Here is a 111117-nt window from a genome sequence, read left to right as displayed (position 1 = left end):
TTTTGTTTTTTTGTTTTTTTTGTTTTTTTTAAAGAGAATTTCTTAATATTTATTTCTTAGTTTTCGGCGGACACAACATCTTTGTATGTGGTGCTGAGGATCGAACCCGGGCCGCACGCATGCCAGGCGAGCGCGCTACCGCTTAAGCCACATCCCCAGCCCTGTTCTTTAAAATTTAAACATCAAGAGATAGCCAGCAGGCTGGGGTTGTGGCTCAGCAGTAGAGCGCTCGACTGGCACTCGCACGTGTGAGGCCCTGGGTTCGATCCTCAGCACCACATGAAAATAAATAAATAAAATAAAGATATCGTGTCCAACTACAACTAAAAAATAAATGTTAAAAGAAACAATACATGGAAAACATTATTTAAAAAAAATACATACCTATATTAGGAAGAGAAGAAAGGGAAGTATGTTTGTCTGATAAGGAGAAGGGAAGATGGGCAAGAGACTGGAACACTCTTCATCCACCTAAGGAGATCAGCAGATGCTTAAATTGAAAAATCTAGGGTAGCAGTATATGTGTTAATTAAACCTACAAATATAAGACTGGTGCAGTGTGGCAGCCTCTAACCCCAGCAACTCGGGAGGCTGAGGCACGAAGATTTCCAAGTCTGAAGCCACTTAGCGAGACCCTGTCTCAAAATAAAAAGTAAAAAAGGGCTGGTAAAGTGCCTCAAAAGAAAAGAAAAGGAAAAAAGAAGAAATACAAAAACTAGTTGGTTAAAAGAGTTAAGAAGTGTTGCCTCTGGGAAGCAGGAAATGTCATGGCGATAATGGGCCTTTAAGAACTATTTGATTCTCTTAACTATGTGCCCCTGTTACTTTGATAAAAATAAAAGTTGGGCTGGGGGTGTGGCTCAGTGGCAAAGTGCTTGTCTCACACATGTGAGGCACTGGGTTCGATCCTCAGCACCACATGAAAATAAATAAACAAAATAAAGATATTGTGTCCATGTATAACTAAAAAAAAACTTAAAAAAATAAAAGTTAAGTTTAAAACAAATTTTTAGAAAAGGATCTCAGGAGTCGGTGTTAAACAAGGCAGGCAAAGTCCCCTTCAGGGACATGGAAAGCAAGTACCGAAATCAGTAAGGAGAGCAGAGTGTGTGCTGAGTTGTTGAGGGAAGGAGAGTACTCATCATGGTGTATGAATTAACAGCAAAAGGATTTAATTACATCTGTGGGTCAGAATTTAAGCTGAGATCAGAAATATGAGCACCAGCTAGCTAGACAAGAGGACAGTAAGGGTTGGTGGAAGAGTATTCCGGGCAGAGGGAACAACATGTGCAAAGGCCCAGAGATGAGCACATTCAGCAACACTGAAGAACTCAAGTGCAGAGTTAGTTCAAGGAGAAGAGACAGACAGAACTGAAATGGAGCCATGGACCAGTGTTAGGAGGACCTTGGGGGCCATGTTAGGGGGTGGGCTCCAACTGGAAGAGTATTCAGCATGAGAGCCGTCCCAGGAGGCCTGCCTCATGAGATGCTCTCTCTGGCTTTGGTGCCAGAGGACACGGATGGAGCAGAGGCAAGATTGGAGCTCTTCTCCAGGACTCATTAACTGCTCTCTGTTCCTGGACACTCGCCCAAGTTTATTTTTAGTTCGAGAAACAGACTCAAATTTTTCTCTTCTGATTTTTAACAGAAGTTTACAGACTTCCAAAGGGTGTTGTTGGGAATCCCACATGGATCCTTAAATAGTAGATAAAAATTAGCATTATGGTTCCTTCCTCTGTGTTAAATTGTAATACATCACAAGTCCCTGGCAAACCTGTGCTTCTGGTGTCTACAAGTGCTAAAGACAAAATGAAGACAATAACTGACAAAGAAACAGATGGCCCTTGGACAGGTCCCCATTCCAGGATCTGGCCCACGTGGCCAGGGCTGACTAAGGCACCCAGACTGAGAGGAGACTGATGAAGAAGCCAGATGCTACTTTATGCATTGTTGCCAGAGTACAGACCGGGCCAGGTCACAGACTCTTATCGCAGACCCTGAACATATCCTGATGTATCCTCTGAGCAGCCAGATTATGTGGAGGGATAGCTCATGCCTGCAGACGTGCTTGGGCTTTAGGAGACTCTTACAACAGGGTCTTTTTCAGCCTGGGCAGTTTTTGGATGCTGACAAGTTTTTTATCATTGACCCTTTCTCTGTGTTTGCAGTTGTCTGTTCTTTGTACAATGCTCAACTTGTAGCATCTTTACTTCTGGATACTTCCATTCACCTGGATCAGATTTAGCATCTCCTCCCATTGAGCCCTGGCTTAACTCCCTCCAAGAGCAACAACCTCCAAATCTGGGAATCCCCCACTGTACCCACTCTGCACACACATACATGCACCCTGATTCTTTTGAGCATCAGGACTCATGGAGACCTCTGATCTCAAAGCATTGGTCTTATAAGTTTAGATTCTAATTCCACAAAGGCCTGTGAGCAAAACACCTTCTCAGACTCTAATTCCTTCATGTTTTGTTCCTAGAGGCAGTGTCTGAAAATTATGAGAGGGGTTCCCACTTCATTTCTTAACTAGGCCTCTCCTCATTGTATCCTTGCCAGTGTTGGGGGTAGGGTAGGTTTTTCTGTAACTTCAATTAAGCAATTGATCTAATCTTCTTTTAATAAACTCAGTAATTAGCAGAAGCCCTTAGAGACTTCTACCTCAAATGGAAAATACAGGCAGTGGTCATAAGTAGATTTCAAGCATAAAGTATATAATGGAAAGCCTGATAAAGTTTATATTAACAATTATCAACATTAAGCAAAAAACCAAATGCACAGTAAATTGTATATTTAATGTTTCAAGACTAACAACTTGGTTTGAAATGGTTCTACTTCAAAAGGCCTTTTTAGGTACCAGTATAACATCCATATGTCTGAAAGATTAGACTGAAAGATATAAAGATAAAATCCATTTTTGTGTTTGAAAGGACCAATGTCCCATCCCTCTCTTCTGTGGCAGTGCCAGACTCCTCCAGCAATGTTCCCACATGCCTAGGGCAAAGGTCCAAGGCCTGGGCAAATTCCAGGCAGGAATAGTTGAGGGGTTAGAGTTAACTGCGGCTTCTGCAAGAACTTGTGTCTTCAGCCGGAAAAATGCTTTCCAAGTCTCCTCTAAAAATAGTGCTTGCTGGGATTTTCCAGTTTGACATTCCTTTGGCTCCTATGATCAAGGACAACCCAAACAAATCCATTTTGCACCCCTCACTGTAGCCTTTAATGGCATCTTACCTTATAGGACCCCAATTTATGGTTCCTGATACCTCCAAGCCCTGCTCGTGCTTGGTGATACAAAGGAGAATTCATCTGCGCAGGAGCTGCTGAGCCTCACTCCCTCTTCCTTCCACCAGAGAGAAAGGGAGTGTTTTTCTGGGGAAGAAGAAGTTGAAAAAGTGCCCACAAGAAACGTGGGAACTGCCTTCATTTAACTCCAGTACTGGTGTTATTAGCCCTGAGGTTCACTCAGGGAGCCACTGAGGTCACCAGGAGGCAAACATCTCCTGATGTCCCACTCCCATCAGCCAGGTATTGAGCGATGTGTTGAGACAGCCAGGCTCTTGACTAGAGTGCTGGGGTTGGGAGAGTAACTGTGGAACTATGGTGGTCCATTCAGCATCTATTCCCTTCATCGTTAGGCAATAGTACCCTGCCCTGTTCCTGGACAGGTGGTGCCAACCCAGGAAGAGTGAACAGCTGACCCATGATTCCCTTCCAGCCTAAAGATCAGCTCAGGATGGGTATGGGACCTGGGTTGAGCCAGTAAGAATCCTACTCTGGGATTTTTCTCTCTAAAATGGAGGGATTCTCAAATTTAAGGTGCACAGGAATTACTCAAGGGGTAGATTCTCAGTATCTCCTCCAGATACTCTGATGTGTAGATCCAAGAGGGGGACAGGTATCTGCTGCTACGGGTATTGATGGAACTACAAGGTCAGTACAACCACCCGGGGTGGGGAGAGCAGGGAAGCCTTCACTCAACCGTGTGTGATCCTGCCAACTGCCCCTGCCTTCCCACTGACTTTTTGGTGCTAGGGATTGAACCCAGGGCCTCCAACATGTCTCCTGTCCTATTGAGACAACCTCTTGCTTGGCAAATAGACCCCAGGTAGGATTTTCCTCTCTATGGACATGATATTTACACAGTGCCACCTTTGTACCAGACACTACTTGGTTTTTATATATTAACTCACTTAACTCTCACAACAGTTGAGTGAGGAGGGCTAACTCCTGCACATCCTGTAGGGCTCAGCTAGATGGGAACACTTTCCTGAGTCCCCAGGTTCAGTCAGGTACTCCTATCCTGGCTTTCACAGTCCCTTGCATCAAAGAATTTATTACAGTATATTATGATTCACAGTTTTCTTATTTATATGCTGTCCTTCCAGAACATGAGTTCCTAGAGGGCAATGCTTCACTGATCTCTGGCCTGGTTCAGGGCCCAAAGCATGGCATAGCAGTGTAACCTCAGACAAAATATTAAACCTCTGTGGGTCTCAGTTTCCTAGTCTGCAGATTGTAAACAGTTTACACTTGTGCTGAAACAAAGTCAACACTCTGCAAATGCCCACTCACTGTTGGTGTCATTGTTCTGACCAAGGAAGATAGGGCAAGGCATTCTGGAAAGAGGAGCCTGTTTTAAGCTCAGGACCTGGTGGAAAGGCCAAGGGGTTCAAATGGAAGTAAGTAGTCTGGGTTCTTGTTGACACATGGGGAGGGTTCAAGGGTATGTGAAAGGAAAGGAACAAATGGTCAGAAACAGTAAGTTGGGACAGATTCTGAAAGACTGCTATGGTCCCTCAAAGGCCCATGTGTGCTGGACATGGTGGTACACATCTATAATCACGGTTACTAGGGAGACTGAGGCAGGAGAATCTCAAGTTCAAGGTCAGTCTTGGGAACTTAGTAAGAACTTGTTTCAAAATTAAAAAGAAACAAAAGGGCTGGGGAATGTAGCTCAGTGGTAGAGCACCCTGGGTTCAAATCCCTAGTACTGCCAAAATAAAAAGTCCATGTGTTAACGGTTTGGTGCCCAGAGTGGGAAGTGGTTCAAACTTTGGAAGGTGGGACCTTGCAGGAGGTCTTTAGATCATTGAAGGTGTGCCCACAAAAAGGAATCTGGGACCTGAATCCATCAGTTTTCCTCTCTTGCTTCCTGGCATGAGCTGAGCGGTCGGCTCCACCATGTTCTCCCTGCATGTCCTTGCTATCCTAAGTCCAAAGCAGTGGGATCACCCAATCTTGGACTGGAACCTTCAGAGAACTATGAGCTTAAGAAACCTTTACTAAGTTAATTGTCTAGGCATTTTGTTATAGTAATTTAAAAAACTGATTAATACAAATCCCTTGCAGTCAGGGAGCCACGGGAGCTGCACTTTGTTCTATAGGCAAGAGACCAAAGTGATCAGATTTGGGTGAAAACAATAAGTACAGATGAATAATTCAAAGTCTTATCTCTTTAGTATCAAACAGATAGTAGAGACACTATTACCTTGAATATACATAGAGTCCTTTTAGAGGGAAAAAAGTCTCAGGGACCCCGAGAGTACATCTGTGGATGGTTAGGGATCCCCAGACCTATTGGGGGAAACCCTGGAGCAGCTAGAAATACACCAAGACTTCAGGGAGTCAGCTCCATGAACAGCTGAACTAAACTTTTTTTTTCTGTTTTAATTTTTTTTTCAAGATACACATGACAGTAGAGTGTATTATTTATTTATTTATTTTTAATGTGGTGCTGGGGATTGAACCCAGGGCCTTGTGCATACAAGGCAAGCACTCTACCTACTGAGCAATATCCCTAGCCCTAGTAGAGTGTGTTTTGATATATCATACATACATGGAGTATAACTTCCCATTCTTGTGGTTGTACATGATGTGGAATTACACTGGTCGGGTATTCATATATAAACATGGGAAACTTAAATCCAATTCATTCCACTGTCTTTCCTGTTCCTATCCCTCCTCCCTTCCCCTTATTCTCCTCTGCCCAATCCAAAATTTCCCCATTCTTCCCTAGCTGCCCCCCCAAAAAACATTATGGATCAGCATCCAGATATCAGAGAAAACATTTGGCCTTTGTTTTCAGGAGATTGGCTTATTTCACTTAGCATGATATTCTCTAGTTCCATCCATTTACCAGCAAATGCCATAATTTCATTCTTTATAATTGAGTAATATTCCATTGTATGTATGTGTGTGTGTGTGTGTGTGTGTGTGTATATATATATATATATATATATATATATATATATATAAACATTTTCTTCATTCATTCATCTGTTGAAAGGCAACTAAGTTGGTTCCATAGTTTGCTATTGTGAATTGAGCTCTATAAACATTGATGTGGCTGGTCACTATAGTATGCTGATTTTAAGTCCTTTGGGTATATGTAGAGGAGTGGGATTATGTAGAGGAGTGGGATAACTGGGTCAAATGGTGGTTCCATTCCAAGTTTTCTGAGGCTGAACTAAACCTTGAGAGAAGGATGGGCCTTGGGCAAGTAGTCAAAATAGGCAAAGAACACATGGTGGTAGGACATAGCAAGTCTCTACTAAGAGATTGGGGAGGAGTTGAAGAATATATGTATTAAAGAAGCAGTGGGGCTGGGGGAGGTTTCAGGGGCCATTGTGAAAGGCCTGTCATGCCAGTTTTGTTCTTAGCCCACATACATGGACAGACCTGAGTGTTGGTTATTTTAACTTATTTATTTGGAAACAATCACAAAATTACAAAAAAAAAAAGTAAGTAAAATACAAAGACCACCATTTTTGCCCTGAATTATGTTAAGAGTAAGTTAAAAACTAATACTCCATCACCCTCAAATACTTTAGTGTAGTGTTTATTTTTACAACCAAGAATACACAAAAAATGAGGAAATTATTATTGATACATTATTATCATTATTATCTAAACCCTCAGATCTAATTTGAGTTTTGCCAAGTGTCTTTTATGTTTTTTGTAGTAAAATGATACCATCAGGAATCACAGGTTGCCCTTCACTGTATCTCTAGTCTCTTTTAGACTAGAACAGTTCCTCAGACCTTCCTTGACTTTCATGATCTTAACATTTTAGAAAATGACAATTATTTTGTTTTTTTTAAAATAATTTATTTTATTTATTTGTATGTAGTGCTGAACCCAGGGCCTCTCACGTGCTAGGCAAGCGCTTTACTGCTGAGCCACAACCCCAGCCCAACAATTATTTTCTATAAACATTTTTTGGCAGAAATAACCTCAAAGTGATATATTCTCTTATTCAAGAGGCTTATGATTGTCATTTGTCCCATAACTAATGATGTTTGCTTTGATCAGTTGATTAGACTTGTGTCTACCAGACTTTTCCACCATAATATACTTTGTAATAAATACACTCGGGATAATTTGAACATCAAAATAAATACGTATTGGAATGAGTTTCAATAAATCTTATAACTTTGATGTTTTCTTTATTTTTATTTTTGAAGACAGGGTCTCATTAAGGTGCCCAGGCTGGCCTTGAACTCTTTTTTTGAGAGAGAGAGAGAGAGAGAGAGAGAGAGAGAGAGAGAGAGAGCGCATTCTTTAATATTTATTTATTTTTCTAGTTTTCGGCGGACACAACATCTTTGTATGTGGTGCTGAGGATCGAACCTGGGCCGCACGCATGCCAGGCGAGCGCGCTGCCGCTTGAGCCACATCCCCAGCCCCTGGCCTTGAACTCTTGATCCTCCTGCATCAGCCTCCCAAGTAGCTCAGATTATGGATTACCACCAATGTGCCCAGCTCAACTTTGAAGTTTTGCTAAGGGCTGGAATGCTGTTTCACATGGAACTTGTTCTTTTACAGTGCTGGGGATCTAACCCAGAGCCTCACACATACTAGGCAAACACTAACATTGAGCTGCATCCCCAGCCCTTGGAACTTTCAATTTACTTATTTATATCAATATAGACACATTACTTTCTACTTCATTTGCTGGTTGATAATCCATTACCTATTTTCTTTTTCTTTTTGGTACTGAGGATCAAATCCAGGAGTGCTTTACCACTGAGCTCCATGCCCAGGCCTTTTTATTTTGAGACAAGGTCTTGCTAAATTGCCAAGCTGGGCCTTGAACTTGTGATCCTCCTGCCTCAGCCTCCCAAGTTGCTGGGATTACTGGTGTGCACCACTGTGCATAGCTTGCTTGCTTGCTTGCTTATTTGTTTGTTTATTTATTTATTTAAATGCTCAGATTGTCCCTGGTTTGGCCAGTAGTTTTGTTTTTGATATGTCTTGGTCTCCATACTTCTTTATGCCCTTATTTTCTGGCACAAATGTTCCAGACTCATCTTGTGCTTTTCCTATTCTAGCTCTGGCATCTGTCAGTTCTCCAATGAGCCCCAAATTCTTTTTGAGGTACTGAAGATTGAATCCAGAGCCCTCATGCATACTAAGCACATGCTCAATCACTGAGCTACACCCCAGCCCCTCAGTTTATTCTACTGGAGAATGATATTTAGAAACCAAGATCTTGGCACAAGATGTGCTCATTGCTATTAGGCTGCTGCGGTTCCCAGGTCCTCTCAGTGAAAAAAGCTAAGGGATACATGTATGCACATGAACACATGCATATGTATGCACATATTTACATCTAATTGTTTTTATGTCCTGTGTGTATAAAACCATGATGTCACACTGACACCTCCAATTCCAATCCAACATCATAGGGTTCATTCTAGTTTTCCCTCCCTTGTCTGCCAGTGAGAAACCCCCTATTATCCTTTATTCATTAACTTACTGGACCAATGTCCATGTATTTAACTGATCTCACCCCACTGCCATACCCATCCCTGCACAGATGTCCTGCCCACACATGATGGGGCCACCCAAGTAGGGTTCTTACACCCATGCTTGGCTACTCTACTCCATATGGATATTCTCACCCAACCTGGGCTTTAACAGTCTGCACCTGTCCCACTCTGCAGGAAGTATCTTCACCCTGCTTTGACTAACACTACATGGCAGGCCATTCTCCCAAACCCACTCATAGGGACACGCTTCATCCTGCTTAGGTTCCAGAAATCTGCTCTGGGTCTTCACAGATCCCCACTCCCCTCTGAAGCACATACACCATGCCATGCCCACCTAAAGGCTTTAGGGCCAATCTGTTCAGGGAGAAGAACCCTACAAAGATTTTGGCTTTTTAGTAGGGAAAAGCTGACTGTGGTGTCAGAGATCACTTGGGTAGTCACTTGTTCCCAGGAGACTACCAGCTCTTATAAGGGAAGGGCCTCCCCATTTCCTGCACATCGTGTGTCACCAACCCATCCCCACAACTCCTTTTAAGTAGAGGTAAGGAAGAAGCCCCAGGAGGCCACATACTTCAACCATATACCCAGATGCTCATGCATTCAGATGGCAGAGAGCTGCCTTGCCCAAGAAAGCAGGCAGTTGCCCAGGTGATGGAATTTATGGCTTTGAGAGCTTGTCTGCCTTAAAATAGCTCTCTTGCTCAATCTAAAGTAGCAATTTATTCCTTCAGCTTTAAGACTGGGGTTTGCACTGCCTGGCCTGGGGAAGTGGGCAGAGTGGGAGAGGAAGGCAACATGCTGGTAACACCAGCATTCTCTAATCCTGCTTTCTGTGGATCTTGGCAATAATCATCCCCCCCCCCGCCGCCTTGGACCTATTTTCCCATCTCTGAGATCACAATTTTTAAGACCTTTCTAAGAACTTTTAAGGTCTCTCCATCACACAATTAGTTCAGGGCTGGTTCTGCTTCAGGACCCTTTCTGCAGAGGTACTGCACTAAACACTCATCTCAACCAGTTTATCCTGTCTCCCTGGGAAGTAGGTGAGAGTCTCCTTGCCACTCAGAGGACGATGAGATCTGAAGAGGCAAAGGGATTTCTCCCCAGTCACACAACTGTTAAAAATCCTAGGGCCAGAATTCAAACCAGTCTGACTTTGGGTTCCCAGCTGAAACTGCCCAGGTGTCAGAGCTGTGACTGTGGGCTAATTTTCCTTTTGTCAGAACAGTTCTGGTCCACTTGAGTGCCAAAAATACTGATGTTCCCAAGTATGGGGAGAACCATCTGGCAGGCAGAGTGGCTAGACTGAGGCTGTGTTTGGTGATGCTTCCCACAAGGACCCAGCACCAGCTGCAGGGAGATGTTGGCTTAACCTCCCTTTGTGCCTAGGACAGTAGTGCCCATGGGTACGACATGAGAAACCAGCTCTTGGGGGCAAGAACTGCCAGGGATGTCCTAGTCATAGCAAACCCACCAATTCTACAAATGCTGGTTTCCTTTAAGGTATCAGAAGGAGGGGCAGGAGAGAGGGTACTGAGAAGCTGCATGATACCATCCATTTGGCTGTAGAGTTCAAATTTCAAAGATCATAGAAACACGGACCTTTGCAGAGTCTCAGAACCTTGCATGTGAATGTTCTCAAGAACATTCTGTGGGGCTGGGGAGATAGTTCAGTTGGTACAGTGCTTGCCTTGCAGGCACAAGGCCCTGGGTTCAATCCTCAGCACCACAAAAGAAAGAAAAAAAAAAAGAACATTCTGTGGAACCTGAAGGTAATCCACAGTCAAAGCTAGGTGGAAAACCCCAAACACATGCCTTTCTGAAGAGTCACACCAGTCACCAATAAAATAAATTAAAAAATTTGTTTAGTTTTGAGTATTCCAAAGCTGCTCAACCACGTTAGAAGATGACCTCAGAATACCTTTTGGAACACCTAGACTTCAGCTTTTACAAATGGGAATAGGACTGTCAAGAAGGAGGCAGCCAGCGAGGGGCAGAGCCTGTGCCAGAACTGTGTGCACTCCAGTACTGTCCTCCTCTGGGCCTGTCGTGAGAGAGAATTCATCCTCTCAAGGTGCAAAACCATCTGACGTGAACTAGAACCTCTGAAATGCCATCTCAACATGCATACATTTTCTGTATGCAAAAGTTAAATGATTTGTTTAGTTTCCTATATACACCCAAGCTTAATTCCAGGCCAGCGTTTGTTAGATGAGTCTGTATAGGTCAGAAATGGATTCATAGTCAAATGATGCCAAATATTTTAAATATCAAGGACAGATGTAACATGACACAGGCTGCTGACAGATGTACCAAGGCACCCTTACTCTTTCAAATAAACGACTGCCTTAAAAAGGAACATAGTTTTAAAATTGTTGAGTTCTTCCCAAAACAAAAATGCTTCACATTGTGTTTCTAGTAAGACTTTAGTTCTTTGCAGATGCTGATGGGATGAGCAAGTTGTAGGGAGGGGAAAGGTCAGTGGGGAAGATGGAGGAGGCTGATGATCACTTTGGAATGCTGATTCAGTTTTCTATGCAAAAAAAAAAAAAAAATAGGTTCCATTAAATAAATGTCAACAGAAAAATATTGCACATGAAAATACCTCACTGTTTTCATTTATCTTTACTTACTTGATAAAAACAAGATGAGACACAAAGCATTATTAACAGTACTGGAAAAATCTGTAATTCTACCCCACAAAGGGATTTCTTAACAGGGTTAGAAATACTTGGAAGGGCTGGGTATGGTGGTGCATGCCTGTAATCCCAGTGACTCAGGAGGCTGAGGCAGGAGGATAGCAAGTTCAAGGCCAGACTTAGCATTTGGCTGCAACTTAGCAAGACACTGTCTCAAAATAAAAATTAAAAATGGACAGGGCTGTATCTCAATGGTAGATGTAGCTCAATACCCAATACCAAAAAACACTGCCCAAGAGTGGAGAAGAGACTTCCTGACCCACACACAGACCTGATCCCTACTGTTCCAGAACCCTATCCCCACCAGTTCCCGGTCTTGCAACGCTTGGCTGTAAACACAAGCTTCTGTCCCTTCAGGCCATGAGATGCTATGGCCTGACTTATTGTTTGGCAGCAGGGCACACTGCCTTATCTTTTTTTTTTTTTTTTTTTAANTTTTTTTTTTTTTTTTTTTTTAAAGAGAGAGAGAGAGAGAGAGAATTTTTTAATTTTCGGCAGACACAACATCTTTGTTTGTATGTGGTGCTGAGGATCGAACCCGGGCCGCACGCATGGCGGGCGAGCGCGCTACCACTTGAGCCACATCCCCAGCCCCACACTGCCTTATCTTTAGTGGGAGTTTTCACTTTTTCCTTCCTCTTGCTCTCTGGACCACTGCTGCTGGCCTGTCATCTCGGTCTCCCATTAGAAAACAGCATCTGTGCCTCACCCAGCAGTCAGAGAGCATCAAGAGAGCAGTTGGCATCCTGTTGGCTAACAATACCAAATACCAATGTCCTTACTTTCAGAATTCAGTGCTCAGGTGTGGCATCTTGTAGGAACTGCACCAGGAATTTTGAACAGGGGATCAATTCCTCTACCTCCATTTTCCAAAGAGATGAGATTAAACTACAGACTGATTCCACAAACAAAATGGGTGGGTCAAAGGATGGAGTTGCTAGAACAATGTTAATTAGGGATTACTTTCAATCAGCAACCACACTGAAGACCTACCATAAGCCAAGCATATGTGCACCTTCTGTGTTCATGACTGGAAAGAAATTTCATGCCCATTTTACAAAGTCAGGGAAAGAAGGCTCAGTGGGGAGAAATTTCCAATTTTGTTTGTGTTACTTTGTTTCTTTATCAATTTTTCTACTCTGTCTAAACTGTACTTGTTTGGTTCAAAGAGAATGCACAGGATTGGAATCCACTTGAGCTCAACCCTTCCAACTTCAGTTGCCTCCCTTCATGTGCTGCTCCTATCTAGAGAAGGCAGGCCAGGGAATCCAGAGTGGGTTACCAGTGTGTTTGAGGCCCCCTAAGACACATGAGTAGGGAGACCAGCTCCCTGGCCTAGCATGCACCCCCAGGGACATTCACACAGGTAAAACTCAGGGCCTATTGAGGGCACTTACCAATGGTAAGCCCTGAAGTTCTTGCCTTAAGAGGGAAGTCCTTTCTAGATAAGAGTGTGGCAGGCAATTCACTTTGACTTTCCCAGTAAGATAATGTGACTGCAGCCCATTTTCCCTTTGCACAAATGCACTGGATACTTGCTCTTTGGATACATTCTGTCATTTTTGTCCACCTAATAAGAGTAACTCTTGCATCCATGACAGCAAGGGAAACAGGTGGAATAGCAGCACACAGCTGCAGAGGACCTCAGATGAGAACACTTTCTTTTTCTTTGGCAGTATTGGGGATCAAACTTAGAGCCTCACACATGCTAAGTAAGCAAGCATGCTCCCACTGAGCTACATCTACCATCCTTTCATTTCATTTTAAGTCAGGTCTCACTATGTTGTGAAGGCTGGCCTCACATATGATCTTCCAGTGTCAATCTCCCAAGTAGCTAGGATTACAGGTGTGCACCACCATACCCAGAGAACACTTTCAATTGCTGTATTTCACCATCTGCTTTGAGGGAGCAACACAAGTGGCAGCAGAGCATACTGTCAGGGTTGAATTCTGGCCCTAACTTCAGCAGCTGCTTAGCCCGTCCCTGGCCTAAGGGTCCTCATCTGGAAACTAAGATGGTAAGAGTTATATTTGCCTCACAGAGATGTGAAGATTAAATCAACTTGTACAAAACATCTAAAGTGTGACTGGTACATAGCAACCTCCAATATAAGTATTTGCTATTACAGTGTTACTGGTAGTATCATAAAATGAAATAATCCCTCATACCACCCTACAGATTGCTTGAGAGACCTGAGGTACATCACCTTAACCAAGAATCAAACCAGCATCACCAATACAGGGACAACTCAATGTGAAAGTAGAACATGTACAACCTCATCTATGCAGTAGCATTCTTACAAAAATGTCAAGCCAGAATCAAATCATGAGGGAAACACTAAGATGGAACTTTCTATAAGACCACTGGCCTGACCTCATCTGAAATATTTAGGGGTAAAATATCCCGATGTTAAAAACTGATGAATCTATAAAAAATAATACGGGTATTCAATACATTCTTTTTCAACTTTACTGTAGGTTTGCAATTTTTCAAAGTAAGTTGAGGAGATAATTTGTATGAGTGCAACAGTCAGATACGCAATTCATGTATTTGAAAACAGAAGCTACAAATTTTCTTGAGCAAATTTTACAGTGCAAGTGGAAAGCATTACAATGTAGTTACTCTGAAATTCCTCTATGAATCCTTAATGCTTTTAAATTGGCTAAGTGCAAATCACTCAAAATGAAAAATTTATATAAGAGGCCAGAAAAACAAGACAGTCTCTCACAAACCCTCCTGCATTCTACACACAGCTTTGAACTCCACAACTTTCAAACTATGGCTTTACATGTTTTTATCAGAATTCCTGAATTTTTAAGTGAGTGGTATTTTTAGCTACATGATCAGATACGCAAACAATGGTTTTCCAGTGGGATGATTTATTTATCAAAAAAAAAAAAAAGTCACCAAAATCGTAAGCAGTCTGGATTCGTGTTTATTGAAGCCAGTAATTAGAGACATCTTTTTATTTTCCAGCACTAGAGAGTAAGGTTCCACAAGACTGCATACTGCACCCGGATAGAGCCAACCCCTGGACTATGGCTGGTGGGGGATAATCTGCAGTCCTATTTTAAGTTAAAAACACCAATGAACTTAGCATATAGACGACAGTGAACTTTCACTTACAGCATCAACATTGTTAAGGTCATGATGTACAGAGCAGTCACTTTCAAATTCATTAAATTAATAAAACATGACAATGTTTTCAGTTTAAATACTGATTTTAAAATGCCAATTAAAAAAAAGTGCAAACAAAATAAAGTAATCTAGCAGCATACCTGTTGCATTTTTAGGAAAGACCAATTCATGGCCTTTATTTGGGCCACATCTTCTAGGTTGGGCTTATTTTTGATTTTTCCATTTTAAAAACAAACAGCAGATGTAACCACTATAATGTGTATAAATAAGTCATAAAATTGTCTTTAACTGTCTATCTACATGCGTATTCTGCAAATAAAATGAATTTTATTTTAAAAAGTAAAGGCTGCTTATTATTTGGCCTTTGGTTCCAATGCTTGAAAACCCCCAAATAACAGAAATCTTCTCCCTTCCCACCCTCTAAAAAGAACCCTGAAGCTCCCCCAAAGTTGGTAGACTTTGGCAACCACTGAGCACATGACACTACGCATCAGTTTCTTCTGACACTAGGAACATCCATTTGTCATGAGAATAAAAGTGGTCTCCAAGAAACCTTCCTTCACAAGACCGGCACCTTAGTATTTTCATAGGCTTTACTACATCTTACACTGACACAAAAAGTGCTTATCAGTTCAAATGATAAAAAAAAAAATTAAATTTTGCATTACTATTTATACTCACACTGTATCCCTCTTAGGCATGTGCCTTTCCAAGAATTTTTTTCTTGTTTCTGAGGTTATTCATTTTGCTCCCAGCTACTACAGAGGGAATAAGTGACCCCCACCTTTAGTGTGGCCATGAACTGTTTGGCATCTACCGGTTGCTACACCACAAATACCACTCCACAGTTTACTGCCATCACCTAGACAACCTGGTAATTGGAAGCCACGATACATGTTTAAAAAAAAAAAAAAAAAACTGAATTAAAAAAAGGAAAAAATAATATATTTCAACAACAAAACTGGCACAAGAAACATTTTTTCATTTGTCAGAAAGGCAAGTGAATACGCAGCTTTCTCCTTAACAGTGTTCAGACCTTTTACAAAAGCAATTCAAGACAATTTTAAGAGTTTTGTTATATAACATAGGATATTAAGTTATGCCCAGTATTATGTTAGTGGTCAATCAAATCTGGTATGTAAAAGTAATGACATTAGGGAAGTTATGCTGAGACACAGTACAACAAACATTTATATAAAAAAGTAAACGCCACGTAAGTGAACTGTGGTATTTCCCTTGGTTTGACAACAAATGTTTTATACATTAAATTCATGGTAGTGTTTGCATTTAAATGCTGTGTCATTTATAAAATTAAAAGTGCCATCTCAAATCCACAGAATTCATTCCCAGAATGGTGATGTGACATGACAATGTGCATGAATCTGCCCTAATTGGGGAGACACCTAAAACACTCACTTCCGTAAGAAAAAAAAAATGCTACATTTTATGAAAAACACAAAAGAAATTATATAATTTTTGTTTTCACTATAAAACATTCACACTTATTTGTCCATCTGATAGCAATGATCAGACCAGGGAGCTAGGACAAGACCTTTTGCATTAGTGGAACTCCATGAAAGTTTCCACAGACTGTAAGGCAGGGATTGGTGCAAGCCAATTAACCAGAGTACAATTACATTAAAAACCTCCCCCAAACTTTCTGTAGCACATTGCATTATGGTAGAATGAGAGGTTGATTACCCATTTTCTACTAGTAGGCCAGCCTGTGGTAGTTTAAAAAAATAAAATAAAATAAACAATAACAAAGCAGGAGCTATTTAGAAAACACAACTCAAAGTAAACTAATTTTGCTGACTTTGATCACAGCCCACAGTGACTGCCTGCCCCACGATGCACATGCATGGAGCCCAACATCTCCCCAAGGACAAGGCTTGAGCCAGGCATGTGGGTCCTGGGCAACTGACATCTTCCCAATCCTGTGTCAGCTCCACCTGACTCAGGACCCCTATACTTAATGTATCCTCCATAAGCTAAATGCATTCAGAACGAGTCTAAATCCCATTTTTCTTAGTGTTTAGTTTGGAAATGCTTCTAATTTTAATTCTTAAACAATGATTATTTGACTTCTACTGAACACACAGTATTTACTAACACTGCTCATCTCTCTTCCTCCACCTCCCTCAACGTCCGGCTTCCCCTCCATCACGTCTCTCGTTTCTCATTTCTCCTTTCAATCTTTCTCTTTTCTGGACTTTCTGCTACTTAATCTGCTTCCCAAGAACAAGTGAATTTGCTAACACGCAACTGGTCAGACTAACCACCATCTGATAATGATTTCCTGGTCTCATTTGCTCCACCCCAACAGAAAAGTGGGCCCCCTTTCTCCGCACTACAAGAAGCCCAGTTACGCTCGCTTCCCACGAGAGCCACATGCCCGAGAGTCCAAGGGTTATCCTTAACAAGGGGTCTGCCACGTAATCTTCCTAAATGTGCATTTCACACTCGGACAAGCCAATAAAGTTTTTTTTTTTTTTTAAAGAGTTCATCTCCCCTTCCCCAAAAAACTGATAGCATGTGCCATATCAGAAAAATCCTGGTCTTAGCAGATCAATATACATAGTTATTTGGTCATTTGACATGTGCACTTTTTCAGGAGGATCAGGCTTCATTTTCTGTTGAAGAGTTTGTTACCATGGAGTCTGGTTTTCGAGTCATTCTATCCAGTTCTTCCTGAACATTTGACAACACAGTCTTTTGTCCTTAAAAAAGGCAAAAGAAAAAAAAAAGCAGCAAAGTGAGAACAGGAAAAGATTTTTAAAAAGAAACATTTAAAATTATACAGACTTCTATAATCACTTGTGGTGAACAAAAATGGGAAAGCCATTTATTCAAGAATCATGAAACAGACCCTAACTCAGTCTTTTTAATTCTAAATGTCACAAGTCTGTGCTCCCCCAACTATGTGGCTGCCTCTAGCAGGGGTATCTCTGTGCCAAATGCAAGGGCCTTTCTGAAAACCGTCTCACCTTCCAAACCCAACCCCTGAGCACTCATCACTAACATCTTCCTAGAAATGGTCATCTGAGTTTCAGGTATATGGCAAACTGCTTTCTTTGCCCCGGGCAGATAAGTATTCAGGTTTTTTCTAATCACAGCACTATGGACTGACTCAGATGCACAGCCTGAAAACACCATGTGTCAATATGAGATGAGACCAAGACCAGGCAGTTCAATCCTGCACAAAGTTGGTGTTCACATTTTTCTGTTTCAAACACTAACAGGGCCTAGAAAATGACCCCAAATTCTGATAAGTGAAAAATGGTCATGGCCATGGCCAAGGCCACCAGACTCTAAGAAATTTGAGCTGCCAAAGGTCCAGGCTGTCCAGGAAATGGAGTGATCTCCTAAGGGTTTCATGGGCTCTGGAAACATTAATTAGGGAAAACACTGTATTAATATAAGTCAGCGGAAAATTAAATGCAAAGACCCCCCCCCCTTTTTTCTTTTACTTTTGGGTACTAGGGATTGAACCTAGGGATACTATCACTGAGCTACATCTCCAGTCCATTTTATTTTTTGAAACAGGGTCTTACTAAGTTGCCCGGGCTGGCACTGAACTTGTGATCCTCTAGCCTCAGCCTCCTGAGTCTCTGGGATTACAGGCATGTGCTACAGCACCTGTTGTAAAGCAAAGACCCTTTTAAAATATTCTTTTAGCATGTGCAAGACCCTAAGTTTAATCTCTAGTACCACAAATAAAATGAAATGTCCTCCAGCTTTCTGAGAAAATGTGTGATTCTCAAGGAACTTGGTTCTTTTGTTTCAGAGATCTCCAAGAAAAACTTGGCCCACTAGCCCATATGGAAGGATAGGTGGGTGGGCCACCATAGAGTTCAGAGAGGAAGAGATGACTCTCTAGTGAGACTGAGGGTTCACAGGCTCTAGCCCATGGCAAGACTAAGAGCAGTAGAGTGAATAAAATCCTTCAAAGTATCACAGAAAAATAAACAGAATAAATAAAACGTCAATAGTTTACACGAGGTCAAAATTTCCAGTGATGAGAGCTTCTATAATAGAGTCACATGTACAATTCAGGCTGCACCTCGACTCACCTAAGAGCCTAAGTACGTATACATCCCACTTTATTTATTTATTTAATTTAGTTTTTGGTACCAGGAATTGAACCCAGGGGTGCTTAATCACTGAGCCACATTCCCAGCCTTTTTTGTGTTTTAGAGATAGGGCTCACTAAGTTGCTCAAGGCCTTGCTAAATTGCTGAGGCTGGCTTTGAACTCGTGATCCTCCTGCCTCAGCTTCCCAAGCTGCTGGGATTACAGGTGTGTGCCACGGCGCCTGGCTACATCCCACTTTAAATGTGCCCGGGAAACCTATTGGTAATAAGGCAACCCCACAGAAAGCACCCTGCTCACTATGAAACGTAGATCTACTTCCACGTGTGGTTGTTCAGAATACCATGAGTCTGCAGGCCAGGTGAAGGTACACAATCCTGTATGTATTCCCATCCTTCTAGTACAGCTTGGCCATAAGGGCCATGAGTCAGTCTCCAAGGACCCCTTTATACCTGACTTCTTGGTTGTGCTCTGCACTCCACCAGCACCAGGACTTCCAGGAGAGCCTGTTTTTTTACTCAGAAGACTATTGAAGAAGCTGGCCAACACCCCTTCACTGGCTGCATTATCTAAGGAAACAGTAAGCAAAGAAAGCATCACACGAACTGGATGACTTAAAACAAAAAAAGTAGTTCTCAACTTGCAATTAGCCATTCGTGGCCATCACCATCCTATGATCAAATTCATTTACGCCGAGTCCTTACAACACTAATGCTGAGGCTAATTATGTGTTGGCATGATTACTAGGTGGAAACACATTATAATTCCTACCTAAGCATAGGATAACACATGCTCCACACCATCTCCCTGTCCTCAAAGCAGTGTTTTTCAAAATTTTATAAGCCCTTAACACTCCCAGCCTGCCACAAAAAGCTCATATCCTAAGTAGAAAATACCCATCAAACATTCAAGAATTAAAAAGGATTTTGTTTTGATGGTTTTACCCAATAACTTTGGGTATCAATAAGCTGCTGGAAATAACAGCTACTTAAACTAATAAGTAATTTAGCTTGACAAGAGCAGTGAAGGAGAAAAAAAATCTCACAATTTATAAATAGTAATAATATAAACATGAGACATAAAAAACTCAAAATACACATTTTAAAGTAACTTTCTATTTTGCATTCCTTTCTGAAAGCATCTGCAGGACCTGAAGTCTTACAAAACAAAGAAAGAAAAAAAGGTTCATGGGTCACTAATTCCAACAAAGGAACAGATCTTGGTTGCTGCCATCCAAAAATCCCTCCCTCTAGGAAGTGGAAAGAAGCTCTTCTTTAGGGAGAGCAGAGCCCCAAGCTTTCCTAGATCTTCACTCCTACAGACCTAGAACTAAACAATTCTCCATAAACAGAATACTTACTTTTGATGTTTGGGTCCGGCTTCTTTACTGACGTTCCTGGGGAGGCACTTGGTACACTGGCTGGCCCTCCCCGGCCCTGGGTCCTTGGAGAGCCAGAAGGTCCTCTCGCAGGGGATTCCTAAGTCCAAAATCAGTCCAGGTGACACATAAAAATAACAGAAAAATACAAATCTCAAAAATGAAGATTTGATTCTGCCAGAAATTTTCCAGAGTCTAGGTGAAGAACTGGGAGTCTGCTCCTAGTTCAGCCCCTTCCTAGGCCTCAGTTTCTCCTAAGAGGTCCTTTAGAAAGACCAAATTCCCACTGAACATGAAATGAAAGCCCACCTAAATATAAGCTCTCATAAATAATGGTATAAATTCTGAAGATACCCGTGACACTGGCCATGACCCTCTGTGTGGTATAAAGTACTCACGGAGGCTCTCGTGGGCGTAGCCGGCTGCTTGGCAAGGAGTGACTGCAAAGAGAGGGACAAACTGGCCATTAACCAAGGCCTGCAGAGTGCACTTGGGTTGGGAGAAAAACTTACTCTTAGTATTCCACTAGAGGGCGCCATTAACAACCACCAAATTGTATTTTATTCTACTGGCAAAAAAACCTATTTGGTATATAGTGAAAAAGATCCAAGTAACCAGGCTTTAAATTTTTATTTATTTATTTTTGGTGGTCCTGAAGATTGAACTTTAAGACAGGGGCGCTCTATCATTGAGCCACACCTTAGCCCTTTTTTAATTTTTGAGACAGGGTCTCACCAAGTTGCCAAGGTTGGCAATGACATTGTGATCCTCCAGCCTCAGCCTCCTGAGTGGCTGGGATTACAGGCATACACCACCACACATGCTTCCAACCAACCAGTTTTGAAGCTAAGGAAGCAAGCAGGGCATAGAAAAGAGGAAGAGTTGGAAAAATAATTATCAAAACCTTGGACCTGCCCATACCCTCAGAAAAGGGGGTGAAAAGGAGACCTGGTCCACATCCCTATAATGCTGCAAGTTCTCTGTGATTCTCACTCATACGCAGCCCCAGCCTTACCCTAAGGAATTGGCATTCCAAGCATGAGAGGGGCCTCTGTTTTAATCTCCCAGTCTTCTTACCTGTTGCTTCATCAGGAACACCTGCTCATCCTCTGCTGCCAACTCTTTGTCATGGACCAGCTGTGAAGAGACATAACACATTTGTGGCCATGGATCAAGAACACTCTCAAACAACTGAAAATTCATGCTGTAAGGGGAGTCTTAGGCTCAGGCCTCCACATGGATCTGGAAGATCATTCCTGAGATGGTATATTTTTCTTGCCTGGTATAGACAGTCTCCCAAAATTAGCCATAGCATTGGGCCAACTGGCATTTTTAAAGTCTGGCAGATCAGGGTCTTCAGATCCCAACAGAGAGGAGATCTAGCAACAATAATCCAGAGGTGGCAGCAGCACTATCAGGACTCACTGGGACATGCCAGCTAGCTCTATGTAGGTGCACCATTACTCATGCTCCACCATAATGAGCCACCCACATAACCACTAGACCTCACCTGAAGACTAACAAAAAGGTCCCTGGATTACTTATTTCTTCAGAGCAGTACAATTAAGATCCATTTCTTCTTCTTCCCTTGTAGTGCTAGGGATGGAACCAAGGATCTTACGCATGCCAGGCAAGCATTCTACCACTGAACTACACCCCAACCCAAAACCTGAATCTTTTTAGGTTTCTTTCCCCATTAAAAGTGTTTGCTGTGGGTACCTTTCTCACAGGAGGTTTCACAATGAAGTCCTCATATGCATCTTCTGGCTTCACGGTTGTAAAATTTTCATGTAAAATAGCTATTTTCTTTTCATTGTCCCAACCTGCAGGTCTAAAGGCAAAGAGGGATTGGATTGCTTTTCCTGGGACTGCCTTACAAAATACAGAGCACATAGGTTAGAAAGCATTCCTGGATGAGATCCTATCCCATAAGATCTGGTCTGCAGCTGCTGGGATGGTTTGCAGCTTCCTCAGCACGTATACCTCATCAGATCAGCGTGGCAGATCCTGCTCCACACAGAGCTCACGGGCCCCAGGCCTAAGAGGTCAGTCTGAGATCTGACTGACCACATATGGCCCCCATTGGAAGCATTCAGAACTCTCCCCCAATTGCCCTTATAGGAGCAAGGACACAATGGGACCCTGTCTTGACAAAGAAGAATGTAGAGAGTAAAAGAGAGGACAAAGCATGGAGTCTTCCCTCCTATGGGTTCTCTGAGGACTGCCTTTTCTTTCTTTCTTATTTTTTGGTGCTGAGGATATCGAACCCAGGCACTTTACCACTGGGTTACATCCCCACCCCTTTTATTTTGAGACATGTCGTTCCTTGCTAAGTTTATAAGACTGGCTTTGAACTTGAGATCTTCTTGCCTCAGCCTCCTAAGCTGCTGGGATTTTTTAAGACCTTGTCTCAAAATAAAAAATAAAAAGTAGTTCAGTGATAAACCTTCCCTGGGTTAATTCCCCAGTACCAAAAAAAAAAAAAGCCAAAAGATGTTTTTCTGTTGGGACCAGTCCCAAGTCCAACCAGGCTCCCGCTTCCTCTTAGAATTGTATGGGATTTGGGTACTGAAGGATTCCAAAACTCCACTTATTGAGCTTCTGTCTTTGGTACCTGCCTGACTGCTCTGGATGATTCTCCAAAAGCATATTTGTTGTCTAGGTTAAATCAGGCTCTCCTCAAATGTGCAGGAGGTTACCCATTCAGTTTCCTGGGGGTACCTGGCTCTCTAGCCTCTCATGGCTGCCCCTGACCCTCATATCTACTGAGGAAACACTGTTCATCTTCCAGCATCACTCCCTCTGCCCTTCTCTGTTGCTCTTCACCTCTTTGGCTGTTCCTATATCTTTTTCGGTCCCACAGAGGGGAGCACATTTCATACATTTCTGTTTCCCCAGCAGAGAACCTGGGCACCAAGGAGATGCTGAGTAAGAACTGCTGAATGAAAACAACTGCTAAGTCAAAAGGCCACCTGAGCCTGAACATCTACCTGCTAGCCCAAGTCCTCTCAGAGAGAACACAGCTTCATCTTTATTTATGTGTTCAGAAACACAGTTCTCCAGTGAAAGACACAAACTCAGGAAAACAAGTATACAAGTTGCTGGCATGACAATCAATCCCAGTAGCTCCCAAAATGTGAAATGCTGGAAATTAAATAAGTACTGAGTGTGGCCAAAATCTACACTGGCAGGGATGTGGGAGGATCACCCTTATCAGCGAGCAGAGGAACCAGATGCCATAACAGAAGACATTCAGGATCCTTAAATGAAATCACCTATACTTCAACTACCTCCCCCAGTCAGTACTTCACCAGTTGATAAGTGCCATATATGGCTCGATTATGTTTGGGCAACTTGGTCTCACTGAAGAAAGGCAGCACCCCTGGCCTCACCACTCACTTCCCTCAGGCAGACTGTCTCATAGTCCAGAAAGAGAAGAGGGAAAGATGGGTGTATCTACCACCTCTGAGGTCCAGCCCCAGCCCCAGCCCTAGCCCCAGCATTTTCCCCATGGCAGCCAGAAAGCTGCCTGCACAAGACACGGACAAAAGGCACTTTATATGAAAGGGTAAAATACATAGCAAATGTACTATGAAAAAAGAAGGGGTTAAAAGCATCACCTTTAAAGAACTCACATAAATACTGCATCCTTTTCCACTACTAAGGCAGGCGTGGTAAAGTGGAAACCGTATGTTTTATGAACAATGTACTTATACAACAAATCAAGATTTTTCTCCTCCTTCACTGATGTGTAAATCAAGGCAGCTCCATCTAATCAATTTGCTTAAGGAAAACCAATTCACTGCAAGCAGAGACAAAATCACATACAAGCACAATCCTTACCGTACTACTCACAAGTCTTATCAGTTTTGATTAATATACGAACATCAAAAATATATTACAATTTTAAAAACTAAAAAGAGAATTGTAACAGATGAACCAAGTCAAAAGCATGAAGTATGCTGACGCTAGCAGGCTACACAGTTGCTTTTTTAACACCTCATTGTTGTCCTGCTCTCTCAGGTTGTTTCCCAGAAAGCAAAGTATTAATGGCTCTGGGGCTGGCCTAAGAGAACACCCTCGACCAGTTAAGGTGTGTGGATTCTGTCCTAGGCAGAAGCTCACAAGTGAGCAAGTTTGTCATTAAGCATACCTTTCCAGGACAGTTAGAACCCATCTGTGTCCTCATATTCCAGGATGTGACAGTAGGGCACCAACAACTATCGGCTCTTCACAAAAACAAGACTTCAGAGACTGGTGACACAGCATCTCTCTCATAGGTAGCACAAAACACAAACACATGAGAAATACTTGTAGCACCTAAAACACCAGATTATTAACTGTCCCTTCCTGAACAAAAGTAAAGTCTAAGAAAATTTCTAAAAATTTCTAAAATTTCTAAGCATGGTACAATTATTTTAATAATAAAACCATCACTCCTTAATATGAAAGCCTATGAAATGTACAGCCTTAAAAACAAACAGTAACCAAAGATAGGCACAAGTTAATAAGCCTCAAATCCCAATACAGTAAAATATAAAACTAGTAAAAAGATATACATAAGTTCTCCCAGGAGAAGACTACTCTGAGTTCAGGAGGGATTTCTAAGATGCCCCATTTAGTGGGAATCCATGTCCCTGGGTCCCAAGGATACACTGGAGGCAGAACCTCCGCAGGTGCGACTGGATGAAGTCCAAGTGCTCGTCCCTGTAATCATGTTCCTTCTCCAGGATGCTCACTGCATCACACTGCAGGGGAGAAAAAAGAAAAAGAGTCATCTCTCTGCTTCTCTGTCCCCATGGAGAATAGGAAAAGCACCTTTTGCAGAAATAAAGTATCATAGCTCCAAAGAAGAAAGCCATTACAAAGGGTCCAAGTATTAATCAGAGTACAGTAAAAAGGAACAGGAGATTTCTCTCTTTCATCCTCTCAGCTTCTTCATCTATAAAGTGCATATACAATATGCCTGACCACCTCACAGTTGTTCTAAACATTAAACAAGGTCACATGAGGTCCACTGTACATCACTGGGTACCACCTCCACAGGGCTCCACTCTCAACAGGATAAGACTGGCACACCCTGCTGTTCGCAACCAGGGTGGCTCTGATGGGAATATCGTACTTTTGATACCTCAAACGTTTTTAAAACTATTTTTTTATTCTTGTGTAAAAGACACTTTAATTGAACTCAATTTCCATCCCAACCTCATCGTTCTATTTTTTCACCATCAATTTGGACCAGATGAACTGGTTAACATGGCCTTAAGAAAACTGCTTTTAGTTGAGTTTCCCATACAGTCTACAGTGTTTCGTGGAAATTAACTGAATAAAAGTGAACCAAGTGATGTCACATTTCCAGCAACAACGTTAAGTGACAATTTGTTCTATCCTGAAACATTCAATGAACCTTAATGGTTCCCGAATAAACTCAACTCTCCCTAGGGAAGAAACTTCATCAAAGCCTCTCAATCTTTCTTTGAGACAGTGATTGTTCACTGGCCAAACCCAGACAAGCTTACAATTCCTGGACGCACCTTTGTGCACACCACCAACACTGGGATCCCCAGGTTATGAGTCAGCACGTTGTCACCTAGAGGCAGGGCAACATTTTCTTCATCTGAGCCTGAGATCAGAGGCCCTCTTCTCTGTGGGGAACCCTGACAACCTTCTTCAGGCTCAATATAGTCTTGAAAATCTTTCACAACTACAGAGGAAAAAGGAAAAAAAAAAAAAAAATATATATATATATATATATATATTATACACACACAAATAAAAACACACATTAACTGTAGAAAACTGAAAAATGTAGTAATAGGCAGAAAACAAGCAGCTGTGTGCACCAACCTTCCCAGTTTCATCTGACTGCAGAATCAGAGATTTGGGAATGGTGATGCAAAATGACAATTCTGACTTTCAGTCTGAGCTTCATAACTTCTGAGCAGCAAGGACATTTCTCTGGTGTCTTCAATTGCACCAACTCCTAAACAGTTCTTTTCTTTTTCTGTTTTTTTTTCTTTTTTATTTTAGGCTTTTCTAGTTCCAACTATGAAAAGAATCACTTTTCTTAAAATATCCTACTTTTCAAAATACCAAATTAGTTGAACTGCTACTTCAACATAGGTGACCACTGGGAATCATTACAACTAATAAAACCCAGAATCCTTATTAGAAATGCTTACTAAATTACTGAATTCCATAAGAGCATGCTGTTTCCACATGGCTGAAGGGTGTCAGCACTAAGTAACAAGACTGAGCCTGCTTACCACCAGCCAAATCTCCTCCTTGCTCTCACTCATGTGAACTCGGTCTCATTTTAGAGATCTTGAGTCACACATGCCATGTGTATGGCCTCTCCCTGACTACCACAACAAAGGGTCAAAGGCACATCTGCTTCTTGGTGCACACATTGACTACCCTAGCTAAGGAGGGCCTTTAAGCCAAGTGCTTGATGGATAGTCAAACCAAGGGACCACAGACCCACAGACCTGCACGTGGATGTGGGGCACTTCAAAGCTCACATGTCAAGCAGATAACAAAGACATGATGGTTAGAACTATTTTGAGCCAGAGGAGACAACAGGCAGCTCTACCCTTTTAACAAGCCCAACAGGACTTAAGAACCACAAGGTATTTTACTATTATCAACAACATATTCGCCAAGTAAATGCAAATAACAACACTACACAGGGCCCTAGAGAAAGGTGCAGGGTCTTCTCTTTTCCCACAGAAATGTTTAAAACAGTAAGTTTTTATTTACAGAGCTTTTTGGTTATCCTTGCATGAGCTTCTAAAATTATCTGCAAGCTCATCATATTTCAAATAATACTAGGCAAACTGAAAGCTAATTGCTTAAGCTCAAGTGTAGATGTGATAATATTTCATATCCACAATTTTCACTTTAATTAAGTTCATGCATATAATTCATTTTCAACATAAGTAACCTAGTTGAGTGATCTTCACTCCATTTTATACAACAAAGAAAAATCTGAGGTGATTATTGAAGGACATCAGAAGAAATCAAAGATTCTCATATTTTCTCTTTAAAAAAATTTAAACAAACCTTTAAATAAACGAAAAATACAGGGACTTAACAGTCTAAGTATCACTGAAGGCCCTTGGCCAGGGCTTCCCTGTCAGTGAGCAGAGCAGAGCCTGGAGTCAGGGAACAGGTGAACTAGGCTACAGCGGGAAGTGAGGCGAGGCAGAGCTCAGGTGCCTCCATTACCCAGGGTGCTGCCCAAATTCTGCTGTATTATACGATACGCCACGAGGTGAGAACAGCCTGGAATCTCTCGGTAAGACCTAGTCATACTATAAAGGAAAGACTTAAATTGTGGTTTTTCAACAAGAGTAGGAAATTGACATCTTTTAAAATAACTCAGCATTTTAGAAAGCATACTGGAAGGCAGAACAAATGTGTACAACATATAGGTAAACGAAAAGGGAAGATTAAAATAGTGAGGACTGTGTAACTCAAAACATAATATGTGCATTTTCCTTCGGGAATATTCATAGTGCAGTGTTAACAATTCTCTCTGCCTGGTGGGATGGCCAATAATTTTATAGCAGGGGCCATCCAACTGGAATGCATTAGCATGAAGACAGAGTAGGTTCAAGAAGGCGTCACAAAGTACTCTACCTTCCCTACTCCTATCTTTCCCCTAATACCCCACTGATCACCCCATTAGATCCACAGACCTGAGAGTCCACAGGCCTACGTAAGCAACAGAGTAAACTACGAACGTGCACCACCTTCTGGCAGCTCTGAGAGTTGCTTCCCACCTAGTTCTGGTTCTTGCAGCCAGTTATCACAGACACTGAATCACTGGAGACCCTAACCCTGAAATAGAGTGGCTGGCCACAGAGGAACTCTCCAAAATCAGAAGACTGAAGGTCGGTTGGATTAGAAACTGAGTTCGACACAACCTTTCACTAGTTCAATACAATTCAGAGTCCAAATAATCTGGAAATCAAGAGTCCTCTGCACAAGAATATGTCTAGCTACTTTATTAAAATGATTATCTAAACTCAGCACAACAAAGGCACCCCTTCAGCATGTAGCACAAAGGCATGGCTACCATTCCCAACATCTCAGGCATGGGTGGTAAAAGCAGAAGCCTTCAGAGGGTGAACCAGAGTCAAGAGACATGGACTTGGTTCCAGCAATTGCTAGTTGCTCTCAAGTGTCTTTCTCCTCTTCCTCTTTATAACCACACAAAACCCTGATTTTCAGAACACAGAGCCATACAGAATAAAGACATTTCCCTTTCCTTAAAAGACAGCAGACCTGGGCACCACGGTGCATGCCTGTAATCCCAGCAACTCAGAAGGCTGAGACAGGAAGGTAGCCAGTTGAAGGCCAGCAAGGCCCTAAGCACTTATTGAGGCCCTGTCTCAAAAACAAACACACAAACAAACAAATAGCTGGGGATGTAGCTCAGTGATAAACACCCCTGGGTTCAATCCCCAGTTCCAAAAGAAAAAAAAAAAAAAAGAGAAAGAGAAAGAGAATAGGCATATGCCCATCAGCCCTTCCTCTTTCTCTATCCTGATGTCTGGAATACAGATGTGGAGGCTAGAGCTCTAGTTGTCAGAAGGAAATGAACCACACCCTACAAATGACAAAGCAAAAAGCATAATGGAGCCAGGGTCCTTGAGCCATCTTCGGAATTCAGTGCTGTTCCCTAGTCCTAAACTGCCTACTTCTAGATTTCATTTCCAGGAGAGAAAAATAAACCTCAGTCTTGCTTACGCCATCACCATTCCAGGTTCTGTGTCACAAGCAGCTGAATCTAACACTGACAAAAACATCAATGACTAAGCCTACAAAACAAACTCAGTCTCATGCAATAAGCTTCCCAAGAATAGGTATCTTGACTGCTATGTCCCCAGCACCTAGAATTGTACCGAATATTGAACAGGTACTTTCCCTATCCGGGAAAGAGCAGTGTCCTTGGCCAGTCTGTCTTTTCCTCTGTTTTAAAAAATCTTTACAAGGTTATCACTAATAACACAGGTTCAGAGAACTGGTACAAAGCTACTGGACAGCGGACTGAAAACAGTTCTTCAGCCTCAGAACTATTCTAAGAAGCTGTCTTCAGGGTTTCTTTTTTTTTTAATTTTTTTTTTTTTTTTTAAGAGAGAGGAGAGAGAGAGAGAGAGAGAGAGAGAGAGAATTTTTGATATTTATTTTTCAGTTTTTGGCGGACACAACATCTTTGTTTGTATGTGGTGCTGAGGATCGAACCCGGGCCGCACGCATGCCAGGCGAGCGCGCTACCACTTCAGCCACATCCCCAGCCCTGTCTTCAGGGTTTCTATTTCAGAGGAAAAAGAGACATTATCTACAAAGGTCAGTGGCTGATGACAGACAAGCTGAGCTGCATAACAATCACTACAGCACACATGTGGATGACCCAGGAAATACAGGCAACAAATCAAAGAAAAAAAGCTAAACTCTTTGTTTTAGCTAATGTGGAACAGGGCAAGATGAAGTGTGGGACAGGAAGACACACACCAGGAATTTAATTTGAAAAGCACATCAAAATTTCTGAACCCTTCTGCCAGTAAGTGTGATGATCCCACGTGCCATGCTCCAGAGCTCTCATCTATTCACTAAAGGAGTGATGTCATCCTGTGGAATCAAGCCAGACTAGGCCAAGCCTGTCCTGACCAAGACAGTTGCTACTGCCACAATTCTAGTCCCTGCCCCTCCCATTTCCCTGGCAAGAGGACAGAAGCTGATGTAACTGCACAGAGGCAAAGGAAAGGAAAAACAAGCTTCTGAACCACATTAAGGAAAAAACTAAAAAACTTCCTTTAATTTGAAAGTTCTTTTTTCTCAAAAGAACTCTGACATCCTAAGCCTTAAAATAGACTTTCATTTAGTTGCCCCCCCCCAGATAACCTTTTTATTCCTAACTAAAGCCACATTTGCTGGGCTCCAAAATGAAGTAAGGTAGGAGCTGAAAGATCTGTCTTTTTCAGGGCTCCCACTAAAGTTGCCAACAAGAGGGTACACAGGGCCTTCATGGAATTCCAGGGCTGTTGACTCAAGCTGCAGAGACCACAGCGAACCCCACATCCTGATGCTAATGCAGCAGACACAGTGACATAAAAGCCTGGAGGCCTACAACGCTGATGAAGTTTTAGGAGATGAGAGAAGATGTCTTACACTAAAACAGAATCAACGAAGATAATAAGAAAGAGTCATTCCTCTTATTCAACAACTGACACTTAAGATAAAGACTGCTTTGAATGCTTTTTTCAAAGTATTCTTGATATTGATACTTACAAAAACAACTCTGGAATCAATGGTGCAAAATAAAACATAAATACTGCAAGGGAAACCTCTCAACTGTAAAGGTGGTTCCATCCATCCCAAAAGACTAGTGAATTTTCCAAGAAAATTTTAATTTACTTACACTTCCGCTCCAGCTCCCTCATTTCTTCTGGTGGAATTTTCATTTTATCAATGTGTTCACGCAAAACACTAGCCCACTTCTGTAAAGATTCCATCACAGTCCAAGGTCTAGACATGTCTGCAACAAAAATGACCAGGGTCTCTGGCAAAGATTCAGCAGAAACTGCAAACTTCAACAGGCCTTTGTGGTACAGATCTCCATCCAGAATCCATACATTGCAACGCGTGTGATCTAAGAAAAGAAATGAAGCCAACAACAGTCAGGAGGAGCAAGCTATCTGAAGAGCAGATATAGGAAGATCACGATTTCCACACAGAATGCAAACCTAACTGAAAAGGTGCAAATGTTCAGTGGACAGCAATCCTAGGTCCTTGTGGTTAATGAACTATTTAGACTTTTAAAAAAATTTAAGACTATCATATATCAAAGTATCCACAACTAAAAAGCCTTCAGCAATATCTAAGGTGCAGAGTAAAGGTAAATAGCTTTCAGTAAGAACCAAAAAAATCTAATGTTCAGTGGTCAACTGTGACATGGTCTAAATAATCTTTTGTCCTAAGATATCAGCAATCTTGTGAGGTGGCGAGTAATGCTGAGAGCTTGTGGTTAAACAAGGCCTTGTTGTGTCAGTCACATTAGTGGTGCATTCACATACCAAGAAGGGTACCAAGAGACAGGTCCTTTGTATTTAAATGTCAAGATAAAATCACTACTGATATAAATTGAGACATGAATTGCTGGATGCTTGATGAGATTACGGAATTACAGATATTCCTGTGGTAATAACATGGTTACATTTTCTAAAAATCCTTATCTTTTAGATACACTCTTAGAAGTATTCATAGAAGAAATGATACAATGTCTAAAATCTGCCTCAAAATAATCCATTATGGAGTGAAGGGAGAAAAGGGTTATACTTGAAATAAAACTGACTAAGAATGGTAATTATTGAAGACAAGTGATATTTACATTGTGGTTCATGATATTAGTCTCTCTACTTCATATATATTTTTTGTTTTCTATAGTAAATTTTAAAACCTATATGCATAATTGCATGAGTACAGACATTTAAAAGAATATAGTTCCAAAAATCATATTTAGATGATCAAACTGTATACAACAATTCTCCAAACTGATAATATATTTTTAAAAAATTGTACACATTTTTCTTGGTAACTTTTTTTTTTTTTTTTTACTGAGGACTGAACCCAGGGGTGCTTAACCACTGAGCTACCCCCCCAGCGCCCCCCCCCCCCCCTTTTGAGACAGGGCCCTAGTAAGTTGCTTCGGACTTCACTAAACTGTGGAGGCTGGCCTTGAATTCATGATCTTCCTAACTCAGCCTCCTGAGCTGCTGGAATTATAGGCATGTGCCACCACGTTCATGGTAACTTTTTTTTTTTATAAAAGTAACTTGAAAGACACTTCTACTATCAAAAATAACTTAATTTTGCATCAATTCCAACATAAACTTACAATCTATCTTCCACTAACTATCTTTTTGGTATAATCAATAAATTCATATGCTATAAAAATATACATTTATGACTTTATTTCAACAGTATAAGGTATCTAAATCTAGCTCTACTTTTAAACTCTAATATATATATATATTATATAGATTATATATTAGATATATTATTATACAAGTAATATATAATATACATAATATGTAATATATTATATAAGTAATATAACACACACACACACACACATATAGTGGGAGGAGGGTACCAGGTATTGGACTCGGGGGTACTCAACCACTGACCCACATCCCTAGACCTATTTTGTATTTTATTTAGAGAGAGGATCTCACTGAGTTGCCTAGCACCTCGATTTTTGCTGAGGCTGGCCTTTGAACTCACAATCCTCCTGCCTCAGCTTCATGAGCCATGGGCATTACAGGCGTGCACCACCATACCCAGCTTCTAATATATATTTATTTATGCTAGGGATTGAACCCATGACCTTGAGCTTGCTATGCAAGTGTTCTACCACTTTAGCTAGTGGTTTTAGTTTACATTCTGTGAATGCCTTAAAAAAATACTGCTCTGTACCCAAAATCCACAGGTTTGAATGCCTACCTACCAGCTAGTACAATTCTTTTTTTCAGCCTCTCTTGGTACTGTTCACTATACATAACTCACCCATGTGCATGAAGATCACACACACCCCACATAGCATTAGATGGATCTCCCAATCCGGATGCAGAGATCCTTTGACATGTCATGTCTCACCACAAACCAGGTACAAGTCAGAGACTATTTTCGTTATCTGGGTGACTGCCTGCAAAATGTATATTTATAACCCAGTCACACCACATAATAAAAAAGACCAGGGCTGAAAGATATATAATTAACCACGGGTAAGGGCAACTGTTTCATCAAATAGGAACTCACAGATAGATAGTCAACAAAAAGGTTTTAAAGTAATCAAAATCCATTAGTCTCCAGTTTTTAATTCTACAAATATTTCAGTGAAATTAATACAGGTACATTAAAACAGGTTTTATTTTCAAAAGCTCTAATCATTTACCTATTACTTTTCTCAGAAAATAAAACAAAAACAGACCTCTCAAAACATATTACTTCAAACTTAACCTAAGTAGTATATTTATTGCTCTATTTACATTTTAATAAGTGTTCTTTATCTGGGATAATGGGACAAAATGGGTAAAAGGGATCTGAAACAGAAGTTACCATGTACTTAAAGTCAAGTAAATATGGTTACGTGATGCTTTGACCTGAAATGTGCTTGTGCCATCTTGAAAAAGAGGCTATGAAGATGCACAGAATATCTACACCACATTTTGTCCTTTCATTCTGTCAACCTGTAAAATAGGCACTATAACCCTATTCTATACATGAGGAAATTGAAGTGTACTGTGGTTAAGTCAGTTGCCCAAGGTTACTCTACTGCTGGTTATAGGAGAGACCTTAGGAACCAGTTCTGACTCCAAAACACAAGATCTCTATACAATAACCATGGTGACCTACAAAAACAGGAAGCAAAACAGGTAACACAGACATGAGAGGTCCTCTAAGCCTGGCTCAGTGGGCCCCAAAGTCCCAGCACTACAGCTACCAACTCCAATGGGCCTAGATGGATACCTGATGCCTGTTCATCTGACAACAAAGACCTTGGCACCAGATCAATCTCCTGCTTTCAAGACGTTCAGGGAATATTCAGCAAGAGAAAGGAAGTCAGGAAAGGGGAGCAGGAATAAAAATCCCTGGGGTTCTAAAATTACCACTAAAATTAGTTTATACAACGTAAGGTTTTGTTACCATTTGGATCTGAAATGCCCCCCAAAAGGCCAGATACTAAAGGCTTGGTTGCCAGCCTGTGGCACTATTAGTAGTTGGTGTAACCTTTAAGAGGTGGGGCTTTAGTTCAAGGAAGTAGGTCACTGAGGGAATGTCCTTGAAAGGTATATTTTGTCATCCACCACCGCTTATTCTGTGTGCTTCCTAGCCTCCTTGAGCTGGGCAGCTTGGCTCTGCTACACACTTCCTGCCATGATGTGCTGTCTCACCACAGGCTTCAGGAGCAACCTAAAAGCAATTGCTCAAGCGACCATGGACTGAAAACTCTAGATACTATGAGCCCAAATAAATCTTTCTTCCTTTATGTTGATTTTCTTATGTATTTTGTCACAGTAACAGAAAGCTGACTAACACAATTTCCAAGTTGAGATGGCAGAATTATAGTGCAGGCAAGAACCTTGGTTCAGACTTCAATTTAGCAATAAGGAAGTGGGGGACCAGAGGTGGTAGGATTAGTTCTCCCTTATAAAATTAATCACCTTTACATCATGATCCTTCCTGCCTAAATGGTAAAGTCTGTAAAGAACTTATTTGGTACTGGGGACTGAACCTAAGGGCACTCTACCACTAGCTACTTTCCCAGCCTTCATTTTATTGAGACAAGATCTCACTAAGTGGCCAATACTGGCCTCAAACTTTCAATCCTCCTCCCTCAGACTCCTGAATATATGGGATTACAGATGAGTGCCATAGAACCTAGGAAAGAATGTATCATCTTTAGGCTACAAAGGTAACTTTCCTACATACACAAAAAAAGACCTAGGGATCCATATTACTTATTTTACAGTTATTAAAAAAAAAAAAAACTAAACTAAAAAACCTAACACTGTCAAGTACAATGGTGCAGCACACCAGTTATCTCAGCAGCTCAGGAGGCTGAGGCAGGTGGATCAAAAGTTTGAGGCCAGTATCAGCAATTTAGTGAGATACTGTCTTAAAATAAAAAATAAAAAGGGCTAGGGATATAGCTCAGTGATAAAGCATCTCTGGGTTTAATCCCTGGAACAATCCCCACCCCCCAAACCCTAAAATAAAATCTAAATGATTACAAAGGAAGCATTACTATCTAGTTGTAACCAAAATCATTAGTCCACCCATCTCACAATTAAAAGAATTTTAAAATGATATCTAATCCTTGTAATAGTGTTTACCACATGCTTTTAAATACCCTACTGTGTAGGTAAAAACCATTACGCTCTGCATTTTAGAGATTGTGAATTAAAGAACATTATCACCCCTGCGCCTTTATTCCCTCCCACCAAAGAAATACAAATTAGCATTTCTTAATAGTCACATAGAGATTCAGGAAATCCTCCTGAGTGAATGTACATTAAATTATACACTCTGAACAACACCAATTACAGACTCTCTGTTAGAACTAGGCAGAGAAACAATAATACTGCCAGATTAGTACGCCAAGCATACTCCAAAGCTTTAAAAAAATCTTTCTTACTAGTTTTATATGCATGTGAAACTTTATCTTCAGTATCTCCTGTTAAATAGAGGCTAAATAGAAGAGCAATGAATGGCCCCATTCTTCATTTTGCTTACATGCTCTATACAAAATCCTGTGAATGACACATATTTCATTTATTCCCTTATTACTAATTCTCTTAAGAACCAAAAAGAAAAGTTGATAACCCCTGACATGTCATAGGAGTCAGAGTCCTGCATGTATCCCTTACTATGGATCAACGCTTCACTCACCATCTCGGTCCTCATCATGGACACTGAGGTAGAGATACTCTAGGCCTCTTCCTTTTTTGCCATGCTCTGCTCCTTGTAGTTTAGTCATAAGAGTTGTTTTACCAGAACCATCTTCACCTACAAATGATGTTTGCAAGAAAGACAAAAATGTACTGTTTATTTTGGACAAGGATGGCATGTTATATCAAAGTCATGACATTCACACAACAGGGAACAACTAAGAATGGCACCGACCACTGCTGAGGTCTCATTTGCTTTCATAAAGAAAGGAGATTTTGCTCTAAGAATGACTGGTGGTGGGGGCAGGTAAAAGCAGAAAATTCCAAGATCACATTGACATTCTACTGCAGTTTTCCTTACTTCACAAGGGAAGGCATAAGGCAAGTCCATCAGCCTTAGCTAGATTTTCTAAGACATGCATTTGGAGAAATTAAAGGAAAAGGTGGGACTAGTTTCTCACAAAATAAATTTCTACCACAAGAATGCAAGAAATCTTCAAAACACAACTAACCTCAAAGTCTAGGAACTCTGAATGTTTTTTTTTTTTTTTTTTTTAGTCTGATCCTGCCTCACCATCATGAAGAATGGATGTTATTTTTCTCACTTGATTTTAGTACATATCCTTCAAAAGCATTCTGGAAGGCTGAGAAACTAAAGAAAATAATTACAGACCTAAGCAATGGGTACAGTCTGAGTAATTACCATTTTTTCATCTCCAACAATCTGATATCTCCTCCCCACACCAAAAAGAAAAAGATAAAGAAAAAACAAAATAAAACAAAACAAAAAAACAAACACCTCTCTAAACAGCAGGTAGAACCACTAGCAATAATCATCATTAGGCATTCCTGGGACTTAATAATATAGAATTATAGAGGGAGTGAAAGGCATTCCACAGATGAGACTCCCTGTCCATCCACAATGCTATTATTACCTTTTTGTCCTCCACATCCCAGCTGGACCATTGTAAAAGTTAGTCAGCCTAACTTCAGTACCCGCTCATCCTTAGTTACTTTCCACTCTACAGCCAAAGTTCTCTTTCTAAAACACAGATCTAGTGCTCTTAACCCTTGGTTTTTGAAAATCTCTAAGAGTCTGCTAACCTACCACAATGAACATCATCTGAAACCCATTTAGTCCCCTCAGAAACTATGGGGAAACCATGAAGAAAATGATGCCCGAAAGTATAGATGGAAGTAAGATAAAAGGGTTATAAAAATCAGAAGCCTTCAAGAAGCATTAACTCTTCCAGCTTTTCACAATCTGCCCCCAACTTCCTGTAGTGGCATTTACCACAAGAAATTTTAAACAGTTTCCAAACCCCAAACCCTTCTGTCATTTTTGTGTCCTGCATACTGACACTTATCCTTCAGAACAGGCCCAAATTTCTTTCAACAGCACAAGCAGCCTGATGCTCCCACAAGAATCTGCCCATGATAGGCATGGTGTAGTGCAATCACCAACATATCTGTTTCTGCTAGACTGAGGTTCTTGTGTGGAGCATCAGAGTTGTCTGTGCTGTCCCAGCCCGCAGGTCCCACTACACAAATGTGTGTGTTGTGCGAAGGACCCCAATCACCTTTACTTGTATGCTGAAACTGAGTTCACATAAGTTAAGGGGCCTAACTCAAGTAACCCAGCATTGAGGGCAGGACTAATGGCTGGAAAGCCCAGGGTACTGACTGCAAAGCCTGCTGTCCTTGCAGACTCCCTAAATCATCCGACTGTGCACTGCTCATAATAACCGAGGAAGGCTCCTGCGGCAGCTCCGAGCCCAGGTCATCTCGTTCTCCAGCCTACTCCATCTAGTCTTCTCAACTACTCTCTCCCTTCTCTCCACCCTCAACTTGAACAGAGAAGACTAGGGGCGCAGGAAGTCAAGTCGACTTAGCAGCCAAGTGACTAAAGGAAATGTGCGGACCATCCCACACAGCCCCTCTGGACTCCCAAAGGGCCAGCATCCCACCGTCAGGCGTGGTGGGCTTGGCGATTCTCCAGCTGCCATGCCAGCGCCTAGAGAGCCCTCCCGGGCGGCAGACAGGCAGCAGGGAAGGAGGGGAACGCTGGGACCTGTGGGAGAGGCGCCGCCTCGCCCACCCGGGCGGCCGCGGGCAGCGCCCCGCNGGTCGCCGGCAGCAGCCACCGCGGGCCCGTTGGGGCCCAGCAGCAGCTTTTTCTCCACCCCCACCGGCGCCATCTTGCCAACTGCAGCCACAAAGAGGGCCCTCCCCCGGGCCCGCCGAGGACCCTCAAGGACCCGTGAGGACCCTGGCGGGGCCGCCCGTCGTCCCCGCGCCGCGCCGCCCACCACCGGGGCCGTTCAGCTCAACGCGCCCCGCCGGGCAGGCGATGTCTGCGGGCTCCTACGGGTCGCGCGGCCGCTGCGGTAGCGGTAGTCAGGCAATTGCTAGGGCAGCCTTGCAGGAGGAGGTAGGAGGGAGGCGGGCGCCGCCCGGACTCAGAACGCGGTGGCGGCCTCTGCTGGCTGAGGGGCGCGGCGTAGCGCCCTCCCCAGGACCCAGCCCGGCTCGCAGTTACCTGGGTCTGTCTAGTGCTAGGGAGCCCCGTGGACTGACGCGGCAACCCACGTAAGACTGATGCTCGACAGCACCACGTAGCTAGCCCTCACAGTGTGCCAGGGCCACACACTATCCCAATCTTACTACAGGCACGGCGGCCCACCCCTGTAGTCCTCGGGACTCGGGGGTCTGAGGCAGGATTGCAAATTTCAGGCCCCAAAGACAGCGAGAACCTGTCTCAAAAAATAAAAGGGGCTGGGGATTTTGCTCAGCGGCAAAGCACTCTCTGGATTCAGTCCTCACTAACTACCCGCGCAAAAACAAACAAACAAAAAAAACAAACCCAAAAACAAAAACTTACCTTTGACCGATGAGGAACCTGAAGTTCAGAATTTGGATGCTAGAAGGTGGCGTCTTGGTACTTATTGTACTCACTAATCTGAAACTGCTATATCGTGAATTTAACCTAATCTTCATCAATCCCTGCAGTGAAAGATCGGCCTTAAACAAGATTCTCAAATCCTCATAAGTATCCTGCTTTTCACCTCCACCTTCGTAAATCTTATTAAGACTGTTCACCCCAGTGAACCATATGTTTGGGTTTGTTTTACTAAGAGTTAAAAAAACATATTTTCAGCGGGCTGGACATGGGCTCAGTATTAGAGCGCTTGGTACTTGGCTAACATGCCTGAGGTCTTCCTGGGTTCAGTCATCAGCACCTGAGGGGAAAAAATTTTTTTTTCAGGCATCCAGCCTTTGACACCAAAATTAAACTTTCATTTCCTTTGGGGCGGGGGGGCGCATAAGAAAAGGGGTAGGGGATGTGAAAGAGGAAGGTGCAGGGAGAAGGAAGAGGAGGAAAGAAAACTGCACAAGGGTAAAGTTAGGTGTGGCCTGAGTGTTCTCAATGTTTTGATGGAAGCAGACTACCGTTTACAAGGCACTGCTAAATATCACAAGTGAATGGGATGACAGAAGAGCAACCACTTAAGTGGGTTTCACATGATAGTGATCCTGGCTCTGCCAAAAAAATGGGCATAGTAAATTATAGCATCCAACAAATGAGCATATCATCTGCAAACCTGGATATATTTTAAGCAAAAGATCAGGAATAAAAAAACATTAAATATATTACATCCCTGGAAGCCTGGGAAGATCAAGCAAAGTGTTAGAAATTATAGAAGGGTAAGCAGTGTCTGTATTTTCACAGGCAGAGGATGGGAGTTGAAAACTGTTAAGCCAAACAGCACTAGGTGATACTCTAATATGAGTAGTTGGAAAACAGCATTAAATTTACACAATATCTTTTCTTTTCTTGGAGGAATACCACCAGGTAGGAGGATTCTACAAACATAACAAATGCAGATTTCAAAGGAGCATTTGACCATTCTCAACATAAACAAAGTAGATGATATCATTAAGGACTGTCAAAGAACAGGCCAGAAAGGACTGATGATGAAGCCTGCCCCAGCCAATTCATGGTGCTATCATCACTATAAGCTTATGCCTTAGCAAATAAAGATAATCATTATTTGAAAATAAAATTATAATATTAAGAATTGAAACTGCATTAACTATAATCTGAGTTGATCATGTAGAATGCCAAGAAGTGTCCAGTTCATAAACCTCACAGGGTCATAGTCAAGCCACATTTCTTAGGGTTACACTTCTCTTTGGACACATTTTACAAACAGATGGCCTATGGTCAGTAACTAAGGTACATAGCACTGTTATGCTGCAGCATGTTATCCCATTAGCACAAAGCCTAAAAGATGTATAGGGACAGAAGGGGAAAGTAATAGATACTTTTAAAAAGCTAAAGCAAAAATACATACACCAAAAGTAAATCCAACTACTCAAAGCAATATATCATTAGTTTTTAGAAGAAACATTTTGGCTACTTGCATGCCTATAATCCCCTCCTGAGGCAGGAGGATTGAAAGTTCAAGGCCTGCTTTGGCAACTTAACAAAGCCCTGTCTCAAAAAAATAAAAAGGGCTAGGGATATGGTTCAGTGATAGAAACCCCTGGGTTCAATCCCTAGTGTCCCCCCTCCCAATTTTTTTAATTAACAAAATGTAAAACATTGATTTAGTGGGTGGGAACCTCAGTTGAACAGCTTGAGAAAACATTCTGAGTTCTAGGGAGGGACTTTGGCACTGAGCAAAAATACCAAAATCCGTATGTCCACATAATGTTCATTGCAGTATAATGTGAAATAATGTTTAAAAGCCAATAACTTCTTTCCTCTGAGCCACGTTCTCTGAGCTTAAGAATTAAGTCATATTCTTAAACATATGTTTGACCTTATGGAAGAATTTTATATGACTATGCACAGTGAAAATGTATTTGCTTTAGAAATTATTGTAATAATTTGAAGAGTTCCAGCATCACAAAAACTGTTTAATTAAACTTATACTTGTTTCTACATTCCCTGCCTCATGGGGATTTAGAATAATATTTAACATTTTATCTTTCAAGGCACCATACCTATAGTCTAAACTAAAAATTGACAAAGTCTCTTCCAATCAAGGAGTTGTACACATGGGGCGTTTGATCAGGTTGTGGTATTTTTGAGCAAGGTCTACAGCTGTCCGTCCTTGCTGAAAGGGGAAAGACCACAAAATTGAATTCCAATGATTTCCCATTTTCTTAACTCCACATAAAAGGTAATTTACTTCTTCTTTAGTAAAGTTTTTACGAATTCTTCTTTTTTCTGTAATTAATGAGAATTGTAGAACATATTAGTACTTGGTGAAAAAAAGGAGTCTTCTCGAAACCCAAATGAATGTGTAATTTACTTATGGATATAAACTAGAGTGAGAGTATTTCATGCCTGGGATATTCATCATATGAAAATCCACTTCAACTTTTAAAAATCTGAGGGCCTACTATTTTAAGTGCTATTATTGGTACTTCTTCAATTACTATAACAATTTTTTATAATGATACATGTAACATCTTTCCATCAAGAAACAAAAGGTTATAAAACATTTGGTTAATTCAACATTCCTGTAAGGATAGTTAACAGTTTACCTATCTTAGATACAGTTTTCCCAAAGGACTCCATAAGTTTATAGAATAGAAAACAATATCAATACTTGTTAAATACTAGGTTTGATTGATATTTTTTGAAGAAAAAAATTAAATCCGTTTATTCACAGATGACTTGATTTTTTATAAAATTTATTTCTTTGTTCTAATCAGTTATACACGACAGCAGAACACTCTTAAATTCATTATATACAAATGGAGCAAAATTTTTTGACTTCTCTGGTTGTACCCAAAGTAGGATCACACCATTCGTGCAATCATACATGTACCTAGGGTAATGATGTCCGTCTCATTCCACCATCTTTCCTACTATCTCCATGACCCCTCCTCGCCTCCCCTTTGCCCCATTCAAAATTCCTCCACTCATCCCATGCCCTCCTATTATGGATTAGCATCCACTTATCAGAGGTTTGATTAACATTTTTAAGAATAAGGGTCTTCTGAAATTTATTTTACAAAACATGTTCACTACCAATATGGGTGCTCAGCTTGATCAAAACTCAAAAAGATAGAAACTTCCTTCACCATTATGTGGCCTGACTATCTGGATTAGGGATACTTTCTAAAACAAAGAATCCATAGTTGGTAAACAAATATCTTCTGGTGATGATTACTAGGAAGCAGTATTCTTCAAACCTAATTCATTAGTAACTCATATAATCATAAGTCATGTAATTATTGTAGGTAGATGCTGGAAAGTAGTTTTTTGTTTTGTTTTGCAGTACTGGGGATCAAATCCATAGCCGTGCACAAGCTAGGCAATGCTCTATTACTGAGCTACACCCCCAATCCAAGGAGGAGGTTTTGTATTTCACCTTGAGGCTGCTATCTAGGAGGCACTGGTATCAAAGTGTTGGGTCATCCTTAGAAATTCTTACCCTTGCAGGACAAGACTGTTGGCCATCTATCCACCTTTCTAAGAGCCACAGTTTATACTTTTTAAGACAGAAAAGAACTGGGTGTGGTGGCACATGCCTGTAATCCCAGCTACTCAGGAAACAGGTAGGATATCACAAGTTCAAGGCCCATCTGGACAATTTAGTGAGACCCTTCTTAAAATAAAAATGGCTAGAGAGGGCTTGGGTTGTAGCTCAGTGGTACAGCACTTGTCTAGCATGTGTGAGGCACTGGATTTAATCCTCAGCACCACATAAAAATAAATAAATAAAATAAAGGGAATCTAGCTCAGTAGTAGAGCACCCCTGGGTTCAACCCCCAGTACTACAAAAAGAAAAAAAAAAAAAAGAAAATTTTACCACAGGCTGAGAAATCAATATAAGTAACAATACTTAATATTATAAATTAAAATCCAAGCTCTATGAAGGCAGAGATTTTTGTTTAGTTTATTTACCACTGCATCCCCAGTGTCTAGAACAGTATCTCAAACATAGTCAGTGATCACTAAATATTTGTTGAGAGTAGAGCTATTTATTTATTTATTTAGAGGCACTAGGGACTGAACTCGGGGGCATTCAACCACTGAGCCACATTCCCAGCACTCTTTTGTATTTCTTTTAGAGACAGGGTCTCACTGAGTTGCTTAGCATCTTGCTTTTGCTGAGGCTTGCTTTGAATTTGCAATCCGCCTGCCTCAGGCTCCTGAGCTGCTGGGATTACAGGGGTACACCACAGCACCCAGCTCCCTGTCATTTTTGAAACAGGGTCTCACTAAGTTGCTCAGGCTACTCCTGAACTTGTAATCCTCATGCCTCAGCCCCCCAAGTCCCTGAGATTACAGGCATGTGCCACTACCCACAGCTTAGTGCTCTTATTAGAAATCTAAAACAGCAGACCAACTTATCAACTGGTTTTAGCTAAAGTAAGTCTGACCTACAACACAGATACACAGTATTTATAGTGGAATGTTACAGTATTTAGGATAACTCTGTATAATCAATGTATAATTATATCTCTGCCCATTTCATGAGGGTTTACAGATGATTCTTATTTTGTAAAATTTTTAGTTGTTACATGATTGTTGAAAACTTACTATTAATTTGCTGATAAGGGATGGGGTTGTGGCTCAGTTGTAGAATGCTTGCCTAGCACGTGTGAGGCACTGTGGTTGATCCTCAGTACCATGTAAATAAAGTTATTATGTCCATCTACAATTGAAAATGTTTATAAATAATAATAATAATAATAATAATAATTTGCTGTTGAGTCCTTATCAAGAATAAGATTTTCAAGTGTAAAAAATGTCTTAGGGCTGGGGTTGCTCAGTGGTAGATACTCATCTAGCACATATGAGGCACTAAGTTCAATCCTTAGCACCACATAAAAATGAACTAAAGATATTATGTGTCCACCTACAACTAAAAAAATAATTATTAAAAAAATGTCTTATGAATAAAAATACACATATTCTAAGTGTCTACAGAAAATATGATTTAAAAAAATGGGCTCCTCTATAGTGCTACTATACTTTGGGGGAGGGGCTCTTAACAACTGAGCCACATCTCTAGCCCTTTTTTTTATTTGAGACAGGATCTCACTAAGTTGCTAAGGCTGGCCTTGAGTTGTAATTCTCCTACCTTAGCCTCCTAAATTGCTGGGATTACAGTTACGTGCTACCAGGCCCACCTTACTACACTAAATTTTATTTAAATGTATAACTTTTAACTTAATAAAAGGCCCATATCTATAAAGTAAATTTGAAATTTCTTTTAAGGTTTTGGCATTGAAAATAGCCAAATAAGTATTATGTGAGGCAAAATGTTACCTAGATGTAAAGTCCAAATGTCTCTGTAATAAGTAAGAGTGGTTCTATTGATGTTATTAATCTTCACATTACTTTGACTAGTAATGTACTCAACTACTTATTCTTACTCTGCAGGTACTAGCTTCATATGAAAAGAAGAAAATGGTAATGTTTTTAAATCTCTTTGATATATGTTGAATGGTGATAAACCTGAAACATTAACACTTTAGTTAAAATTTCCATCAATTAACTGTTTAAAGAAGCATTTTGATTTTTAAGTAGGGTAGTAAAGGCTTATGCTATTTGTCTCTTCAATTTTTTTGGTGGGGAGAGTACCAGGGATTGAACTCAGGGTCACTCAATCACTGAGCCACATTCCTAGCCCTATTTTGCATTTTGTTTGTAGACAGGGTCTCGCTGAGTTGCTGAGCACCTCACCATTGCTGAGGGTGGCTTTGAACTTGCGATCTTCCTGCCTCAGCCTTCTGAGCTGCTGGATTACAAGCGTGCACCACAGCGCTGGGCTGTCTCTTCAATTCTGATCATTTGAAGTGCTATAATTATGAACAAAAACCTTCTGCAAAGTCTCTAAAGCACCTGTACATAGAGCAATTTTGTTCTTAAAAAAGAAATGTGACCTAAAGGATAGAACAAGGGCTTCTGGAGAAAGGCTTGCATTTGAGTCTAAGTTCTGTTATTTACTAACTTATACTATAAGAATTAAAGGAAATAATCTCTATAAAATACCAAATACAAAACAGGTGCTTAATACATATACATTTCCCCCTGCTCATTTCCCAGCTGGCAGGCAGTAGGTTAGCAAACACCATTAAAAAGGGAAAAAGGATGTTTTTTTCTTCAGAGGTATAACCCTCATTAGAGCCCAGGGCTATCATTTAAGAGCCCAACAATGATGAGACTGAGAATAATGACTCAGCTGCTCTCATCTTAGAAATATGCAAAATTTAAGTTTATTTAAAAATTAAATATATTCACTTATTTGTCCAGGAGTAGTAGATTCATTATTGAGTTGCTGTCTTCTGTGTGGGGTCAGAAGAATTTCTGAAAAATATAAAAAACATTTAGCATATGTAGAGTTTCAATCTGAGTAATAGCATATTAATCCATTAGTATATTTCCATTTTCTCTCTTCTAGTAGAAATACTTAGGTGAGCCAAGGAAGAATTTTTAAACCACAAGAGACTATGTCTACTCCCTGGGTACATCTTAAATTACTAGTTGCTTAGACAGATTTTCAACATTATTTTACCATCTAGCTTTTAATATACATACTGCTTTAGATGACACTTTGAAGGTATAGTCATAATTACAGTTTTAAAGCTGCTGGATTAATTACTTTTGTTACAGATAAGTGATTTCCTTAGTTCACTTTTATATCTGTCTTCAGCTTCCACAATGACTTTGTGACGATCACATTGGTATGGGCAAGAGTGCAAAAGCTTGCTAAAATTTCGGCTATTCAGGGGTTTTCCTACTGCTATGCAACCTAAAAGAAAACAAATCAAAGTGATGTACAGATGTTACAAAATATGCACTAACACATCTATGAAAATAAATATGTATATGATTATAACTAAAGTTAAATCAGGAACTATACATATTTCAAGAAACTCCAATTCATGCAAAATAGTAAAGACCACAAATACACTACAATGAAATAAATATTGAGACAGAGGTGTTAACAGACAGTTATACTGATATAGAAAAAGAGCATCTAGTTTGCCAGCTCTGAAGGAAGACATCCAGGAGATGTGATCATTAAAAACAGTTGTCTGTTTTAAACATTTTCTTTCTTACAGAAAATTTTAAACAGAGTATAATGAGTATAATTTTAAAAGAGTATAATGAACCCTCATGTATTTATCACCCAACTGCAGTAACTATTAAGCCGTGGCTAATCACATTTTATCTACACCTCCACCTATTCTACTGTCCCCATGTGCACACTGGAATTTGGATTAAAGTATCATTCCATCTGCAAATACTTCGTTTGCATCCCTCATGAATAAGGGCTCTTTTAAACACACACACAATATCATACTCTAATCAGTATTTAAATTTCATCATTTTTTCTTCCTTGCTTCCCAATCATTTCAAAACTTTTTTTAAAAACAACTGGTTGTTGTGGGCTGGGGATGTGGCTCAAGCAGTAACGCGCTCACCTGGCATACTCGGGGCTCTGGGTTCGATCCTCAGCACCACATAAAAATAAAAAAATAAAGATGTTGTGTTCACTGAAAACTGAAAAATAAATATTAAAAAATTCTCTCTTCTCTCTAAAAAAAAAACACAACAACTGGTTGTCTGAATCATAAATGTATTTATTTGTGGTGCTGGGGGTAAAATCTAGGACCTTACTCCTGCTGAACATGTGCTCTACCAATGAGTTGCTTTTAATTTACCAGTTCTCTCTTCCTTCCGTGTCATTAGTATCAGTTTCCCAAATGCTAGGATATGCCAGTGCATCCTAGTTGTATCCTTTAAAATGTTCTCATGTACTCTATAAACCAGTAATTAGAAGATATAGATGATTGATCAGATTCAAACATTTGGGTATTTTTGCTAGAATTCCTAACAGGTAGTATTGTGTCCCTCTCTGTAATATACTAAAAGGAACATCTTTTTTTTTATGTTAAGATGGAAATTAGAGTCAAGTCATGTCAGCCACATCCGTCTACTATGAAGTTATCCATTAGCCTGTCACCTAATTATATTTGTGGCCTATTCCTAAAGGATGAGAAGTTGGAAATGCAGATTTTTGACTGGGGTAGGGGCATTTTGGATATAATAAACATGAACAAAAGCACAAAAGTGTGAAAAAGCATTGTGTGTTCAGAGATTCATAGGTACTCTGATATAGTATAAGAAAAATATTGAAGAGAAGATAAAGCTGGGGAAGTTTGCAAAGAAAGACCAAGAAGGGTTTTGAAAACCCTGCTAAAAAGTTTTTAACTGTCTTCAAGGTAATGGGGAGGAACTGAAAGATATTTATGAGTAAGGAAGAAGACATGATTTCTTTGTCTTTGGAGAAAGGTCATCTGACCCTCAAAGGATCACTTGAGAGGTTACTTTAATAGTCTAGAAAATAAATTAGGGGATTTTGAAACAAGACAGTTTCGGGAAGAATCAAGACATTTCTAATCTAAATTGGCAGAATTTGATGAATAATGAACTGCTGGGCCTGGCACAGTGGCACATGCCTGTAATCCCTGCAATTCTGGAGGCTGAGGCAAGAGGATCTCAAGTTTAGGGTCAGGGAAGCAACTTGGTGAGACCCTCAGTAACTTAGCAAGATCCCATTTCAAAAAATGAAAACAACTCAGGATGTAGCTCAGTGGTAAGGCATCCCTGGGTTCAATCCCCAGAACTAACTAACTAACTAAATAGTTTATGGGAGTAAAGGAAAACTTTAGAGTAATTCTAAGTAATTCCGTAATTGAATGGTAAAGTTTGGAATGAGCATAGCATATTTCTGGCACTGAAAGCAAGCAAATATTCAGTACAATTTAGCAAGTGGAAGCAGGACAAAAATCTACACAATTTTGAAAGCCAGGTGGGGGAGCTGATTGTCAGTGAGTTGCAGAGAACTGCTGAGGGTTCTTTAGCATGGTGATAAGATAAAAAACACATATTAAGAAATTAACGGCAATATGGATACTATAGTTGGTGTTTAGAGACATTTGAGAACAAAAGACTGCTAGAAAGTTGCTGAAATAATTTAAGCATGAAGCCAAAAGTCCCATGTAGGAAAGAATAAAGAACCAAATTTGATAGACTTAGAAATTGGCTGGACTGGTGATGAGATCAGTGGTAGAATGCTTACCTAGCATGTGTGAGGCCCTGGGTTCAAGCCCCAGTACTAGGGGGAAAAAAAAATCCAGAAATTGGGAAATGAGAAAGAATAGTCATAGATGATTCAAGGGTTATAGTCTGGGAGACCTGAAGAATAGTAACAATATTGACAGAAACTGAGTTGCTGGGGGTAACTTTAAGAGGAAGAAAGATGTTTAGGATACATTAAGCTTGAAGTGGTATGTCCCAGATACAACTCAAAGTGGAAGAATATGCTATAAACCAAGGTAGAAGTTAAAACTTTATTTATTTATTCTTTGTACTGGGGATTGAACTCAGGGGGTGTGTTTAATCACTGAGCCACATCCCCTGCCTTTTTTTTTGACAGTGTCTCACTAAGTTGCTTAGGGCCTCACTAATTCGCTGAGGCTGGCCTCAAACTTGTGATCCTGTCTCAGCTACTCAAGTCACAGGAATTACAGGCGTGCACTACCGTATCTGGCTAGAAGTCAAATATCTTTCTTTTCTTTTTTTTGCAGTGCTGGGGATCGAACTCAGAGCCTTGTGCATACAAGGCAAGCATCTTATCAACTGAGCTATATCCCCAGCCCTTAGAAGCCAAATATCTTGACTCAAATTTGAAAATAATCATTAAAGGGCTGGGGACACTGACCACTGGTCATGCTTGCCTAATGTGTGCAAGGCCCTGGGGTTACAACATAATATCACACACAAAAATAAAATTAATAAAATATAATTTCTTAAAAAGAAAAATCAGTAAAATGAGACATGATAGAACAAAAGTCATAGAGTTAAGCAAGTATTACAGATCATGACTTAGGAGAACACCTACAGAAATTTGGCAGTAAGAAAAAAAGCAATAAGAACCAACTTCTGTACATCTTTTATCCTAGTATCTGCCACATAATGTTTGTTGAAATGAATAATGGTCACTAGGGAGGAAACAACCAGGAAAAAAATCTCTCAAACTAAGGGATGAAAGAAATGGGGTTAATAGTTACAGAGCATTCGCTCCACCAAATAGATACTTCTGATCAGAGGTTCTTGGTTCATGGTACTCCCAGGCCAAAAGAAATGTTTAACCATTCTGTTAGGTCCCAAACAGCTTCCTAATTACTTGTGTTCTAATGACTTAGCAGCCATTTGAAAAAAATAATACAACTAAATTGAAAGAAAACTATAATTTGTATTTTATTCTTATGAATTACACTTATTATGGACAGCATAACTTCTCAAACACTGGAGTAAATTAATGATTCAATAACTTTCATTCCTGTTCCTCATTGATTTTCTTTTTTCTTAGAGAGGGGGAGGATTTTTTTAACATTTATTTTTCAGTTTTCGGTGGACCCAACATCTTTATTTTATTTTATGTGGTTCTGAGGATCAAACCCAGTGCCCCGCGCATGCCAGGTGAACATGTTACCACTTGAGCCACATCCCCAGCCCTCCACATTGATTTTCATGTGGTGTTTGCTTTTCATGACAACAACCTCTAAAAACCTAGCTTCATATGGTATTATGATACCAGGCATATAAGCATGTGCCTATAGTCCAAAACTACTGAGAAAGCTGAAGCAGAAGGATCACTGGAGCCTAGGAGTTCAAGCCCAGCCTGGGCAATATAAAAGATCCTATGGCACACATCTACAGTCCTAGCAACTTGATACGCTAAGGCAAGAGGATCCCAAGTTGGAGGCCATCATGAGCAACTTGGTGACACCCTGTCTCAAAATAAGAAATAAAAATTAAAAGGGCTGGGGGTATAACTCAGTGACAGAGTGCTCTTGAATTCAATCCCCAGTTGTGGGGTAGGGCCAGGGAGAGACTTGGCATCCTCAAGAGGAATGTGACACAATCTAATGTTGAAACTATGAACTACCTTGAGTTAGGAGTTCATGAGTTGTCCATCAAATGTTGATTATTGTTGTTATATTTCCCTTATTAAGTCAAAAATATTGTGTAGTACTCTTGTGAGTTCATTACAGAGCTCCAGGGAGCCTGGGTGGAAAATTTTGGAAAAACTTTGGAAAAAAAATTTTAGACTCCTGAGAAGAAATTTAAAGGAATAGTAGTTAACAATGTGGAGATACTAAAGTAGATAAGAATTTATTTTTTAAAATCACAGGTTTTAGGGGGGAAAAAGGTTTCAGATAAGCTTTAACATTTAAAATTCAGGAGAAAGAAGGAAAAAAGATCCAGGTTTCAGAGAGTTAAGAAGGGAATAAATACTTGAAAGCAGCAAGAGAAGAATCTTGCAATAAACAGTGGAAAGAAAAGTGAGTGGATGAATGCTTTTTAGGGTATAGGGAATCACACGAAGTATTTGGACTTTTTAAGATAAGGGAAAATAAGCATAGTTTAAATGGCCCAAATAAAGTTATTGGATAGAAAGGAACTGACGAGAAAGATTTTATAATTATTAGAATGGGAAGAAAAGATGATCAGGATTTAGAGTATGGCTAGCCATCAGCATTAGCATAACAGAGGTAAATATCTTCATCCGAAATAGAAGAATAGTGATGTTCTGAGCTGAACCTCAATTTTCTTCATAGAGCAGATGGGCGCAGTAAATGTGAACAAAGAGAAAATACTGGAGTGTGAAGGAAAGAAGGAATGGATAAGTACTGTGGAACATTTTCAGAAAAATAATAATGGGGCATGGGACAGTAGAAACATTAATGTATTTATTATAAATATAAAAATAGGCATTGTTTAATTCTTAATATCTATAATGTTTACAGCATAATCCAGAATACATACATATTTGCTCTCTGAAGACAAAACTGTTTTGCTCAATCAAGTTAAATTTAAAGATGATATTGTGACAAGACAGTAAAAAAGTTATAAAGAGGTATTAACTGCATTGTTTTGTGTAAACAAATGTTGGGAGCTCAGCATGATATAGGTAATAGAGTATTAATTTGAATGTTTGATGCTCCAGATTGTCATTTATCCAAAGGAAATGAAGTTTAAGTCACAAAGGTAGAACTATTATAAATTCTAGTTATTATTTAATATCATATAATGCTTCAGTTATAAAATAATTACAATTAAAAAATACTTACCTGAACACCTATACTTCAATATTTTGGAACAATTTTCAGTTGCTTGAAAACTGACAACTTCCTTATTTATTATGTCTGAACATAATACAAATGGATCTGTAAAAAATTATAAAATGCATGATTTTTTGATACATGAAAATTTATAAGATTTACTAAATCTCAGGATTTTCATAACTTTATCTCAGTACTATAGAACCAGTCATCTTGGTTGGATTAACAGAAAGATTATGGATGTCAATAAAAGATTTCTCAGGCATTTACATCAGAACGGTAAAGGTGTGGCCTATAGTTCATAGGGCAGACATGCCAATGTAAATTTTTAGCTATATCCATCACCTAAATATCTGTTTTCTTGAAAAACAAGAAATATTTTAAAACATACCTGTTACTGGTAACTGCTGCTTTCTATTTTTTACAGTATGAGTAGGATGTTTAAAAAAACTGTCACTAAAAGAAAATAGATAAGAGATCATTAAAAATAAAGGTAACTGTTTGGTGGTCAAATATTTCTGTAAGCAGTGACGTGATTCTGGGTGTTGGGCAAGCAGGAGTATGGAGCCAGGATCTACCAAAATATACTATGCTATGCTCTGGATATTGAATGTCCCCAAAAGTGTATGTGTTAAAAGCTTAGTCTCCAGATTGGCATTATTAGGAGGTGCTATGGATCTTTGAGTAAGGGACTTGTAGAACGTCCTTAGGTCAATTGGTGTGTACCTTTGAAGGGGACTACGGGACCCAAGCCCATCCTCTTTATTTTGTGGCTCATGCGGTGTGGTCTATTCTACCAGGTGATCCCACCATAATATGCTGCCCTTGTCAAAGGACCAAAGCAATAAGTACTTCATTCCCCTACCATTTTAGATTTTGTAACCTGTAAAACCATGAGCCAAAATAAATCTTTTCTAAGTTAATTGCCTTAGTTGTTTTGTAGTAGCAACAAAAAGCTAATACTTCTGCCAAAGTAGGATCTGCAACAGTCATAGCCTTGTTTTTAGAAATGAAGTTAAACAAGACTTCCTTCAGAGGGCCAATAGTATTGATGTTAGCAGAAACAAAGAATAAGATTATGAAAAGAAGGAAGAAAGGAAGGAGGGCACAAAAGGAGAGAACAAAATTAGCGAGAGTGAAAAAAAGGAATAGCAAAGTATATTAAAAATAATCATTTAAGGACCTGAATTTAAAAATTCTGGGGCGGGGATGTTGGGGTTGTGGCTCAGCGGTAGAGCGCTCACTGAGCATGTGGGAGGCCCTGGGTTCGATCCTCAGCACCACATAAAAATAAATAAAAGTATTGATAACTACAACTAAAAAATAAACATTTAAACAAAATTATTCCTGACTGCCAAAACATTTGTGTCAGTGACGAATAAATCCTTAATGAATAAATATAAGTTTTGACTATACTGTCACAATAACAATACCAAAAAGGTCAAGAGTAGATAGAAGACAGATGAAGCAAGAGTACCACTATAATATCTATTACATGTATTTGTAGAAAGTACTACACAGGAGGGGAAGTGTAAACATTAGTAACTCAGCTGACATTAATACTATAGCATTAATAACACAGCTGAGGTAGAAACACAGTCAACCCTAAAGGAAGAAGAAGGGTATGGGTAGAAGGTTTGGGCCAGAGGGCAAGAATTGGCCTCAAAATATATCTCACTGCTTTGAAATTCCACATCCTAAAAAATCAAATTAAAACTAACATTGGCTGTGGCTCAGTGATGAAACACCTTTTGGTTCAATCCCTGATACCAAAAACAAAAAAACAATAATAAAACTAACATCAAGAGTAGTTTTTTTGTTAGTTTGCTTTTGTTTTTTGGTACTGAGGCTTGAACCCAGGGGCACTTTACCAGGGAGCTACTTCCCTAACCCCTATTTACTTATTTATTTATTTTTGTTTTGGTACCAGGTACTGAACCCAGGGGACTTAACCAATGAGCCACATTCCCAGCCCCTTTTTATTTTTTATTCAGAGACAGGGTCTCATTAAGTTGCTTAGGGCCTCGCTAAATTGCTGAGGCTGGCTTTGAACTTGGAATTATCCTGCCTTAGCCTCCCAAGTTGCTGGGATTAAGGTATGTGCCACTGCACCTGGCTCTTTTTAATTTTTATTGAGACAGGAGCTCAGTAAATTGCTGAGGCTGGCCTCAAACTTGTGACTCTCCTACCTCAGCCTCCAGAGTCACTGAGATTATAGGCATGTGCCACCATGCCCAAAGGGAGTGGTTATGGTGTAATTCATCTTCCTGATACTTGTTTTATCCTGCAACCTGCCCAAACCACAACTTCTTCATCTTCTTAAGCACAGAAACCATCAGAAGAGGACTATACAAAAGGGTTTAAGAAGAAAAGCTACAATTCTAGGCTAAACTTTGAGGGAGAAAGGGTATGTATTGGAAATGAAGTATGGGAAACAAAAGGGCAATGCCAAACTAGATTTTCACCACAGCCTATTCCCTTTATCATACTGTTACAAACTGTTTTTCTGCCACATTGCCAGCAGATATGCTTGCACTAATACTTTGAGTAGATTGCCTCATTTAGGTTTTCTTTTATTAGTATACTTTCTAAAATTTCAATCTGATTATGTCACTCAATGGCTTCTAATACCTTATCAGTTAAAATCAAAAATCTTGACTATGACATGCAAGGTGCTACATGAATTGGCCCACCTCCTCATCCAATCTCTTTTGCCAAAATTTCCTGTTTTATGATCCTCCCAAGACCACGTTTTCTCATTTGTATATCCCCAATATTTAACAGTGTGGCACAGAGTAGCGCATAATAAATGTCGGCTGAATAAATGTTACAATTATTAAACTATACCTTGATTGAGAAATAGAATTCTTTTTATCAAAAGTCATTTCTTCACATATGTTTTGATTGCAGCTTGAATTAGCTTTACATAAAGTCTTATTTTGCCAACTTTCCCTATAGCAAGCATTAACTGGATTAGTATTCTTTAAGAGTGTCTTCATTTGGTCATCATTTACACAAGGTTTAGACATCACTCCACAGGATTTATAACTCTGGAGCTGTCTAGACTGGCTTTTATTCATATCTTCTGCTTTGGTGCCTCCAATCTTATCTGCATGGAGATGTTTCAATGTATTCTGAATATTTATGTTCATAGATGAAATATTACTCTTATACTTTCCTCTTGGTATTTTTTCCTATAATGTAAAAATGACAAGAGTTTTTAAATAATCAATTTTTATAATCCACTTTACATTTCCTTTAAATAATGTAGAGAAAGTTCATAATTGTCAACAGAACATATATGATAAAAGGAAAAATTTATATTAGGAGAAAAAAGGAATTTTTTTCAATAAATGACAACTGGGGAGACATCTGGAAAAAATATAGATATCTCACGGTCTACATAAAAATAGGTAAAAATGAACTTTTAAATTTAAAAAATAAAATCATGTATGTTCTAAAAGAAACTATGATATTTCAATATTATTAAGGGGTGAAGATCTTTCCCAGCACCACACAAAATCAATAAATCATAACACAAGAAAACTAATATGCTTATCACATAATTTACTTTATCAATACTGAAGATTGAACACTCAGGGCCTCACACCTGGTAGGTAAGTGTTCTGCCTCTTAGCTACATCCACAAACCTTTTTTAAATTTGAGACAGAGTCTTATTAAGTTGCTGAGGCTGGTCTGGAACTTGAGATCCTCTTGTCTCAGTCTCCCAAGTAACTGAGATCACAGGCATGTGCCACCACACCTGGCATCATTAAAGAAAATTTTTTTGAAAGCTCTCTCAGAACCATGAACAATGAGGAGTGAGGGAGTCACAAAGGAAAAAAGGCCAGAAGCAAAACCATGGCAATCAAATTTTTTCTTGATACTGGAGCCTCAGCCTCGGAGCCATTAGGATAAATAGGTGTGTGCTACTATGTCCCACCCAATGGCAATAAAAAAACACCAGGAAATAATATTGGTCAAGCTATTATAATGAAATATTAAAAAGATCAATGGTAGTATAGAAAAGTAGGTAAATGGTATATAGGGAAGCAGCAAAGATGAGACTTGAATATAAACTACGACAAGATCATGGAGAATCATAAGAGGAGAATCTGCAAAGATGGTTTAGCATCACTGAAATTAAATGAAACTGGACCGGGGTTGTAGCTCAGCGGTAGAGGGCTTACCTAGCATGTGCAAGGCCTTGGGTTCGATTCTCAGCACCACATAAAAATAAATAAAATAAAGCTGTTATGTCCAACTATAACTAAAAAATAAATATTTTATAAAAAGAAACTGGATTTGAATCCTCCCCCCAAATAAAACACAATAAAATGAAATAGCAAAGTAGGGAAAAGAAATGAACAGATAGTTCATAGGATAGGAAACATGTATCTCCTTAAACACATGAAAAAATTCTCCATCCCACTTGTAATGATAAATTAATACTAAACCTGCATTCAGGTATCTTCCTCATCTAGTAAAGATTAAAAGATTATGGAGAGGGCTGGGGATGTGGCTCAAGCGGTAGCGCGCTTGCCTGGCATGCGTGCGGCCAGGGTTCGATCCTCAGCACCACATACACACAAAGATGTTGTGTCCGCTGATAACTAAAAAATAAATATTAAAATTCTCTCTCTCTCTCTCTCTCTCTCTCTTAAAAAAAAAGAGTATGGAGAAACATACTCATGAACACTACTGGTAAGAGTATTAACTGTTATAACTTCTATGAAGAAATAATTTGACAAAAATTTTCATAATAAAAATTGCCTATTTGTACAAAAAATTCTATAGATTTCTTTTACACATGTATGTTATGTTATTAACTACAACAATATTTGTAACAGCTAAAAGTTGGAAAGAACCTTAATATGTCACAAGAACTGCCAGTAAATCTAGTCAACAGAATATAAAATAACAGATTTCTAAAGAAAGATGAATTGAACATCTATATTTGATTGTGGACCTCTTAAAAAATCATTAAAACAACCATTTTTATAAAGGCATAAACCCACAAGAGCAAGGAGCAATGGAAGAAGAAATAAAGGCAACAAAAATATCAAGACTAGCTGGGCATTATATGCCTGTAATACCAGTGGCTTGGGAGGCTAAGGCAGGAGGATCTGGAATCCAAAGCCAGCCTCAGCAAAAGTGATGTGCTAAGCAACTCAATGAGACCTTGTCTCTAAATAAAATACAAAATAGGACTGGGGATGTGGCCCAGTGGTCGAGTGCCTCTGAGTTCAATCCCTGGTCATCCCATCCAAAAAAAATTCAAAACTAGAAAGCAGATACATAAGTGACAATCTACTCAGCAAATCTGGTAAAGCTGAATCCAAAGTTGATAAAGGGAAAATCCAAGAAACTAAGATAAACCACCAAACCCTCAAAAGACTTATGAATTATAACTACCAAGAAACTCTACAAGGTGGGATGTGAAGGCAGAGTTAAAACAAGAGTGGAGCTGGGTGTGGTTCTGCCTGTGATTTCAGTGAGTTGGGGGTGAGGACTAAGGCAAATGGATAATCTGAGGTCAGCCTCAGCAATTTAGGGAGATCCTCAGAAACTTACCAAAACCCTGAGTCAAAGTAAAAAGTAAAAAGGACTAGGGATGCAGAACAATGGTAACGAGCATCGCTGGGTTCAATGCCCAGTATCCACCCATACACACATACATACACATGCACATACATAATTATAAAAATAAAACAAGATTGGATGAAAGTCTTTAAAAAGCAGGTGGGCCAGGCATGGTGGTACATGCCTATAATCCTAGTGATAGTGACTTGAGAGGATGAGACAGAAGGACCACAAGTTGGAGGCCAGCCTCAGCAACTTAAGCCCTAAGCAACTTAGCAAAACCCTACCTCAAAAAAAAAAAAAAAAATCAATAAAAAGAGCTGTAGGTATAGTTCAGTGGTAAAGCACCCCTGGGTTCAATCAAGCAGGTAAAGAGCAGTTTTTTGGGGAACTACTGATCCTAACTCCTAACAGGGGGTCATCCTTCTTCTGCTTCTTTCCCAAGGCTGGCAGTTTAGTCAGGGGGCTAAAACTTAATCTCTGCACTGAAGTGCACTAAGCAAAGCTGAAGGCAAAATGCTAGTCAAGAATTAAGACTCAGTAAATATTACATACTGTATAATAGGACACCCACACTCTCTTCTTCCATTTTGACTCCAAAATACTCACTGCCAATCTCTAGGCAGGAGATTGGGCACTGGAGGTTCTCCAAAAACAAATAACAATGAAATAGACTCACTGAATGAATCCTCAATCAACATACTTTTAAGGAGACTTTTAGTATCTTACTCTTAAATATAAGCCACAACCTAAAACCACCAGAAATACAAATAAAAATGCCAAATGAAGGAGAAAAAAAAACCTTTAAAAATGAAAACTAACCTTAATATAGCTAAGAAAAATCTGGCAATTTAAATGAAGACTTAAATCCATGATTCTTTTAATGGAGGTAAAAAAGAAAGTTGGTAATTAAAAATATAACAGAAGTAAAAACTCTAATAGGTTAATTTAGAAAATAAGTGTGAGAACTTTTCCCAGATACACAACAAAAAGATAAAGTGAGGGAAAATAAGAGAAATGACAAGGAAAACCAATTTTGCAAGTCCAACTGCTTCAAAAAAGAAGTTTAAAGAAAATGGAAGGAAGTACGTAGCATCACAGACCAATGTAAAATTTTCCCTCATATTAAAGAACATAATTCTCCAGATTAAAAGATCCCACTAAGTATATAGCATAACAGATGAGATTGATATCCATTTTTTAAAATATTTTTAGTTGTAGTTGGACATAACAATTTTATTTATTTACTTATTTATTTTACTGAGCATCGAACCCAGTGCCTCACACAAGCAATCTACCACTGAGCCACTTTTGCACAACACATCACTCATGCTTATGGTGATGCCAGTGTAAATAAACCTACTGTACTACTAGTTATATAAAAACAAAAGTACATAATATTTGATAACAATGTTGCTGGTTTACATATTTATTTATCATACTTTTTAATCATTATTTTAGAATGTTATTCCTTCTACTTAAAAAAAAAAAAAAAAGGTCAGACATGGTGGCTCACACCTATAATCCCAGGTACTTGGGAGGCTGAGGCATTAAAAATGGTAAAAGAGAGGCCAGCCTGGATAATATAGTGTGACCCAGTCTCAAAAATTACAAAAAAAACCCCACAAATCTTGTATTTTTTTTTTTAAATAATACTGGAGATTGAACCCAGGGGCTCTCTACCACTGAGAGACATTCCCATCCCTTTTTACTTTTTATTCTGATACAGAATAAAAAATTCTATGTTACCCAGGCTATTCTCCATCTTGTAATCCTCCTGCCTCAGCCTCCTGAGTTGCCAGGATTACAGACATGGTATCACCACACCTAGTAAAAACAAGTTTACTATAAAACAGTATGCTCTTTTAGGCTGGCAGCAGCCCCACACAAACTCAAGTTTATTGTATCTCTTGACTGCATCAAGAGATCATGTTGAGTGAATGACCTACACCATCTCAGTTTCTGTAATTATACTCTATGATGTTCACACAATGCTGACACTGCCTAACTACACATTTTTCAAAACATATCCCTGTGAAGGTACATTGTATGTGTATGTGAATGGGGGTAAATTATTTGACTGATTTTTTTCTTTCTCAAACTCCTATAATTCAGATGTTAGATTTGTTGCCTCTTTCTTCAATATCTCTTGACTTTTAGTCATAATTTCTGCTTTTTTTTTTTTTTCTATCGAGGACTGAATCCAGGGGACTTGACTTTACTAAGCCACATTCCTAGTCCTTATTTTATCTTGAGACAGGTTCTAAGTTGCCAACGGTGGCCTCAAACTTGTGATCCTTCTTTCTCAGCCTCACAAGTTGTTGGGATTACAGGCATATGCTAAGGCACCTTGTATCATTTCTACTTTTTAAAAATATCTTTTGTTCTGTATCCAAGGATGATTCCTCAATTATTACTATTAATTTTTTTTTTGGTGGTGCTGCGAATTGAACCCAGGGCTTTGTGCATATAAGGCAGGCACTCTACCAAATGAGCTATATCCCAAACCCCCTACAATTAAATTTTACATTTAAAGTCATTAAAATATTTTTTAGACTTGGGAAGAAAAAAATTTTTACTCTCCAACTCTGTTAAAAAATATATGGAAAAACTTCTATATTCTTGGAAACAAAAAAAAAATCCAACCTCATTTCCTTCTCTTTCAAGCTGTTCTATTCTGTATAGAATTTCCTTTGCTCTCTTCCAGTGCTCTTCAAGATTCTTCTCTTTCACATTTATGTCCTTTAATTGTTCTGCTTCATCTCCATCAAAAGAATACTCTCCTAGACTTAGAGATAATTTCTCAGCTTCATAATAATGGGGGGAAAATGATGAATTTATCCATTACCAGTAACTGCAACACTTAAAGGATAACCACCTGCCCCATTCCACCCCTTCTGTAAATTTTGTCCATTCAGACTACTGTAAGTACTCAACCGATACTGAAAATAAATATAAGATAAGAGTGTCTGGCAGAGGCCCAGAACTCAAACGGTCATAAATTAAGCAGAATTACAGGAAAAAGAAGAACATGAAAATATGTTATTCCAGGTACAATAAATACCTACTGGTTTTAAAGTAGTTTTTTTTAGTACTGGAGATCAAACCCAGGGTCCCATATAGGTTAAGCACGTTACTAACTAAGCTACCTCTCCAATCCCCAAATAGTTACTTTTAAAACAGTGTTCACGATGTTGTTCCTTCATATAAACTTTAAAATCCTTTCTTCACATCTTATATACAGTTTTTCTTCTACAAGGACAATAATCCTTATCATGGCTATTGGCTTCTATGCTCCAGCCACATGGTCATCAATTCCTTCAACATACTAGCTTCCCTCCTACCACAGGGCCTGTGTGCCTGTTGCTTGGGATGAGAGACTTGCCCATAACAAATTCCCTTCTTTTTTACCTAATTAACTCTAGATAATCAGATCTCAGATGAAGAATCACCTTCTCCAAAGCCTTTCTGCTTCAAGTCCTGGTCAGATTTCTTTCTTAAAGGCTATCAAATATCCGCTGTCCACCCCTTCATAACCCTATGTCAATTTATAGTAATATATAATCCCATTGGATAGATTATTCAATTACTGTCTATTCCTCTAATTAAGTTCTATGAGTACAAGGTTATATATTTTCTTATACTGTATCCCTAATATCTATCACATAATAGAAACTCAAAAATATTTTTTAAAATAAATGAATATAATTTTTATTAGGACTTAAATTTAAGAAACTAGTGTGATTATCACTTAAGTCCTACAAACTAAATTTGTTATGTTATATACTTACTAATTTTTTTGCAGTTGTGAAGTACAAAAGTGGCAGCTTTGTTTAGTTCCTCATTCTGAGATTCTGTTAAGGCTTGTATCATGAGTGGAAGCCCATTGTTTTTAAAAAGGTCATACTGATTTTCCTCTGGAAAATATATAAAAAATTAAAACAAGACAATTATTTTATCAAAAAACTAAATGCACAGATCATAATCCTTCTTTTGGTATCAGGGATTGAACCCAGGGTTGCTTAACCACTGAGCCACATTCCTAGCCGCCACCCCATCTTTTTTTACATTTGGAGGTAGGGTCTCATTAAGTTGCTTAGGGGCTCACTAAATTGTTGGGGCTGGCTTTGAACTTGTGACCCTTCTGCATTAACCTCCCAAGCTGCTATGATTACAAGTGTGTGCCAAAATAGTTACAATTTTTAAAAGTAGATTAAAATCCAATTTTAAAAGTATTTTCAATTTAGGAAATAATTTGCTTATACAAAAAACCTGACTCATGAGTGATGATTTCTGAAATGCAGCCACAGAGTAGTATCATACCTCAGAAAAGTAAACTGTCTTCATTTTGGATTAAAGAAAAGTAGAGTTGGTACTAATTACAGAGAGGCTAACAGAAAGAATAGAGAAATGGATAGAGAAGAAGAATGAGTAGAAAAAGCAAGAGGAGAAAGACAGAGAAGAGTAGAAAAGTGGAAAGGGGTAAGAGGAGGAAGATTTGAAGAGAGTGAGAGAAATAGAAGTGGATAGGGTTGGAAAGAAAGAATAGACTGGAGAGAGGATATTAATAATAGGATGAAAGTGGAGAAAGGGAGGAAAATGGAAGGGGAAGAAGAAAGGGAATAGACAGGATAGAGTAACAGGTAGCAGAAGAAAGAACCTGCAAAGGTTTTCAACAAGTAATATAGGATCAAATTTGTGCAGCAATGTGAAAAGGGGACTGAAAATGGAGTTAGGGAAACTAGGTGTGGTATGCAGGCCTATAATCCCAGCTATCCCAGAGACTAAGGCAATAGGATCAAGTTCAAGGTGAGCCTGGGAAACTTAGCAAGACCCTATCTCAAAATAAAATTTAAAAGGGCTGGGGATATAGCTCAGTGGTATAGCGACTGGCATCAATCTCCAGTACTTAAAAAAAAAAAAGAAGAAAAGGAGCATAGGGAGGTAGTTACTGTGTGAAAGATGTTGAAGAGGTGCAGTCCTAAATTAGGAGGGTAGCACTACTAGTGATTTACAGAAAGAGATAAGAAGGGAAAAGAAAAGTAGAACCACAGGTCTCGGTGAATGACTGAATATAATGTCTGAAGGAAGATGAAGAACTAAAATGATTAGAGATCTTAATGACTGGGAGAAAGGCAATAATTTGTTTATTTGCCATATTTATATTTGTGGATTGAGCCCAGGACTTTGTGCATGCTAGGCAAGCATTCTATCACCAAGGTACATCCCAGTCCCTTTTATTTTTTAGTTTGAGACAGGGCCTCATTAAGTTGCTCAGATGCCTCAACTTCCTGGAATTATAAGCCTATACCACCACCACACTCAGCAAAAGGCAATATTTTAAGCTTTTCCTATGACTAGTGCGGGGAAACACCAGTGTATTTCCACTGTTTTAATAGCACACTAGGCTGGGGATGTGGCTCAAGCGGTAGCGCGCTCGTCTGGCATGCGTGCGGCCCGGGTTCGATCCTCAGAACCACATATAAACAAAGATGTTGTGTCCGCCGAAAACTAAAAAATAAATATTAAAAAATTCTCTCTCTCTCTCTCTCAAAAAAATAGCACACTAATTCAATACTTACCACAATACTCTGTGCAATGACCAAGAGCAAGTATAATGCTAAATTTTTCTCCTGAATCCAGACTTTCATTGGACAGTAATGTCAAAAGTTTGGAAACGATGTGGTATTTGGATAGTACTACTCCAAAAGCAGCTATTAGTATAAAATAGGAGAAAAAAAAGTAAGTACAAACTTAAAACTTAGAAATATACATATGATACTTCTTTTTACATATGCTATGTTTTGAAGAGTTTATCCAGAAAGAATATTGTATCTATACAATATATAAAATATATATAAATATCTAATATATATGTATAAATTTAGTTATACATATATCATATGTATACATATAACTGAATTCACTGTAATAAGATGATGATTTGCTGTAATAGTCTTCATTAATCCTTCTAAAGCAAATTTTTTGAAGAATGGTTTCTTCTTAATTATTCTGCATAATGTTGCATGTACATTCTGCTTTCCTAAAAGCTGAATATGCCCATTGTCACCTGACATATCGCCTCTTATGTTCATTGGACAATAAAGACAATCTCATCTAATCCTATCCTAACATTGAAATATTCTCTTAACTGACCAAAGTTCTAGTGATGTTAATGATGTAATGAAGCATATGTGAATCTGTACTGAAGAAATGACAAAATTCAAAAGTCTACTTAAGTTATACTTCTCTCATGGGAATTTTAATAAGGTTCACCCAGAGTCTAACAATACTGGTATAGACAAGAATGCTGGGAATTCCTTAAGGGACTATATTTTAATCCTTTTATCTCTTTGGAGCTCAAAATATACAGGCATTCAATAACTTCTTTTTAAAAGACCATCTACATTTTTTTGGTTCTCTCTGAATGACAATAGAGTTTCTTATTACAAAGCTATACAGAAATCATTCCTCAGTGGGTTTTGTGTGTGTGTTTGGTACTGGGAATTGAATTGTGGGGTGGTCTATCACTGAGTTATACCCTTATCCCTTTTTATTTTGAGACAGTGTCTTACTAAGTTGCTGAGGCTGGCTTCAAAATTGCAATTCTCTTGCCTCAGCCTTATGAGTAGCTGGGATTACAGGTTTGTGCTGCCACACCTAGCAATGCCTTGCTGTCTGTACAAATGAGAAGCAGTCATGTGTACAAGTCTGTCTCTTCTACTAGCTATGGAGTGTTGGGTAAGTCAGGCCAACTATTCATTAGAAAAAGGCATTCTTAATTCTTTATACAATTCTTAAAAATCTATAAATTGGGGGGCTGGGGTTGTGGCTCAGTGTAGAGCACCTGTCTAACATGTGTGAGGCACTGGTTCAATTCTCAGCACCACACATAAATAAATAAAGGTCCATCAACAGGGCTGGGGATGTGGCTCAAGTGGTAGTGCGCTTGCCTGGCATGCGTGCGGCCTGGGTTCGATCCTCAGCACCACATACAAACAAAGATGTTGTATCTGCCGAAAAACTAAAAAATAAATATTAAAAAATTCTCTCTCTTAAAAAAAAAAAGGTCCATCAACAACTAATAAAATATTGTTTAAAAAACTATAAATTGAGTTTTCCATTCCTTATGTCACAAAAATGGCCCTTGATTTCTCATCTAAAATATTTAATGCTGATTTTTTTCAGTGAAATAAAGGTTTAGGAATGATAGGATCTTCTTTTTTGTTAATATTAGTTGTTGGACATTTATTTATTTATTTATTTATATGAGGCGCTGAGAATCTAACCAAGTGCCTCAAATATGCCAGGCAACCACTGTACCACTGAGCCACAATCCTAGCCCAGGATCTTCTTTTGATTCTATCATTAGGCTTGAAGTCAGAGACCTATATGAATTCTTAGTGAAATCGTAATTTGCATGGGAAAATAAAGTATTAGACTAGATAATTTCTAAGATTCCTTTCCACTTGTGAGAAGCTGGAAGCCTAATCCATGTTAGTGTTTAATCTCCCATTTCAACCCTCACCATGCTAAATTCTAACAAAATTTAATTGTAGAAAACTTACTAAGCATTTTTACTTACGATTATCAGCAATACATGCATCCACTGTCTTTGTCACCACCACTGCAAGTTTAGCACTGGAAAGAGCCTTGTGAGAATCAGATTCCAGTTGTACAAGAACTTGGGACAATACATCCAGTCCACCCACAGATACAAAGTATTTCTGAACATATGCTTAAGGAATAAAGTAGCAGAACTATTAATATCTTAAACAAAACATGTGGTTTCATTCAATTAATTTGTACAACATTAACTTGACTTTTCAAATACTTACTAAAAATTTCCAAGAATTAAACATCTAGTCTTTACCTGTGCATATACATAATCATATGATAAATTACTTATTTATGCAAGCACTTCACTTTGACATAGTACAAACACGTGTATTGTACAATATTGCTTTCTTCTGTGTAAAAAGTTTTTCATTTCATTTAGTAATAACTGTTGTATTTTGTAAGAAAGACATTATTAAACTATCCTTCAACGGTATTAAACAAGCCTTTCAATAGAGCTCTAAGGAACAGACTTAATAATTTAGCTTAGAATAAAAAATAGCAAGAGACCATTTTCTGAAATTCCAACATAACACAATTCCTTTACAGATTGCTCAAATCTACAAAGGGCAAAGTATTTAACTGTTCCAAAACCATATCTCATCCATCTTATAAACAAAACTTTTTTAACTTCTTGGAGCATAAAACTATGTTACTGAGCTATAACAACTATTCTAGACAAAAGTTCAATGACACATACATATTTTTAAGTTTAAAGTCCATTTTTTCCCTGTTGCAAATGATTCTGAAGGGGAAATATTCCCGGGGGGGTTTATGGATTCAATAGTCTCCACAGCCCCTATCCCAAAAACAGACTTAAAACAAATGGATATAATTCTGTCACAAATCTTTTTTCCAGTTTAGCCTAGTTCCATAAAATAAAGCCAAGATGATTTAAAGCAAAAAATAATTTTTGTATTGTTTAATGTAATAGAATATTAATCTAAAAATATTACATCCAGAATTTTCTACATCTGAGAAAGAAACTCTAAGGAAATATTATTTAAGGACAAGCAAGCATTTTCAATATCATGGAGACTCCAAAACAGCTTAAAGAGTATTTTTTTTTTTTTTGTACATGCATGTGCATGGCTTAAAGAGTATTTTTAACTTAAAAACTTTTTCAAAGAGTAAATTCTAGCCGGGTGCGGTGGTACATGCCTGAAATCCCAGTAATTCAGACGCTGAGTTAGGAGGATGACAAGTTTGAGGTCAGTGTCAGCAAATTAGTGAGGTTCTAAGCAACTAATGAAACTCTGTCTCAAAATAAAAAATAAAAAGGGCTGAGGATGTAGCTCAGTAGTAAAATATCCCTGGGTACAATTCCCTAGCACCAAATAAATAAATAAATAAATAAAAATTAAAAATAAAAAGAGCTGGGAATGAATGGAAGGAAGGAGGGAGGAAGGGAAGAAAGAGGGAAGGAAGGAGTTTCCCATCTCCCCACATCACTGCCCCTCCTCTTGTGCTAGGGATTAAACCCAGGGCCTAATGTATGATAGGCAAGGGTTCTACTACTGAGTTAAACTTTGAACTCTCCAAAAGGATGTATTAAGTATAGACACAACCATGGGTGTATGTGTGTATGTACGTATACGTGCATAGCCAGGGGCACTTTACCACCAGGGTGTAGCTGGGGGAGCTATACCCCCAGCCCTTTTTAATCTTTAAGACGGGGTCTCACTAAGTTGCCCAGGCTGGCCTAGAACTTGAGATCCTCCTGCCTCAACTTCCTAAATAGCTGAGATTACAGGCAAGTGCTGCTGTACTCAGAAAAAAATGAAGTATTTTTAAATGCTTAGATGAAAACTGGCTCTCTATTGCCACAAAGGTGCTTATTTATAGCCTAAGTAACAAAAATTCAAGCTTATATGCAGAGGAACATTCTGCTTTATACTTGTATGCTGAATATTTCAAATTTCCTCTAATTTATATTTGTTTTTGTTTTTACAAGCTACTGGGGATTGAACCCAGGGCTTCACACATGCTAGGCAAGTATTTCACCTCTGAGTACGTCATTAGCCCTAACTTATATTTCATACTAATTTTTTGAGAGTAATGAAGTCATATATTTATCAATCTTTTAAGCTGGCATTGAGAGAAAAAAGAAATGATAAGGTTCCAAAGAAATAGGTTCCAATATTCAGAATTCTAGAAATATAGTCCTCTGAGTATTAAAACACCTGAATATAGACTGCATCAGCAATGTATAAAAGTTCTAATTGTTCCACATTTTCACCAATATTTAACATTGCCAATTTTTTTTTTTTACTTTTAGTCATGCTAGTGCATAGATAGTGGTAGTGCACATGGGTTATAGATTTCTCTAAAGATTAATGATCAAGTATCTTTTCAAGTGCTTATTTAACATACAATTTTTTTTTAAGAAGCTACCTGTTCAAATCTTTTGCCCCCCCCCCTTTTTGTTACCTTTTATTTTGTGGTGCTAGAAATTGAATCCAGGGCCTTGCACAAGCTAAGCAAGGTTTCTACCACCTGCAACCTTTCTAAAATCACTATTAGTTCTAGTAGCTTTTTTGGATGTTCTATAGATAGTCATGTCATTTGTAAATAATAATAATAAATCTTATTCCTTTTCCAGCTCTAGTCCTTTTCTTCATTTTCTTCTCTTGTTGTACTGGACAAGACATATGGTAAAAAGTGAAATGAAGCGAGAGTGACCGTCCTTATCTTTTCTTTTTCCCGAGTCTCACAGAGTAAGTATTAAAGTCTTTTACCATTATACATGTTAGCTGTAGTATTGTGGAGAGGCCCCTTATCACAACAAGGAAACTCCCTTCTATTCCTAGTTTACCAAGAGGATTTGTCATGAATGTATGTTGAATTATGGCAAATGTTTTCTATTGAGATTGTTCTATAGTTCTTTTTTTTTTTTTTTCTGTGAATGCAGTAAATTTTCTGTTAAACCAATCTTGCACTCCTGGGACATGTGTCATTTGGTCATAATATATTATCCTTTCTCTTTATTCCTACATTTGATTCATTAACATCTTGTTAAGAATTTTCACACCTCTGTTCATAAGGCAGTCTGGCCTACAGTTTCCTTATAATGCTTTTTGGCAGTTTTGGTATGGGTATAATGTTGGCCTTACAGAATATTTTGGGAAGTGTTTCTTCCATTTCTATTTCTGGGAATAATTTATATACAATGTTTTGTTTTCTTGAAATGCTTGGTAGGCTTCACCAGTAAAATCATCAGGGTATGGATTTCCCTCTGTGTTAAGGTTTTAAACTACAAATTCTATTTCTTTCATAGACATAAGAATATTCAAGTTATCTATTTCTTTTGAGTGAACTTTGGTAGGTTGTAGCTTTCAAAGAATTTGTCCAATTCATTTAAGTCATCAATTTTTTTGACATAAAGTTGTTCTACTATTCCTTTATTATTCTTTTAATATCTGTTATGGTCATGTGACCTCTCATACCACCACTGACAATTGGGGCCTTTAATTACCAGATATTTGGGGCTTTTCTAGATGTTGATTTTTATTCATTACTAATTTAATTCCATGTGGCCAAAAATACACATTTTCTGTTTTTAGATTTACCACCTAGTTGCTCTGTTTTATGAGGCTATGTGGTGAGATTCACACACACACACACAAAAAAAAAACAACACTTTTTGTCACCATCTTCTAAATATCCTCCCCAAAATATCTACTTTTCTAAAAAATATATTTTAATTGTTGATGTACCTTTATTTTTTTATTTATTTATATGTAGTGCTGAGGATCGAACTCAGTGCTTCACTGAGCCCCAGCCCCAGTCCCAAAATATCTACTTTTAAGACAGTTTTATCTTCAAAACTCTAAATGCTTCCAAAATGACCCATATTACTAGAATAAAATCAACTCAATTCTATTAACAATATTTTTGTTATGCTTTGAAACATGTTTCTTCAAGAATGACCTAGAGAATAATAAACACTTACTGTTATTTGCAAGAGTAAGTCCAATAAATGAGCAAATAGGGCGAATTATCTCAGGTTTCATGCAATTTGTTAGCCATTCATTAGCATGTGAAAAAAGTGAACAGCAAAACATTTGATTCTCATCTGAAAGAAGACAATCAGTTTTTATTTGACATTTGAAAAATACCAGTTTTCATTACTGTCTTTATATTTAAATATTTGAGATAATTACCATTTTGAGGATTGTTGACACAGACACACAGAGTACTACATACTGAAGACCATAACTGATAACTCTGGAAAACATTTTTATCTGACAAATTCAACTCATATTTTGAAAGAACTGTCCTGTTAGGTTAAAAAGAAAAGTAAATTAATATAAATAGGTTAAGGTCTTAAGCAATGAATAACGATAAAAAAAATTCTATTTGCTTACCTGAATAACTGTGACAGAACTGTAATACAACCTGTTTCTCTCACAAGTGTTTGTCCACTCTCTTAAAAAAAAAAAGTCATGTATTACATAAATATGACTTTTTGGGGGGGAGGGATATTGGAGAGTGAATTCAGGGGCAATTAACCACTAAGCCACATCCCAGGCCCCTCCCCCTTTTTTTTGGGTGGTGCTGGGGATTGAACCCAGGGCCTTATGCATGCAAGGCAAGCACTCTACCAACTGAACTACATCCCCAGTCCCCCAGGCCCTTTTTAATTTTTTATTTTGAGACAAGGTATTTCTAACTTGCTTAGGGCCTTGCTAAGTTGCTGGGGTTGGCTTTGAACTTGCATCCTCCTGCCTCAGCCTCCTGAGTTGCTGGGATTACAGGCATGCATCACCATGTATGGCTGAATATATCATTACAAAATATAACAGAATTATAGTAGATAAAAATTTATAACTAACATCATTATGGCAAAGACACTATTTATACTTAGAGATTGACAACATTCAAATTTCCTCTAAAAATCATAAAACACTGATTTTGCATCATGGTTCTCTGTTATAGTACTAAAATATGCTCCAAAGTAGAAAAAAATAAATTCAGTCTTTTATAAGTTTTACAAAAAAACAAAGATTAAAATCTAGAAGTACTTTAAATGACCATAAAATGCTTGACAAATTGAAGAACTAAATAAAGCAATGTTAAAAAAAAAAAATAACACTGAGGGGCTGGGGTTGTGGTTCAGTGGTAGAGGGCTCAAGTGCCTGGCAAGTGTGAGGCCCTGGGTTCAATCCTCAGCACCACATAAAAATGAATAAATAAAATAAAGGTATTGTGTCCATCTACAATTTAAAAAAAAAGTAATAATAATAATAACACTGAACAATAGATGTATTAGAACATTCTACATTCTATTTGCAACTTTTCTATAAATCTAATATTATCCTAAAATAAAAACCATTGCTGGCTGATACAGTAAACTCTGTAACTACTTCGTCAATTCAGTTAAAAAAAAATCAATCAATTAAATTCATTAAAGGCTATGCTTTTTCTTGTAAAAGTTATTATATCTTGAGCTGGGGTTGGGGTTGGGGTTGTGGCTCAGTGGTTGAGTGCTTGCCTAGCATGTGCAAGGCCCTGGGTTAGATCCTCAGCACCACATAAAAATAAATAAAATAAAGGTATTGTGTCCAACTACAACTAAAAAATAAATATATTTTTTAAAAAGTTATATCTCAAATGTTCAATAGTACAAATCACTTTCTATTTATGAAAATTAACATCAAATGATAAAATGTATTCTATTAATTCCTTTTTCTTTAAGCTAGTATTTCTCAGAAGTTAATGAGATTTAAAAAAGACACTGATATAAGGAGTAGAATAAAAAGATTAACAACGATTATTCCAATTTATTATTTAAAAGGTTTTTAAACATTCATAAAAGAATATACTTACTATTGTTTGAAACCAGACCCAAAATAACATATACAGACATTCTTTTCAAATTTGTGTTTGAATCATCATTAGATAAGAATAAAGTTAGGTCTTCAAATAATTCTGAAGTACACAAAGTTTGCTGACAGTAAACTGAAATATAAAATATAATTTTAATTTCAATTAATTAGTGAGAACTAGTTTTAAAGAATGCTGAACAAAATACAAAGCTGCCAAACTGTGAGAGGTTCTTCACCTGAACTCATTTGATACTTATTAGAAATACAACAAAATTCCTGACAAACTGATATATCATACTTAAGTATCACACTTTAGAACAGTAGTATCTTAACCAAAAGTGGGCTCTAGGCTCCAAACATGTATTAATATCCTTTACAGTTTTCAGTAAAAACCGAAATAAAAAATTGAATAAAATCAGACAAAAACTTAAGAGGATAAATAACTAAACAAACCAAGAAAAACAATTTAAGAAAATTCAGAAACTTGCTCTGGGGCTGGGGTTGTAGCTCAATGGTAGAGCATTTGCCTAGCACCTGTGAGGCACTGGGTTCAATCATCAGCACCACATAAAAATAAATAAATAAAATACAGCTATTGTATCTATCTACAACTAAAAATATTAAAAAAGAAGTAATGAAAAAAAAATCCTGCTCTGGAAAACAAAGGGACAAATTATATTTGTGTATTTTTGGAGACTTTTCTAGAAATCAAAGTCTTTCAAAAATAAAATAAAATAACTGACAGTGGTTATTTTTTTATAGACACTCATGCAATAAGTAGAATTTCACAAAAAAATAATAATTTGAACACAGTAATATAGTAGGCATTTTATTTAGTGCCCTATACCAACTACTATCCCCTTTCTCAGAGGCAAAGATTAGTTATCCCTGTATCCTCAATGCCTAGCACAAAACTTGGTCCTTAATATTTGTTGGTGACATATTTAGTTACTAGAAATATAAAAGTATAAATTTGGTTTGGTAAACTGATGGTTCACATTCAACCTTTTTTCAGGAACACAGCAGAAAAGTGTTCTTGCCAACATGAAGAGTTATACCCAAAGCATACAAGATGGTTGTGAACTATCTACATCTTTTGATTTAAATACCTGGATAAAGCTAATCAAACATGTAAAACAGAAATTTAATTCTACAATTACTTTTTGGTAAAATATATCTTTAAAGATAATAAATAAAATTTTACATATTACCATTTTTTTCTGCAACTGCTCCTAATGTATATAAAGCTGCTTCTTTTACCATGCTATGCTCACTTGACTTTGCAAGATTTTTTACAAACATCAAACCACCAATTTCCCGAAAATAAACACCTGCATTACCTGTTGGGTATAAACAAAACCAAATAGAAATGGTATTTATTTCCATTATTCTGTTGAGAATTTAAAAAACATTTGAAGAAAGTAATATAACATACAGAGTAAGAGTAGAAGAGAAAAAAACATGCATATTTGATATCACAGTACTATGTAACTAGAATCAGATAAAATTCATTATAATATCTTACTGTTTTGTTGACAAATTGAATGAATAGTGACCAAAGCTTCTTTTTGTGAAAATGGATTGTCCATTTGATACTTTAGACATTCCAATAATAAGTTCAGGTCAGTCTTCATTTCTAAAAAAGAAAAATTTGATTAATTTGAACTAAATTTTTCTTTCAAAGACTAATGATTCAATTGCATTTTCCCATTACCTATCTTTGGAATGTTTAACTTTTGACGTACGTGTGTGTGTGTGTGTGTGTGTGTGTGTGTGTGTATGGTGCTAGGGACTAAACCCAGGCTCCACTCAAGCTTGGCAAGAGCTCTATCAACTGAAGCGAAATCCTCAGCCCTAGAATGTTTGATTTTTAAAATAAGCATTTATTACTTTTATAAGCTAACAAACAAAAAATGTATAAAAAGAAAGACATTCTTTAAGTAAAAGCACTTAAAATGAACTTCTTCTAGTTCTTTGGTTTTACCCTAACATGGTATACAGAAATAGAATGTACAAATATTGTTCTCTTCAAGTAAAGCTACAGTGGTTTAAAAATCTGCCATTTAGAAATGAACAGAATGAAAATGAAAACATATAAACATTTGTAGGATGCTACTGAAGCAGTATTTATTTATTTATTTATTTTTTAAAGAGAGAGAGAGAGAGAGAGAGATAGTTTTCAGCAGACACAACATCTTTGTTTTGTATGTGGTGCTGAGGATTGAACCCGGGCGGCACGCATGCCAGGCGAGCACGCTACCACTTGAGCCACATCTCCAGCCCCTGAAGCAGTATTTATAAGGAAATTTATAGCATCTATAGATTTACCTATATATTTATATTATCTATAAATTAGTAATTTATAAATACCTATGTTATAAAAGAAGGGTCTTAAATCAGAAACCTCAGCTTTCACCTTAAAAAACTAGAAAAACCCAAAGTAATCAAGAAAAGGAAATTATAAAATGAAAGGAGAAATGAGTAAAGTAGAAAACCAATAGAGAGGGTCCTTTGAGAAGAACAATAAGATAAATTTCTAGCCAGACTAATTAGGAAAAAGAGTACAGACTCAAATTACCACTATCAAGAATGAAAGAACCAGGGCTAGGATTGTGGCTCACCAGTAGAGTGCTTGCCTAGCATATGCAAGGCCCTGGGTTTGATCCTCAGCACCACATGAAAATACATAAATAAAATAAAGGCATTGTGTCCAACCACAACTAAAAGATATTTAAAAAAAGAATGAAAGACCCAAGATAGGTGCCCTTCAACAGATGAATAGCTAAAGAAAATGTAATATAAATACACAATGGAATATTACTCAGACATAAAGAAGAATGAAATTATGGCATTTGCCAGTATTGGGTAAACTGGAAACATGCTGAGTGAAATAAGCCAGTCCCAAAAAACCACACGCCAAATGTTCTCTTTGATTTGTGGATGCTAACACACAATAAAGTAGGTGGAGGAAAGAATAGAAGTTCATTGAATTAGATAAAGAAGAATGAAGGGAAGGGCAGGAGGATGGGAAGAGGAAAAACAATAGAATGAATCAGACATAACTTTCTTATGTTTATATATGAATACATGATAGTGAAACTCCACATCACCTACAACCACTAGAATGAGATCCTAATTAGAATAAGTTATACTCCATGTGTGTATAATATGTCAAAATATACTCTACTGTCATGTAAAAAAAAGAACAAATTCAAAAAATAAATTTTGTTGAAAAAAAAAAAAAGAATGAAAGAGATGGCTTTACCATAGATTCTATAGATATTCCAAAGATAATAAGGGAGTAGAGAGTATTATGTTTAACTTCGTATCTATACAGTCCATGACTTAGGTGAAATACACAAATTGCTTAAAAAGTGAAATACACAAATTGCTTAAAAGATATAAAATCACCAAAACTCACTCAAGAGAAAACAGATAACCTGAATAGGCCTACATCTATGAAAGCTGAAATCATAGTTTAAAACCTTTTCATAAAGAAAACACCAGGTTCAGATGGTTTCATTTGTAAATTCCACCAAACATTTAAGGAAGAAATAATACCAATTCTATACAAGCTTTTTCAAAAGTTTGAGAGAAGGAATACTTCTCAATTTATTCTTTGAATCTGGCATTACCCTTATACCAAAACTAAAACCACTAGAAAGAGAACTACAGCCCAATATCCCTCATGAGCATATATGCAAAAAGTCTAAACAATTTTAGCAAACTAAATCCAGAATGACCAAGTGGGCTTATCCCAGATGGAGGGTTGATTTAAGATTTGAAAAAAAAGATCAAACAATATAATATAATAAAAACCTTTTGGTCATCTCAATAGATGTATAATAACATTTGATAAAATCCAACATTCATTTTTGATTAAAAAAAACTGTCAGCAATCTTGGAATAGAAGGGAACTTCTTCAACCCTGGCAGTTATGAATTCAAAATGAAACAAAACCCTAGCATCATACTTAACAGGGAATACTATCTAAGGCCAAGAACAAGACAGATTTGTTTAGTTTTAGCATCATACTAGAGTCTAGCTAGTGCCATCAGTTAAGAAAAAAAGAAATAAAAGGTGTATCTCCCAAAAAAGGAGAGGTAGCCAGGCATGGTGGCATACAATCCCAGTGACTATGGAGTCTGAGACAGGAAGATTACAAAGTTGGAGGCCAACCTCAGCAACTTAGCAAGGCCCTAATAAACTGAGTGACAACCTCTAACAAAATAAAAAATAAAAATGGCTGGGGATGTAGCTCAGTGTTAAAGTATGCCTGGGTTCAATTACAAGTACCAATAAATAAATAATTAAACAAACAAACAAACATACATACTTAAAAAAAGCAGATATATGTCCATACAAATCTCATGGCACCATTATATGGAATAGCCAAAAAAAAAACAAAAAACAAAAAAAACAGATCAACTAGAATATCTATCAGCAGATGAATGGATAAACAACTCATGGTACAACCACACAATGGAATTAACTACTGTTAACATGAAATAAGGATGAACCTCAAAATAATTATGCTGAGAGAAAAAACACATTATATGATTCCATGTATTGAAAAAGCACAAACTCATATAAAGTAACAGAAAACAGACTGGTGGTTGCTTGGGAAAAGAGAGCCTAAGAAGGGACATAGGGAGGGATTACTAAAGCTCATTGGAGGATATATTCACCATCTTGAATATGCTGATGTTTGCATGGTTATACATGTGTCAAAACTAATCAATGTGTACACTTTGTTATAACTAAACAGCAAATAATACTATAGTCCTTAAACAATTTCTTCTCTTTAAGGATTTAAATACAATTATATATAGGCTCTGGCATAATTCCTGAATTAACATTCAAAGTTCTGAAAGATATAGAATGAAGGGAGGACATAAAAATACAGAGAAACACACTAAAAATTAACTAATTTCTATTATCAATCAATATTTAGTCTTCCTCTTGAAAGTAATCCAGCTGGCAATTTGTTTCAATGGAATAGTTTGTTAGTGAAAAAAACCATAGCACAAGCTGGGTGGGCTGGCACATGCCTATAATCCAGTAATTTAGGAGGTTGAGACAATAGGACTGAAAGCTTAGAGCATCCTGGGCAACTTGTCTCAAAATAAAATATAAAAAGGGCTGTGAGTGTAGCTCAGTGGAAAAGTCCCTAGTGCCATCAAAGAAAAACATAGTACAAAGTCTATCACCAAGTTTTCTTTTAGGAATGGAAAGTATTTAGTGATCATTTTATATATTAACAAAAACTACACTATGGTAAGTTTTTATGGATATCAATAAGTTATATCAACAATGTGTTGACGGGACACGTGAATTTCAATTCTAGACACAAGGTGGGGTGCGAGAAACAACTTCCTTATGTACTCCTCCACTCTCTTTCATACTTCCATCTCATTTTAAAATCTCCTATCATATGCCTTCCCTTCCCAGTAAAAGCAACTGGGAAGGGAAGTCCCAGTTGACTGGGACTTGATAGATATATAATGACATCTATATCTATCATATTTCATTTTGGATTTATCTTCTCTAGGCTGAGCAACCAAGTTCCTTCAATAATTCCTGAAGAAAACAAGCAAACAAAAACTGAAGCGCATATAATACCAAAAGCACAAGTAATAAAAGAAAATTTGATTAAAAATGGAAAACTTTTGAGCTTCAAAAGATACCATCCAGAATGTGAACAGATAATCCAGTCTGGAAGAAGAGACCTCCCAATCAGATACCCAATAAAAGGCGTATGTTCAGAATACATAGAGAACTCTTAAAAATTCAATAACAAAAAGGCAATTTAAAAGTGTGTGAAGGATTTGAAAATACATTTCTCCAAATATAAGTTAATAATAAGTAAGAAGAAAGACACCCAACATTGTTAACTATTAGGGAAATGCAAACCAAAATCACAATTAGATACAATTCACAATGTTAATAAATGAATGACCAATGGGAACTGATGGATAAATACCCTTCACCCTTTAGCTGGGATGAGTTAGGCACACAACTCGTAGAATTTCCTAGTGGAGTTTTGCTCCAGAACCCATGATAATGTACTCTTCTGTCTGCCTTCCCTTTTCTATCTCATTTTGCAGCCAGTGTTTCCTGAGATTCTTTTTGCAAAAAAAGTACTTACACTCAAATCCTTGTCTAAAAGGTCTACTTCTGGGGGCAACCAAGTTAAGTCATAAAATGAAAGAGTGAGATATGGAACTGAGGTTGGAGGGTTGACAAACGAAGTTTGATAAGTAGTCTGAGAAAGGCATTGCCAACAATTAACTCCTATTTCTCCAGATTGTTTAATTTCTTTTTTTCTGGAATCTCCATTCTCTCTTCAAAAATTCTTTGTCTCTACGACCTGGTAAGACTTCCTTGACAAGCTTGGCACTGTGGTACAAGTCTATAATCCCACTTGCTTGGGAGGGTGAGTCAGGAGGATCCCTTGAGTCCAGAAGTTTGAGGGCTGTCTAGGCAATACAGTATAACACACACACACACACAAAGGAGTTTGGGGAGTACAGCTCAGCGGTATAGCATTTACCTAGCAAATACAAGGTCCTGGTTTCTATCCCCCCCCCCACACTAACAAAAAAAAAAAAAAAAAAAAAAAAGAGAGACTCCCTTCACATTTTAACCTCCAACTACTGCTATATATCTTAAGTTTTTAAAAAGAATAAGCTATTCAATACTGTCTTCACATCTTCATTTCCCACACAGACCTAAATATACTCCACTCTAATATATATATTCTAAATATACTGAACTTTATGAAATGTATTGTTAATAAAACTAACAACAATGGGCTATGGAGATAGCTCAGTTGGTAGAGTGCTTGCCTCACAGGCACAAGGCCCTGGGTTCAATCCCCAGCAGCACCAATACATGCACCAAAAAAAACAAAACAAAACAAAACAAAAAAAACTAACAACATCCTAAATTCAAAATCCAGGGGATAATTCAGTTCTCATCTGTGACATCTGACACTAATGATCTTAAGCAATCTTTTTCATGAAGCATTCTCCTAAGACTGATTTTCAAGACATCAAATTCTTGACTCTTTCTTTCCCCCTTTCTGAAATGTCTATCTTTTTTGAGGGTCCTTTTCTTAAGCTAAAACCATGGGATAGCATGCATTAGGGAATGTTATTCCCCATACTTTATTATTATTATTTCCTCTGCGGTTAACCCCCTCCATGTCTAGGGATTCTGTTTCCATCTTTCCAAGAATAATACTGACATCTACACCTCCAGGCATACTTTAACAGTGGTCCTCTCAGGTTCCCACTGTTATATACTTTTATATACTATCATTAAATCAACTATCATTCGGCATTCAGAACATTATTCTCCATTGTCAGTTTCCTGAAGGCAGGAATAATGTGAGAACCAGAGAAGGTGCTCAATATTTCTGTAAATTGCTGAATGACTCATTTCCTGGATCCAGTCAGATAATCTGAAGTATATCCCACAAATATATTATAGAACTGACTGCAGATATGATTCATGAATTTCTCACCTTGTATTTTCTTTGTATCCTCACTTTCCATGTTTGTCTGTATTCTTTTTCCTTATATTACATCTGTAAGGTAGAGGAATTTTCTCAATTTAAATCCATTTTAAAGAATGCCAGAAATATAAATGTAAAGGAAGTAGGCAAAAACATTTTTCCTGAAGCCAGAAAACCAGGGATTTAATCTTCAATTTAATAGATGTATGATACTGGGCACATTGCTTAAATTCTCTGAGATTCAGTTTCCTTACCTATAAAATAGGACTGATATTTCTACTGTATGGAGTTGTTACTAGAATTAAATTTGAAAACATACATAAACACATCTAGTGTTCTGAAGCACCATAGGCACCCAACAAATTTTATTAAACAAATGACTGACTGATTAAACCTAACTAGTCCTTCTTGGGTCCTATTTCCTTATTTTCTTTCCTGTAAATCTCCAACCCAATTTCAGTTGAAAATCCTTCCAGGAATCAGAGGTTTAAAACACAGATCCAGGATACTCTCTTTAGATCTCCATTTTTCTTCACAAGCTAAGTTTAATAATATAAAACATTTTTTTTCGTGGCTGGGGTTGTGGCTCAGGAGTGGAGTCCTTGCCTCGCACATGTGAGGCACTGGGTTCGAGCCTCAGCACCACATAAAAATAAATAAACAAAATAAAGGTATTGTGTCCATCTGCAACTAAAAATATATATATTTTTTAAAAAAACATTTTTTCACTGGAAATGATGGCACACGCCTGTAATCCCAGGGACTCAGGAGGCTGAGAAAGGAGGATCACAAGTTCAAGGACAGCCTCAGCAATTTATCGAGGCCCTAAGCAACTTAGCAAGACACTGACTCAAAATTAAAAAAAAAAAAAAAGGAGGGGCAATGCCGGGGATGTGGCTCAGTGGTTAAGTATTCCTGGGTTCAGTGCCTGGAAATAAGAAAAGAAAAAATACTAAACATTTTTCCAACAACACATGTATTTTCAGCGTGGTATTCTACCACTATGCTTAAATTTTGTATATATCATTTGTTAGAAGAATTTATTTAATTAATTTATTTATTTTGGAACTAGGGATCAAACCTAGGGCTATTTTACCATGAGCTACATCCCAGGTCTGACCGTCTATCTATCTATCTATCTATCTATCTATCTATCTATTTAGACAGGATCTCGATAAGTTGCTGAGGCTGGCCTCAAGCTTTCAATCCTCCTGCCTCAGGCTCTAAAGTCACTGGGATTACAGGTGTGTACCCAGGAAGAAGTTTTAAAATAATTAGCAACTCTGATATGGCATTTTACATGTTCTACTTTAGAATGCTAAATTAATTATTTCAAAAACAGAGTTCAATTAATTTAAAACAACAAATCAGGACTTATGGAATTCAAGTTCTTGTTTACTCCAATATGTTGTCAAAGAAAGATACCCAATAATCCTTTTTATTTTTCATTCTTACTCTCAAAATGAAAATAAAATTCCTAAGCAAAAAAAAAAGTTTAAAAAATAACAAATGTGAGAATCTTTTATAAACTAGTGTAAAATTTATACTAGTTTTGCTATTTCTAACTTCTTATCACATTAAAAAAGAAATGGTGTATGTTCAGCAGTACAGTGCTTGCCCAGCATGTGAGAGGCACTGGATTTGATCCTCAACAACACATCTAAATAAATAAATAAACAAATGTGTCCATCTACAACTAAAAAAAAGAAATGATTATTACACTAGTACATCTTCAGGATGAGACATTGACATTTACTAGAAAATTCTAATAGCTAGGAAAAACACTTAAGTTACAAAGTTAACAAGAACAAAAAACACTTACAAATTATGGTATAAAAGGCAAAATAAGATTGAATAAACAGACAGAAATATATTAACAGTTGTCTTAGGGTGGTTCTATTGTATTTTATTCTACTATTTCCTATTTTTCTACTTATTTATAATATAATGGCTTATAATATTCAGTACATATCTACTGTAGGCCAGGCTCTAGGTTCTTTACACTACATTAATATTATATTATTAGTCTTTGCAAAAATTTTTATGAAGGCGCCATATTGATGAAGATAGATGACAAAAGGTTAAATGATTTGCCCAAGTTCAAACAGCTAGGGGTTGGAATGGGAATCAAGAAGATCTGAAGCCCGTAGATTTTATCCTTTATTAGACTGACTCATATAGATTTTTTACCATTGAGCAAACTGGCTAACATTTGGAAAAAAGATTTTAAAAACTGTTATAAATGGACAACTGTATCATATAATGGTGTTTTTATTTTGTGGGGGAGCTTAAGAACTATCTCCTCATTTTAATTAGTCTAACCTACGGCCCCCTCTCTCACACTCCCCCCGCCCACGTTATTGAATCCAGGGTGATCTACCACGGAGTTACACCCATGCCCAGCCCCTTTCACTTAACTTACAAAATGTTAGATCAAAAACTTTTTTGGAACTTACATATTATCCCAAATTATCAGAAAAGAAAAATAACATTTTTTCCGCGCATAAGGCTGGCAGAGAGGGCTGAAAATCCTGCCACTAATTGCCATCATTAACAGTGGCTGCTTAGCTTTGACTCACACCTGGCGGAAAACGATCTCTTAATGGAGAGGCTAGGAGGAAGGGCAAACATGCAACATGAAACAGGAATTTTCTGTTAGAACAGTTCAAATGGTTTGTGAAATAACAATCGTTCAGGTCCCAGGAAACGCGCTTAGGGATCAATTGGCTCCACAATATTAACGGTAGATGGTTGCACGACCCCTCGCCGCCTCACCCAGCTAACACCGGGAATCTTTTCAGAAGGGGATCCTAACCACCCTGCTTCCTCAAATGCCATTCAATGATACCGCGGCCTGGCTCACCTGAGGAGCCGAGGGCTCCTTCTGAAGAGCACAGGCGGTCCCCGGGGTTCTTCTCCACCAGGCTCCTGGTGGAGAGCAGGCGCAGTCAGAGGGCGGCCTAGCCGAGCACCCAGCCCACCTACCGCCGGCGCCGCTACGGCCTCGGGCACGCGGCCTCGCCCTGGGTCTGAGCCGCTATCTCACCAGCCACTACCACCTGGGAGGCACCTGGCGCTGCGCGTGACAGACGCCTAACTAAGGGAAACAAGGCAAGGATCTCTCCCACCAGGAGCTGCGGGGGCTGCAGAAGGGTCTGAGTGCCTGCTCTGGAAGGCGCCGCCTCAGCTCAACGCCTCGCGGTGGGCGGGTAAGTAAAGACCCTCGGGGGAGTGTAGCATCCCAGGCACACTGAGGGCAGAACTGGGCAGCCAGTCTTCCACAGGAGGTAATGGACGGGACCCCAGGCTGGAATAAAACGACCCCAACGCGTGGGAACGCAGTCCGCAGGCTTTACCCTCAGTTTGATGAGCATAGGATGCCTTGAGCTCTCCTAAGCGCTGCCTTGACTGAGTTTCCCGCTCAAGGGCCAGATTCACTTCCGCTGGTGGGACTTCCGGCAGGAACGCCTATCCTCACGCGGAGCCTTGCCTCCCCTAGTTGACGTTCTTAAGAACAGCAGGAACCAATGTGTGGTCATCAAGATTTTGGATGGAGGAAAATCACAATTAGGGGGGATGTCCTGTCCCCTAATCTCACCGCCTCCAGGTTTTATGGTTTCCTTTATCCGGAAGGGCGTTTGCCCCAGAAAAGAGTGGGCTTGGATTGACGAGGCCTGGGCCATCGCTGGGTTCGCACGCAAGTATTGCGCATGCACAGGCCTCAACCCAGCTCTTCCCAGCCTGCCCCACAGCCTGTGTTCTGCGTTTATTTCCCTAGTGCTGGAGTTTTTTTGTTTGTTTGTTTCCATGGAGGGATAGTCCTGCCACACAGCCGCCCAGTCGGGCCTCAGCCTCAGTTCAGGCCTGGTGTACTTCCCTCCGTCTAGACCAAAAGATCAGGACTCTTGGGTCTCCAATTAGAGTTAAGGCCTTGACTTATCTAATGGTCCTGCTCCATGCCTCTACAATAAAATCCACATCATGGGAGCGTCGGGGAGGGAAGTGAGTTACTGTGAAGGGTCAGTGCCTGCCGCTACGGCTGTGGGAAAGGCAACCCATAAGATGAAGGACAGCCAGCAAGGGCATGACCCATTAGGATCCAAGAAAAACGAACCCCACCCCCACCCCCACCTCATCAAACACTTCTTGCTTAGGGACACTGGCCTCAGAAACTAATTTGCAGGCAGTTTGGGGGCCTTGAGATATTGAATCATATCACCCTTCAGCTGTAAGTCGGAAACTCGGCCTTGCTCTCCCTTCTGTATTTTCAGTTCACCGTTAGGTCCATCTAAACGACTCCCATTCTCAACTGTAGTATTCTTCAAAATGAAATTTAAGATTTTTACACATTGCATTTTAGTCACAGAATATTGTTTGAAGAACACCTTTTTTTTTTTTTTTTTTACAAAAGTTTGCTTTGTAGTCTTACATGTGGTTACCTTTCATAATTATTCCATGGTTCTTAAAGTGTTGAATTCAGGATTCCATGTGTGTCATTTAGATCAAGCTTATTAATTGTGTTGTTCAAATAATCTATATTCTGACATGTGTCATCTGCTAGGATTATCATTTACTGAAAGAGATGTGATACTTTTTAAATATGATTGTGAATTTTGTTGATTTCTTTCTGGAAAAGTGTTCCTTATGTCTGTTGGAAATGAGGTCAAGCTGCACGTTATGGAAAAACCAACTAGCATGGCTTATTTTAAGAGAATTTCATTTCTCAAGAATAAAGAAATCTAGTAAATAAAAAAAAAAAAGATTTTATGTGGTGTGGATGGACCAACTCTAAAATTTCAAGGAGGTATAGGTGGCAAAACCTAAATTAGTTATGATGACTCATATACTTATAGGGCGATGGTTTTGTTTTCTGCTAAAACTACACATCCTGAAACATTTCTAAATTTTATTCACTTAAACAAATAACAGTGGTCCTAAAATGTCCATAGCTAAAATCTGTTCAATAGTAAGAAAAAATATTTTATTTCTAAAAAACTTAGGGATACCTATGATAAGTAACCCTGAAACAGCAAGCCAGTATTAATGAAATCAATTAGAAATAGCTTTTATTCTCTGAGGAAATGATTGCTTCCTCTTCCCACATCAAAGAATAAGACTACTGTTATTACAAATGAGAAAAAAAGTTTATTGAGGAAACAATTTAACAGCTCTCCTTTAGCAGAATTTTACAGACTAGAGCACAACCTGAAGGCAATTACAGTTTGAGTTAACACTCTTCACAGAATGCTTTTTCTATAACTGGAAAGTTGCTGAGGTTTGTGACATGCCACTATAAATATAAGTATTATTAAAAATTACAAATTGCTTGGTAATTATTTTGATAACCTCTTGAGCAGCAGCTCCTGTAAGGAAAAAAAGAGAAAAGCAAATATTTGAAAAGAGTAAATTTCAAGAATTTAAGATTTCAATTCTTTATTACTATATTATTAAAGGAAATAAAACTTTTTGTTAGGAAGATTGGCAAGATATATTGAGGGAACAAAATTTAAATAGTAGTTTGACAAGGGAACTTTTTTAAAGGATACAGATGCATAAAATATCCTCAAAGAACACCCTTCTTTTGCATTAGATTTTTACTTGTGTGTGTCTTATACCAACAAAGGATATATAAAGATATGTTTGTTCAAAGTGCATTTGTTATTTAGAAAGGATCTATGTTAAATGTTGCCAGTCTGATATAACTACTCAAAACAAAACACAAAAAAGAAAAAAACTACCATGGAAAAATGGTGAGGTCACAGCAAGAAGACGGCCATCTATGAACCAGGAGGTGGGCTTTCACCAGACACTGACACACTGGCACCCTGATCTCAGATTTCCAGAACTGTTGTTTACAAGGTGCCTAGTCTGTGATATTCTATAGCCCAAACCAAGAGAAGGAAGAAGTACAGTGAGGGAGGGAGACAAGTAAAAGGAGTTTTTATGAAGGAGGTGGCATTTTTTATTTGGATCTTGAAGAACAGATAGGTTCTAGACATGTAGGAAATATATTTTTAAGGCCTAAGAGGAGAAAAGATCTAGGAGCAATAAAAGTGAATGTCTAGGGTAAAAGCAAGTGATTTAGTAAAACTAACCAGAAAAGCTGAGGGAACGAAAGTACAGGGTCTTTAATGTCAACCTATTGTCCCTGGACTTGTTTATGGGAACAGCTGGAGAAAGGGAAAGAAGGAAGGAGAGAATGTATATGTGTGTGTAATGGTGGTACAGAAAGTTAAGTGAAGGACATGATCAAAACTATGCCTTAGAAGGACTAGTGACTCTTTAGAAATTTAACATGGACGACAGTGAGAGAGACAGAAGGAAGAAAGCAGCAGTATGGGGCAGGGGGTACTAAATAACATCCTGCTACACTGACCTCAGTAATTAAAATAGCTGAGAAAACAAACTTCATATTAAAATAGCAACTGTATTATGTATCAACAGATAAGTCATCTCATCTATGGAACTCACCCCCCAAGAATGCAGCAATGGTGTGTGGCTCAGCAGCTCCATATCGGCAGCTATAGGAAAGGATGGAGATATAAACTTAGATTAGCCTTATGACAGGTGGGGTATTCTCTTTTATGTGCCCTAAAGAATACTCACAATTCATGGACATAATCATCTTTCACCATTACAGATAACCCATATTCCTGAAGGAAGCCTGTGAGACAGGACTTCAACTTTCCTATATCTTCTTCAACTTGATAGTTAGATACACCTTTAAAAAAAAAAAAAAAAGATTTTATATATATATATATATATATATATATATATATATATACACACACACACATAAAAATTAATTTTCATTAAATATGATTCAAAATTAATGACTACCTCTTTTACTTAATCAGTTTCAGATGTTCTAGTCAAAATAGTAAAATTTGAAACTGAAGAACAAAAATAACAAGAATGAAACCAATTATTTGCAAATATTGGAAACTTATAATCGAAGAAACCAACTAAAATCTATTAAAAATTCAAGTTCACTAAGTCCTTATCAACTGCTCCCTACCCACCATCTAGAAGAGTACCTGGACATTGGGGCAATAATTATTGCCTGGCACACATGGGGTGCTGGGTTCGATCCTCAGCACCACATAAAAATAAAGATGTTGTGTCTGCCGAAAACTGAAAAATAAATATTAAAAAAAATTCTCTCTCTCTTTAAAAAAAAAAAAAGAACTAAATGAGAAAACATTCTATTTATATCATTTATAAAAAATAGTCTTCCTTATTCATTTCTAAGAAACTAAATGACACCGAGGACATAAAGTTTAATAATAGGTAACATTTATTTAATACCAATAGATGCTGGACACTATACTAAGTACTTCAGTTATATTGATTGATTTAATCCTCACAACAACCCTATGAAGTAGGTACTATACAGATGAGAAAACTGAGACATGGACAGATGAAGTTATCCTCATTTTTACAGAAAAGAAAACTAAGGCTCAGATTATACTACTTAGCTCATAAATAGCAAACTTAAGATATGAACCCAGAAAGTTCTTAATGATTAAACTATAATATCTCCAAAGGTAAGCTATGGTTGTTACTACTGGAGGAGAAATACAATTATTATTAAAAACTTATCACTATTCTTCTTCATAATAGTGATAGCTACCCTTTACTGAGCACTTGCAAAGGTGCTAGCAATGTGTTAAGTGATTTTCGTATTTCACATATTTAACCCTTAAAATCTAGTAAGAGGAGATACTGCATCTGCCATTCATTGAGAATGGAGACATGGAGAAAAACAGTGGCTTACTCAAGGTCACAGAGATAGTGACAAATCTTGGACTAGAACCCATATTTAACTCCAAAGCCTATGCTATATGTGGTATCTAGTCTTACATGACAGCTCCCAAAACACCCACTGTAAGCTCTCATGTAGTCCTTTCCCATCCTTAATCTTAGCTGGCCCTCTGAAACCAATACAACAACATAAGCAATGCAGTGTGGCTTCTAAGAGGTCATAAATAGCTTTGTACCTTTCATATGTGGAATTTTATAGGAAGCCAGACATCATAAAAGTCTACCTTTGGACTTCCATGCCAAAAGGAAGTTCAAGCTTATAATCCCAGCTACTCAGGAGGCTGAGGCAGCAGGACTGCAAATTTGAGGCCAACCTATGGCAACTTAGTGAGACCCTGTCTAAAAAAAAAATTTTTTTTTTTAATGCTGGGGATGTAGCTCAGAATTAGAGCACCCCTAGGTTCAATCCCCAGTATCACAAAAAACAACCACCACAAAAACCCCTCAAATTAGCCACATGGAAATAGACGCCTAGCCACTCCCCAGTTGTTCCTGCCATCCTGACTGAGGTGTCAGGAAATGTCTTGTTTGATGTCTTGTTGAATGTCTAACTCAGACAAGGCTTCAGAATGATTCCAGCCCAGGCATAATACAACTATATGAGAACCCCTCTCCTAGCTGGGCATGGTGCATACCTGTAATCCCAGCTATTCAGAAGACTTAAGGCAGATAGATTATTAAATTCAAGGCCTGGGCAATTCAGTGAAACCCTGTCTCAAAATAAAATAAAAAGGACTATGGATGTAGCTCAGTGTCTTGGATTTAATCCCAGACCCCCCCCCCACCCCGCCACACACACACACACACAAAAATAGGGCTGGGGTTGTAGTTCAGTGGTAAAGCACTTGCCTAGCATTTGTAAGGCACTGGGTTTGATTCTCAGCACCACATATAAACAAAATAAAGGTTCATCAACAACTAAAAATGCTGTGGCTCAGTACCTGGCATGTGTGAGGTACTGAGTTCAGTTCTCAGCAACGCATATAAGTAAATAAAGGTAAAAAAAAAATTAAATAAATAAAAAATAGAATAAAATAAACTTTCCTCAAAAAAACAATTGCCTAAACCCAGTTAATCCATAAAATCATGAGATTGTAATTTGTTTTAAACCACTGTTTTGGGGTGTTTTGTTATACAATAAATTAACCAAAATATATTCTAATTAAATAATATGTATAAAGCAATACATATTTGGCATTTATTCCCCTTTCCTCCTCCCTCTGGAAAATTTGCTCATTGTGACTGTAATCTGGAGGTTTAACTAGATTAGATGGGGCAACTGGCTAATGACAGATCTAGAATATATTGCTATGCAATAATCCTGCGCAATTAAAATTATCAAAAATAAAAATATTCTTAATAACTTTGATCTTAATAACTTTGATAACTTTGATCTTTGAGACTATGCCAATTCTGTAATTACTTCATTTGCAGACAAATAATGCTAAACAAAGAAATTCCAACATCTTCAGTGTTCTGAATTCAGAAATCACTGGAATACTTCTTGTGGCTTTCCTGTTCTACTGGATTAAAACCAGTGTAAGTCAGAACAAAATTATGAAAATTAACAGAAAAAGTTTTCCTTTTTTTTTTTTTGATGCTAGGCTAAAAAAATCCCCAGCTCTCTTTCTTTTGAGACACTATCTCACTAAATTGCAGAGGGCCTACATTGCTGAGGCTGGCCTAACTTGCAATCCTCCTGCCTTAGCCTCTAAAAATTACTGGGATTATAGATGTTGGCCATCACACCTGGCAAAAAAAGTTTTCTTTTATTCACATCCAATCAACATTCCTCTATAACAGTTTAGAATCAAACACTACTTGCAAAATTATATCCTCTCTGAGATGAGCTAGGTCTAATCTGTTTACAACATGAAATTCAAATACTATTGTTATAAGTATCCAGAGAACCCTTTAAGATTAAATTTGACTTAAATGTTTATTCAACATTTTATTACATTTGGTAATTTCATTGCTATTCTTACCTGGATATCTACCATGTTGTTTATGAAATCTATCAACAGCCCGTAACATTAAGTATAATACTATCTCATTATCTGGATTGTCCATGCTGGAAACTGAAAGAGAAAAAAAATGAATATAATTTGGGTAATTTGCAACATATAAACAACAAAGAGCCAATTTTACTATATACTCAAGTTTCAGGATACAATATTACCACAAATTAAGTATTTTGTTACAATAAAATGAAAATGGTAAATAAAATAATAAAGGGAAATGCATTAAGAGGTTACTCAGTGATCTTACAACAACTGGAGTCATGCAGTTCTACTGAAGTAGTAACATGACTTTAGCTCTTCTATATAGCATACAATGGACTCAGTGACCTCTATTATTTTTTGTATATATTAAGTTTTTATATAATATGCATACATTATAATTACTGGGATAGGTTTATAGAATAAAATTAGTGTAAATATTTATATTATTTTTATATTATTACCATATACTTGACACAAAATACTTATATCTTTTAACCTAGCATCAGAAGGTTATTATACTTACTAATTTCATCCCTGTTAACTGTATCCAAACCATATTCTTCAGCTAATGATCGACACCTTACCACTCGAAGAAATGCAGAATTGCTGCCTGAACATAGGAAAGACTTTATGGAAATAATGGTTGTGACAGATGATTACTACAAATCTCAGGTCACCTTAAGAATAGGAAATTTTTCTATGTACACTTCACAGACATGGGAATAAGACAATATGTATTCTATATGGCTTTAATGGTTAGCAGAGAAGGCAGTAAAACACAAGTTATCTTAAATGCATAATACTGGCACAACAATTAGTTTAGCACTGAGTAAGAAGGTGGCACCTCTTTGAGCCTCAGTTTTTAATTTGTAAAATGGGGATAATATTATCTACTTTTGAGAGTTTTTCTGTAGATGAAATGTGTCATATATATAAGTGCATACCTAGCATAATGCTTGATATGGCTCAATAAATAGTAATCCTCATTTTTATGGATAAGTAGTCCTAAAGGAGAGTGGTGGTACGAAGGATTGAACTCAGAGGTACTCTATCACTCAGTTACATCCCAGCCTTTTTTGTATGTGTGTGAGATGGGATCTTACTAAACTGCCCAGGCTGACCTTGACCTTAGGATCTTCCTGCCTCAGCCTCCCAAACCACAGGGATTACAGGTATGTGCCACTATACCCAGCTATATTAAGGCATTAAAACAACAACAACAACAACAACAACTTTGTATTATGGAAATTTTCAAACATACCCTAAAGAAAACAAAACAGAGTAAACTTTCAAATACGCGACATTCAGCTTTTAATCTGGTATCATATACTCTAATAGAACAAACACCAATATTGATACAAGGTGCAAAATATACATCTATATCATTGAGACTGTGTAAAACTTAGAATTTTAGCCATTTAAAACTCCTGGGAACATTTATCAAACAAAATAAGGAAATTAGTTCAAGGGGACTTACAGAGTAATTTTAATTCTTTCTCTGAAATGGACTCTGGTGCCTGTAAAGAGATAAAAGGAGGTCTGCTCCAGTACAATGAGAAGATTAACAGAGGGTATAGCACAAAGCCAGTGGCTGTGAAAGTGGCTTGGAGACTGGCTATCTCCAAGACTGGGAGAGGACTTTAGAAACACCTTGTTTCCTTACATCTGGTGTCCTTAGGCAGGAAAGTAAGCGTTCCCTCTCTCTCTAACCCCTTTCTGGGTGGAGTTACATAGTTAGGTGTGTAGGGAAATGTACCATCAAAGGCACAGTGTACCAACAGCATACCTGGCCAATGGACTGCAGCAATTTGGCAACATGATTTCCTACAGCAGCAGCATCTTTCTTTGCTTTTTCACGGTAACTACAAAGCAGCAACAACAACAACAACAACAAAAAAAAAAACTACAATTAACAAACTTTAAAGTTAGCAAAATTTAAAATATTATTGTGAAGCAAACAAAAAACTTCTTTCTTTTTCATGAAAAAATACTGGCCTAGCAACATGAAATACAAAAATGCTAAAGAAATGCTAACAGCAACACCTATTAGTGGTTGAGGATCTTTCCAGTGTTGGTGATAGACTCTTAAAGTCCACTAAAACTGAGGCTCCCACTATAATTAAGAGCATCCAACTTCTGCCCACTTGGAAGGGTCCATAACCCAGGGTTCTCTGACAGAGGACCTGATAAAATATATCACTAAAGAACATGACTTGCCTCCTTGAAGTCAAGTCAAGAAAAGTTAGACTTCAAAACAGTCCATCTACAAATTCATACAAAATTTTTCTTTAGGTCTATTTACTTTTCACCCTCTAAAAATGATCAGTGGTCAAGCTGACTACTTGCCATGTGAGGTTACACTTCTCAATTGACATTTCTCAGGTTTTGAATACTCTGAACTCTTAGACTATGACAACAAACTAAGATGTGTTAAACAATGAATGACATCTCTTGTGTGACATAATTTGACCCTTGAGGAAACCAAGCCAGTAGTCTGGATTCACTGGCATCCCGCCCCAATTACACAAAGGTAATATCCATGTAGACCCATTCCTGTAATAGTTTATCTAGGTCAGGCTAGTAATACTGGATAGCAGATATCTATCTATAATTATGGACTTCTTAAATTACGAAAGAGTAATTACAAAAAAAAATCAAAATTAAGGACTTCACAGTTCAAAATTATAGACAGAAGGCCATGATCAAGAGTTAAGGCTCAGAGGGGCTGGGGATGTGGCTCAAGCGGTAGTACGCTTGCCTGGCATGTGTGCAGCCCGGGTTCGATCCTCAGTACCACATACAAACAAAGATGTTGTGTCTGCCGAAAACTAAAAAATAAAATATTTTTTTAAAAAATTCTCTCTCTCTCTCTTAAAAGAAAAAAAAAAGAGTTAAGGCTCCGAAATTGGGTTTCATGGTGTTCGAATCTATGGTTCTGTCATTTACCAGCTGTCTGACTCTCAATAAGTTACCTTTCCTAGGCTTTAGTTTCCTCATCTGTATAAAGTTGTTGTGAATCATTGTTTTAAATGAATCAATGCATAGAATAGTTCACAGTACACAGTAAGTAATCAAACGGTAGGTTTTATATTGAAATTTGAAAGAAAAAAATCTGTCTCCACAGTAAGGAACTCTGTACTTCCCACTCACTTTTGTTTTGAATCAAAAATTGCTCTAAAAGTAAAATTTATCAAGAAACCAACCAAGCAACAAAAAAATTGCTCCCTAAATTCTTTATTTTTAAAACAGCAAGGTTATAATAGACTTACATTTGATTTCTGATAAAATGTTTATCTCTAATGTAAAGAGGTTAAACTGTTACATAGTTTGGAAACAGTGACTTACACATTTTGTAGTTTTATATATTTGCCTGAATCTGCAATCATATCAGGAATTGTGCCTCGAACAGGTAAATTTCCTTGACCCTCTTTGGCCACAAATTCCTTTAAGGCACGGGCTAAAATCCAAAATGGTGGAGTCTAACAGAATAAGAAAAAAATTAACATTAAGTGGTGTTTTATTTTGATCTAGAGGTTAAGATAGCATTATTTTTACTTGTTACCTGTTTGGTGATATTTATGCAGCGATCATCATTAAATATATCTTCAATACTGCTTGGAATCTAACAAAAGAACATGAAACATTTATTTATACTAAGAACTTGCCCACCTTATTTTCAATGTTATTTACTCAAGTATTTTGAATTCTCAGAGTGTCGAAAATACCAACTTCTGATTTGTTTAGTTTTATTGAGAATCAGAACCTGCTGGAGCTCAGATGGGGAAGAAAGAATGAAACCAAGTCCTCTCCTGCCCACTGCTAGCATTCAAGGCTGGTCTATTCTCCTACATCCGAAATGGAGTAAAGGAGCCCAAGTAAGTCATTTTTGTAGTTAACATCTCCAGATGACAAAGATAATGTAGACATCTGTACTAAATCAGATTTATAGTTCTTCATGGTTTTCCTGCTTGTCAAAAAAAATTTGAAATCCTTGCACCTTAACTAGAGACTACTAAAAGAGACAACCACTCTGAAAAAAACTAAGATGTTTTATTTTATTAGCAAGTAAGATCATCAAATATTAATAAAACTATACAAATTACAGGCTTTGATTCTACTGTTATATGGAAAAAGAAATTTCTTGGTGGAAACCCCCTACTGATCTTTCTGCTTCTTACCTCAGTCCTTTCCATTCTAGTCTGCTCACAAGAAGCAAAATGAACTTTAAGAAATACAAAGCAGATCATTCCACTTCCCTACTCAAAATCCTTCAATGGCCTACAAGGCCCTATTATGATCCAGTTCTTTCTGCCTCTCCAAACTCAATCCTTCCCACCACTTTCCCCCTCTTCACTTCAATTACACTGGCTTTCCTAATGACCCTTGAACAATGCCACGCTTCACTCTACTTTTGGGCCTTTGCATATGTGTTTCCTCTGCCTGAAAAGTTTCCACCAGAACTCTGCATATCACTTCACTCATATTTCTGCTTAAATGCATCTCTTCAAAAGTTTTCCTGACCCCCATCTAAAACTTGCCTCCTGAACCCAGACCACCTCTGGCCTATCATGCTTTTGCCCTTTGTTCTGTTCTTATTTTTGTTAATAGCAACCAGTACATTTATATCTGTTTATTAAATTTACTGTATTCCCAACCACTGGAACTTTTTCTTTTAATTGCAGTTCATTTTCTATTCAGTGAAATGCACAGATCATGTATAATCTGATGTATCTTAATAACTATACATATGTATTTTCAATATCACTCCAATTAAGAAATTAAGAAATAGAAAATTTTGCCAGGCATGGTAGTACATACATATAATCCCAGGGGCGCTGGGGGGGGGGCTAAGACAAGAGGATTGCTATTTCAAAGCCAGCCTCAGCAAAAGCAAGACACTAAGCCACTCAGTGAGACCCTGTCTCTAAATAAAATACAAAATAGGGCTGGGGATGTGACTCAGTGGTTGAGTGCCCCTGAGTTCAATCCTCTGTACCCACCTGCCACCAAAAAGGAAATAGAAAATTTCCTTTACTCAAGAATATTGATTCACAAAGCATAAACTTTAATCACTCAGCAACACTGTTTCATTGTCTTCAAAAAGTCTGCAATGATAGTTTAAGGACCTTCCTAATGCTCAAAAGCAGCAATTTTGCTGTTTTAAACTATAAGAAAATTCTAACTTAATTTAGCAGGTTTGTCATTCCAAAGATTCCCAAAAACTTCACAAGCCAGACTTCAACAATAAAAGAGCAAAACAAAAAGCCCCTAAGTTATCCTCCAAATAATTTTTAAAGTCTATAATGTTATTTAAAACATATTCCATTATATCCAACTAATTACTGTCAGAAGAAAATGCAGAGTAGGGGGTGGGGTTATAGCTCAGCTGTAGAGCTCTCGCCTCACACGTGCAAGGCCCTGGGTTCAATCCTCAGCACCACATAAAAATAACTAAATAAAAAATAAAGTTAAAGAAAAAAAAAAGAAGAAAGAAAATGCAGGGTAACAAAATTTAACTCTTCAGGCAACACCATTTTGGACCAGCAAAATACCACCTTAGTCATATAATCCCTACCCCAAAACGATTTATATTCACAAATTATATACTTCACATAATTTATATGTTATTGTATGGATGTTTTTATCACTATTAAATGATAAAGTATGCACATAACATTTTAACAAGTACAATACAAAATCTTTTTTTTCCCTTTATCCCTGTGATGCTGGAGATTGAACCCAGGGCCTCCCACATGCTAGGCAAGTGTTCTACCACTGAGTTATACCACCAACCCACAAAATTTTTATTAAAACAAGCCTCAAGTTGTGTTATAGATATTTTAACTATACATTTAGGAAATATTAATTAAATAAATTGTTTATAATCAACTTTTACATCTGAGGACTTTGGGAAACCGTTTTTTCTATCCTTTTTTCCTTCTTTTACAGTAACAGGGATTAAGTTCAGTAGTACTCTACCATTGAGCTACATCCCCAGATGTTTTTTTTTTTTTCCCCAGACAGGGTTTAAGTTGCCTGGCTGGCCTCAAACTTGCAATCCTCCTGTCTCAGCCTTCTGAGTAGGGAAAACATCTTTCATATATGAATTACTCTGCGATTCTTTTAATACCTGAGTTGTATTTAGTGCTGTATTCACATTTTTAATAGCTTCTTCAAAATTCTCTTCATCTTCTGGAGCTCCATTCTCATTCTTTAAAATTCCTATTAAAATAGGAAATGGTTAACAAACAATAGCCCTTTTCTTCTCACTCCTGTCCACCCCCCACCAACACCACAGAAATAATCCTGTCAGAGTCTGAAGGGAGAATTAGAATATCAAACCTTAAGTAAAAATATGACTTATCATTTGTCCTCCCTTAAACTATACAAAGAATGGGCTCCTTCACCTCCCCAGAGGAAAAGTAAAATAAAACTTCTGATGATATCATCTGATAAAAGTATTAAAAGAAATCCACTAAACATCTATTTCAAGCAATTTGCTTCCCAAACTTTATATAATACTTAACCACATCCCATAATATTACCTTGTCTAATCAAATCTCTGAAGTCCTCTTTTTCTTTATAGGTTTTAGGTATTCGTCCATTTGTCTAAATTGGTTAAAAATTTTAAAAATCTAGTTATAAAAACTCAAAATATGGAAATTGAGAGTTTAAAGTTCCCCCATTTGCCATGAGATTTCATTGACAAATATATACCTCAGTGAAATCAGAGGCTCACTTGATAGAAAACAGAAACTGCAGGCCATTCCTCTATATGCATTCCCCATACCAGTTTCAAAATGACATCTATTCAAATTTTGATTTGTTAATAAAAATATCAATATTAAAGGAGGAACTGTTAGATTTAAATTTAAAAGCTCCCACCTGCCCTAATACCCCATGAGAAAAAAAATTAATCTCCCATTCCCTCCAAGGAAACCCATTATAATAAATAGAAATTAGTCACATATGGAATTTTTTTTTTTTTTTTTAAAAAAGGACATACTTCACTATACCACTGTGCTAGATATTTAGCTACGATCACAATCCAAGGAGTATGGCTATGGTCCTAAAAATAAGAGAAAAATCAAAGAAAATATCAGTATTAGTTAATATCAAGTCTTTATTCTACCATCTTGTTTTCAACAATATTTATTGATTGATTGATTGATTTGATTGATTGATTGATTGATGGTACCCTGTTTACTTTGAGACCGGGTCTCACTAAGTTGCCTAGGGCCTCAATTAATTGCTGAGACTGGACTCAAACTTGTGATCCTCCTGCCTCAACTTCCTGAGAAACATAAAACGTGTACTTGGATGCCTGGCTACTTTAGAAATTTTTTTTAGAGGCCGTGTCCAATGTAACCCCTTGTATGTCAGGTAGGTATTATGTTCCTGTTTTTCTAGCAAGAAAAAAGCTTCAGAAGCTGCCGCTCAACAACAGTTCAAATCTGGATTTTAGATCCCAATCCTAGACTAAGAAAATGGAATATTCTCTGTATTTTTTGATGAACCAAATAGACACCTACATTTTAATTAATATGTAGGTGTTCTTTAAATTATATAGTTCTTTAAATTATATGTTCTTTAAATTATATAGTCTGTTATAAATATTATATAGTTTCCTTGGTAATTTTCAAACACTAAAAATAAGTCTCAAGAGGCTCAATTTCTACAAACGTACTCCAAATTCAAACTATTTTTTAAAAATATTTATTTAGGAAAGGGTTATGAAGAGGCCTTCTGGGATTTTTTTTTTTTAATTTTTTAATTGTAGATAAGACACAATACCTTTGTTTATTTTTATGTGGTGCTAAGGATCAAACCCAGTGCCTCAGCCACGCTAGGCAAGTTCTTTACCACTGAGCTACAACCCCAACCCAGAGGACTTCTGGGATGTTAATGTCCCATTTCTTGACTTAGGTGGTAATTACAAAGATGTTCAGTTTATGTACTTTTCTTCAATAAAGAAGTTTTTTGTTTTTTTAAATTTTGTGGAAAATAAATTTATTGGTAACAAGTAAGATAAAATGTTATTGTGTGATCTGGATGTCAGGAATATGGAGGTTTATAGTATTGTCTCACATTGGTATAATTCAAAAACCTTATATTAAAAAAAAAGTCTTAAGTCTACCTATAAATGTAAGGTTATACATACTAACCTTATAAATACTAACCAACCTTTTTTTCCATGTGATCTAAATCATAAGACTGAAAATGTTCTCTCAGTTCAGGAAATGGCTTATCCAGTCGTAGATCTTCTAATGCATTATCTGGATGAGATTCTATTACTGTGAAACAAATAATCCAAAAAGAAAAACTTCATTCTTTATAAGAACTTAAGAAATCTATAATTTTCAAATGGTCATAGAACCTACAGATTTTTTTTCACCATGTTATGGAGGTCACAATTTTTTTTAAAATATTAATTTTTTAGTTTTAGGTGGACAGTTTCTTTATTTTATTTTCATGTGGTGGTGAGGTTTGAACCCAGTGCCTCATGTGTGCTAGGTGAACACTCTACCACTAAGCCACAAACCCAGCCCTGGAGATCACAATTTATAAATAGTAAAATGCACAAATTTTAAGTGGAATATAAATTTTAATAAAGTAAAACCAAGATTCCTTTAGAACAGAATTTATTATGATGACTAAAAAAACTCGAAACTGACAATGTATATGTACAAATACCTGACAACCTACTCTTGCCCCTCTTGTAGTCTTAAAAATCAGATAACATTACTATCTACCTACGTCTCTTCCCTAGAAACCCAATGGTCATCTTGAGTTTTTGTTTCCTTGGCCCCAACATCAGTTGCTACCCACTTCCTAACCTCACTTTGTACACTGCTCTCTACGTGGGGAAGTACAAGAGTGTTCAATTTCAGTGCATGTTTAGAACAAGGTACAATTTTGTCACTTGATAGCTTAGCTATGTGAACTTAGGCAAATAACAATCTGTGTCTCAATTATAAAAAACATAGACTCTATTTCATAAAGGTTTTAGAAAGAGTAAATGAAATAATCCATATGAAGGCAGGCACACAACTAGCAATGTTAACCTTCATTATTATTTACCTCCTATTTCCCTCTTCTCTACCCTATAACATCTTCCCTAAGTTCAGGGGTTCTCATTGTCTCTCTCTCCCTTTCCTAGACCACTGGAAATTCACTGACAGCAATGCCTGTAATTTCAGTGACTTGGGAGGGTGAGGCAGAAGGATCACAAATTGAGGCTATCCTCAGCAACTTAGAACCTGAATAAAGAATTTTTTTAAAAGGTGGGGATATAGCACAGTGTTTGAGCATCCTGGGTTCAATCTCCAATACCATCTATAAATACACACACACACACACACATTTACAAACATCAATCCCTGTCTCCAATCTTTGCCCCCTTTAAGCCCATTCATTCCCCATAACTTCAGAGTGATTCATTTAAAATAAAAAATTTTACCCTGTCATTCTCCCACTTGTAAATTTTAAATAGCCACCATCAACAAATCACTCCCTAACTGCCCACAGATGGGCACACAATTGGCACAGGATTAAAACATTTTCTTGAGTAAATATGGAACATTGCATGAGCACTAAAAGAAAATTTTATGAAAATCTAAGGTTACAATTTTTATAAGTAAAGGGCTAAGATCAGCCCTGAACCAATGTAAGCCTACCTATGAATTACTTTGGTCTCATATAATATTGTTTCCTTGGAAACAATAGTCAGGGTAAATGCCTTCCTTGTCATATGGAATTGCTCATAAACTGGGAAAACTGCAGGAGAATGGAATAAAAGGTTGGTGCTGGGCTGCAGATGTAGCCCAGTGGCAGAGTACTTGCCTAGCAAGTGCAAAATCCTAGGATCAATTTCTAGTACTAAAAAAAAAAAAAAGAAGACAATTGGTAGGAGAAAAGGTGGTGTGTCTTCTTTGTGTCAGGGTGATTCACATATCAGGGTGATTCACATATCTCTTGTCGCAGCCACACATGCCCTATGTGGGTTGGGGGGCAAAAAAAAATTTAGGTACTTGTATAATTGCTGGACCTCCTTAACAAGCAGCAGATATACAATGGTATCTCTGCTTTGTATCATTCTGTGACGCTATGTAAAGCAATAGTAGATTAAAGCATACTGGGGAAAAAAACAAGCATATTGAGTCAGACTGCCACTTTGAACCTATAAATAATATAACTAATATAAATATAATTTGTGCTGCTACAAATTTACTTCATATTTAAAATAGACTCTCTAAATTATCAAGTTTCTAAACCATAACTAAAGCAACCAATAGCAAGCCCCATATGCTCAACAATTTTACCTGGATGTTCTTTTATAATGATCCTCATATAACCAACCAGTCCATATGTCCTACAGATCAAAAGAGGAATTTCAGAATTCCAGAGGACATCTGCTAAACGTAGCAATGTACTATAAAGGAAAACAAAATAGAACATAAGCAAATGAATATATGCCAAATATAAAACATGCGAAACATGAAATACATTAAAATAATGCAAATTTCTTAAGAAATAATAAATGCAAAGACACATTGTATTTGCATAAGCGAGTCAAGAATACACTAAAAAGCAAGCAATTTCACAAGGATGCAGAGTCAAAGTATACCTTGAACTAGAGGGATATGAAACCCTAGTCTTTTGTATTAAGAAGAATATTATTGAAAAACACTTCCTAAATATTTTCTATGACAGAAAAAAAAATTTATAAAACCTGGCAATTTAGAGACACCCTGTCTCAAAATAAAAAGGGCTTGGGATGTAGTAGATTACCCCTACATTCAATCCCCAGTTTAAAAAAAAAAAAAAAAAGTAAACACACACCTCTGGTAATTTCTATAATCAGCTCTAACTAGTTTTTAATCACTAAAAAGTAACCAATGTTCATTTTAAGTGCTCTAAATACATCTACAAAAAGTTTCATATCTGAGCATTTTCTCTTTTCTATACTAAAATATACATAAGAGCTTCAAACTGAAGATTTCCATCAAATTTAAGAATTTCAGAAACCATATCTTAGACTGTATAGAGAAAAGAAAACTATACAAATCTATCAAGATTGAAATTAAAATATATATGTAATATATATATATATATATATATATTTTTTTTTTTTTTTTAACATCAAAATTTACCTTTCATGAAGCTGAGTTGCAACCACAACAGTAAACCTACAGAAAAATGAAGGATCATTGTCTAGGAGGTTTTCTGGACTCTAAATGAGACAGGGGAAAAAAATCCAATAATTTCACAATCATATTAAACATAGCAGAAACACAAGCTCTTGTAGAATAAATATGCAACAAATTCCAACTAACATAAATGATACAAAGATTCAAAATTCTAAGTTTCTATGGCATTGAACTATTAAAAATTATTTTCCAGCACAGAAATAGTAATGTGCATACCTCTTCCACAAAACTTCCAGAGACATCATTATTTAGTTCTTGTAAGAATTCCATGGCAGCTTCAGCTCGGTTCTTTTTAAAAACAAAGCATTTGGCTTCAATTAGAAAATACTTATTTACAATGTAAACCCCTTATTTACAGATCAGGCAAAACAGACTGTGAAACTATCAAAATTTCATGTATAGTATGACAACTCTGCTCCTCACAGTGTTTAAAACTACAGTTCAAGTTGAATACTACTTAAACACAGCTAAACTGTCCTTATCCAGCATTCTTAAATAACCACATTATTTGCCCTTGACTTTTCTGATTAGGCAAATAACCAAAAACCCTAGGTAGCAGGGAGGGATATCCCGGATCAAGTTCAGACTCACTCTAACCACCCACATCTGCAATCCTATTCAAGTGGTCAATCCTTCAAAGAAATGTCACTTCCATTCAGAATATTAAACTAAGTTCATGAACAAAATTTTGGGGAGGGAAGGATGGGGGAGGGAAATGGGGGCAGGAGAGATGGTGGAATGAGATGGACATCATTACCCTAGGTACATGTATGACTGTACACACAGTGCAACGCTATACTGTGTACAACCAGAGAAATGAAAAGCTGTGCTGCAATTGTGTACAATAAATCAAAATGCATTCTGCTGTCATATATACCTAATACAATACTTCTAAATTCTTAAACTACCAAACATATAAAAGACTTATCAGATTAGAAAAATAAGCTAATTTTTTTCTCAGAAAATAAGCTCTTTTTAAGTCAAAACTTTTCAGGTAATCAAGACATAGTGGCATTATTAGATGCTAATACACAACTGTATTCTGTAACAAATATTTACCTTGCCAATACTGCTTCTTTGAAGGAAAAAACTAAAGTGGACAGAATAAAAAAAACAATTAAAGGCTTATATGGCTATAAAGAAAAAGTTGGTTATAATAACATGTGTATTGCATTTATAATATAAAACAAACACTATTTTTTTAATATTTATTCTTAAGCTTTTTAGGTGGACACAATATCTTTATTTTACATATATGTGATGCTGAGGATCGAACCCAGTGACTTGTGCATGCTAGGCAAGCGCTCTACCACTGAGCCACAACACCAGCCCAAACAAACACTATTTTGACAACACATTGTTAACAGTCTTCTTGGAGGAAGAAAATCAGATGAAACTTAAAAACAAAATTGAGCTAATAAATCAGTGTTTCCCAAAGTGTGTAATACAAATTTCACAAAATGCTCTGAGAGAAAAGAGTTCCCAGGTTAAAAAAAAAAAAAGAAAAAGAAAAAGAAAATGGTGGGGGGGGATACTATATGCTGTATTTCCTTCTTAGAAATTCATAAAATACATATACACATAATATTAAAGTTTTATAGTAAAGAAATTTTAACTTCATTGGACCCACTTCCCAAACTTCTTTGACCATAGAAGCCACTGGCCCATTTAACAGTTATTAACATTTCCTAGACCAATGTTCTTGAGACCACCCTGGGAAAATGCTATATTAAACCATTTGCTTCTGCAAGAAACTAAAACAGATTTATTCCGGCTTCTTCCCACACATACTCCCATCATGTCCCAAAGCCCAGTATGAGGCTGCTTGTTATGGTTTAGATAGGAGGTGTCCCCCAAAAGCACACATGTGAGTCAATGCAAGAAAGATACAAGAGAAGGAGAAATGATTAGATTATGAGAGTTGCAATCTAATCAGTGGAGAGGGATTAGATGGATGGTAACTTTAGGCAGGTAGGGTGTGGCTAGAAGAAGTAGGTCACTGGAGGGTGTGATTTGGAATTTATATTTTGTCTTTGAGGAGCAGCACTCTCTCTCTCTGTGCTACCTGGTTGCCATGTCCTGACTTTTCCTCTGCCACACTGTTCCACTATGATGTTCTATCTAATCTCAGGCCCAGAGCTATGAAGTTGGCTAATCATGGACTTAACTATCAAAACTGTGAGCCAGAATAAACTTTTCCTCCTCCACACTGTTCTTGTCAGGTCTTTTGGTCACAGCAACAAAAAGCTAACTAAAACATCACTGATCAACCAAATAAGAAAGAAAACAGGACATTTTTTTTTTTTTAACCTATACCAATAAAGAGTTATGCTATGGATAGCCAGAAACTTGAAACTACTACCCAAAGAAATGATACTAAAGCTAAATATGAACTGAATTCTGGTTTTCATTGTATTTTCTCATTGTTATTGTCTACCAACAAATACAATGTGAGATCCCAGACTCCCTGAAAGAGTGAGCTTAAAATATAATTTGGGAAGGTTCTGAAAGTCTAACTATGATAATCTGCAAAGAATGATATATAGACCATATTTAAAACTATTTTTATAGAGGTAGTGTATTATGGTGAAAGATTTACCTGGATTAAACTCAGAAGACATCCCCCCAAAAAGGTATTATTTTTCATTATTCTCATAATCCCCAAATACAGTGGTTGTGAATTATATACTAATACCTAAGAATCAACATGAAGATTTAGAAAGTGCACAGATTTCGCAAATAAGGGAATAATGACTATTCCTTTGAATTAATAACAACAAAAATGGTGATGATGGGTATCTTTTGTTAATGGTCTACTTTCCAGACACTGTGCTAACTAGCACTTGAACTATATTAACTCATTTCCTCCTCCCCATAATCCTAAACACATAGAAGACTTCCACCATATAGTCAAGTCACTGCTTTCCTAACATACATATGTTTGAAAAGAAAAGAACATACTTGTTTCCAGCATCTTCTCCGCTGACCTGATTTCCATCAACAATTGTAAATGATCCAATACCTGGGAGATAAAATCAAGTTAATCAAGAATATATATTTCTAGACCAGAACTTAAAAGAAGATTGTGTTCTCAATTTAGAACACAACTACCAAATTACATTACCTGGAAGTACTAAGTTTTTAAGAATTTCAGTTCCTGTAGCTGTTGCATGTATTAGGCAAACATGAGCAGATTCCAAAGCTTCTTGTCCATGATCACCCCACAACCTAAAACAAGACACAATTCAACATTTTAAAAATTTTCACAAAAATAAACCTTTCTCACTTGAACAGTGATTTAAAATGTTTTTTACACAGAATAACTGATATGATAACCACAGCACTATGTCAGGCAGGAATGGACTGCGGATTATATGGCAGAGTAACTGAAGATTCAGACAGGTTATATTTTGCATAATTCAAGGAGAAGCATCAAATCAGAACTAGAAACTTGGGTCTCCTTGTTCCTTGTCCATCAAGCTTTTCAAGTGAGACAACTTATAGTACAGAAAGTCTATAGTTATATTCATCAACATTAAAGAAATGTATTGTAACCAAATGCAATGATGAGTACCTGTAATCCCTGCTACTCAGGAGACTGGCAGGAGGATCCCTGAGTCAAGCTCAGGAATAGTCTGGATAACAAAGCAAGATGCCATTTCTTAAAAAAGTAAAATACATCTTGCACCTAAAGCCTAATCTGTTCCCTAGTCATTTCTCCTAGTGGAAAAAGTGGATCCAAGTACATTTAAGATCTTAATATAGGACTTATCACCAGACATCTGCAAAAATAAGCAAAAGTTTTACCAAGAAAGCTAACCTATTATCTGAAAAGCCTCACACCAACTTCTAAAAAGTGCTTTAAAATACAATACCTGACAAACACTTTAATGGTTAGTAGATGCATTAACAAACAAAAAAGTAATAAGAATTAGAAATGTATGTTATGAAATGATGTACACCAGTTAATACAGTTTAACAGGGCAAGGTACATGATCACACATGTGTCATGGCTTCCAGGCCAACCTGGTTACTTCCACCAAAAATAAAAAAATAAAAAACTCTTATTAATTAATTTATCCTTTTTTTGTCAGCATGGGGGAGGTCAAACCATGAGAAATGCCATAAGTCAAACAAGTAAGTACTAGCAGCCCAGAGGACTGAGAAAGACTTATGTGCCTTCCATGTCACCTGATATAAAGCAAATTCCTCTTACTGTGTAGAGCAAATCATAACCAATGCCCCATTCTTTTTTTTATTTGCTTAGCATCCATCTCTCCATCCTAAGCTCCATAAGCCCAGACCACCCCTTTATGTTCACCACTGGTAATCCAGCGCCTACCACAGATCACAGAACATCTGTCAAATGAATGGAGGAATAGCCTGGAAGAACCAAACAGACTGGAAAACATCTGTTTTTTCCAGGAAAGTAGGGCACAAAGACATATTTAATTGACAGAACCTTAGTAATTGGAGAATGGGTCTAAGAATAATGGTGTATCTCTAGGTTCTATGTTTGAAGAAAGGAACCAAACAGAAAGACACTCTTTATCTCTAGTTGGCCTGAGAGCCAGGACCTTGATGACTAATACATAACTTTGCTTCTAATTGCTTCCCTCTGAGACTTGCAAACCAATAAGCAGTTCTCACTATAAAAAATAAAGTTTGGTCCTTTCATGGAATGGACTTGATTAAAAACCCTCTTTTGGTGCTTGATCATATATGATGACATCTGCATTCAAAACACAGGTATTCCAAGAATTTGCAAGAAAACACCTGGTTACAAGGGCTCTGCCACTTTGTTTCTTCCCCCAGAAGCTTGGGAGTAGTGATAAAACTGAGTACAAGCTCTGAAAAAGTCAAGAGGGCCTGAGTTTAAAAATATGGAGAACTCTGGGCAAGTTATTTAACGTCTCCAATACTCAGTTTCCCCTCTGTAAAAACACAAAAATGTCTACCTTCAAGAACACTCTCAGAACTGCCCAAAGCCCCTAACTAGTACTAGATTGTAGGTCCAAATGGAAGTTTCAGTCCTAACTTCTCTTTGACTTGGGGGCTCCAGGAAGGGGAGGACACATATTTTTATTACCTCCACTGACTCAACACATAGAAGATACTTAATAAGAAGTGGAAAAGCAATAAGGAAAACAGGAGGATGAAGAAGGAGCCCCATGGTTTAATTCTGCCCTATCCATTAAGGCAGTTACTGGCTATACATGACTACTTGGCACCTGATGTGAGACTAGCACGAATTAAGGTGTGCTCTAACTGCAAAATACTTGATTTATAGTATTTTGATTTGATTTCTAAGATAATATGAAAGAAAAAGTAAAATAGTTCAATAACTTTTTATATTGATTACGTGTTGAAAGGGCAATATTATGGACATACTAAGTTAAATAAACTACATTATAATAATTTATTTCTCTCTCTTTTTTTTTTTTTTACTTTAAGGTGACTATTAAAAAATTATAATTACGTACATAAGTGGCCCTCATGAGAGACTATTATTATATTGGTACTGGACAGAGCTAGTTTAGGACAATGCCTGACAGTCGGCGAATCGGAACGGGGTACAATTGATCCCACCCCATTCTGCAAAATGAGAGGCTGGGAAGCCAGCTGACCTGGAGACCGCGCACTTGGAACCGCAGACCACGTGGCAAGTGGGCGCACCCCTCCAAGCAGGGGAATCCTGGCCTTGCAGTAATACTCCGACCCGGTCCAGGGCCCAGGGCGCCAGCTCCCCGCGCCTCGCACGGCCGGGCCGGGCCTGGCCAGAGGCCCGAGGGAGGCCCGCCCCCATGGTCCGCGCGCTCAGGCCCGGCCCGGACGCGGGGGAGCCCACCGGCCCTCCCGCTTGGCTCAGTGAGTCCCGTCTCACCTCAGCTGCCGGTCGTACTTCTGCTCCTTGAGCAGCTTCCCCGGCTGCGCCATGGCCGCGCCCGCCGCGCCACCAGCCCAGCCGCAGCAAAGCGCCGCCGCCGGCTCAACACGCGCGCAGGCGCACCGAGCGCCTTTTGCCACCACCGCCTCCTGCGCGTCGCCCGCAGGGGGCGCCGCCGTTGCACTGCGCACGCGTCACCGGAACGCCGGTGCGACCGCAGCCACTGCAGGGAACCGGGCTGAACCTGGTGGTCGGTTGTGCCTGGATGCCCCAGTGCCGCTAATACGCCAGCCCAACCCTCTGTCGGTGCAGTAATTGTGCGGAACTCGGGCTTTGGAATCAGGCGGACTTGGATTTTAATCACTTCCTGCTGTGAGCATTGCTCTTTGCGGTCCTTAGTTTGCTCACCTGTGCAATGGGAATGAATGGGTCTTGGAGAGAGGGATCTTTCAGTCTTAAATGAAAATTTTTTAATACACAGGGCCAGACTCACAAAGAATCTTGTATGAAAAATAATTTTCATTATAATGTACGTCATCGTTTACCCATTTCTTTCAACCTGTCATTCAACAAGCCCACACCTGAGGACAGGTTTTTGAACCGCAAACCAGCTGCTCCTGGCTGCAAAGCAACGAAAATAATAAATCCGGGTCCTGTTCTTGGAGAGTGCACAATCCTGTGAGCAGGGAGGGACAGAAAACAAGCGCTCACCAGAAAATGTGTCCTCCCATTGAAGCAAGATGGGGGTGCACAGAAGAGCCCCACCCCACTCCTCCTCTCCAGGAATTCTTCCTGTGGTGTGGTGATGGAAGTGTGTTTTTAAGCAGAAGGAACAGCAGGTGTCATCTGTACGAGGCAAAGTAGGCAAGGTAGGCTTTAGGTACAGGTGAAATGTAGTCAAGTGAAGGACCACGGAAAGAGAAGCCCTACTTCCTGAAAAACTTCTTTTTCAGGAAGAGTTTGCCTGTGCTGTGGGACATGAGGAACTGGTAGAGGGAGGGGGCTAGAGGCTCCATGACCAGCAGGGAGGGAGATAAGGATCCTTTCCTCTCTGTATCCCAGACCCTATAGGCAACTTCATGTTAATAATTGCCTGAAATAAGACGAAAATGAGCACAGATCCCCACTGAGGACAAGGGAAGGGCACAGTTTGACAGTAATCATGCAAGATGATGAATGGCCTTCCCTGGGGCACACCCTCCCATGACTTCCCTTGTCCCTACCCAACCCTCATGGAGCACAACTGATGAGAGACAGAGACATGAAGCTTTCCCAGATCATCATATGCTTATGTGATCACATTTCCTTCTCTATTTGGATAGGTAAAATATAAAGGATAATAAAATACCCTCAGGGAATGAAGGAAGGTCAAAAGGTGACAGGTGGAAGTCCACCACTTAGCCTCCTAAGCTCAGTGCGGTCAGGGAATGCATGAGAGGAAACATTCCCAAATTTGGTGAGTGAGGGAGGAGGGGACAGGGGGAGTCATACTGCCTATGAAGGAATGCATGACTTTGAAAAGGGTTGTGTTGGTGGTGTCTGTAAAAAGATACCTCGGGGAATTTGTTTCCTAGGACTGCCATAGCAAAGTACCACAAACTGGGTGGCTTAAAACAAGAGAAATGTATTTTTCATAGTTCTGGGGGCTGGAAATCTGAAATCAAGATGTGGGCAGGACTATGCTCCTGAAACCTATAGAGGAGCAGCCCTTGCCCCTTCCTGGTTCTGGGGGTTTGCCAGCAATCCTTGGCTTGCTGCTGTAGCGCTCCAATCTCTGCATCCCTTGTCACATTGTATTTTTCCCTTGTGTCTTGTTCTATGCCTCTTCTTATAAGAACACCAGTCATATTGGATCAGGATTCACCTAATGATGTCATCTTAACTTGATTAAGGTCTGTGAAGACCTTAGTTCCAAAAGTTCACATTCACAGGCACTGGGACATTAGGACTTATTTAAATAACTTTTGTGGGATGTACAATTCAACCCACTGGAGCATTTAAAGATTTCTTCACTGGAGCTGTGGAGGCTAAGTAGATACAACCCCTTCCATCTGGGAATTCAGGGCCTACTTGTGTGTTTCTCCTGCTGTGGAGTGCAGCAAACCAGAGGTATCAGGCCAGGACTCCATGGCCTAATTCATTTAGGTCATTGGTTTACAAAGTGTCATCCTGGACCTACAGCATCAACATATCACTTGGAGACTTGTTAGGAATGCAAATTCTTTGCCCTGTCCCATACCTGTTAAATTAGAAACTCTGGGTTAAGGCCCAGGAATATGTAGTTCATTCTCTCTCCCTCTCCCCGCTCCTCCTCCTCTCCCCCTCCCTTTCTCTCTCCCCCCACATAGATAGATATAGATATAGGTACATAGATATATCAAACAGGCCTTTGGCCTTTGACCTGCATCAACTCTTGTGCTCACCCAATGCAACAGATACTGCTGCTAACCCTGCTTTACAGAGACAGCAGAGACATGAAGTAGAGGAGGGCAATATTAAAAATTAAGGGATGAGAAACAAATACTCCAACAGATCTGGCCAGACCCCTACTCAGGTCTGATATTGTATCCATCCTTATGGTCTCATCCAAGGAAACCTGGATCTATGGGATCCCAAAAGTTTGCATAGGCTATGGGAGGCAAGTCAGGGAAAATGAGTCATGACCCAGAACACTTTGAGGGCCTTAACCAATAGCCCTCCCTGCCGGTCCTTGACCATCCTAGCCCTTGTCACTCTTGTACTCATTGACTGATTCTCACCTCTTTCCCCTATCCCGTAAACTCCCTGAGGGAGCAGTGAGTCTATAGTCTTCAGAGTTGTATTACCTATGCCTGGCCCAGCACTTGACATCTAATAAATTTTCATAAATGCTCACTGAATGAAAGAATACATTTCTGAAATTAATTCCACCATATATCCTACACTTTAAAATGTTACTTGGCACCAGGCATGGTGGTGCATGCCTGTGATCCCAGCAACTTGAGAGGCAGAGGCAGGAGGAGCACCAAGTTCAAGGCCAGCCTGGGCAACTTAGCAAGACCTGTCTCAAAATAATTAAAAATAAATAAATAAATAAGGGCTGAGTATGTAGCTCAATGATTAAATGTCCCTGGGTTCAATCCCTAGTACTGCAAAATAAAATAAAATAAGTTACTTGACAATTTGTATACAATCTAATTTGATAATCCCACTTCTAGCATTTATCCCAAGGATAAGGAAATCATCAGACACAAAGATGTATAAATAAGGATGTTTACTGCAGTGCTATCTACAATAGTGAAAACTGGAAATAACGCATGTACCAGAGCAATGTGAGAAAATTGTGTCAAGTTTTCCAAGTCTAATCAAGCAAGGGGGAAAAAAAAACTGGTCACAAAGCTATATATACAGTACTGATTGTTCTGTACATAGCAGAAAAACCTGACAGAATGGTTACTAAAGTGGTAACAATGATGATTCTTGGTTAGTGACATAACTAGTGATTTAAATTGTATTTTTAAGTTGTTTCCTACATTTTTTTCCCCCTACAATAAATAGCCATCAATACTATAGTCAGGAATGTTTGGACTTTTTTTTTTTTTTTTTTTTTGAGACTGGGTCTTGCTGAATTGCCCATGTTAGCCTCTAACTTGTCATTCTCCTGCCTCAGCTTCCTGAGTAGTTGGGATTACAGGCATGTGCCACCATGTCTATTTGTTTGAAGTTGTACATGTGGCCAAGAAGCGAAGGGGAAGGGGAAAGAGTAGAGGTCCTAGGATCAGAGGATTGCATCCTTGGTCCCGGGAGTCTCACAGATTATCACCTCATCTGACCATCCTACTGGTCTGTTAGTTTCAGTGCCTCATGTGTGCTAGGCAAGTACTCTACCCCTGAACTACAACCCCAGCCCTATCCCATAGATTTTTTTAAAAAAACAAGACCCCAAAATTCAGAGAAGTGAAGCAGACTTGCCCAGGTCACACAACCAGTGGTGCTAGCTAGGAGTCAATCACAGGTCTCTCTGAATCCACAGTTCAGTCTCCTTGCATCCCTGCATGTACACATACACATATATACTTGGAGTGGAACATGTGCATGTGTGTGTGTGCAGATGCGCATATGATAATGGGTATTAAACTCAATATATGCAATTTTAAGTACAGGGAACAAGACTTCTAGCCCGACCCACTGGCCCTACTCATAACAGCAAGGAGGAGGCATGATTCTGCCCATTGTTTCTGCATTGGGCACCTGTCATTTCAATGGATGTGCAAAGGGATCCCCATGAAGTGAGCAGGGAGGGACAACCCCCTGATCACCTTGTTTTGTAGAGCAAAACCACTGTCCTCTGAAAGGAACTGAAATCTGGCCAAGATTATTTGATAAGTGAGCCCATTGCTTTTCAAGCTGCTCATCATAGTTTCCTCATTCCCTTTCCTCCCCCATAAATAATGAAAACCAAGAGCCATTGATGTCAGTGAGACCAAAGAGTAAATTCTCAAGCAGATAAATCACTTCAGCTTGAAAGACAGCATGTAATTGAGAGTGGAGGCGTCTGTATGGGGGTATAGTTCCCCCCAAATTGACCTGAGTGGGCTGCTGGGGCAACTGGAGCTTTGCCTGATAAGGGCAGATGTCACTGGCTCCTTTCACTTGCCTGAGTTCCCAGCACCCAGGGAAAATTGCTAAAGACAGGCTGCAGAAAGGGAAGAACTGAATCAATTTTTTATGGTTGTTGAGGAGGCAATACACTACTGTATATACTTTAATTCTTTCAAAAAATATACATTCTGATTGCTTCTAGACCTTTTGGCTAAGATGAAGTGTAGAGAGTACACATTTGGTACCCTCCCCTGCCCTTTCTAGTCTCTGATCTCCTCTCTGGAAGCACAACATTCTCCCTTGTTTCTCTAATTCCTTTTTGAGAGAACTTGAATATACATGCAAATGAGAAACACATTTGAAATTCACATCCTCCCCTGTCTGTGATTTTAGACAATGTTGAGTGAACCGTAGGTTTTTATCCTTGCTCTGTCATTTACTGTGAATCCTAGAGCCCATCATTCAACCTCACTGAGCCTTGCTTTTGCCTTCTGTAAAATGGGGCCCAATGTCCCTAGGGTTGCTGTGTTGATGAAGCTGGATGCAAAACTATATTAAGAATTCAAATTTTATTTTTAAGCACTATTGTTTTTTAAAAAAATAAGGAAAAGGCCTGGGTTGCTGTGAGGAAGATGTGGGTCAATGGAGTTTGGGCCATTCCTAGATCCCTAGGTGCTGCATCTCCCCTGCAAGAACAGTGGCTGGATCCTCCAGGAGAGAGGCTCCAAGCCTTCCCTGAGGCATGCCTTTGTTTTTTTGATCTGGAGGTGGTGTTTCTAGCTTGGAGACCTGGGGCTTTGGCAATGATATATTCTCTTTCACTTGCTGGTCGTGAACACCCCCTTCATCTCTATCATGAGTCCTCTGACCCTACTCTAGGTCAGATTTGTATTGAGAGGGCCTTTCTGCTCTTGAGTCAGTGAAGGATGTCTCTGCAGGACTGGAAAGTCACTGGTGTTGGCCAAACTAACTAGCTGTCAAGTAATCTCCACTATTCTATCTGGGGAACTGGGAGAAGGAAACAGACAGACCCAGAGATACAGGGGAACTAGGTAGAAGAAATGAGTTTCCTTCGTCAAGGTCAATCAAGAACAGGACCTTAAATAGTGTCCCCTGGTCAAGGTCTGATCAGCAGACATTCCACAAATTGCTCTTCAGCTCCTGTTGGGTAGAGGGCCCTGGGTGGGATCATTTGTCTTGTCCTTCCATTCATCCATCTGTTTATCTTCCCAAAACTGCCTGCTGAGGCCTAGCCAGAGACAAGCCCTATCCTTGGCACAAGGCCACATGCTAAGATGAATCAGATTGGGACGGCTGGAGCTGGTGGGTGGAAGACAGAGGACATACCAGGAGGAGGGCACAGCAAAGCAAGGTCCAGGGCTCGTGGGTGGAGAAATGTTTGGGCAAACCAGACACTGAGATTGAGTGCAGGGTAGAAGGCAGGTGTGCTGAGGGGCATGGGGAGGCAAGGAGAGGAGACACAAACGGCAGGCTGTGGAGGGACAGGCAAAGGGTCCCTGAAGGAAGAAGGAAGCAGCAGAGAGAATGAAAAAGGAGGGTGGAAGGCAGGGCCTCAGACTTGATTAGTGGGGGAAGCTAGTTAAGGTGAGTCTGTCTGACCCCACTGCTAATGCCATTCTGCCCCACTCCCAATTTAGTGCTCTGGTTTCACCTGGGTGTGAATTGACCATCCTGTACCCCCATCTACCCCAGAGCTCCTGGACCCTCACTGGCCCCCAGTGCCAAGGGGGAAGTGGTAAAGCTCACCACATTCAAAGTGAGACAAACTGGGAATAAATCCCTCATTCCCTGATAAGACGACCTTGGGCAAATTACTTAACCTCTCTTGACCTCAGTCTCCTGCTCTGTCATATAGAGCCACTGTAAGCCCTCCACCATTATAGCGTTACTGGAAGGGTTATATCACAGGAAGGACCCAAAGCTTGGCTTAGCAACTGCCAGGGCATCTGACCAACAGGGAGAGTTCCAGATCTGGAACCTTGGTGGTCAGCGCAGTTTGCAGTTCGAAGAGGGACTTTTCACCCCAGAAGACTCAAAGCCCAGAGTCCAATTCTTTGTTGGTGGCATTTACAGCTCAGGGACAAGCCTGGGTTGGGGATGCAAAGTAGAGAAGTCCCTCAGCGTGGGTGGTTTCTCCTGTCCCAGAGTCCATACACGTGCTGGGGGAAAAGAAGGAGACTTGTCGGGTCTGGGAGTGAATAAAGATAGGAGGATAGGTTTACCCCCATCCCCCCCAACCCCCTACACACCTCCCATCTCGATTGGGGACTTAAAGGCCCTGGAGAGCCACAAGAGGAGACTCAAGATCCTTCAACTAACGAAGCTATCTGCTCAT

General features: G+C 38.4%; 3 protein-coding genes across 4 annotated transcripts; all 3 read right to left on the bottom strand.

The window, feature by feature from the left end:
* Positions 1 to 14389: 14389 nt before the first annotated feature.
* On the bottom strand, positions 14390 to 37902 carry Dync1li2 (dynein cytoplasmic 1 light intermediate chain 2). The gene is made up of 12 exons (XM_015488468.2): positions 37508 to 37902; positions 35542 to 35725; positions 30509 to 30739; positions 25617 to 25786; positions 24737 to 24830; positions 23718 to 23853; positions 21802 to 21913; positions 21160 to 21219; positions 20481 to 20522; positions 20065 to 20182; positions 19157 to 19273; positions 14390 to 17332 (listed from the first exon to the last, which is right to left on the bottom strand). The coding sequence occupies exons 1-12, from the start codon at positions 37736 to 37738 to the stop codon at positions 17232 to 17234; spliced, it is 1596 nt and encodes a 531-aa protein (XP_015343954.1). The 5' UTR covers positions 37739 to 37902; the 3' UTR covers positions 14390 to 17231.
* A 2203-nt stretch (positions 37903 to 40105) lies between these two features.
* Terb1 (telomere repeat binding bouquet formation protein 1) lies at positions 40106 to 77330 on the bottom strand. The gene is made up of 17 exons (XM_015488795.2): positions 77266 to 77330; positions 71263 to 71373; positions 70949 to 71077; positions 69739 to 69870; positions 68277 to 68337; positions 68073 to 68188; positions 67862 to 67984; positions 63878 to 64030; positions 61875 to 62006; positions 60084 to 60209; positions 58939 to 59099; positions 53556 to 53902; positions 51100 to 51164; positions 50718 to 50813; positions 45173 to 45322; positions 44812 to 44877; positions 40106 to 40776 (listed from the first exon to the last, which is right to left on the bottom strand). Exons 1-17 carry the CDS (start codon positions 77294 to 77296, stop codon positions 40589 to 40591), a joined length of 2187 nt encoding a protein of 728 aa, XP_015344281.1. The 5' UTR covers positions 77297 to 77330; the 3' UTR covers positions 40106 to 40588.
* Positions 77331 to 82381: 5051 nt separating this feature from the next.
* Nae1 (NEDD8 activating enzyme E1 subunit 1) lies at positions 82382 to 104338 on the bottom strand. Of its 2 annotated transcripts, none has more exons than XM_015488642.2 (20): positions 104178 to 104338; positions 101418 to 101521; positions 101255 to 101315; positions 99353 to 99383; positions 98510 to 98581; positions 98237 to 98316; positions 97406 to 97515; positions 95268 to 95377; positions 94090 to 94152; positions 93629 to 93692; positions 93214 to 93305; positions 90646 to 90705; positions 90429 to 90562; positions 88870 to 88945; positions 88561 to 88600; positions 87607 to 87693; positions 87066 to 87158; positions 83863 to 83977; positions 83728 to 83777; positions 82382 to 82619 (listed from the first exon to the last, which is right to left on the bottom strand). In XM_015488642.2, the coding sequence occupies exons 1-20, from the start codon at positions 104228 to 104230 to the stop codon at positions 82510 to 82512; spliced, it is 1605 nt and encodes a 534-aa protein (XP_015344128.1). In that variant the 5' UTR covers positions 104231 to 104338; the 3' UTR covers positions 82382 to 82509. The 2 variants fall into 2 exon arrangements, with proteins under 2 accessions (XP_015344128.1, XP_048648000.1); XM_048792043.1 differs by lacking the exon at positions 104178 to 104338 and adding an exon at positions 103921 to 104063.
* Between the last annotated feature and the right edge of the window lie 6779 nt (positions 104339 to 111117).

This window comes from Marmota marmota, unplaced genomic scaffold (genome assembly GCF_001458135.2).
Source record: "Marmota marmota marmota unplaced genomic scaffold, marMar, whole genome shotgun sequence".
NCBI classification, from domain to species: Eukaryota; Metazoa; Chordata; class Mammalia; order Rodentia; family Sciuridae; genus Marmota; species Marmota marmota.
This window is presented reverse-complemented; position numbering and strand designations above follow the sequence as displayed.

Excerpts from the sequence above, each read along its gene's own strand:
- Terb1 (XM_015488795.2), bottom strand. The coding sequence starts at position 77,296 with ATGGAAAGTGAGGATACAAAGAAAATACAAG. Across the intron at positions 62,007-63,877 it reads TGCATGTATTGCTGATAATC|CTGCTTTTGGAGTAGTACTA; the intron begins GTAAGTAAAAAT and ends TTATACTAATAG. Across the intron at positions 53,903-58,938 it reads TTGAAAGAGAAGGAAATGAG|GAAAAAATACCAAGAGGAAA; the intron begins GTTGGATTTTTT and ends TTTACATTATAG.
- Nae1 (XM_015488642.2), bottom strand. The coding sequence starts at position 104,230 with ATGGCGCAGCCGGGGAAGCTGCTCAAGGAGCAGAAGTACGACCGGCAG. Across the intron at positions 98,317-98,509 it reads CTGGAAGTTTTGTGGAAGAG|AGTCCAGAAAACCTCCTAGA; the intron begins GTATGCACATTA and ends TGTCTCATTTAG. Across the intron at positions 90,706-93,213 it reads CAGCACTAAATACAACTCAG|ATTCCAAGCAGTATTGAAGA; the intron begins GTATTAAAAGAA and ends TTCTTTTGTTAG.